The sequence below is a fragment of the Dreissena polymorpha genome, chromosome 4 (genome assembly GCF_020536995.1).
Source record: "Dreissena polymorpha isolate Duluth1 chromosome 4, UMN_Dpol_1.0, whole genome shotgun sequence".
NCBI lineage: Eukaryota > Metazoa > Mollusca > Bivalvia > Myida > Dreissenidae > Dreissena > Dreissena polymorpha.
In genome coordinates, this window is record NC_068358.1 from 82,084,054 (window position 1) to 82,209,748 (window position 125,695).

A 125,695-nucleotide genomic window follows, 5' to 3' on the forward strand; every position below is an offset into this window, starting at 1 on the left:
AATTACTTTATAAAGAATTCGTATGTACATAAATGCCGCAACATTGCGTAATATAAATTAAAACTTAACATATGTATGGTTAACATGATTCACGTTTCACTTACTTTGTCAATTTACCGGTAATCGTGCAAAACAGGAACATATCGTATAAAAATTAATGCAATAAAATAATGTGAGCATCTACATAGTATGCGCATTATCGTTATTCATCGGCTAATAGACAGCTCACTATTGTTCTGATTTGTTGCTATTCAACAATTGGAACGAACGCCCTCGTGATAAAATGTGTACGTGCCATGATGCCAAATCGTAATTGTATGACTTGTAAGCACGCTCAGTAGAAATTATTTCGCAGGTGTGAAAATGTAACATTATTTAAAGTTTGTGAATTATCAAACATGATATTTTCAGAGTATGTAACACTTCAACAAACGCCATAAATGTACATGTACTTCCAATTACCGGTAATACATGGGTGTCTTCCGTTACTATACGAAATATCACGCTTCGATTGTATACTTACCTAGCATTAATGTGTTTATTTTTTATTCATTTAAATATGACACAATAGACATCTTTAATCTTTGAAAATAGATCAAATATAAAAACTTTTTATATTGTACACAATAAACTTCAGACATGTATTAGTAAACATAATTTATTTTGCAAACATTTCAATTACTCAATTAATTCACTCACTACCTTGTAATCAAATGTATACATACGTGTATATATATTTAACTGCCACTTGCTATATTTTTTATTTAAAGTATGGTTAACACAAAAAATATCACTGATATAGTAGTTTAGTGCTAATAGTGCTGGAGTATTCTTACATGTCAACACAACTCTTAAAACACACTATTAAAATACCTTTTTATTAAATATTAAATGCCTCCTTATGAACGATACAATAGTACACATGTATAACAACATTTTGCCTTTGAATAACACAATGAAAATGCAAAGCTAGTCAACGTTCATAATTACATTGTTTATATGGGCATTATGCACACTCCAGTATGCAAATATTGTATCAACAAAATGATACAATACAGACAAGCAGTTTTCCGCGACCGTTTGCATTTAAACAGTACATATCCAATATTGTTTCGTAAAATACTAACCTAACAAGGGCGTCAATTGGGAGTCTTGTGGTGATTTTGGAGGGTCATATATTTTATAGGATTTCATAATTTGTGGTCAATTCGAGATATTTATCATTAAATATACAAATTATAACGTTTAATTGTGAAATTTTGTATATTTTGCCTAGTTTCCGGTAGATCCTGTAGAATTTGGCTTCCATCCGGTAAAATTCGAAAGATTTTGGTAGATTCTGGTAGAATCCGGCATATCCAGTAACCGCAATTTGTGTATTCAAAATGGCGACGGAAGTTCTTAAAGTTGAGCCACAGGATTCGATAGAAGCGCTTCAGCGTGAAGCTGAGGAATTAAAAAAAAGATTGGAGGAAGAAAAGGCGAAACTTAAAGATGTTGAAAGTTGGTTTTAATCTTTTGGCATCAATGCATTACAGTTAAATATGTCGTTTAACATTACCTTCCTGGTCTCATAGGCGCTTTTTAATTTTACATTTTAATGAATATCCTTCTTTCCTATTGTTTCATCCATTCCTATAGATTCTTCCACCCCCTTATTATGCCCCCTTTCGAAGAAGAGGGGGTATATTGCTTTGCTCATGTCGGTCGGTCTGTCGGTCCATCCACCAGGTGGTTGTCAGACGATAACTCAAGAACGCTTGGTCCTAGGATCATGAAACTTCATAGGTACATTGATCATGACTGGCAGATGACCCCTATTGATTTTGAGGTCACTAGGTCAAAGGTCAAGGTCACGGTGACCCGAAATAGTAAAAAGGTTTTTGAATTATAACTCAAGAACGCATACGCCTAGGATCATGAAACTTCATGGGTAGATTGATCATGACTCGCAGATGACCCCTATTGATTTTGAGGTCACTAGGTCAAAGGTCAAGGTCACGGTGACCCGAAATAGTAAAATGGTATTCGGATGATAACTCAAGAATGCATACGCCTAGGATCATGAAACTTCATGGGTAGATTGATCATTACTCGCAGATGACCCCTATTGATTTTGAGGTCACTAGGTCAAAGGTCAAGGTCACGGTGACCCGAAATAGTAAAATGGTTTTCTGATGATAACTCAAGAACGCATATGCCTAGGATCATGAAACTTCACAGGTAGATTGATCATGACTCGCAGATGACCCCTATTGATTTTGAGGTCACAAGGTCAAGGTCACGGTGACCCGAAAGAGTAAAATGATTTTCGGATGATAACTCAAGAACGCTTTTGCCTAGGATCATGACACTTCATAGGTACATTGATCCTGACTCGCAGATGACCCCTATTGATTTTCAGGTCACTAGGTTAAAGGTCAAGGTCACAGTGACAAAAAAGGTATTCACACAATGGCTGCCACTACAACGGACAGCCCATATGGGGGGCATGCATGTTTTACAAACAGCCCTTGTTTTGGTAATTATGACATATTTCTGATAAAACTTAAGTTAGTTATGCTTATTAAAAAAATTCTATAACATAGATGTTGTATTTTGTTTTAATACAGAATTAAAAAAAAAATTGGGAAAATTTAAATTTAGGTAAAAATTATGTAAAATCGGCTACATATGTTGTGTAAATACCAATAATTCTGAAAATATTCATGTTTAAACAGTATTCTTGTGTTTATTAGTCTATCAGAATATTTATTTACTTAATTATTACAAAATTACTTTAAAAGTTTTATGTTTTCCTATAAAAATGATGACTGAACATATTGATAGGAAAGATACCAACAAATCAAGGTTGCTAGGGTGCCCACCTAGAATTGGCCTGTTACTAAGGAAATACCTGCGTTGTAAATTATCTTGCCATACTTTTGTGGATAAGACATAAAATGTTTAATTAAATGTCTCACTTGTGCTGAAAATCTGATCATTCAGTAGAAAAAGTCAATTTCACTCTTAAGTGGCCGAATATACAAGAAAAGAGGCTACTTGTCTTTTCCCTACGACTAAAATAGGCTTTTTTCCTTCTGCGAGGATGGCGTTTTATTTTATTTTTTTATCAATTTGGGAAATTTGTTACTCAAATTTTCACAATTTCAAGAAGTTTGAAACTCAAATTTTCACTTTTTTAGAAAGTTTGCATCTCATTTTTTTCACAATTTTGAACAGTTCGTGACTCATTTTTCACAATTTTGAACAGTTAGCGATCCGTTTTTCACATAATGAGGGCCAAGGCCGCTTCACAAAAACAGGAAAAAAAGCCCTCTTTATCGGGGAAGTACCACTTCTCGAACCTCACCTCTTTTCGTTCATTTGTTTACATTTCAAATGTATGCGCGCACACGCCCTTCGTCACCGTTTTTTGTGTGTAAGTTATTTGTTTGCGCCGACTCGCACTTAGCGGCAAATCACAAAAAATGCGTCAAAAACCTGTAGAATATGTAGATTAATCATAAAACACGTAAAAATCATACTATTCCTTAATGCTTTTTACATATGTAATGATTTTCACTAAAAAACTTATAAAAGCATGGTCTTATTTTCGTTCTCAACTTTGCTTGACAATTTACACAAATCTGCTGCTGTAATAAGTCACGTGACCATGGTCAAATCATGGGGGGAATTAATTTTTAATGGTGTACATTGAAGGGTTCGAAAGCAGGTTCTTGTTGTTTAGGCGGCATTGAAAGTTTTACGTGATATGGTCGTGCTGGAAACTTGCAAAAAAATATGTTATCAAGAGAGGATTTACATAACAATTAAAGTTGCCAGCCATGTAGAAATAATTAATTTATCAAAAAGAGTTCCTATTAATATGTTTCACTATTTTCAATCTTAATGGTTACTATATTTGACGTGTCAAAAATTAAGAGGTTCGAAAGAAGGTTCGTCCATAATACAAGCAATCATTTATCATAACAACGATTCAAGTTGAACATTGTTTCATTTTTCATGTTTAACTCAATAATCAGACTTGTTAGATCTGCCAGTAAAAAAAATGAGACGTTAAATTTGATGTGACATTCAATGGAATGTCTCTTGAGCACAGGACAATAAAATTCAATATGTGGCAATCTTGCCCTGATTTTGTTGGAATTATCCTAGTTTGGCAGAGTGCGGGCCAGACTGAACAATAACAAAGATCATATGCGCCATGATTTTTTAATGTGCTTGTGACATAAATAAAATTGTTTTATTTTGTTTCAGTGTGTAAAGCTGCAAGCAAGATTGATCCTATAACAAACTTTAGTATGAAGCAGCGTCGCCATTTGAAGGGACATCAGGGAAAAGTACTGTGCATGGATTGGTCTACTGATAAAAAACACATAGTTAGCTCCTCACAGGTGGGTAGAGAACTGATTATTGATTGATATGAAAATGGCTATGTTTCAATTTGCTGGGATTCACATTGTGGCAGAAAACTGGCTTTTGATTAAAGCATTTTGAAGTTTTTTCTTTTTTATTTCTCCATCAAATCATTTTCCTAGCTGGATTTGAAGTAAAATCATTTTGATGCAAATGATACACATTTTTCAACTGTTTTACATAATACTATTTTTGGTTTTGCTGTGTACTTAACTTTAATGTTTTCATTGCAACAAATGCAGAGGATGTAAGTAATTTTAACAAAGTTATACATTGTTTTAATGTAAAAATGTAAATAGCGTAAGAATGAAGTTGCCTGGAGTTTGTCTCAGCTTATTAACTACATTTCAGGATGGAAAGATGCTGGTGTGGGATGCTTTTTCTACAAATAAGGTATAGTTATTTAATGATAACAGGTCCTTTCATTCTATTGTATGGCTAGTTCTATGAGTTGCATATTATAACTGCATTCTAGAGAATCCCTTTCATAAATGTCATGTAGCCTATTATAGATTTATCATGCTATCAGTTCAGTTCTGTAAGGCCTAAATCAGATGGTATAATTGAGCTTGACTTATGTAACGTAATGTATTCATTATATAACATAAATATTATGTTATATATTAGTGTAACAAATGATAATAATATACGAAGAGTTCTAAAAAGAAAATATTCTAGAAATACATCCTTCAATTTTCATCATAATGTAATGTTATGAATATTATTAGTAACACACATATATATAGTTAAAATAGAATCTTCGGATGGTATATGTAATGAAGTTTGAAAAATTGATTATGGAAGTATGGTTTCATTTCTCCAATGAAGTTCAATTATCGGGAACATCTGTTGATTAAGTCCCAATTCAGATATGATATATAATGAAATTTAAATAATTGATTATATAAGTGTAATTCCAATTTCCCAAGGTACATAACGAACACAAGTTCGGATTGAATGTGTACCGGGGTTTACATAATTGATTATAGAAGTGTTAGGTTTGAACTTTCATATTACCAATGTGGTTTGTCAATAAAGAACATCTGGTTATATGATCGAGTATGCTTAATGAAATGAGGTCTCCTGTTCCAAAAGGTTATTATCTGCAAATGTTCATCACGAACATATTGGTCAAACGTGATAACTGTGTATTGTGCTCTTCTGCTGTGACATGTGGTAGATGCATGAGCGATCAATCCAATCAACAAGGGTTATTCGAAGGGGTGGGTTTAGTAAATCGGGGGAAGAGTATCAGTCAACCAATCAAGAATGGGATCAGACATATCTAAACTTTATGTTTATTTTCCTCAGAATAAAATGCTGTGAGGTTGTTGTAAGAAAGATTCTGCGATTAGATTTGAAAGTCTGCGATGAGAGTTGTCACGTTTTCTTGACGGGGCGGCCAACATGGCCGCCACGCTGTAAAATTGTACTTCATGAACATTACAAGCGTTGTGTTCGAAATTATTTAACAGAAATAAAACTCGATGAAAACAGAAATGAACTTTGGTTGTTACTGTATGTTATCCATGAACGAATCGTAATTACGTGACACTTGTATTTATATTTGCAGTTGTCAGTTACCATTAAAATACCATATATGGATTAAGCACGTGTTAATAAGCTTTTTCTGGCAAAGTGAGAAACTATTTTTGAGTAGGCCTACTAAATTAATATTAATAGTCAAACAAATTAACAATTAAATTCTCCAAAAATGTTAATACATACATGTTATGCCATGTAAATAATGTGGTTTAGTTTGGTAGAGGGGGAAAAGTGAATGTGAAATTTAAAATGTGTGACTTGCATGTTGTTGCAGATATTTACAGATATTTACATGTTTATAAGTAAAAAAAGGGTCTTATATTAGGTTCTAACTTATATGCATTTTTCATGCCTTAAATGAAAGACTTTGGGATGGTAACAATAATTCCTCTCCCAATAAAATTTCTGATGTTTCTTTATTGGTCTGTTTTTTGCCTTAAAATATTGTAACCTATGTGTGTATTACAGGAACATGCTGTGACTATGCCCACCACCTGGGTAATGGCTTGTGCATACGGTCCTTCAGGGACAAAAGTGGCTTGTGGGTCAGTATAGTTGGGCTGTTTTGAAGCCTAAAAGAATACCATCAATGCAGCGATTTTTTTCCTTCTTTATAAAGGACCTGAAAACATCACTTTCCCAATTGTGAAAAACTACAAATTTCCCAAATGCTGTCAAACAAATTCCCAGTTGAAGGTTTCTTTTTTGTCCCCCATCAATATATTTTTTTTGCCCTCTGTTGGTTTGTTTGTGTGCTTGATTGCGTCAAACTTTAACATTTTGCCATAACTTTTGCAATATTGAAGATAGCAACTTCATTTTTGGCATGCATGTGTATCTCATGGAGCTGCACATTTTGAGTGTTGAAAGGTCAAGGTCATCCTTGAAGGTCAAAGGTCAAATATATGGGTCAAAATCACTAAACTTTAACATTTGCCATATCTTTTGCAGTATTGAACATAGAAACTTCATATTTTACATGCATGTGTATCTCCTGGAACTGCACATTTTAAGTGTTGAAAGGTCAAGGTCATCCTTCAAGGTAAAAAGGTCAAATATATGGGTCTAAATCGCTCATTTACTATACACTATTACTTCGTTACGACTTCTCAAATGCATATGGAGCTGCAAATTTTAAATTGTACAATGTTTAGGTCAAGGTCATCATGTAAGGTCAAAGGTCATTAAAAAGGTCAATTTTCATTTTAAATATGCCAAAGCATTTATACCACTTTATACAGATACTTTATATTTTACATGCATTTGTTATTCATACAGCTGAACGTACTTGTCGGTGACACGCATTGTCATCCTTTAAGGTTATATACTTAAAAATGCCTATACCGTTTAAACTATTGTACATAGCATGTCAAACAATTGCCATAACTTTTGCAATATTGAACATAGCAACTTCATATTTGGCATGCATGATTATCTCATGGAGCTGCACATTTTGAGTGGTGAAAAGGTCAAGGTCATCATTCAAGGTCAAGGTCATCCTTTGAGGTCAAAGGTCAAATATATGGGTCAAAATCGCTCAAATAATATACACTACATAGCAACTTCATATTTGGCATGCTGGGGGGCATAGTTTTTCTCAAACACATCTTTGTTGTTTTTTTTGTTTTTTTGTTAGATAGATAAAATGAAATATAAAGTAAGTACCCCTATGCAGCTCTATGGCTTGAACCTAAGTAAAAATTATATTTACAACTTGACAACACTAAGTTATCAATTTGGGAGCAAAGAATCAAATACACCAATGTCCCTATTTCCCAATGTGAAGACTATATGACTTCATGACGGAAAAATTTCCTAGTGTCATTTTTTTTCGTTCAAAAATTTTCCCAATTGGGCTGGTACTGGTACTTTTCCCAATTTGGCAAAAAAAATGTAAAAAAAATTGTGTAGCTACAGCATGTGATGCAATTTTGTTATGTTTTTCTTCTCACACTTTTTGCTTTCAGGTAATATTTTTTCCCCTGAAAGTGAAGGTATTTTGAAGTTCTTCTTGTTAGTATTTCCCTATGTCTTTCTGTGTATAATGTGATGTCCAGGTGAAGCATTATTATGCCCCCTTCGTTGGTAGACCAGTTCGTTTCCAATCAATCAACAAATAGACCAATTGGCTCGATACTTTACATGTGCATAGGCCTAGGACAGAAGATGACCTCTATTGAAATTGGGGTCACTAGTTCAAAGGTCAAGGTCACTGTCAAAATAAGTGGAATATCTTTTCTTATCAATAACTCGTCAACGCATGGACTGTTTAGCTTTGATACTTCCCATGTGCATTGGCCTTGGAAGTAGATCACCCCTATTGAAATTGGGGTCTCTAGATCAACGGTCAAGATCACTATCACAATGAGTGTGAAAATCGTGACCGATAAATAAAACGTCAACGAATTGACCGACTGGCTTAATGCTTCTATTGTGCATTGGCCTTGGACAGTAGATGACCCCTATTTTCTCATTTGGAAAACTGCATATAAAATGTTTGAAAAAAAATACCAGTAAGTTGATCATTGTGATTGTGCCTATTTGTCATCACAGCATTTAGAATGTACCTGTTTATGACTTAGGAGCTTAACATAGTAAACAATACTTTTTATGCCCGCAGTAGGGTGGCATATAGCAGTTGAAATGTCAGTCTGTCTGTCTGTCTGTGAGTCCGTCCAAAAACTTTAACATTGGCCATAACTTTTGCAATATTGAATATAGCCACTTGATATTTGGCACGCATGTCTATCTTATGGAGCTGCACATTTTGAGCAGTGAAAGGTCAAGGTCATCTTTCAAGGTAAAAAAACAATCAAAGGGAAGTAACAAGCTTTAAAGGGAGATAATTTCTATGGGGGCATTGTGTTTCTGACAAACACATCTCTTGTTATACCTGTATTTGTTAAACTGTTACCGGTAGATTGTGTTAAAAATTTACACTGAGATATAGATAATAAATGTTGATTTTCAGGAACAAAATATATAGGACCAATTAGGTACAAAACTTACATTACAATTTATTAATCTTAATATTCACCAACAGATACATACAACCTTTGTGTTCCTTTTTCAGGGGCCTAGACAACAAATGCACAATCTATCCAGTGAGTTTGGATGATACTGATATCTCCAGCAGGAAGAAGGCAGTGGCCACCCACACAAGCTACCTGTCATGCTGTACTTTCACCTGCTCTGATCATCAGGTCAGTTTTCAAGCTCCCAATTACATTTCAACCAGGCAAACTAAAAAACTTGGTATATAAGAATGCACAACTATTATTGATAAAGCTGAGAGAGAAGCAAATTTATTTTAAATTGTTCTAAACAGTAGTACAATTGTTTGGTGTTGTTGGCAGATTCTGACAGGGAGTGGTGATAGCACCTGTGCATTGTGGGATGTTGAAAGTGGTCAGCTGATCCAGAGTTTCCATGGACATGCCGGTGATGTCATGAGCATTGACCTTTCACCCTCCGAGACTGGAAACCTGTTTGTGTCTGGGGTGGGTGGTGAATTTTGTCTTCCTCCCAATATTGATGCTGGTAGTAAAGACTTTTGGCTGTTTCCAATAGATGTATAGCATTCTTGACATGCCTTAGAACTATGATTTTGCTTTTTTTTCTCTTATGATCCTTATGTCTTTATAAAAGTGTATTAATAAAACTCAGTTTGCCTTAACCTTATACATTTTTATTCTCAAGTGATATCAAAAAAGTTAGAGGAGGTTACAAGTTTAGAGGTTAGAAATTAATTTTTACCAGAGCTTAAAAAATTGTTGAGATTGAAATATTTTTGTTAAAATAGCAAGGTGATTTATCCGTTGTCTGGGTCTTAAACTCTTAATAACCACTCAATGTTTCTTTGCATAAATGTATGGTAGCTTTAATTTCCTTCATTGCCCAGGGCTGTGACCGGACAGCTATGGTGTGGGACATGCGATATGGGGAGTGTGTTCAGGTGTTTGAGGGTCATGAGTCCGACATCAATAACGTGCGCTTCTACCCCAGTGGAGACGCCTTTGCTACGGGCTCTGATGATGCTACTGTAAGTGAGATACTTCTTCTGTATTAATTCCCCCTATGGAGGGCATATAGTGATCAGAACGTCCGTCTGTCCGTCTTTCCTTCACACTTTGCGTTTAGGTTTTGCGTTTAAGTTTCGCAAAATGCTCATAACTTCTATGTCCCTTGAGATATAACCTTCATATTTGGTATGCATGTGTATATGAACAAGGCCTTTCCATACGCACAAAACTTTTGACCCCTGTGACCTTGGACTTGAACTTAAGGTCTGCGTTTAGGTTTCAAAATCTGCATTAAGGTTTCAAAAAATGCTCATAACTTCCGTGTCCCTTGACATATAACCTTCATATTTGGTATGCATGTGTATATGGACAGGGCCTTTCCATACGCACATAAATGTTGACCCCTGTGACCTTGACCTTGAACTTAGGATCAGCGTTTAGGTTTCGAAATCTGCGTTTAGGTTTGGAAAAATGATCATAACTTCTATGTCCCTTGAGATATAACCTTCATATTTTGTATGCATGTGTATATAGACAAGGCCTTTCCATACGCACAAAAAATGTTGACCCCTGTAACCTTGACCTTGAACTTAAGGTCCGCATTTAGGTTTTAAAATCTGTGTTTAGGTTTCTTAAAATGCTCATAACGTTTATGTCGCTTCAGACGTAACCTTCATATTTGGTATACATGTGTATATAGACAAGGCCTTTCCATACACACAAATTTTGACTCCTGTGACCAGTGACCTTGACCTTGAACTTAGGGTCAGCGTTTAGGTTTTGAAATCAGCGTTTTGGTTTCGAAAAATGCTCATAACTTCTATCAAAGCGTTTTTCGGTGGCATATGTCATCCTATGGAGACAGCTCTTGTTTATGAAAGGATTTAAAATAAAAAATATATATTGCTTAAGGATGTTGACATGAAATGCAGAATAAAAGAAACATTACTCACTTCTATTTTTGAGTAATTACCCATGGCTTAATTTTCTTGTGCAGAACAGAACCATATAGTTTTCTAATCCTGTGTTAAGCACAACTCACAAAGTATTAAAGAAATTAAATCGTATTTAATTTTATGATAGAGGGACTTTGTAGGGTTGTCTGCAGTTCAATCACAATAAGTGTAACAAGTATTTAAAGTTTTAATTGCTCTTTGGTTAATTTCCTTGTATGGGGTTTAACTTGGTCATATAATTTATGCTATCATTGTATGCATGTATATTATGAATGCATTCATGCCTTTGTAAAAACAGGTTCTTTGTTGTGTAGAGTATGGTAAGTCTTAAATAATAAATATTATTGTCCATTTGTTTTATTGTTTAATTTTAAATATTGGGCTTTGGGGCATAGTTTTTTTTTAACTCGGGCATATAGTGGAAGCAGTATTTAACAGATGCAGAAACTGCCTCTACTTTCTTTCCATCTTAGCTGAAATACTTGTGTTTTAGTGTCGACTGTTTGATCTACGGGCAGACCGCGAGGCCAATTGTTATAAGATGGAAAGCATCATATTTGGATGCAATTCTGTGGATTTTTCGATCAGTGGTGAGTATATATTGAATTATAGAATTATAGAATTGAAATTCTGTTTTTTTTAAGCGCAACTGTATTTAAAGCTTAAGCTTTATTAACTGAATATTAACGTAATAAAGACACTCATGCCATTTCCTGGGAAAAAGATTATTTGATGCCTTAAGAGAAGATCCAGAGAATGTTACTACAGTGGGGCTGCCTTAAGAGAAGATCCAGAGAATGTTACTACAGTGGGGCTCACCAGACACCTCCTGATTTCTAGCTTCACATCAATTCCACAATGCCACTGCAACTATGGGATTTTTATGCCCCAGGATTGTATGATCAGGGGCATATTGTTTTTGGCCTGTCTGTCTGTCATTCTGTCCCAAAACTTTAACCTTGGTTCAAGTTTTGCGATAACTTTTGCAATATTATGTTCTTATCCAGTAAAAGGAGGGAGTTATTAAATACAGGTGGTTGCCATCACAAATTTGATACATAACATTATGAAGATAAATTCTGTCTAAGGATATCAGTTGAATTTGCAAAGCAGTACTAGAAGTCAAATGACTCTGCTTGTTTTGTTGTTGAAAGGTCAGGGTAATTTGTGTTTTTTTCAAGTAATTATTATTAGTTAATTGAAAAACAACAGCAACAAAAACAACAAAGAAAGTTTTGATATTGAGATAATCATAAGTTAGCTGATGACAAATATGGCCATATGATTACATGTAAAATGTTTACTACATTATACCGGTACTTGTTATTTATTATTATACTTGTTCTGAAATGCAGTGGTCTTAAAACAATAACAATGTCTGTTAATGCTGCATGATACTATTGTCTCAAATATAATGTTGATTCAGGGCGATTGTTGTTCGGTGGTTACAACGATCACACGGTGAATGTCTGGGATGTTCTCAAGGGCAACAGGGTGACCAAACTGTATGCACACGAAAACAGAGTGAGCTGTCTGGGCATCTCACCTGACGGTACAGCCCTGTGTACCGGCAGCTGGGACAACACCCTCAAGGTACAGTTGTAATTCTTTATAGATATGTATATTTTGATGTTAACGCATCATACCTTTGCATGTATAACACAATTTATTATAGCTTAGATTTATTAAATCTAAAATTAATGAAAATAAATACACTTATATAATATTCATTGTTATATATTTGCAGCTTTTTAACTTTTTTGTGTTGAGCAGCTTTAAGTTTGTCATTGCAGATCACAAATATGTCTGCAGAAAAAGCTTGTTCTTTTGATTTAATCGAGATAATTAAAAACTTTATTTAAACATGTAAAATTTGATAGCTGACGCTGATTTTTATGTAATTATTGATGTAACATGTAAGCATTGACAATAGCTGGCACTGATATTTATCAGTTTTTTTTATCTGATTTTGGGGAAAGGGCCTGGCCTTTTTTGAGGGGAAAAAATCGCGTGAAATGCCGGATTTTGGGGGAAATAAGGAAAGTCTTAAATCGTCAATTTAACATATTTTACTGTTTTTAAAACAAATTCAAGGCAGCATATAATTTGATTATGCAATATTTTTCTATTTTCTACATGTGATCAGGTTAACTTATAGAATGAAAGGTTAAAAAAAAAAAAAAAAAAAAATTTTTTTTTTAGGGGGGAGGGGGAATGAAATCCAGGGGAAAATTCACCTGCTGAGGGGAAAAAAAATCCGAGGGGGAAGGGCTGTTTTTCGGCGGGTAACAAAGAAGAATAAAAAAAACTGTTTATGTATACATTGATGATTCTGTTTCATATATGTTAGATGTTTATTTGCCTTTGTTTTAGATATGGGCCTAAGCCAATCAAGCAATAGTGCATATAAGAAATCCAGTATAGACTGCACATACATTTACATATATAAGGGAGAGATGGCATCAAATACCGAAATGTGTTATGTGTGTTTATTAGAAATGTATATGTATTTGAATAATGGTGTACATGTAGTTCACAGCTTTTAAAGTGGTAGTTGATACATGTAGTATTGAATTGTTGTTCTACTTATTGACCTTAGATCTGCTACAGACACTTCAAAATATAATGTGAACAATAATATTGTTTAGAATTACTAAGGAATTGGTTTGAAAAAGGTGCATTGTTTTATTAAGTTTATCTGCTACACGATGTAAACATTTTTTCATGCAGGTCTGATTCCTTTTTATTAATCCACTTGGTTACTGTTGATTTTTTGACAGAGGCGCAAAATAAGCTTTAAACAACATGTGCTAATCTGTTATTTTTGTTATTCGAAGAAAGATTAGTAGACCTGTATTTAATAGTCATAGTCTGAAATATACTGCCAGTGTAGTAATAATAAGTTATCAAATATGTTGTTTTTGATAGTTATTTATAAAATAGATTGTCACATTTTAGTTGTGTATAGGCTGTAAATTGATCACAATTTTGAGTTCTGACCTATGTTATTACCATATGGACACAGAAAGCCTTCAGCCTAAGTTGTTTGATGTCTGCCTCTCAGATTAATAATCGTTGTGTATTTACAGATGAAGATAGATATTACACATATTTCTGCAAATAGTAGCAAAGTCATGTTAATATTTTTTTATGAATTTAAATAGCTATCTTTACACAAAAAGGGCTTTTCTACTTCCTGTTATGTTATACATCTCATGTGTGTATCAATGACACAACAAATTGGCAAGTATTTGCAAGATTTTGTTTTTATTGTCATTTTTGATCTGACCCAATTAAAACATGTGTTCATTTTAAAAGTGTTTAAAATGGAAAAAATGTGTTTTCTAAAATGATTGTTATGTTGTTGATGAAGAACCTATATTGTTCTCTGTTTTGTTATTTTATATAGTTTGTATAGGCATATACACTTTGTATAATTTACACTATGTGATCTGTCAGTTTATGTTCTATTTTGTATTCTTTTACTTTCAGTGCAATATTGCTTTATATGTGTTTGTCTAGTCAACCATTGTACACAAAGAATGAATATATAGCTGCATAGAATTATGGTTTGTTTACATGGTCAAAGCCCAGAGAAGGTTTTATACTTAAGGGAACTTTACAAAATAAACATTTGTCAAATGATATTTAACTTCCTCATCATCAGCTAAAAGGGGTATTGGAGACCTGTAAAGTGTTATTTTCTAAAGTTCAGAAAAATGTGAGCTTTAAAAGGGATTTTACTCCAATGGTATATAGTGTAAACTTATTTGATGAAAACATGCGTAAAATTTTAATTTTGTTCAGATAAAAACATTTACCAAAATGTTTTAGTTTTTAGCTCACCTGAGCAGAATGTGCTCGTAGTTAGCTTTTGCGATCATCTTTTGTCCGTTGTCCATTGTGCGTCATGCAGCATCAACATTTACCTTGTTAACACTCTTTAGGCCATATTTATTGACCAATCTTCATGAAGTTTGGTCAGAAGCTTTGTGCCAATGATATCTTGGAGAAAGTCGAAAAACATGGCCGCCATGGGGCGGGGCATTTTTCCTAATATTGTTTTTGTAAAACCTTGTTAACACCCTAGAGGCCACATTTATTGTCCGATAATCATGAAACTTGGTCAGAAGATTTGTCTTAATGATATCTTGGATGAGTTCCAAAATGGGTCTGGTTGCTTGAAAAACATGGGCGCCAGTGGACAGGGCGTTTTTCCTTATATGGCTTTAGTAAAACCTTGTTAACACTGTAGAGTGCACATTTATCATTATTCGATCATCATGAAACTTGGTCAGAAGATTTTTCACAATTATATCTTGGATGTGTTGAAAAATGGTTTCAGTTGCTTGAAAAATATGGCCACCAGGGGGCGGGGCATTTTTCCTTATATGGGTCTTTTTGGCTATAGTAAAACCTTTTTAACACTTTATAGAGTCCCCATTTATTGTCTGATCTTCATGAAACTTGGTCAGAAAATGTGTTCCAATGATATCTTGGATAAATTAAACAATGGTTCAGGTTGGTTGAAAAATATGGCTGCCAGGGGGCAGGGCATTTTTCCTTATATGGCTTTTGTAAAAACTTGTTAACTCTCTAAAAGCCACGTTTATTGTCCACTCATCATCAAACGAGGTCAGAACTTTTGTTTTAATGATATCTTGGATGTGTTCTAAAATAGTTTTGGTCTGTTGAAAAACATGGCCACCAGGGGAGAGGGAAGTTATCCTTATATGGCTATAGTAAAACCAAGTTACATTTATAGTTCGCTCTTCATGAAGCTTATTCGAAACATTTGTTCTAATGATAACTTGGGCTGCACAGAACAGGTCAGTTCCTTTGTATCTCAGGTGAGCAATTTTGGGCCTTTCAGGCCTTCTTGTTTCTCAAAATTAGCTGATGACAAGATTCGATGTTGACGACTGCAACCTTTATAATTTTCATTCTTACTTGAAACATTTTAAAGTGTAGTCACTCAAATGGTATTGTGTCGTGAGCTCTGACGCTGGTATGTATTTCTACTATACAATTATACTCTTCTTATCTCATCAAATATATTTGTTGCATTTTTATCTTTTTATTTCTTTCTATGTTTTTATAAATATTATGTATCAGATACTGAACCTAATGAATTAATATTTAAAATATTCAAAAACTTGTCAAACAATAATAATAAGGGAATTTTTAATTGTAAATTCTCCCCTCACATGATAGCCGGTTATGCCTGTGAAGTAAATTGTGTAAGTCATTGTAATGAGGTAAGAGCAAAGAATATATTCAAGTCGAACCAAGCTTTATCATTATAAATATGAAATGCATTTGTTACAAAGTATTAGTTATTTGTGGAAAAAGTGATTTACTTCCATTAAGTTGATGCTCCTTTACAATGCATTGAATAATTCTTTATGCAAGGGGTCTTCTATTTGCATGGTTTTATATATTATACAAGGTAATAAGCCATAATGTAATTTGGTAATAGTATATGTTGAAGGAACAAAAATGCTTTTATTGTTTTAAGACTGAATAAAAAACAAACAAGAATCTTGTAGATTTTATTTTTATACCATTTTGTACCATCAACATTTATCTTGTTTTAAGCTTCAGATTATGAACTTAAATAATCCATATTAGCTTTAGATGATGCAGAACATGCTTGTCTTGTTTGTTGGCGTTTTTCACATTATTTAACAATATGCCAGTCTTATGAGCCATACCATGCGGAAATGGGTCTTATGTCATGTGTCCAGCTCCAGGCCTAACTGCAGAGTCTGGATGGGTCTTATGTCATGTGTCCAGCTCCAGACCTAACTGCAGAGTCTGGACAGGAGCTGCACAGCTATAGAGTCACCAGATGCGAGAACCAGATAAAATTGTTTTGACGCAGATGATAAGCGACTTCTTATATATTTAATGCAATCAATACCTTATAGGCACTGTCAATGTGTTCACTACATGCAAATTAATAGGGCTCGTTTAATACTACAATGCATAAAGAACGTATAAGCACATGTGAATGTCAACTAGGAGCAGATTTATTGAGCTTCATTGGTTCTCGATCTCAATTTTAAAATATATAAGATATATATTATAGAAGACTTTAAAGATGCAGATGAATAGTTGTTTATAATCAATAGACATCACACAAAATGCATAGAGGTTAATAACATAATGATCAACACTGAGAAAACATGCGCCAACAATACCTTATTTCTGTTAACACAGTATAAACTGGTTTATAGTAATCAATAAATTCCATAACTCCGAGCAATATTTGCCGACTCGAATATTTCGACTATATCACATAGTCTTCATCAGCGATGTGCTGGTCAGTTGAACGAGTCACTTGACGTAGGATGGTCACGTGACACGAGGAGAGAATTGCACACAACTGACCAGCACATCGCTGATGAAAACTATGTGATGTAGTCGAAATATCCGAGTAAGCAAATATTGCTCTGAGTTATGGAATTTATTGACTTAAATAATGAATCCAGAGCAAGAGAACAACCTTCATAGTTGGTTTATAGTATGTGTGTTTTTTAATTGATAGTAAAGCAGCTATTATTGTCCAGATTTTTAGGCCTAGGCCTTCTGCATCTAAAGCAGCAATATGTGTTTACCAAGAGTGTGTCCCAGCTTTCCTATAGTAAACAAATTGGGACCAAATTATAGCTGGAGTTCATACTGAACGATTCTATTAATTGATATGGTTTTGAGCTGGCGTATCAAAAGGAAACCCCACCTGTCTCAGGTATAGTTACTGTTAACCTAACTCACATGATCTGCAACCGAGGATTGAACCTTGGCCACCTAGGTGAGTATTGAGGGTAACAATCATTGGGCTAAGAGCTCAACCTGAAAACTAATGTTAAACATGTCTGCCTAGCAACTGGGAAATTACCAGTTTGATCCCCACATTGGGAGCATTCTCTCATATCCCTTAAAAGACAACAAGTGCTGGGTTTACCTTGGAAACGGACTCATTGAATAGCCAGTGTGTTGATGCTCCACTGGAGCCCTGCACTTAATGGGAAGAATATGTAAACGTGATATTGAAAGACCGTGTGTAGCCTACAATCTTAGTTTTACAACAAAATTATTTTATTCACCACACGCGACTTTTCTTCATCCGGGCATTTCACAGAAGCCGACTTTTTTGTGCGTTTTTCAGATTTTGTATCAATTTACCCTTTGTATTATATGTACCCTATTAAGTAACGCGTGGTTTGAATCACTATGCATTCACAAATACTTGTTTGATGAGCGGATGTGTGATAATTGAGTAATGATCTTCATCCAATGTTGCTTGCATTCCAAGTGACCTGCGCCATTTTTTTACTAATTTTTAGTAAAAGTAAAATTCCAAGTTAATGGGCAAACTGCGTTTAATGGCTATATTGCAACGATAGGAAAATTAAATGTAATGCTTTCTCGGGTCTCTTTAGTGCGAATTTACTTTTATTTAAGTCCTTTATTTCATAATCAGTTGGATTGAAAGATATAGAACATATTGATTTTATTAACTTATTAAGAAACACTATTCACTGATCTTCAACAGTGGGGTTTTTATGGTCTGTGTTTACACAATCCTTAACATTGAGAACATTAACAGCTTTTGATTTCTGTTAAAAGTTTCTTCTACTTCGACTCGAAAAAAAAAAAGATTAGTCGTTCATTTAAACAAAATTACATTGCGAATGATTTTTTATTATAAATTACCTATTAATAATTAACCTATTTACAATCAAACATACTGTTTCTTTATCATTACATGCTGATTTTTTTTCACTTCACATTAAGCACTAAGTCGGTATATTTCAATGTTGCCTTATCTCTTAAGCAATAAAACTGAACACCAATTAGGGCCGTCACGCTTTACCAGTAAATCGGTATATCGCAGTACATGTTAAAAAATTGCACTGCGGTACAGTCGATTGGTGTATAGCGGATTTTAGTGAGTAACAGAGAGGTTAAACGTTTTTTGCAAAATACTTTTATTTATGTTAAGATTGATAGTTTTCTATGACTTGAATACAAAAAGCCTATCATTGTTAAGTCTATTCATGTTTTTGTTGACGTGTGTCAATGTTTACAACTGTTTCTTTTTTCGAAAGCAAAACAAGGTCACGTTATGTGCGCACTGTTTTTGTGACGACAGGAAAAGTGCAGACCAATGGTTTCTTGAATTTTGCAGATTTTGTTTGGTAAACATAATGTTTATTGATGTAATATTTTGGTATCATGTGTCCTTTACAAAAGTAAGAATGCTCAGAAACCAAATTGATGTGTACCATATAAAATTAGCATGAAAGCTGCAACTCAGGATTTAGTGAATAACGGACATGTGGTGACCCATATTCAGGAATGTGGGGATTGTCTCAAAAAAAAAAAAAACTCAATTGAAGTTGTCCAATACACATGTGGTTAGCGTGTGGCTATGATATTAATAAGTGAAAACATCATTTTTAATGAAAAATAAACAAATTATTACGAAAAATCCTGAATATAGGGTGCATCGCTTTGAAGAGCCATTACTTCATAAATTGTGCAGCGATTTCCATGAACGTGGTCTTATTAAACGCAGAAATGAATTTCCTTTCTGGAAATGTACATATATTGGAATTATTTTTTACAAATGCTGTGTCAAATTTCAAGAAATAACACGATACACATGTAATCAGATAAAGACCTAAGGGTTCTGGTAATGGCTGAATCAGTGTACCATGAAATTCGCGCTGTAAACAAATAATATTTTTTTGGAAATTTAAAACCGCTGGCATGTTTAAATAGGAAAGACGTGTCTATCTAGGTTTAATGGTTTACTTACTGAATGCATGTTGTTTACGTTGAAATGAGACTCGAAGTTAAACACCAATCAACTGTATAGCCTTGCCCAATCATTTTTTAAATCTAATTATCCCCACGTTTTTCGGAGAAAAAGTGGCGATATTGTGGTTATCTCCGTGTTCTGTCGGTCAGTCTGTCTTGGCCACTATCTCCTCCTACACTATAAGCACTAGAACCTTGAAACTTACACACATGGTAGCTATGAGCATATGTGCGACCCTGCACTATTTGGAATTTTGATCTTACCCCTGGGTCAAAAGAAATGGGGGTTGGGGTGGGGGTCGGGGATCAGAGATTTTTACTCATTTTTTAAAGTTATTTTACAAAAATTTCTTCATTTCTACACAGATTGTCTTCAAATTGATACTGAACCCCTCTTTTGACAATACTGTCACTCTCAACTATGCATGGCCCCATTACCAACCCTGGGGTACCCCGCCCACATAGGCCACGCCCACCCAAAATTGCCTTTTACTATAATTTCTTCATTTTTACACTGATTCACTTCAAATTGATACTGAACCTCTCTTATGACAACACGGTCAATCTCAGCTATGCATGGCCCCATAACCAACCCTGGGGCGCCCCGCTCACGTAGGCCACGCCCACCCTTTTACTATAATTTCTTAATTTCTATACCGATTCACTTCAAATTGATACTGAACTTCTCTTATGACAATACGGTTAATCTCAACTATGCATAGTCATTAGATTGAGTAAAAGTCCGGGCACCTTTCTGTCCTACAGAATGTCACATATATAGAAATGTATGTTTATAACAGTTAAACACAGTTGTTGTTTTTCATGAAAAATTCCCCCATTTACAAATAATTCCCCCTCCTAAAGGCTGCGGATCCCTTCCCCCAAAGTAGTGTGAGGGCGCTGATTATAGCAGTATCCCTTGCCTCACGAAAATTGATTTCATGACGACTGCTGTAAAGCAGCTGGTAAACGGAGCGTCTAATGTCATTTAAAGGAAATATTAAGCAGAAAAAATCTGGATTTTCGAAAAATGGCCATTCATGGAAATTTGTCTCCAGAATTTTTAGCTCATCTATTTTTTGAAAAAAAATTATGAGCTATTGTCATCACCTTGGCATCAGCGTCCGGTTAAGTTTTGTGTTTAGGTCCACTTTTCTCAGAAAGTATCAATGCTATTGCATTCAAACTTGTACACTTACTAACTATCATGAGGGACTGGGCAGGCAAAGTTAGATAACTCTGGCATGCATTTTGACAGAATTATGTGCCCTTTTTATACTTAGAAAATTGAAACATTTGGTTAAGTTTTGCGTTTAGGTCCACTTTTCTCAGAAAGTATCAATGCTATGGCATTCAAACTTGGTACACTTACTAACTATCAGGGGTGGCGAAATCAAATGTCCGAGTTGCCCAGGTCGTACATTTGCTTGTCTGGGCAACTGACTTTTTTCAATTAAGTTGTCCGTGGACAACAAGTTTTTTAAAAGTCGCGTCCAGGTATACAAAAATACATTGTATTAAAGCCGTAATTAAGTTTTACAAAACCGGATGTTGACACGCGATTACATTGTCAGTGCTATTTGCGGAGCAATCAAGCTAAAATACGTGCACTTTCCTGCGAAGTGATCTCCCTTATTCTATAAGAGACCGGGAGCATGCCGCATTTTCAACATTCGGCCCGACTGTTAGACAGTGTACAGACCGGTTTCTTTATTTTTACAATCAGACGGAAATAAAAAGTATCAATCTAAGATAATCAAAACACGGTCTACCTTGTTATTTAAGACGACTTTAATGGTAAAGATGAAACTTTTTTTTCAATCTTCAACAACGGAGCAGAAACCCGAAGCTTTGAGCAGCCCACCTCCCAAAAAACTAAAGAGATTATGATTAAAAATAGGATCTAAGTAAATGCACCAGAACTTTTCAAGAAACTTGGCTAACAGATTTTCAATGGTTACCAGTTTATATAATCAAATTGCTACCAGTAGCGGAGCCTCAGTCTGATGAGGTCCACATATTGGACTGGTTTAATTTGTTAAGATTACAATGTACTTATGTTTAGCACATGTTTTAATAATACTAGCTTCGCAAGTTTTAAAGTTTGAGAAAGTCTTTATATGGTTTATAATATACTGCTATAATTAATGTACCATTGAAATACAATTATAAACAAAACAAGCAAATCATACTCTTTTTGATATATTCCACATTATTTAACATTAATCAATAAATGCGTTTATAATTTATATAAACATTAACGGACAAGTGTAGTTCAGCAACGGGCAAGTTAAATTTCCTAAATGGTTGTCCGTGGACAAGTATATTTTTTTGAGATTTTGTCACCCCTGACTATCATGAGGGGACTGGGCAGGCAAAGTTAGATAACTCTGGCGTGCATTTTGACAGAATTATGTGCCCTTTTTATACTTAGAAAATTGAAACATTTGGTTAAGTTTTGCGTTTAGGTCCACTTTATTCCTACAGTATCAAAGCTATTGCTTTCATACTTGCAACACTTATTAACTATCATAAGGGGACTGTGCAGGCAAAGTAATGTAACTCTGACTGGCATTTTGACAGAATTATGTGCCCTTTTTAACCAGGTTTTCTGAAGGAAAAAACTGGTTATTAGATTGGCGAATGCGGGCGGGCGGGCGGAACAAGCTTGTCTGGGCCATAACTATGTCGTTCATTGTCATATTTTAAAATCATTTGGCACATTTGTTCACCATCATTGGACGGTGTGTCGCGCGAAATAATTACGTCAATATCTCCAAGGTCAAGGTCACACTTTGAGTTCAAAGGTCAAAATTGGCAATAAATGAGCTTGTCTGGGCCATAACTATGTCATTCATTGTGAGATTTTACAATTATTTGGCACATTTGTTCGCCATCATGGGACGGTGTGTAGCACGAAAGAATCACGTCAATATCTCCAATGTCAAGGTCACCACAACTTAAAATAGATTTATTTTGAAACAAACTTACAAAGGGGGTTAATTTTGTTTGTTCATTTCAAAAGTTCAGTTTGAGTTGTCTCCCTTAATCAGATTATTTTTCACAATGAAAACCTGGTTTTGTGACAATTTTGTCCCTTGTTATACTTAGAAAATTGAAAATTTGGTTAAGTTTTGTGTTTTGGTCCTCTTTACCCCTAAAGTATCATAGATATTGCTTTCATACTTGGAACACTCGCAAACTATCATAAGGGGACAGTAAAAGGACAAGTTGCATAACTCTGGTTGTCATTTTTACGGAATTATGGCCCTTTTTGACTTGTAACTTTGAATATATGGTCAGGGCTATAGATAATTTTTTGGGTAATTGGGTTTTTCACCCCCTGTTTTGACAACAATAGGGTTTTTGTAAATTCAATAGATTTTAGCAAAAAATTTAACCCCCTTCTGTTGAGCTTAATTGGGTTTTTTCACCCCCGTTTTTTTTAAAACTCAATTGGGTAATTTAGGGAATGACATATATAATATAATAAAAATCTACTAAGATTACTATATTATCATGTGCATGTGAAAAATAAATATAGCAACATTAGTTAGTTTTAATTTACTTTTCATGTTTGTGCATAATGTACATTTATAACTCCACTTTCCATATCAATCACCAGCCACGGGTGTTTGTTTCACCACTTTTAAAAAGTTTTTTCACTTACACTACCCATAACGTGTTTTTTTGGGTTTAACAACCTCATTCAAAATCTCCGATAATAACGGGCGAACTAAATTCTCGGGAGAAATTATCACATCTTTCAACAGATCGTTCAGCAAAGCAGCACAGAAGCTTTCGGTTTCCCCAATATTCTGGCGTAAATACCTGTCTTAGATGTTTGTTTGTGCGACGATTCTCTTTCTACGGCCACGAGTGGCCATTTTGATATTTTAAGAAAATGAAAGTAGAAATCGGACGGGTCTACGAATAAGTACGAACAGTAATTTACCCCAAAGGTTGATAACCGCTGGAAAGACTGCCTTCTTTTCTTCATAGGACAGCATATAAACTATCCGGTACATTTTTGTATGGGAAATAACCAGTCTTAAAAAATACGCCCGGTGTTTGTAAGAATTGCGTTTCGTGACGCAAGGTTTTTTACGGGAATTACGTTATTAAATTTATATTTGCGTTTTTGTACGCTTGATTTTGAATTTAATTACGTTTCTGGTTATTTTAATTGCGTAATAACGCACATACGCTTGTTATCTATAGCCCTGTATGGTTAAATTTTGTGTTTCGATCCACTTTACTTCTTAAGTATCAAGGCTATTGCTTTCAAACTTCAAATACTTTCATGCTATCATGAGGTTACTGTACCTGGCAAGTTGAATTTTACCTTGACCTTTGAATGACCTTGACTCTCAAGGTCAAATTATTAAATTTTGCTAAAATTGACATAACTTCTTTGTTTATGATATCATTTTATTGATACTTTGACAAAACTACTCTTACCTGACATACCACAATAGACTCCACCCAAACCATCCCCTGTGCCCTCCCCCCCCCCTAATTTTTTTTTTTTAAGATCATCTCACAAATGACCACCACACCCTCACACTATACCCCCCCCCCCCACCCCACCCCAAATTTTTTTTTTGAAACGGTTAAAAAACACAAATATTTATTTTTATTATTTTATGTTTGAAATACCGTCCAACCATCGCACCCAAGAATCCCCCCCCACCCCTCCCCCCACCCGAATCACCCCCCCCCCCTAAATTTTTTTTTTTTTTTAAGATCATCTCACAAATGACCACCACACCCTCACACTATACCCCCACTCCCCCCCCACCCCTCCCCCCCCCCCCGATTTTTTCTTTTTTTTTGCGTTTTTTTTTCCGCATTTTTGGAAGATAATGTAATAAATTCCACCCCCCCCCACACTATACACCCCTCTTCACTCCGCCCCTCCCTCCTTTGTGATTGAAAATGAGAGTCCCTTCACCTTTAAAAAGAAAATAGATGAGCGGTCTGCACCCGCAAGGCGGTGCTCTTGTTTTTTTGGCGCCAATGGCGATGGACACTGGTAACCCTGAAACTCGCTGGATTATTGGTTAAACCTGTTACACATGTTGATCGAATAAAAAAACCTTCCAAGATGTGTATGCATAATGTTACATACTGAGCCGATTTTAAATGTGTTTAAAAACAAATTAAATCCCTAAATATGCAGATACCCATCTTATCTGGAGCTCTGCTTGCGCCTTATCAACATTATTTTTTCACTGTTTATGTGAGACAAGTGTTTGTTTTTTTTTTTGCGTTTGGGCCTATGATTTGGTTTTCCAGATCAGTCTGTCTACCGTTAATGTCAAGCCTACCAATGCAAGTTATTAAAAATTGAAGAGAAGACTTTAAATGATTGACGTTTTCTTTGTTCAAGAAAATCTGAATAAACAAGATGGAAGTGTATTATGCACTCATTATAACAGTATACAATTAACATATTGATAAACCTATATCCATAACTTATTCAAATCATATTGAATAATTTCAGAGCTGACCATGGCTCACTATGTGTACCCGGCCAACAACGCGCCATCGGTGCCTGGTTACCCTACGGCCATGCAGACTGCCTTTGTGGCGGCCACTCCACAGGCTGCAGCCTATGCCACAGCTCCAAGACCAGGCCAGGCGTACGAGGCCTATCAGACACAACACACAGCTCCCCAGTACGCCTACGCCAGGGCTCAAGTGGCTGTTACTGTAAGAATTGAATCTGATTACAGGGCTTTTGTTCCCTCTTAGAAACTGGACGTTTTTCACAAAATAGACAAATTGCGACTCAAATTTTTACAATTCAAAGCAGTTCTCGATTAAAATGCTGATAATTTTACACAGTTTATTTTTTCATAATTTTGAACAGTTTCACAAAATGAGGGAACCATGGCCACTGCAAAAAAAATGGGGGGGGGGAGCCCTGGATTATCTGAGTACTTATTAAATTCTTCAACCATGTTTCATTGTTTTGTATTACATTATTGTAAATTGTAAGTTCTTATGTATGGAATCATTACAGGGCCCTCACACTGTTGTGGGAGATGCCACCCACAGCCCTCAGACAAGGGAATTATGGAGTCATTTTATAAAAGTGCGAAATGTTTAATTACATTAATTTTATTAATATTGTTTCAGTCATTTTTTAACTGTTAAGATATGTTTAATGATGATTATGTAAGATAAACTATCATTGTCAAGAGAAAATTACTGTATTTTGGAAAGTCCTGCTAACTCTTTTAAGTTTTTAATAGAGATAAGAGAATCAGAATGACAGACTGAGGGCCCTGCATTACTTCATGCAATTTGAAAATGTTTTCTTCATTTCTTAACTCTTACAACTGTTTAAGTTAAGGTACTTGTCATTCTAGTAGATAAAAGTCTGTAATACATTTTAATGTATCTGCCTGGTATAAGTATTTTCTTTGGTATTTATGGTCCCTGAAGTGAAAAAACTATGTTTACACAGTTGGCGTGGGACTTGTTCAACTTAATAAATGGTTTAGTCTAATTTTTCGATTCAGCCAACTACCTATGAACAGAAGACGTACTACCAACCAGCACAGGCTGCTGCTACATATTCCACAGGGGATGCCCAGTACCAGCAGCAAACAGGTACACATTCATTATGCTACATATACCACGGGATATCCAGTACCAGCAGCAAACAGGTACACATTCATTATGCTACATATACCACAGGGGATGCCCAGTACCAGAAGCAAACAGGTACACATTCATTATGCTACATATTCCACAGGGGATGCCCAGTACCAGCAGCAAACAGGTACACATTCATTATGCTACATATTCCACAGGGGATGCCCAGTACCAGCAGCAAACAGGTACACATTCATTTTGCTACATATACCACGGGATACCCAGTACTAGCAGCAAAGTACACATTCATTATGCTACATATACCACAGGGGATGCCCAGTACCAGCAGCAAACATGTACACATCAGCGTTTTTTTTCCCCAAAGGGGAAAGGTACCTGTACCCCTACAATTGGGAATTTTTCGAGTCGTGAAATCTTCAAATTGGGAAAAAACGAGTCGCGAAATCAATGAATTGGGAAAAATTTGACTCGCAAACTTGATGAATTGGGAACCTTTAAAATGCATGTTATCTATCATTAGGGGCTATATTCTGCATCACAAGCATTTTAAGATCTATGTTTTAACAAAAAACTACTAGTGATGATATTTTGACTATCATGTCATGTGAAAATTGTGTTATTGCCACTTCAGTAGGAATGTGCCTGTCAATGGAAAAAAATATCTTCCAGTGATAGGCATAAGCACTGAGGTTGCATAAAAAATAATATTAATAATTTTGTTTAAGCCCTTGAAAGTCTTACAAGCCCTGAAATGTTTCATGTGATTTAAATTAAAAACTTAAAAACAAAACAAAAACAACAACAATGGAACTTGTACCATTTAAATTCTTTTAACAATAGACAGTGAGAATAGTCACACTTAACCAAAATGAGTTTTTAGAGTGGAATGCTTTAAAGGCTCTAAAAAGGTGAAGATCCGTAATCATTTACCGATTTTTAAATATTTTTCCGTATTTTATATATAAAGGTTATCAAAAAACAATATATATATGCTATTGGACATAACCATAAAAATATGATCAATACAACTTGTTTTGAGCTCAAAATACAGTGTCCTCCAAATCAATCGTGTTTACAAACAATCAGTTTATTAACATTGCTGTTTACTCTGGAAAGTGGAAGTGACTCAGGTCACCAAAAATATATCGTTGATTTTCAATGTTTTTCGGTATCACTCACAAAGTATGTCTCTTCTAATAATGGTCAAAACATTTGTAGTGATCTAATTAGTTACTTTTTGCTGGTAAAAAATTGTTTAAAATAGAATTAAAAGTGAATGTTCTTTTGGCTATTTTTAGCAAACGTCACTGCTTTGGGGTTACACATCACGTTAGTTGCAAAGTTGTAAACATTTCTTCCAATTATGAAACGGGTATATCTTCAATACTTCTTGACAACGTTGCACCTCAGCTGTGTTATTAGCGTTTTTTATGCAAGAGTAACTAAAATCCGGTAAAAATAAGACCAGTTTATATGCATAATAATTGGATTTGTCACCTTTATAGTGCCTTTAACAACTATTTTCAAAGGTATATCTTATATTTTGTTTTGATTTTTTTTTCAAATCACCAATTAAGATATTAAGATCATCTGCCATAAAATGCTAATGTATATGTTGTAAATAACTATAGTATTTTACACCCATGTCTCATATTATTTTTAATTTTATGTTAAACTTTTATTTGTTTATATCAGACAGTATCCGAATAGTTTCTGTCCGGATTAGACACAAAACTATACATAGATCTTAAGTAAAATGCACATTCAACTCAATACGGTTACGTTTTTAGCTCCACTGGCCAGAGGACAGCGGGGCTTATGTCATGGTCCTGTGTCCGTCGTGCGTGCCTGCGTGTGTCCGTCCGTGCGTTAACTTTTTCTTTAAACATATTCTTCTCCTTAACTCCTGGTCCAATTCTGATGAAATTTCTCAGGAATGTTCCTGGGGTGAACCTCTTCCAAATTTGTTCAAATTATGCTCCTGGGGGGGTCAAAAATTGAAAATTTGCTAATATAAGGCCTATTTTGTGAAAACTTTAAAAATCTTCTCGTCCATAACCATTGGGCCTAGGGCTACCAAATTTGGTATGTAGTGACATCTTATAGTCCTCTACCAAGTTTCTTCAAATTATGCCCCTAGGGTCAAATTTGACCCTGTCCCGGGGGGTCAAAAAAATGAAAATTTGCTTATATAAGGCCTATTTTGTGAAAACTTTAAAAATCTTCTTGTCCATAGCCATTGGGCCTAGGGCTACCAAATTTAGTATGTAGTGACATCTTACAGTCCTCGACCAAGTTTCTTCAAAAAAAAATTTTTTTGAGGGGGGGGAGATTTTTCCCCCCAAAAGGAAAAAAAGTATACTTTTCAGGTGGTGGACTGCCGCGGAATTTCGTTGGCAGATTTAATAGATTGAGGGCCCTGGCTTAGGATCATGAAACTTCATAGGTACATTCAGGGATCATATTTTCCCGCAACATCAATCGGTCTGGATTTAAATGGGGAAAAAGTGTCCGAAAATTTATATCCAAAATCATGACAAATTACCTTAAAATATATACCATTGATTTTGCCATTCATGAAGGTGGTATAATAAATGTACAAGTTAAATTGCCTTGGGCATTTTTTTTAAACGGAACATACGAGTTTTCTCAATTGGTTTTATCATTTGCTATTTCATTGTTGTTTCGTGTGCTGTTTTATCTGACTTTTCATCGTTGTCGATATTATTAATCTGTGCAAATCTATGCCGATGTTTTAAATCGTTGTCGACTCGATAATAGCTTACAAACATGCACTGAACCAAACAAATGTCTGTGCCTTGGTTGGCTACTGACAATAATAAAACCAAATAGTTAGGAAATAATTTGTGTATGTTATAGTTTGTTGTCGAATAACCCATGGCCGATAGTTAAGATGCGTAGGGAGTAAATCACGAGAGCGAAGCAGAAGTGATTTGAAACCACGCATCTAAACTTTCGGTCGTGGGTTATTCAACAACAAACAATAGTACACGAATTATTTCGATTCTAAAACGATTTTTACTAAAGATTTATACTATGTATATAATTTTTCTTGGGTACTATTTTATGTGAAGTTCCACCCTGAAAAATAACTTCCGGCTGTTCTGTGTTCTGTCCATCAGATCCGCAACATTCATTCATTTATAGCCGGATTATTACGCTGGTGGTAAATGTATCGGCATGTTTTGTTTAGTTACAGCGCGTGCTTTCAGTTGATAAGGTCAGACCACATTTTTTGCAGAATATCGGATTTCTGCTTTGTTTATATGAAAGTTTACTGTATCATGCATGAAATGCACAATTTCCACAAGGCTAACATCGAGGTTTTCATCTCCGAAGTAACTGTCCATGATTTTATTGTGGACGTGTACACATTACGGACTGATTGGTGTGCTAGGTATAAGCCAGTGAAATTATCTATTGATAATGACGCGGGGTTATTCACACATGACTAATACGCAGCCGCGCGAATCTTCACTGCTGGGGGTCATATTCTGATAAACAAGTCTTCTGACGTGGTGCAATAAACTGGTCCTGACCGGTTCAAAGACTGCAGCGAATGGAGATACGAATGTAATTAGGGTGTGTTAGCATGTGCACTGTGTAATCGATTTCATTACATGGGAATTCTGACAAACAGAATCGGACCAACTGTTTGGGATTTTCAATCGGTCTTTCATGACCCCAGTAGGTCTAAGAGTAGGACGGACAAAACCGAAAAAAATATGATCCCTGGGTACATTGATCATGACTCGCAGATGACCCCTATTGATTTTCAGGTCACAAGGTCAAAGGTCAAGGTCACGGTGACTCAACTTAGAAAAATGGTTTCCGGATGATAACTCAAGAAGGCTCACGCCTAGGATCATGAAACTTAATAGGTACATTGATCATGACTCGCAGATGACCCCTATTGATGTTCAGGTCACTAGGTCAAAGGTCAAGGTCACTGTGACTTTACACAGTAAAATGGTTTCCAGATGATTACTCAAGAAAGCTTATACGCTAGGATCATGAAACTTCATAGGTACATTGATCATGACTCGCAGATGACCCCTATTGATTTTTAGGTCACTAGGTCAAAGGTCAAGGTCACAGTGCCAAATAACGTATTCACACAATGGCTGCCACTACGAATGACAGCCCATATGGGGGCATGCATGTTTTACAAACAGCCCTTGTTATATTTTGAGATGATGCTTTACAAAGAAAGATGCTACTATTGTATTTGTTATAAATGTGTGAAAGGCTCTTAAGAAGGAACCAGAGATTATTAACCCTTTGCCAAACACTAACAGGATTTTACAGGTTTGTAGCTGACGACTTTATAAATAATTGTGATAAAAGGAGAAATTGCTCAAGATGAGCAATTTTTCCTTTTATCACAATTATTTCTACCCTACCTGATCATTTCCTTCAGATTCCATTACAATTTAATTGTGGTCTGCAACCTCTTTCAAATTGGGAAAGTCCAACATGTGTCGTTTGGTAAAGGGTTAAGGCATTTTGATTCATATGGGTCTTGTAAATCTGTTTCAAATCAAATGCATAGATTTGATCTTCAGCATCTAAAAATATGTGAAATAGAAAGAACGACAATATCTTTTGGAGAGATAAATGTACCTACGTTATAAGCAAAGGACCTGTGCAACAATTCCCGGGCTTTTTAGTCTGTTTAGTTATCACGGTAGTAACTTTTTCCATATATAAAAATGCTCACCCTTCCAACTTTAAGCGCCCAGTGGGACGAGGGATAGAAAGAGAAAGTCACATGCTTGAGTACATTTCAACCCATGCGCATTGCACGTTTTTTTCGCATAAAAAAAAACAGTGGAGCGTTACAGGGCCATCATGGCCCTCTTGTTTTATAATGTCAACAAAAATTAGTGTCAAGAAAGTTTATTAATGTAAGGAAGACTGGTCTTTACGATGGAATTCTTTCACGGGAAAAATTGATCACTCGTTGCGGTTATGTAATCCAGTCACATTTTAGACAGCGGTTAGAGTTGCGCCCCTTTGAAAAGTTTTGTTTACTTTCTATGCAACAATGTCCGGCGAAAATAAATGGCCGAATATGAAAGGCTCGACGATTTCAAAAGATATTTCCAGCAAAAATAAAAGGCACTGGCGTTTGGGAACGGCACCTAGAATCAATAGAAAGGAAAAAAAACGCTGTCACATTCATTATGCTACATATACCAAAGGGGATGCCCTTTATTAACAGTAAACAGGTACACATTCATTATGCTACATATACCAAAGGGGATGCCCAGTACCAGCAGTAAACATGTTAACATTCATTATGCTACATACACCACAGGGGATAAACAAACATGGCGGTACATTTTTAGCCAATAGATAACATGATGCAGTAAAGGTTTTTCTACATATTGAAAAGGCTTCATTTGTCAAGATGGCCTTGTTTGCAGCATGAAAACGTTATGATCTCAACTTATGGTAATCAGAGATGTCTCTTCGCAAAAGAGAGCAAAACAACATTGTTTCATTGTAATCTGTCTGCAAGTATAAAGTGTATTCGTTTGTGGCTAAAAAATATAGAAAATGTCTTTAAGTTTACTTCAAATGTGAGACATTTTCCCCACCTTTTTATAATACATTGCGAGAACACTGCATTACCAGCAGCCAACACATGCACACTCATCACACAGATAAAGGGAAAAAGAATACTGAAGAATTATGATGGGAATCTTAGCCGAGCACCCCAAGCACAGCAAGGGGTTTAATTAAGATCCATGAGGTTGTTATATCACTTTGTTAGCCTTCTATTTTCAGCAAAATATGTAACACAACTTGGCTAGACTACATTTTGAAACCTAAATAGAAATTAAACTATTTACTCTACTCTAGGAAATCATCAGTTTACTTTAAAACATTATGAAAACCCTTACAGCTGAATGAGTTCTTGTTATATAATGAACACATAAAAAAATACATATATTATTTCCTTGTCACTGTTTAAACTTCAGTTATTCATTTGAAACTGAACACATGGTAATGCTCATTTTGTGAGGTTAGTTACCTAGGTCATAGTTCTGTCCTTTAATTAAGCAAAATTATGCCTCCTTTTTTTTACCTTGCTGTCAAGGATAACCCATAAAAGTGCAAGCACTTATTTCCAATGGGGTCCTTTGGTTTTGATGAAGAGATATCAAGCAGAAGAGACTATTGAGATACAAGGAATCCAGGTGTGATACCCTAGCTCTGCGAATAGATTCCTTGGTTCTTTTACTTGCTCAGTGTTAAGCACCAATGCAAGGAAGAATTACCTGGGATTCATACCAGTACGTCTCTAGTTGGGTGGGATACACTTGAAGCATTTCTGAAATTTCCAGTGCCCAGTCTGGAATTGAACCAGGGACCTCTGGAATGGAAGACCAAAGTGTTACCAATTGACTACCGCACCACCAATAATTTTTTTCACTTAGACAAGTTACGTTAGGTGTGCAACAGCTTCATAACTTTTACAGATTCTTTACAGATAGACACTGACCAAGACCTGTAATTTTTACCAGTAATTAAGGATGATTATGTACTTGTTGTACATTAAAATGTCTGCTTAAGGGCGACTGAAGTTGAAATTAATTTAAAGTTTGCATACTACTACAGATATTAAATTTAAACTTTCTAAATATCTGATGCTATGTGAATTATTGAGGTGTTCTCCATGCAGTTGTGGTAAAACCTTCCTATACGACTGGGACAACCTACACAGCCCAAAGGCAGGCCACTGTGCCCAAAGTGCAGACAGTGCAGGTGACATCCGCCCCGACCAACTATGTGTACACTACTGGAGCCTCGAGCCAGGCTGTGTCATCCTACCAACCGGCCACCACCTACCAGTCGGCAACCACTGCCTCCACCACCACATACTCTGGTAAGAACATATGCTCATTATTGTGGACTTACCCTTGACAAATTTGTATTGCTTATTTAAAATGCAGTAAAATTAATGTTTTGTTTTATCATTTTATAAATTATTTTATTTTAATTTCTATTTTGTGTTTATAAATTAATCACTATGGTAACTTGAATTAGTCTGTAAAATGTAATTAGATTAATCTTGTAAAATTGATCTATTATTATTTATAAATGTTTATATCTGAAATTCTGATTTGTTTATAAATTGTTAGAATTTATACTGAAGCATTGTGGTTCAGAATTTTTACTGAAGCATTGTGGTTCAGTTATAAAGCCATATAATATTGTAGCCGCTAAGATTTTTTGCTATTTTGCTAGTGCATGTGTTTTCTCGCTATCAATGACAGCATAAACAGTTGAGTCATTGGGATATTCTTGTATCTATTAAAACCAAATTAAAGCTTATGTAACTATCATATTAGTACTTCAAAATATTCATGCAGGTCAGGGTCAGCTTATTATTGGCGAGCTAGACTTAAACTAGTGTTTGATTTCAATGTTCATTTAGTGATAAAAAATGTTTAAAAGCAGTATGAAGGTTTGTTGTTTCCACCCACTATTAACCACCCTCTTTCACGTCCAGTACCTATCAACGCAGGTTACGATGCCGCGCTCTACTCAGCAGCCACCAGCTACTACCAGCAACAGCAGGCCGCCAAGGCTACCGGCACCTGGTCCACGATTAAGAAAGCCACCATGCCCACTATTGGGGGCAAAAATGGGGTTGCGAGCAAGCCCAAGATCTCCAAGCCTCCGCAGCTACACTATTGTGATGTATGCAAGATCAGCTGTGCTGGACCTCAGGTAGGCAAAACCATTTTTTTTTATTAACAAATTCATTTAACACAGTAGGGTTTTTATGCCCCCAAAAGGGCAGCATTATCATATAAAAGTAGAAATGTTTGTCTGAGAGTTCCTCTGTTCATCCTATTGACTCCCAGAAAATTTATTTCTGAGTTTAATATATGTATTGATTTATTTTCAAATAACTTTTAAACTTGATGAGAGGATGCCTGCAAAAATTGTGATGCCATCTCGAAGGCCAAGGTCACATGTAGAACTCAGAAGAGGTCAATTGACAGAAATGTTAACAATCAAGAATTTGTTGTTCATGTCTCAGTCATGGCTCTTGTTGTTATGGGGCTGTGCATGGGGCCAGAATTAGTTGTGGCAATATCAGAGCAGGTTTTTAAAAGGGGATAATGGTTTTGTTGTTAAAGCTTTTTTGTTGTTCAAGTTCAAAGTCTCTGTACTTCTGTAGGTTACAAAAGAAAGCATTAATTCAGATGTAAATGATATGATATCTTTTTATTTTTTATGAGTGAAAAATACACAAGTTTTAATTGTACTTCATTTTCTTTTCATTAAAAAATAACAATTGTACGGGTTATTTGTTGTGTTGTATTGGAAATCAACACAAGGGAAAATGTATGCGCTGGTCTGTTTGCAGACCTATCGGGAGCATTTGGAAGGTCAGAAGCACAAGAAGAAGGAGGCGGCGGCCAAGGTGGGCACTCCGTCATCGTCTGGACGCAGCGGTCAGAATCAGCTGCGCTGTGAGCTGTGTGATGTCACATGTACCGGCACTGATGCATATGCTGCACATGTACGAGGTGCAAAACACCAAAAGGTAAATTACTTGTTTGAAGGAATATAATTGTTAACACTTGTTAAATCAGGTAAATGCGATGTTACATTTTTGTGTTTAAAAAGTCTGCTGTATGTTTCACAGTTTGTCATTGCATGATTTTCCTTCTTTTAAGTTTTGTTTAGACCTGTAATTGTAAATACATCCATGATATATTGCCACTGCCAACAAATAAAAGTGTATTCAAGGTCTGGGTGTGAAAACATCTATTGATGGTTGTTAACAAATGTTAACATCTTGTTTAATTATGATTATGTCCTTTTTTACTGCTCTTAAGAAAAATGATGATGCCTTTTTCTATTGCTCTCAAGGGTTGGATAGTTGGACCCATTGTCTGATAGTCAGATCCTTTCCCAAATCAAAATTTGCATATATTTGATAAATTAATAGCAGAAAATGTCTTCTTTTTTCTTGCTCAAACGTGAAAGTAAAAACACAATTTATAAAATTAAGATGGTGTCTTAAAATGACAATGGGATGTCCTCAATTTTTACTGTTCACAATTTTTTATACAAAGGGAGATCTCTCATTTTAGCATGGGAATTAAACAACTTGTTTGTCAACAATAAAGAAATTCAACAAAGCCAAGAAATGAACACAAGAAATGTGAAAATATTATGACTGGTAAAGCTTTGCATTGAAATTTTCAAATGGTTGCAAGATTTCTTGGTGAAAATATAAAATCAATTTTATTAGCTCATCTATTTTTGAAAAATTTTTATAAGCTCATCTATTTTTTGAAAAAAAAAATTAGCTATTGTCATCACCTTGGCGTCGGCGTCCGGTTAAGTTTTGCGTTTAGGTCCACTTTTCTCATAAAGTATCAATGCTATTGCATTCAAACTTGGTACACTTACTTACTAGCATGAGGGGATTGGGCAGGCAAAGTTAGATAACTCTGGCTTGCATTTTGACAGATTTATGTGCCCTTTTTATACTTAGAAAATTGAAAATTTGGTTAATTTTTGTGTTTAGGTCCACTTTTTTCCTGAAGTATCAAAGCTATTGCTTTCATACTTGCAACACTTACAAACTATCGTAAGGGGACTGTGCAGGCAAAGTAATGTAACTCTGACTGGCATTTTGACGAAATTACGGGCCCTTTATACTTGAAAATTTGGTTAAGTTTTGTGTTTTGGTCCACTTTACCCCTTAAGTATCATAGATATTGCTTTCATACTTGGAACACTCGCAAACTATCATAAGGGGACAGTAAAGGACAAGTTGCATAACTCTGGTTGTCATTTTTACGAAATTATGGCCCTTTTTTGACTAAGTAACTTTGAATATATGGTTACATTTTGTGTTTAGATCTGGATACTTTACTTCTAAAGTATCAAACTATTGCTTTTAAACTTCAAATACTTTCATGCTATCATAAGGGTACTTACTGTACCTGGCAAGTTGAATTTTACCTTGACCTTCGAATGACCTTGACTCTCAAGGTCAAATCATAAAATATTGCTAAAATTGCCATAACTTCTTTATTTATGATTAGATTCGATTGATACTTTGACAAAACATCTCTAACCTGACATACCATAATTGACTCCACGCCCCCCTCCCCCCCATTTTTTTTTTAAATTAAAGATCATCTAATGAATGACCACCACACCCTCGCACTATACCCCACCCCCCACCCCAAAAAAATAATTTTTATGCCCCAAGTAGAGTGGCATATAGCAGTTGAACTGTCCGTCAGTATGTCAGTCTGTCTGTCTGTCCGTCCGAAAAAAACTTTAACATTGGCCATAACTTTTTCACTTTTTAAGATAGCAACTTGATATTTGGCATGTATGTGTATCTCATGGAGCTGCACATTTTGAGTGGTGAAAGGTCAAGGTCATCCTTCAAGGTCAAATGTCAAATTTATGGTGTCTGTCCGTCCGAAAACTTTAACATTGGCCATAACTTTTTCAATATTCAAGATAGCAACTTGATATTTGGCATGCATGTGTATCTCATGGAGCTGAACATTTTGAGTGGTGAAAGATGAAGGTGAAGGTCATCCTTCAAGGTCAAATGTCAAATATATGGCGTCTGTTCGTCCGAAAACTTTAACATTGGCCATAACTTTTTTAATATTGAAGATAGCAACTTGAAATTTGGCATGCATGTGTATCTCATGAAGCTGCACATTTTGTATGGTGGAAGGTCAAGGTCATCCTTCAAGGTCAAAAAAAAAATCAAAGCGGCGTTCTCATGAAGCTGCACATTTTGAGTGGTGGAAGTTCAAGGTCATCCTTCAAGGTCAAGGTCATCCTTCAAGGTCAAAGGTCAAAAAACAAATAAAAAATTTCAAAGCGGCGTTATTATGAAGCTGCACATTTTGAGTGGTGGAAGTTCAAGGTCAAGGTCATTCTTCAAAGTCAAGATCATCCTTCAAGGTCAAAGGTCAAAAAAAAAATTCAAAGCGGCGTTATGAAGCTGCCCATTTTGAGTGGTGTAGGTTCAAGGTCAAGGTCATCCTTCAAAGGCAGTCATCCTTCACGTTCAAAGGTCAAACAAAATATTTAAAAAATCACAGCGGCATTATCATGAAACTGCTCATTTTGAGTGGTGGAAGTTCAAGGTCAAGGTCATCCTTCAAGGTAAAAAAAAATAAAAAAATTCAAAGCAGTGTTCTCATGAAGCTGCACATTTTGAGTGGTGGAAGTTCAAGGTCATCCTTCAAGGTCAAAGGTAAAAAAAAAAATAATTCAAAGTGGCGTTCTCATGAAGCTGCACATTTTGTATGGTGGAAGTTCAAGGTCAAGGTCTTTCTTCAAGGATAAGGTCATCCTTCAAGGTCAGAGGTGGAAAAAAAATCAAAGTGGCGTTATCATGAAGCTGCACATTTTGAGTGGTGGAAGTTCAAGGTCAAGGTCATCCTTCAAGGTCAAAGGTCAAAAAAATAATATTTCAAAGCGGCGTTTTCATAAAGCTGCACATTTTGAGTGGTGCAAGGTCAAGGTCATCCTTCAAGGTCAAAGGTAAAAAAAATAAAATTCAAATCGGCACAATAGGGGACATTGTGTTTCTGACAAACACATCTCTTGTTTTTTTCAAACATGGTTAATAAACACAAATATTTATTTTTGTTATTTTATTTTTGAAATACCTTCAAACCATCCCACCCAAGAATCCCCCCCCCTCCCTAAAAATAATAATTTTTTGTGTGCATTTTTTTGCATTTTTGAAAGATAATGTAATATGACCACACCCCCACACTATACACCCCTCTCCACTCTACCCCTTCCTTCTTTGTGATTGAAATTGAGATAGGTCCCTACACCTTTACAAAGAAAAATAGATGAGCGATCTGCACCCGCAAGGCGGTGCTCTTGTTTATTTGTTTTATTATTTATTATTCTTGTTTATAATGAGTTAAAAAGCCCTGTTTAAAAAAAAATCAAGACATGGCAATTAAAAATCTTCAGTTTTTTGCAACGAATAGCACAACACTAGGCATTCATATTTCATTCACTGTTGTATCCCCTCATTCTAGGTGCTAAAGCTGCACACAAAGCTGGGCAAGCCAATCCCCTCCTCCGACCCAGTGGTGGTTGGAGCCCAGAAGGCCAGCTCCGTTAGCTCTGTGGCTGTCAGTAAGCCCGCTGTGGCGCCCGTCAAGGCTCCTGTGCCTACTGTGTCTGCTCCCACATCAGTCGCAGCCAAGAAAGTGTTAGCCACACCCAAAATCACTTTTGTCGGTTTGTGCATTATTTGTTGATGTTTGTTGGTAGCTATAAAGAAATGAAGGCATTTGCATTTGCATGAACAATAGTGTTGTATCAAGAAAAAGGAACACATTAAGTACATGAAAGAAAAAAAACTGTTAACAATAAAAAAATTTTTTTTATGTGTTTCATGTTATACCTTTTTAGAAAGAAAAACATATTATGGATATTAAGTTTGTATCATAATGATTATTCTAATTAAGATGTATAATGAGAAATGTATGAATTTACAGTCTACATCCTCACAATGACAATAGATAACGTTCATTTATTTATGTTTTGGAAAATCAAGATTGGCCTACTGTTGCTAAAATAATGCAAGCTAAATTTTCATATGATGATAAAAGTGAAGTCATCGCCAATATGTCTAGAAGCATGTTGTTCTTCACAGGAGGTAACCAGCTGAAGACCACAGGCGCCAAGATGGAGGAGGTGAAGATCACGCCCCCGCCTGTCACCAGCCAGACCTCCATGGACTGTATGTATCTACCCTTTCCCAATCAGAAGTGAAGTAGAATAGCTAATTCAACCAACAGAAAACCAGAACAGCCTACAAGTAGCTTGCAGATGATCAGATTTTATGTTGTATGCTTCTCATGAGTATCTTATGGTTTGAAATGATGCCTTTGAAACTTGAATCTAGTAAGAACGGTCTTACATTGAGATTGATTTTCTAAGGAACTACAATCACGTCAATATGCGTTGTTGTTTTTTGTGGAAAAGGTTTTTATAGTGTAGTAGGGCTGCAGAATGTACCAATTTGTGTAAAAAGTAACTGTTTGTGTATAATGATCAAACATTTACCTGACCAGATAGCTCAGTTGGTAGAGCACTAGACTGCAAAACTGATTGTGGCTTTGATTTCCAGCTGGGACTGACAGCTAGAATGGTCACGAAATTATTTTTACTGCCAATCTACCTCTTCTTACTCCGGCTGCCATGCTATGACTATGAATACTGTTTAAAAAAAGAATAATTAGCACCTTACAAACTTAATTACCTCACATTAATATCCTTTGTAAATTATTCACTTTCCACAATAAACACACAGTATAAGCTAGCTGTACAGATTCAAAGGCCTTCATAGCAGAGTGTACAACAGAGAAAAGACACTTTCATTTTTAAACTTAAAAAGTGGCTAGTTTAACCAATGGTACCAATTTAGACGTCCGTATTGATGAAAATCCTATCTGTCTGTCCAAAGAAGTAAAATATGTAGATGGTGCAACCATGAGCTGTTGTTAACCACTGAAACATTTTACTCATACTTCCATTCAGTCTATCAGTACCTAATATGATGTAGCCAATTGTTTTCAATTAATCTGTTGCCAAACTTAAATGTACAATTGCCTCATATTTTCACACACAAAAAACAACCCTGATGGCGCTAAAAGTTTGTTTGGTTTTTCTCCCCTACTGGTGAAACCGGAGGGGACTAACGGTTTGCGCTCTGTGTGTCAGTCTGTCTGTCTGTCTGTCAGTCCGTCACACTTTTCTGGATCCTGCGATAACTTAAAAAGTTCTTCATATTTTTTCATGAAAATTGAAACATGGACAGATGGCAATAAGGAGATTATGCACGTCAATTCATTTTGTTCCTAAGTCAAAAATGGTGGTTGCTATGGCAACAAATTTAAAAAATAATAATAAAAAAATTCTGACAATGGTGGAGTTTCACCGGTAGGGGACAAAATTGCTTGGCAATCTCTTGTTTGAAACAAAGTCCACCTGCTTTCCATGTAACTATTTCATTTATTGTGTAAGATTTATTCATGCATTTTGACTGAACTGTATATTTTAAAATGAGAATATTAAATTGTATTTGTGAAGATGCTCAATACTTAACCTTTTGTATTTCACTTAGCTGATGACGATGATGGGCCGCTTAACATTCTTGGAGAGAAGGATGTGGCACCAGTTGGTGAGTGATTTCTTACGTCGGTCATTGACACCTTCAGGTTGCACGATATTTGTGTTTTATTAATTTGGAAACAAAGCCTTGCAAACTGGCATGACCCGAAACCTCAAACATATTAGGCAACATGTGAACTTGCCCACCTAAATATTTTGGTTAATCTTTTTCCAACATTAGTGGAGTTTTCAAACAAAAGTGGTATGTGGGGGCAGTGTCTGCTTTGCACTCATTTCTAGTTTGACTTATGTCAAATGAAACTCAATAAGTTTTGCTATTTTAGGGCTTGAACTTTACAAACATATAAACCATATGTAAATAATGTGCGCCCTCATATGTTGGTTTAGATATTTTTGACACAAGTTAAGTTGCAGTTTCTTTTTATACAAATCATTACATTTTTATGTCCCCCACTATAGTAGTGGGGGACATATTGTTTTTGCCCTGCCTGTCTGTTGGTCTGTTTGGGCCAACTTTAACATTTTGCAATAACTTTTGCTACATTGAAGATAGCAACTTCATATTTGGCATGCATGTGTATCTCATGAAGCTGCACATTTTGAATGGTGAAAGGTCAAGGTCAAGGTCATCCTTCAAGGTCAGAGGTCAAATATATGTGGCCCAAATCGCTTATTTTATAAATACTTTTGCAATATTGAAGATAGCAACTTGATATTTGGCATGGATGTGCATCTCATGGAGCTGCACATTTTGAGTGGTGAAAGGTCAAGGTCATCCTTCAAGGTCAGAGGTCAAATATATGTGGCCGAAATCGCTTATTTTATTAATACTTTTGCAATATTGAAGATAGCAATTTGATATTTGGCATGCATGTGTATCTCATGGAGCTTCACATTTTGAGTGGTGAAAGGTCAAGGTCATCCTTCACAAGGTCAAGGTCATCCTACAAGGTCAAACGTCATATAGGGGGACATTGTGTTTCACAAACACATCTTGTTTAAGTTGTGTCGCCCATGACTAAGAAAATATTGTTTTGGGCTAGGGCTGAAACATAACAAACATATTGACTACTATTTGAAGTTACCCATCTCAATATCCATATTTTTGTTTGGATGGTTTCTTAACTTAAGTTTTGGCCTATTTTATAGCCCCAAATTACATTATGTAACTAATGGTGTGTTTCTTCCAGAGGGCTGAAACTGAAACTCAACAAACGTATAAACCAACATGTGATCTTGTGAACCAGTATATTTTGGTTCAGATTTTTCCAACTTAGTGAGGTTTCCAAGCAAAATCAGATTTGGGGTAATGTGCGTCCTATAGACACATGTTTTTTTTTAGCTCTGCTGTCATAGCCAACTCGTCGTGTTGTCCTGCTCAGACATATGTAGACAATATTTTGAGTCTGGAATGCAAGACTTCGAGCAAGCCCTGTCCAAAATGTACCAATACTTGGGTGATAGACTTTTGCCAATTTTTATCCCTACTTTAAACTGAATCTGTTCTTGTACATGTTGCCTTTAGCATTCGCTACTTCCACTCTTTAGGCCACGAGTACATTGAGGAGATCAAGAATGATGCCACGGGCAAGATCATCAGCTTCAACTGCAAGCTGTGTGAGTGCAAGTTCAATGACCCCAATGCAAAGGACATGCACATGAAGGGGCGTCGACACAGGCTTCAGTACAAGGTAATTGACTGTTTTGACTTCATTGGTGATGCTTGCAACTTATACATATTGAGTTTTAACGTCTCGTTCATAAATAGCTTCAAGTTTTGATTGATAAATATCTCATCATAGTAGCTGGAATTTAAGAAGCATTAATGTAGCAAAATTCTTGTTTACCAGAACTTGAGTTTGTTGTTCTTATGCCCCCCGTAGGGTGGCATATAGCAGTTGAACTGTCCGTCAGTATGTCGGTATGTGTGTATGTCAGTCTGTCCGTCCGTCCGTCAGAAAACTTTAATGGCCATAACTTTTTCAATATTGAAGATAGCAACTTGAAATTTGGCATGCATGTGCATCTCACGGAGCTTCAAATTTTGAGTTGTGAAAGGTCAAGGTCATCCTTCAAGGTCAAATGTCTAATATATGGCGTCTGTCCGTCAAAAACTTAAACATTTGCCATAACTTTTTCAATATTGAAGATAGCAACTTGATATTTGGCATGCATGTGAATCTCACGGAGCTGCACATTTTGAGTGGTGACAGGTGAAGGTCAAGGTCATCCTTCAAGGTCAAATGTCTAATATATGGCGTCTGTCCATTTGTCCAAAAACTTTAATATTGGCCATAACTTTTTCACTATTTAAGATAGCAACTTGATATTTGGCATGCATGTGTATCTCATGGAGCTGCACATTTTGAGTGGTTAAAGATGAAGGTCAAGGTCAAATGTCAAATATATGGCATCTGTCCGTATTTCCGAAAATTTTAACATGGCCCATAACTTTTTCAATATTGAAGATAGCAACTTGATATTTGGCATGCATGTGTATCTCATGAAGCTGAACATTTTGAGTCGTGGAAGTTCAAGGTCAAGGACATCCTTTAAGGTCAAAGGTCAACAAAAAATAATGCATTAATAATTTTGCCGTCATAATGAACCATGGATGTACTACAAATAATAATGTTGAATTAAAATGTATCATTTGTTTACTTGAACACTTTTAACAGTTTTGCAATGAGCACACGCTTTTTGATGAATAAAGCAAATACAAAAATATTGAATGTGTGATATAATGGCTTTCGGGATTTTGACAATGCAGAAAAAGGTGGACCCAAGTCTCCAGGTTGAGATCAAGCCAAGCATCCGTGTGCGCAAGATCCAAGAGGAGAAGCTGCGAAGGCAGGCTGCGAAGGAGGAGTTCTGGAGGAGGAAGGAGCAAGAACAGAGGTAGGGAGATGCCTGAGTGAGAGCCGTGTCATTAAAAAATGGATCTTACACCAAATACGGACACTGTAGCTCCTTATCAGTTTGCAAGATTATTAGGTTTAATGTAGCTCAAGGTTTCATGGCCTGATAAGCAGACAGGGAAGCTCCTGATCTTGCGGCTTAAATGCAAGGTGGTCTGGAGCCAAGCTGGTGGCAAATGGCATAAGACCAATTTCGCACAATATGCCTTATATTGAAATGAGTCTCACCTTAAAAGAGGAAAATCTAACTGTAGTATGTTAGAATAGACTGCGTTCCAAGCAATAAGATCAAAAGTACTAAAAAGTAAGGACAAGTGTAGGTAGATAAACTGTTTGTGGTGACTGATTTACTGTTGAAAACAAGGAAAAATCCTCAAGAACAACGAAACAAACATACTTGATCTCTGTTTTTTGTTGTAGGATGGAGGAGGAGTACTACTGGGAGGAGAGGCGTCGCTACCAGGAGATGGAGATGTATGAGTGGCACCGTATGGGCCGCCCTGGCATGCCCCCGCCAAGATTTGGACCCGCCCCTGTGAGTACATTGTGCACTTTGTAAGGCCAGTGATAAACGTTAAGGGCGCAGTTGCTCAAAGCTTTAAATGTCCATTGAAGCTAACAGAAGTGAACCTTTTGATCAAATAATTTGCATAAATGTAATGGTTATTTGTGTGTTTATGCGTCCAGTATTATATGTTGGCTTGCATACTTGTTCAATTTTACATAGTATTAGACAAAACACAGTAAAATAATCTGATAACATAAGTTATGTCTTTTTATCAACCCTTAAAAGTGGCCTGCTTGCATCCATTCTGGTGTCCATATCCTGAAATCTCTGAAGAAGAAAGGAAAAAGTGAATTATAGCAATGTAAACTTTGTTATAGTGGAACTGTTCTACATAAAAAGATCAGGAACACATTTATATCAGATTTGAGTACAACTAATGTTATGTTGCAGAACTTAAAATTGATTTCCACCCTATTAACTTTTCTAGGGTATCCGTAAGCCTGATTCGTCTGATGACCGCCATGTGATGGCCAAGCATGCGTCCATCTACCCTAACGAAGAGGAGCTGCAGCATGTGCAGAACATTGTGTCTGCCTGTGAGAAGGGACTCAAACTTGTCTCAGACCATATTGCTGAGAGGTATGCGATGTGAGTGCAACAGGTTTATGTCATGTCTCATATACCAGGCTCACATTTTGATGCGCCAAGTTCCCCTCTGAACCTTGCCTTGGTGATTCACACTCACCATGCTCCGCTATATTGTATACATTTACAATGTAATTAACAACTGCTTCGAACAGAAACGATGATACTTAAACAGTTATTGTAAATAACCATTCTATCCAGCCATCAATCAACCTTACTTTTACACTCACCAGTTTACACTTGTCACTGACAACAGTCTGTTTTGCCTGTTTCAGTGATGCTAAAGCCAAGCAGGGCATAGAGGTTAAGAAAGATGTTAAGGTCCCTGTAAAGCCAGTGACCCCTGCTAAGGACACCAAGGTTGCTGCTGCTACCCCTGCTGTCCCCGCCAAGAAGGATGAGGACCACAAAGAGGGGTGAGTTACTTGGAGATTACCACCTACGTGTATTTCCAAACGATATTATGATCTTAATACAGGGTTAGTGACCGATTGTGTAGAACATATGCACAACAACTTTTCACAGGTACACGTGTTTAGGATTTTATTTCTACTTAAATTCACCATATTTCCCCAATTAGATTTTCCAAATCTCTTTTTCTTATCAACCTGATACATATAAAACTTATTGCTGAGATGTTTGTGTATCCTACAGTCAGTACACCTGGCTGTTCTCACCAGGAATTTTGCCTCCTTTTCCAGCAAGAAGGAGGATGACTCTGCGGCCCCACCTCGGGTTCTCAAGGGTGTGATGAGGGTGGGAGTGCTTGCCAAGGGGCTTCTCCTGCATGGGGACCTCAACGTTCACCTGGTGGTGCTCTGCTCTGAGAAGCCTACGCGTACACTGTTGGAGCGCGTGGCTGACGGGCTGCCTAAACAGCTGGCGGTGAGTGGATTTTACAAAATGGAGCTCAGAGGTGACAAAATATTATGTGAGAAAAATTTGCATTGTGCAATAAGAGTTTGGAGTTGACAAAATATTCTGTTGAAAGAACTTGCATTTTGTCCAAAAAAAAAATGAAATAAAAATTAAGAAAAGGTTACAATACCTAAAACCTTGACAAAATTTAAATGTAGGATGATTGCTTATTTTGATCAGTGGACAATAAACAACACATTTCATCCATTCCAGACCTGCACTGAAGAGAAGTATGATGTGAAACGCTGTGTTGAGGAGGCAGCCATTGTTGTGACCAATAGCTCAGAGCCTCACGTGTCCTGTACCATTACCTTGACGTCACCCATCATGAGAGAGAGCGCCGAGGGGGGAGGTATGAACTGGGTTACCGGGTCAAGGTCTTGTATTTGTGTAGATCAAATATTGTGTTAACAGTTCCTTTTGGAGCATTCTTTGATCAAAGAATGACATGACTTGTGCAGAGTAATGCTAAGATTTTGGCATTTCATAGAGTGTTCATGGCTTAATGTTCCTGAGTAATGATTTCTTTTGGTACTTCAATATATATGCATACTGATTAGACTTTAAATTTTGGTTATCTATATATAATAACAACATGTCATGATCAGTCTACTCGAAAACAGGATGATTTAAGAAGTTAACCCAGAATATGAATGTAAAGTTGAAGGCTTTTACAGAATGTTTGTTCATGAAATGTTTATATGTAATATTTTATGTGCAACGTGTAAAGATTTGCTCTGATCTTATTGAATTTCATGCCAACATACGTTGTGAAGCCTTCTCTTTCAAGTCAGGTTCGAGCCCGGGTGTGGTATAGATGGATTTTTGACCATCGCTTAGGCTCTCAGTTGACCTGGGGATGCTTTGCACTATACAGGCCTACCTTTTGGTTCCTGGGTTCAATAGTTTGGTTGATATGTTGCATCCAAGAAGAAAAATCATTTAAATGCTAAATTGCTGTGGAGTTAAAGATTTCATCTCCTTGTGAAACTCTGCATATAACTTAGTACTTGAAAGCTTTTCATTTATTCTTTTGATTTAAGTAATTTGATTTCTTTTTTCCTTTCTATACATGTTAGCACAAAGCACTGACTTTTTGCACCTTTTTCTTTTTGGTAATGGGCATCCAATGCTACAAACTAACATATTTCTAGCTCTGTAATATAGTGTCATAGTTCAGTCATGCTCATGTAATCATATAATATAATGATTGATTAGAAATCTCTTCAATTAAAAAGATTTTTTTAAATTTATCCAGGTATCAGCAGCTTAAAAAAGCAGTATTATATTTTTAGAAATTTCTTTGATAAGAACATAGTTTTAAAAAGTCACATAGATCTATTAGCTACCTCTATGCAGAGCGTCCCTTGAGTCAAGGTAACGACACGAGCTTGGCCAGGCCTGGGTTGTTGCCTTAGAAATGAGAGCCTGGTTGCAAATGATCAAACACCCATGCAGCAACCTGTATGTTTGCTATAACAGAGTCATCAGCAGTTACTGTGAAAGACCCTCCAGATGTTTTGGATAGGCACAAATGCCTTGATGCCCTAGCTGCCCTTCGACATGCAAAATGGTTCCAGGTTTAGTAACCACTTTTATACTACTTTTCAGCCTTATGATATTATATATGTGGTATATTTATTTTACTACATTTATTACGTATGTATTTCATTGGTATGAATGATCAATCTTATGTTTGATTTATATTTGCATATATGTATTCTCCTGACCCAGCAACCTTATATACAATAGCCTGGACTTGGGCATATAGCTCATGTGTCTATATGGTTCCTCTAGCTTGACTCATGTCCATGACTATTGTGTATCAGGTTTTTTTCCCGTTGGCCCTTAGTTATATGATGTCTTAGTTCTCTGACACAATTTGTCATTCTTGTTTTATTATCTGATTTAGTATTCTAACATGGTTCTCATACATTTTGGTAAGGATGTTGAAATTCTGTAAGTGTTGGTCAGAGATCTAAAGTGCTCTATACCTACAATTAATCATCAAACTGACCGTGTAATGGCCAGGTATGTTAGGTTTTTTTTCAGATTTTATAGTGTACTTATTTGATGATTGAATGTACAGTATGGTTGCTGGCTTGGTGGAACATGGAACAGTTCTAACAATTGGGGAATTCAAATATGGTGTTTCAGTTGCTCTCAATTGTTTAACAAGATTGTGTCACTTGCAAATAACATATAATTGTTATTACACTGTTTCTTATGGATTTCCACCATGGGTGACAAACACAAGGCACACGTTGATTCTAGAGCATGAAAGAACATGCTTGATAGCACCAGACATTTCCATACAGACAAGCAAAAAATACAATTTTAATAAGAATACCCAGTAATTTATCTTCTTGAAATGAACTCATTATTAGCAACTCTGGCAATGAACTCATTTTTAGCAATTGTTCCATGGAGTGAAAGGAGGGCAGGCCTGTTTGGGGTACAAGATTGATCATTGATCGTGTCACATGAGGCTGGAAAGTTGATGAATGCACTGTGTCCGGGGGAGTGTCAGCTTGCCCCAAGTACCTACTTGGTGGAGGCTGGCATCCCGGCAAACCCTCTGTACATAATTCTCTGTCAGGAATCTGGACTCAATGCGTAGGCAATACATGCACTCACCTTGAAATCAAAACAACTGAGGTTAGGCTGGTGTATCCTAAGGGAAATGTGGTTTCGAAAATTAAGGTAGTTTGTTTTCCAAAGAAATGGGGCATGTATTTTTACATTTAAGATATACCCACTTTGATTAGATATGTTGGATTTAATGTTTGAAGAAAGAAATTTTGTTAATGGGTTTAGAGATTTGTCATATTTTGAAGTAAAAAAACATCAAAAGATACATTGGTGTGCAAACATTTTCTTTTACATACAGAATTTTGCTACCAAACTCTCAAAAGTGTTAAACTTTTGAATAATTGCCAGTATGATAAATGACATTAATCATATCTTAAAAAAAGATAACATTTGGTAATTGAATTGGATCCAAGTTGGTTATTTTTTAGTACACCATTATTTTCAATTGTGTTTTATCCTATGATTTTGAAGACCAACTGCCATAGGATTGCAACATGAAACATAAACCAGGTTTTATATCCATGATAAGATTCTTTGTGTGTCCAAAGTTTTACCTAAGTTTCCTTTCTAGGTAAGTATGAATCATTCATTTATTTATTTTACTCATCTTCCAGTTGGCAGTTGAATCTTTCATGTTAAGGATCGAACATGTACCCATAGTGATGACTCCAGATTCTTGATATATAACCCGTCTTATATGTTGCACATGTAAAGCATGCTACTCTCCCATTTTGTGCAGGCTAGGGCCAATGGTTTGCAGTCGTGCGTCATTGTTATCCGTATTCTACGAGACCTGTGCCAGCGCGTTCCCACCTGGACACCACTCAATGAATGGGTATGTATCAGGCTGTGGCTGCATCATGGACTCCTGGATAAGTTAATATGTTCTGTAAAAAGATTTAGCATGTTTACATGTACACTTCAACACCATTATTTCGAACACCGATAAATCCGAAGTCACCATTATTTCGAAGTATTTTTCCGGTCCTGATTTTGGTTCTTCTTTGTTTAATGTAAAATTTCATTGTTAATCCGAACTTCGTTAAAATGAACAAATCATTAATTTGAAGTGATTCTGTCGGTCCCAACACTAATTCGCACCTAATCATCAATCTGTAATCCGAAGTCAAAGCTGCAAAACGCTGAGCATAATTTCACACCTTTGTCGTCTGGGCGTGGCGCGTCAAAAGCTGATAATTACACCTTTGTCGTCTGCGCGTAGCGTGTTAATTTTATAATGTCATCAAAAGCTGATAATTACTATTTATGTAGTTTTGCATTCTTTAGTAACAAATCAACGTGTCACTTTAGGTCTGAGTAAATGTGGTCCAATGAAATTCATCTTATATAAACTCTACCTTCTGCGAGAAAAAACGGGCAGAAGTGAGTTCTTCAATGTCCTTGACAAATTGGAGAAATATGTTACACACAACCAGTTAAGTGCTGTTAAGGCCAGTGTTCAGAGAGACATCGCGTCTTATTAACAAAAAAATGTTAATTCATTTCGAAATTGTATTCATCTGTATTTACATGTATGACAATTTGTGCTATTTTTTATATTTTATATGGTCTGATAATTTGTGCTATTCATTATATTTAATATGCTCTGATAATTAGTGCATTCATTCATTATATTTACCGTAAATCCACGAATATAATACCCCCTCGTGCATAATAAGCAACCCCGAGTTTGGTCAAAATTTATCTGTAAAAATTGAAAATCCAAGTAAAATATGCACTAAAAAAATTAGTGTCCGAAATCGGCCATTTCCGAAAACTGTGTCAATATATTTTTGTGTTGTAAAAATAGCAAATCAATTTGGTGTTGTCAACTATTTGTTACCCCGGTATATTGATCAGGATGTGTTATAGTGCTGTTGTTATGACAGTTGCATAATAAATATCTCTGTCTATTGTTGATATTACCATTGATTGTTACCAATAACACACAGGCCCCTTGCTGACATCCGGGTCAAGCAGTCATAATTACAAAAGAAAGAAGCAGAGACGCTGTTTTTTGTTTTCACATTTAATTCAATTTGACAATATTCGGGACGATAATAATTATAATAATAATAAAGTAATAAGAAGACAAAATGGTTACTTCCTTTTTAACCAGGTTTTCCGAAGGAAAAAACTGGTTATTAGATTGGCGAATGCAGGGCGGGCTGGCTGGCTGGCGGGCTGGCGGAATAAGCTTGTCCGGGCCATAACTATGTCGTTCATTGTCAGATTTTAAAATCATTTGGCACATTTGTTCACCATCATTGGACGGTGTGTCGCGCGAAATAATTACGTCGATATCTCCAAGGTCAAGGTCACACTTTGAGTTCAAAGGTCAAAAATGGCCATAAATGAGCTTGTCCGAGCCATAACTATGTCGTTCATCGTCAGATTTTAAAATCATTTGGCACATTTGTTCACCATCATTGGACGGTGTGTCGCGCGAAATAATTACGTCGATATCTCCAAGGTCAAGGTCACACTTTGAGTTCAAAGGTCAAAAATGGCCATAAATGAGCTTGTCCTGGCCATAACTATGTCATTCATTGTGAGATTTTAAAATCATTTGGCACATTTGTTCACCATCATGGGACGGTGTGTCCCACGAAAGAATCACGTCAATATCTCCAATGTCAAGGTCGCCACGACTAAAAATAGATTTAAAAAAAAAAAAAACTTACAAAGGGGGTTAATTTTTTTTGGTCATTTCAAAAGTTCAGTTTGAGTTTTCTCCCTTTATCAGATTTTTTTTTCACAATGAAAACCTGGTTTTGTGACAATTTTGTCCCTTGTTTATAGTTGTCTAGAGGAATTACTTTTTCTTTTTTCGAGTTACAAACTCGATACTTTAATATAACTTAAAATACAATTAAACCGCTCGTGTTTTTCATGATCTCTTTAATTAAAATACGCTGCTGTCATTAAGGCTAGTTTGGGAGTAATAAACAAATTAATTATCACCTTTCAATTTAATTCGGCAATCGGCAGACAGGTGTAATAGACTCTATTAGGATCATAAAACTAATTATTTAATTACCACTCTTTACTTCAGATATGGTGAATATGCGGTAGAAAGATAAATAGTGGTCAGCTAAGAAATATTTATTTAAGGGTATTGTCAGTTTGTTTTTTTTTCATTTGCTAATCTCTTTATACGACTTAGCGTCCAGTCGCTATTTTGTAGGCAGAGGACAATATAACTGTGTATTCAAAGTATACAGTGTCTGCGCATGGATGACTCAATATTATCCGATAGCTCCTCCTGTTCTCACGTTTCATTCGACAACGTCATTTCATGTGTAAGCGAGCTCAATGTTGATTGGTCAGCTACCATGCGCACTTCAATAACAATAAGGTCAAGCGATGTCTCATAATCGGGTACAGACCAGGTTTCGTTTACTGTTCGAATTGCGAACACTTTCATTAAAACAAAGACAAATATAGAAAACCTGTCCGATATAAATGGCGGATGTTTTCAATGAAATTTTACTAGATTTTCACATTTTCACAAATAAGATTTTTATTGAGCCAAATTCTCAATATTTTCGCAAATGACTCAAATGGCGAACGACAGCGCAAGACCTGTTGCACCCCTTTGATGTAATGGTGTAGTTCAAAATGGCTGCCACGGAGCGAATAACAGCGATTAAGTTGAAAATTTGCACAGGAAAAATTTTGTTCTGCTCTAAATTCGTATATTATACGCACCCCCTACTTGAAGAAAAAATCGGCAGGTAAAAAAGTGCGTATTATATTCGTAGATTTACGGTAATATGTTCTGTACTTAAAGAAAACATACAAACAAGAACAATAATCGTTTTATTCCTTCGTTTGTAAGTAGAAATCTATTGCAATCTGACTAGTTTACGTTTTTAAGTAAAACAATTATTAATAGTAGCGTGTAGCCGAACCATGCGAATTCCACAACGTTTGATTATTACAGAATCAAAGAAGTCGTCTGTAAAATGTTTATTTCGAATTATCGTTAATCCGAAGTTTTTTTTAACGGTTCCGACGACTTCGAAATAACGGTATAAAAAGTTTTTCTTTTAGTAATTTGTGAGATTGGGGGCTGTGTCAAACACTTAATAAATTAGAAAAAAATAGCCTATATTAAAATACTTGTTACGATCTGTTATTGCACATGATAAAGCTGTCTTCAAAGATTTTGTTTCACACTATGACTTTCTAATCTTCAAGTTTCAACATGTAAAACCAGTGCACTATCAGATTCAACATGCTGAAATATTAAGCATCATCTGGCCAATATGTTGGTGGGAGCTCTAAGGTGCTATGAATAGTATTACCTTCAAAAAAACCTTTAATGTAAAAAACATTGTGACCATTTAATGTTCCCTTGTTTAACTATAGTTTTTGTTGTCATAATCGTGCTGGAAATATGCAGGCGTTCTGAGAAACTCCAGTACAAAAAAATATTTGCAGAACGATAAGATTTTTAACCCTGTGTGTGTGTAAATATTGTATCCTGTGAGCAGGCCATGGAGCTGCTGGTAGAGAAGTGTGTGAGCAGTGCCCCTGCCCCCCTCAGTCCGGGCGACGCCCTCAGACGCCTCTTTGAGTGCATCGCATCAGGTGTCCTCCTGCCTGGTGAGTATGCCTATGTAATTACCTAATAAGGGCTGAAAGACTGGCATGTCTCGGGTGAAACGCCCTCTTGAATGTTTATAGTAAAACCTTACATTTGTTCTTATACTGTCTCATGCCAAGTCTGTGTCATACGGGGTAAAAAAAACTAGATAAAAACTACCGTTATTACACAAACAATTCCAAATTTAGACAACACAGGTAAGTTTTTTTACATGTCTTAGTTGAGTGACCTCTTGTTGTGTTGAAGCAACTGACTGGCGGGTTTGTCTGTGTCATATGTGTTATTTGGGGCATCAGTGTCTGTGACTCATCTATTGTCTATGACTGACACATCTAGTTTTGTATTAAATATGCAGAAAGTGATAAATGATGATAGATAAGGGTTATTGGAAGTGATATAATAATTATAATAATTAATAGCTTGAAGGAGAATAGTTCTTGTTATGTGGCCTTAATTTCATCTGAGAGAGAAACTGTTTTCCCTGAATATTGAATCTTGGCTTACCCTTGTGAATTTGCTTGTGAGCTGCAAAAAGGGATATTCCGTTTTAATGTTAGTTATCAACATAAAGATGGTTTGCTATCTCTATTGTTTTATGATGTTGAAATAATTCCTCATACAGTATTATATTGGATAGTTTGATGTGTGAAAAATATAGGATCCATACCTTGTGCGGCTACCTTGCCTTCTTCATGTCCACTACTTCATGGATATGAATAAGGAGATTCACATGAGCTATTTGTCTCTAAACTATAGTCTGGGCTCTTAGATATTCAGAGAAAAAAAGCACAAATTAAGATAACATTTCCCATAAAGAGGCTCATTGAGTGTGTGTCTTAAATTAATTGACATTGCATCTTAGTACTGTTGTTCCAGGAGGCCCAGGGCTGTTGGACCCTTGTGAGAAAGACCCCATGGACGCTGCGGCTGGCCTTAGCAACCAGGAACGTGAGGACATCACTGCCTCCGCACAGGTAGGACTGTCCCTTAACCCTGCCCGCTCTAAGGCAAAGTGAAAATCACTATATTCAACAATCATAAAACCAGAAAAGCCTGCAAGTAACTCTCAGTCTGTTCAGGTGTTATGCTGTTTGCTGTTCATCAGTATCTTAGGGTTGGAATGAAGAGCTTAAAATTTGCATCAAGTAAGAGAGGTTAAGTCTTAAATTGATTTTTAAGGGACTTCCCGCTCGTCAAAGTGTGCATCTGAGTTGTAAAGGGTATGGCTGTTCATACAGTGGTGTTTTTTTTTTCCCAGTTATGTTTTTTCCTAATTTAAGATATAAAAATGTGTAGTGTATATGAGTCGTGTTCTGAGAAAACTAGGCATAATGCATGTGCGTAAAGTGTCATCCCAGATTAGCCTGTGCAGTCCGCACAGGCTAATCAGGGACGACACTTTCCGCCTAAATTTGATTTTAGCTAAGAGACTTCATCTAAACGAAAAATGTCATAAAAGTGGAAAGTGTCGTCCCTGATTAGCCTGTGGGAACTGCACAGGCTAATCTGGGACGACACTTAATGCACAAGCATTATGCTCAGTTTTACGAGAAGATCTTTCAAGCTTAACTGACATCAATTATAAGATCAATTTACTATTGAGAACTGATTGTAATCCAAATAAACGCAATCATCATAAGTTCTTATACCGGTTCCCTGTTTTGCAGCATGCCCTCAGACTAATTGCCTACAGGCAGATCCACAAGGTGCTGGGCATGGATGCTCTACCAGTCCCAAGATTCTCCCGCCGCCCGTTCAACTCCCGCAAGCGGCGTCGCACAGATAGTGCTCAGGCGGACGGTGATGGTGAAGGAACAGGTAGAGTAGGGATAGAGACTTGAATGCAGTTTCATAAGTTTGTGGAAATATATTTTGCACGGTCTTAATGATAAGGATAAAGACACTTATGCTTTGTTAATTATAATACATATTTAAATGTTGGTTGGAATGTAAATTATAATTGGTATTGTATTTTTGGGAGGATGTAAACATTTCTTTAGAATATTGTATGTACTAATAAAAAAATAATTAGAAGTTGTTGTTAAAAGTGGGGGGAAAGAGTCATTAAATAAGTTAAAGTAACTTTACTACTCAAAATCAAAAAAAAATTCGTATAATATTTCGTAAAATAAAGCTAAACAATTAAAAATCATTGTTCCTTATGGCAATTGCCGAAATTTCAATGCCAGATGTGGTGTGGTAAAATAGATGTTTGTGGATACAAAATGCTCGTTTTTATTATGGTTTTATCATGGTACCATTTTAGTGTTCGTGTGTTGTATGAATAGATATATTCGCAGGAAAATAACATGGAATTTATTGTGTCCACAAATAAATAAAAATGAGCATTTTGTATCTACAAAAATCTATGTAATCATACCACATCTAGCATTGAAATTTTGGCTATTGCTTTAAGGAGCTGATTGTTTAGGTGTTAACTTTATTTTACGAAATACTTCACAAAATTTTCGTTGATTTTGAGCGTTATAGAGACTTAAAGTAAAATAATTCTTATGCATGGTTATATTCACTCAGTGAATGGTTATATTCACTATATTCTTGTTATTGCAGCTGCAGAAAAGAAAGACAAGAAAGAAGATGAGAGCATGAATTGATCAGCTAGCAAGAAAGATGATAATTTGCCCTTCTAGTGTGTGTGCATTTAAAAAAAAAAAATACAGTTGACGATGCTGGATTTGTGGATGTGTTTTTGAGTATTAAATGTAAGTTGGTAGCAAAAAAGTTTTGTAATTCATATTGATATGATATGTGTGTCAAGGTTTTGAAAATATTTTTAGTAATAAAAATGTAAATTGTGCTTACTTAGATGTGTGAAACATTGATTTATGATATATTATAAGAATCATTTGTATGCCATTTTTGTTGGTCATCAGTTAATGCATGGTAAGCTCGTTTGAATTATGTGTATGCCATTTTTTTGTTGATCATCAAACATTTCTGGTCATACAATGTAGTCACATTAATCATAACTGGTATAACTGCTTTTTCCTATCAAACTATGTTCACTGAAGTCTCATGTGTACATGCCAGCCTTCAGTATTACTGGGCGTTGAACATATGTTTGTGTATTGCTGACTTTTAGTAGCCATTGTCTCATTATTTGTGTTGAATAGTGATTTAAATTGGCATATTTCTTTGGGTTATTTGTGTAATATATTTCTAACAATCCTATCACATTAGTTACAATGCTTGGTGTTTATAATGTGAAATGAGCTGTATGGTTGCTACTCTTATTACGTCGTTTTGGTACTTTCACTCATCATGTTGTTTTGACCAATCTTTCCATTTCCAGTATATGTTGTCTTATTATATGTAAATATTGTTGTAGACAGAATCTTCATAATATTAGCCTTATAACAAAAAAAAATACAAGTATTTAAAGTATTTTTTTTCAATCCAGTACTAAGTAAGCTTACGTATATTCTACCACAAAAGAAACTTTCACTTTGCTTGAAAGAACATACTGTTCTGCTTGTAAAATAGATGGTGTTAAAATATACTATTAGAATTATAAATGTGTTATTATTTAATCTACGGAGATGATCTGATCTTGATATGTAGATTTTTCTACAGCTGTAAATGTGTTTCCTAATGGTATCTTTGACTCTTTGATTCGAACTGAAAAAAAGCTGTTGTTCAGATGTAATAAAAGTTTGTGTTCAGTAATTGGTAGTTTCTTCTTTTCATCACAAGGATGAACATTATTGATTGCTTATAAAACATGATGGGTCTTCTGCCACATGCGTCCAGGGTAACACTAGATCAGTCCGCACGGTTCGGTCAGGAGCTACTATATTGGCCTTAAAGTCACGCTATCTTTCTTGGTCTTGTTAGCAGAAAGGGTAGCTCCTGACCAGATTGGTCCCATATGTCATAAGACCTTTTTTAGCGTGACTCTGTTCAAGCGGAGATAAAATGGATTTAGAACTTTAACATTTGCAATAACATTTGCTATATTTAAGATAGCAGCTTCATATTTGGCATGCATGTATCTCATGGAGTTGCACATTTTGAGTGGTGAAAGGTCAAGGTCAAATATATGGGTCAAAATCGCTCATTTAATGTTCACTTTTGCAATATTGAAGATAGCAACTTAATATTTTGCATGCATGTGTATTTCATTGAGCTACACATTTTGAGTGGTGAAAGGTCAAGGTCATCCTTCAAGATCAAAGGTCAAATATATGGGGACATAGTGTTTCACAAACACATCGCTTGTTTGTCATGTAATTCTAGGCTAGTTAAAATCGTCTCTAATTCTGCTTATGTTACAAACTAGTGCAAGATTGCGCCAACACTACGCCATTCTAAATCTGCCGAGCCTTTGGTAAAATTGTCCTACACAATTATTATGCCCCCCTTCGAAGAAGAGGGGGTATATTGTTTTGCACATGTCGGTCGGTCCGTTTGTCCACCAGATCGTTTCCGGATGATAACTTGAGAACGCTTAGTCCTAGGATCATGAAACTTCATATGTATATTGATCATGACTGGCAGATGACCCCTATTGATTTTCAGGTCACTGGGTCAAAGGTCAAGGTCACTGACTCGAAATAGTAAAATGATTTCTGGATGATAACTCAAGGATGCTTAGGCCTAGGATCATGAAACTTCATAGGTACATTGATCATGACTGGTAGATGACCCCTATTGATCTTCAGGTCACTAGGTCAAAGGTCAAGGTCACAGTGACTCGAAATAGTAAAATGGTTTCGGGATAACTCGAGAATGCTTACGCCTAGGATCAAGAATTTCATAGGAACATTGATTATGACTGGCAGATGACCCCTATTGATTTTCAGGTCAATAGGTCAAAGGTCATAGTGACTCGAAATAGTAAAATGGTTTCTGGATGATAACTCAAGAATGCTTACGCCTACTGGCAGATGACCCCTATTAATTTTCAGGGCACTAGGTCAAAGGTCAAGGTCACAATGACTTGAAACAGTAAAATGGTTTCATAATGATAACTCTAGAATAATGAGGCCTAGGATCATGAAACTTCATAGGTACTTTGATCATGACTGGCAGATGACCCCTATTTATTTTCAGGTCACTAGGTCAAAGGTCAAGGTCACAGTGACCAAAAACGTATTTACACAATGGCTGCCACTACAACTGACGGCCCATATGGGGGGCATGCATGTTTTACAAACAGCCCTTGTTTGTAATGTTAATCTTGCCTTAAAGTATGCATATTTTACACACAAATGCCACATTTTAATACATTTTTCCCATGTAGTTGAGTCTTTGTTGACGATTTCCTTACAGGTGGTTCCTATTGCGGCGTATTGCTCCACAAAGTACTAGCATCTCCCGCACAAAATGTTGTCTTGTTTTACTCCAACATAGAAGGGCCATACATTTAGTGTCATTTTGCCTCGCTATCATGCTTAGTTTAAGGCTCTCACTCAGTGCCGTATTCTATCTCCAACGTTATGGGCAATAAGGAGAAGTGGCGGGATTATCAAAGAAATTCTCTTGTTACTGCTAACACTATTTTAGTAGATAATAATACTTATTCATAGGAAAAACGATCCATTTTCATTATCTTTTGTGTTTTGGGAGAAAGCACTTCTGTGTGGGGTTAACTAAGTATGTTGTGGTATGAAGATTGCATTTTTACTGGCCATTGCAATGACATAAAATAGTTGGCGATGACCCTATTTTTTACGTTAAATTTGAACTATTTATTTATGCCGGTTCGGCATTGTAATGTCATAAATACTGACCTGCTATCTCTAGCTTTCTCCTTTCCAAGGGGAATTAAATCAACCGGAATTTTAACTGGGAATCGGCCACCCCAATACCGTTATACAGGCCAGGTTAAACATATTGCAATGCAACCTAGGCAAAAATCGGTAACCAACCTTTAATATTCTTTCCGGATCGACCAGGTGTATACGTGTCTTTTACGGCTCTGAATTGAAAATTGTTTTTTGATTTATTTCACTTGGTTGATTGGGGTTTTGAATAGATAAATTGTGTAATTTATCTTTTTACTTCTCATTAGGATTAATTTATGTGGATTTAATGGACTTTTGTTTCATTTGTAAAGGTAAGCCATGCTTGCTTTTATCGAACAATGGTTTATTTCTACCATGCTGGGTGTTTTCAGGCGCGAACGACCACGTGCAAAACATGCTCTTCTAATACATTACTAGAACATTTTTGCATGTTCTACTAATGTGTAACGAGATCGTGCAAGGTGTGTTCTTCTATTGACAGATTGTTTATCATTTGCCATTGTGTGCAATAATGATTTTAACGTTCCGTATGACAATCTAATTGTTGTCATTTTATTTGTCATCTGTTTTGAATTAAACTTTTGTTTAATATTTGATCTACGGCAGTGTTATTATACGTACAATTTACTTTCTCTTTTACAATAATAACTGAGAGAATGTTAATTATTTTCATTATTGGCAAATAATGATTTTATGTGCCGTATGATAATCTGGTCTGAGACCAGTTTATTGTTGAATATGTTTTGCTCTTCTTGAGTAGATTCTTGGACTCGGAGCCGGTTTATTTACCTTGGAATTTTCGAAGATATCACATCTTCATCAGCTGATCACTGATTTACTGACGTCACAATCACATGACCGGTAAAGGGTCACGTGATACGAGGAGACTATCATACACCCGGGGTAGCACGAGTCCCTCGTCCCTGTTAAGTTATGGCCGCCGCTTTTTTATCTCGATTGCTTCTTTCACTTTGCGTTTCCATAGATGTTCTCCGGAGGTGAGAACTTTGGTGTTGTTAGGGTTGATCTTGTGTCCATTTTGTTTACTATGTTCATATATGGCAGAAGAAGTTCGTGTAAGGTGTTCTTTCAATCTGGTGTCTAATTGTCTCGCTGTTTCACCTACATAATCATTTTCATAATTCTCACATTGGACATGATATATGACACCACATTTCTTCATTTTATCTGTTTTGTCTTTAACTTTGGTGAGGTTCTGTCTGATGGAATTGAAAGGTTTGTGGAAGATGTTTTCTGAATACTCTAGCCAATACTTCTGAAGTGCCCTGATGTAAGGTATGCCTGCCATCGGTCTCTTTTGTGTTCCCTTATTTTTGTCTACAACTTTTTCTTTCTTTTTTGGTAGTCTAAATATCAAGTCCGGGTATCCGTTAGTTCTTAAAGCGGATTTCACATGTTAGATTTCCTTTTTTTTGTCGTTTTCATCTGTTACAAGGGTTTTTGCTCTGTGGAGTAGGGTTCGTACAACCGAGCGTTTGTGTTCAAGGCGGTGGTTGGACTGAAAGTTCAGATATTGGTCAGTGTGCCTCGGTTTTCTGTAAACCGTGGTTTTTGTCGACCCATCGTCTGCCACGTAAACACATGTGTCCAAGAGGTAATACGACCTTCTTCCTCCCTTTCTGAAGTGAACTTAATATGTTCGTCAATAGAGTTGATGTGGTCCGTGAATTCTTGGATATCGTATTCATGGATTTTTGTCATTGTGTCATCCACGTACCTCAGCCAGAGGGACGGTGGGTTCCTAGCAGTTTCCAATACCTGCTTCTCAAAGTACTCCATATATACCAACTCGATCACTTGCTCAACACTGAGTTCCGATCTTTCGTTAAGCTTGGAGTCTTCCGCCAATTTTTTATTGATCACTGTGAGTGCTTTGGGTACTAGAATTGAAGTGAAAAGTGCAGAGACATCATAGGATACCAGTTTCGTCCCTGGGGGTACTTCTTGATCTTCTGGACGAAATCCACTGAATTAACTATGTGGTGTTCCGTTTTTACCGCCAAGGGGCCAATGACCGTAGCAATGTATTTAGCGGTTGCGTACAGAACACTTCCTGTGCTTGATACAATTGGTCGTAAAGGGGCATCCTTTTTGTGAATTTTGGGTAGTCCGTATAATTTTGGAACGTTCTCTGCTGTTGGATTAAGTCGATTGTACAGGTTATCTGAGAGTATATTGTCTTTCTTCCATTTTTTCAAGATTTTAACCAATTAAGTTTTCACTTGCCTGGTGGGGTCCTTTTTCAGCGGTTCATAGGTGTCCCTGACGCTCGTGAGCTTATCCATCTTGGTTACGTAATCCGTTCTGTTTAAAACAACAGCAGTACGACCATTGTCAGCGGATAAAAATAATGTCTTTCCGTTTGCCTAGGTCATGAAAGGCATTTCTTTCTTTGATGGTGATGTTGCTTTTTGGTATGGTGGCACTTTTTTAAATCTTTACAACCTCCCTCCTAAAACTTTCAGCGGCCGATTTATCCTCTAATTGATGGCACACCTGTGATGTAGAGGCAATGGTTTCATTTATGGGGATGGATGGAGGGTAACACAAAAGTTCATACCTTTCTTTAACACAGACGTTTCGTCCTGTGACAACGGCCTGTCCGATAGATTGACGACCCATTTGTCAGTGTTAATCAAGTCCCTGCCTGTTCCCGAGTTAAGATATCACATCTTCTTCATCAGCTGATCACTGATACACTGGCGTCACAATCACATGACCGGTGAAGGGTCACGTGATACGAGGAGACAGTCTCCTCGTATCACGCGACCCTTCACCGGTCATGTGATTGTGACGTCAGTGAATCTGTGATCAGCTGATGAAGAGGATGTGACAGTGATATCTTCGAAAATTCCAAGGTAAATAAACCGGCTCTGAGTCCAAGAATCTACTCAAGAATGCACCAACCAGAGCAGAGAAACCTACATGAACGTTGTTAATCATCATAGCATTATTTTTCCTCCTCTTCTTCGTTATCATCATCGGACTATTCTTCCTCCTCTTCTTCATCATCGAATGAATCTTCGTCATCTGCTTTAATGATGTCTCATCGTCATCGGATTGGATTTTTTGTTACGCTCTTCTTTTCCGAGCAGTTCTCGACATTGCTATCAGACCATATGGATTCAACCATATGTCGGTCTTTAACGGGTAACGTCACCGGTCATATTATGACTGGTCTGTTCACCTGGCTACAGTTACCGGTCATTGACCGGTCCGGTCACCAGTTACCAATCACCGGTATTGCACTGTGTTTTCATCGGTCAATTTCATAGTATCACGGGTATCTTCTACATTACCTAGTTGTATACCCCTGGCTATGATTGTATTGAATACAATATTTTATGGATTCAACAATCTACATGACATTTTGTGTATTTCAATACTGACGTTCTACTGGCGACCGTTGGTTACCAAATCATCTCCGCTGACTTGGTCTAAGGTTGATTTTCCTGACCAGCTATCCATTCGGGTGCTGGTTATGAACTACTAATACTAGAAGATTATGAAATACCTATACCTGTTATTTCTACTTCTATCTCAACCGGCTACATGCAGACTACTGGTCTTGCAGATGGTTCGGCTGAAGCGGGCTCGGAGTCTAGCATTGAGGTTGGACATTACTATTTAACCTCTATTAATTTATGTTTGAGACCCAAAGGATGAATTGTTTTGACCGCCTTAACCTGTCGACTACAGACTTTGCAGTCACTGTCATGGAATAGTTGGGACACATACGTGATTCTAGCATGATTAGCAAGACGACATTTCGTGTCGACTTCTGCTTTTCTATTTCTCCTACGACAGTGCACATTTTCAAGTTACTAGAATCAACAAGATTTCTGACATCATACTTTCGCTTCCTGTGTCAGTTGTTTCTACTACTATCTCAGTTTGTTACTCCATGTTGGAGAATTAATAACTGAGAGAGTTCTGATACATAGGATTGCCTACCAGTTGGACCACATGGCGGCCACAGTATTGTAGATGGCTTGGGAGCTATTGAACTCAGATCTTAGATGCTAAGGATCTGGAGGGACCTCATCTTCTCTTTTCATCTTCAAGATTCCCTGGTTGGAGACAATTTTATTAGAAAGAACACCTTTTCCCTCTTAAAGTTCTTCTATTTCACTTCTGGCCATAACATGCCGTCTTCCTATAACTGGTCGTATTTATTTCGGAATTCGTCTGGTGAGGAGTCTTGAAGTAAATGGATTAATCAAGCTAGATATGAAGACTTCCAAGCATTTTACCGGCAAGGGTGGACCTCTTTCAGGTTACTCCTAGGGTTTTCACCTTTTTCTGCCACCACACCTCCAATGCCGGAGGTACCACTTTCAGTCATATTTCCGTTCTTCGCAAATCGATGACTTCACGACCATTATTCTCCAGGATTTTAAAGGCGCCTTTTTTTGGTTCAAGAAAGAGGCTATTGTACATAAGTAATAAAATAATAAGTGTTCAACACTTTCCTATTCTACCAATTTTCAAGTCTGTTGGGAGTGGGAAAGTTCGGCTTACCGTGATTTCTTTCCCCACCCATCCTTGAATAATGGTTCCGGCCACCGGTTGGTATTAACTGGTCCGGTCACCGGTCTTTCTGCTGAGACGTCTCTTCGTACGTCCGTTTTAGCTTTATTTTTAAGTTCATTGGAATTAATCTTAGGATTATTCAATGACACAGATTTCCATCTTTTTGTCATTATTTCGCCTTTATTCAGTGGTGTCTTGACTAGAAGATTATCTTGGCAAGAGTATAGTTTCTTCTACCACAACTTTCCTTACATCTTATACAGATGTTAGCATGGAAGGTTATGGATGATCACCTAGAACCACTCATCCTGATATTCTCAATTATGTGGTATCCTATGAATATCACATGCACATCAACATCTTGAAAAGCGAGCATTCTTTTAGTTGTTTTTCATTTACATTTTTTTTTCACGGCTCCTTTGTGATGGTTTCAACTAACACACATCGGTCGTGGTTAACTTCCAGACACAAAGGTGAACATTTTATCACTCTTTGTGTCTGGAAACCAGGAACTGTTTCGTTCTTTGCAAGAACATCAATTTTTCTCTATCGTCTTACACATACCAGGTCGTCTCAACGCCCTGTTTGACGTTTTGTCTTGCAGTTCTTTCTGTCGAATTAGTTTTCCGTTGGGTTTAAATGAAATGTGATTTGCGCATGCGCGGCAGCGTTTTTGCTAATGGCGTCGATGTAGATGCAAAGTAAATCGAGAAACATTGTTTCTCATCTTACGCTAGTTATGAGCGTAATGCGATCGTAGATCGCAGTGTAAATGCTGAACAACGTCAATGCAGTTCATAGAAATCGATCCAGCAGTGTGTGCGATTGTTATACATTCGTCCACTTGACATAAACTGGATACTTACGTGTATTCTTTTTTTGTTTGGAATATCTTGGTGAGTTTTTGCCATATTTTTAAATAAATAAACGATGGGATTATGGTTCTACGACCTTTTTAAGTCTCCTGTACAATTATTTTCAGGAAACTTCTTCACATGTCCAAATATATCTCAGAGAGACATTATTTTATTGATCCAAACATGTGCCACTACATCTCTGGCCATTATTTAGTTATCTCTACAGAAGAACGTTTTTCTGTTAGAGTTTCAATCCTCGTTACTTTTGCAAGGATAATTGCATCAGAACTGTATAAAGGTTCTATGGAAAAAAATGACTGGGTATTCGAGAGCATAGTTATTACCTTAATCACTCTGCTAGATGGATAGAGGTTGTGTTTTTTTTCATCTTTTTCTTTGATGAAAAGAAATTTGTTCTTCTCTCCATCAAAGGATAGAGATAATGTTTTCGTATACCTTGTTGTGTGTAAGTCACCACAACTCTGTGCTGTCTTACCTATTTTGGAACTGATCCAAGCTATGGAACGTCAACACTATGTTTTATCGTTCTTTTACCTTCTTAAGCGGTTTTGGCTAGTGTTATTATGTTGCTTAATTAGCTTCCAATGAACCTTTTTCACCAGGCTTATTAACAGTTCCTATATAATTTTAAGACGGTTTTCCTTCTTATTATGGCTTTTACCATACGGAGAAGTGAAATTCATGCTTTTTCTGTTGAATACGACCAATTCCAGTTGGATCTAATGTCGTCTTCACTTTGTTGTGTCAGCCAGGATTCCTTGCTTAATATCAAGTCCTCTATATGGATTCTAAAAATCTTCAAGTTTCCAAGTTTTTCTTAAACTGGTAGACATGAAGATGAGGATAAACTTCTATGGCCAATTGGGGCTTTGAAGTTCTATTTCAGCAGTGTTAGTCCATTCGCAGTTCTCAAAAGACACTCTTCATTTTCCTAAAAAAAAGGGGGGGGGGGAGATGTGTCTGCGGCTTCTATTTCTCGGGGTTAGACCTCGACTAAGGAAGGTTACTCTTATATCTATCTAAGGATTCATTCCTTTTTAGGATCTGACCGCATGAATTAAGAGCTCTGTCTGTTTTGTGGGCATATATTAATCACACCCCACTTTTTGACGTGCTCTAAGCTGTTTTCTGGAGGAATCCGACCACCTTTTTCATCTTTTTATCGTCGTTTTCTGAAGTGCCAACAAAACAATTTGTATATGTTTGGTCTTGTTGTGGTTTCACTAACGGTAGTGTCTTCTTTACGACATAGACATTTTTACTTTGTCCGAAAAGTCATAATTAATACCGTTTTAACGAAGATTACCTGATAACCCGTGTATTGGGTTTTGCTATCATTAGCTAATAACGCTGTGTATGGGTTCTACTGTGATGGGAAAATATATACGAACCTTCCCACCGCTGCTGCAAAATCAGCTAGAGATAGCAGGTCAGTATTTATGACATTAAAACAAAAATTTTAAAGTAAAATTCATTTGAATTTTTAAATACTTACCTGCTATCGGTAAGTCCCACCTCACACCCCGCTATTCGATTTATATTTGTGTATATATATATTGAAAGAATATTGAGGGTTGGTTACCGATTTTTGTCTAGGTTGCATTGCACTATGTTTAACCTGGCCTGTATTACGGTATTGAGATGGCCGATTCCCAGTTAAAATTCCCCTTGGAAAGGAGAAAGCTAGAGATAGCAGGTAAGTAATTAATAATTAAAATTAAAATTGTTAACATATCCAACAGTTCAAATGTACTGCCAAAATTTAGCCAATAACTCCTTTTGATTTACACAGATACAGGAATTGCGTATTGTTATAATTTGAATGGCCGCTTGGTGTATATGGAGAAAGAAATATGATGCCCAATCATCAAAATGCATGTCATGCGACGAAATGAAGTCACAGGGATTCTAATGGATTCCTGCCATGAACAAGTCGTAAAACAGCGCTAGGACCTGTTTCTGTAGAAATCAAATTGAAACCAATTTTACGAGTCTTAAATTGCGCGCACGATGGGGAACACTCATAAATTTTATGAGATAAAAGCTGTTCGTAAAAAATCAAAACTGTTTTGAATATCAAATACCGAAGACATGTTCTGCGATTTTTCGAGCGTTTCATATTTTCAAGGCAGCTGCCAAAGCGCTGGAACATGATTTAAATGGAGCCTGAGCAGTAAAATGTATTTCTTGGTGCGTCAGCAGGTGTTCAACCAGACACACACTTAGCGTTTTCGCAATTTCGCCTGTATCGTGAACATTTGAAAACAATTTTCAGTTGTTGAATGTGCCGCGTTAAATGTTTTATGAACATGCGTATATTGTTGTCTCAGATTATCCTGTGCACTGTAAAGTCCACATAGGTTCTCGTTTAGAAGAGACTTTTTCAACAAAAACTTCCATGATGGCGGAAAATTTCATCCCACATTTGCCAGTGCAGACTTTTCTGGGAAGATACTTAACGCAAATGCATAAAGCCCTCTTATCCCAGAACGAGTTTTAAATGGAGATCAAACAAGTCAAAAATAAGATATTCAATAAGAATATATTATGTCTATCGCTAACAATAAGCATTAATGAGTATTTCTAGATTAACAACCAACGATCGAACAATATCAAAAATTAACAAAATCATTATCCAATATTTTAATTCTTGAAGAACACCTTACTTCGTTATGCAAATATCTATTGTTTTTTTTTAAGACATTCCATATTAAGTTCGATCAAATGCTAATTGGCGTTACTGAATCAGCAAAAGCCCAGAATTCAGTTATTTCGTAATTAAGACATGTTTAAAAAGCAACTTACTATATGCAGTCATATCATACATGTAATTCGATGAATGACTCTGACTGCTTTAAATCCACAGTTCTTGCGCGCTCCATGACAATACAGCAGCAGTCGACACATGTCTTGAAAAATAGTTCTTCACAGTAACTGTCACAAACAAGACAGTCTTTGAAGTGAAATAATTCTGAGTTGGTATTATTCAGGGGTGTACGGTGGCATAGAGGTGACATTCATTCCTCTTTTTGTAAATTGCACTCCTCTATTTTCTATCTCGGATATAAAAGAAGAGGAGCGCAACATTAAATAAAAGAAGAGTTTAATGAATAAAGGAGCGGTGCATTAAACAAAAGAGAGAGAATTTTAGCTGAGGACACGGAGTGTGTTCCATCACTCCTACCTAATTAACTATTTGACAAACGAAAGTTGGGAATAATTTTGAATTACAGCTGAAATTTCCACCTTTTTCCGAAAGATATTTTAAATTATGGTGTGGTCTTGTGCTTTTTTTTTGGGGGGGGGGGGGCAGAATGCCCGTAGGAAACCCCACCTGTCTGGTATGGTGACCACCAACCAAACTCACATTATACCACGCCAGCTGTATATATGCGTACAGAATATTTGCACAAATTACGCACAATTAGATTGTCTGACTAACTCGTTCCCTCGAGATAGCTAAAATTCTCTCCTCGTTTGTTTCATGCACCTCTTTTTTATTAACTGCATCGCTCATTTTTGATTGCACTCATATTTTATGTAGTTTTGCACTCTTTTTTCTATCTCGTTCCCTCGACTTAGTAAGTCGTTCCCACGACATAGTTGACTCATTCCCACGAGTTAGTAAGTCGTTCCCTTGAGTAAGTATGTCGTGGGAACGAGATAAAAAGAGCAGTACATTAAAAAAATGGAGTGCATGTCACCTCTATGCCACCGTAGGGGTGTGATTATTGCAACCTTCAGCCAATGTATCACTTTTGAATGTCAAGAATGCTTTACGAACATTTCTTTCCTTTAATACATCAGTTAAATAAGACCTTTGCTGATTCTACTAATGGGTGTTGCAGCGGCAGTGTTGCATTATCGTCCTCTGGAGTATTTAGAACATCACACGCATAGTAATTGTTGCATATTTTGTTGTTAAATGTAAAATCCAGAAAAATGTATGTTTGCCTCTGCCTGCAAACACTCTGAAACTCGACTGTCTACATCATGTCGCGTAATGTGAAGTGTAAAGCGTATCCGTTGAGTAAATAAATGTACTAATTGTTAACTGATTGATTTTGCGTTAAAAGACTGTCTTTGTATTTTTCTTTGGTGTTTGTTTCTTTGAATGACGATGAAACTATCAGCTGAAGAACCATCTAAAAAGTGGACACCTGCCTTAAGCTGCTTCTTTGACAACTTCGCTTGACTGGCTGCTTAAAACAGGTTTGACTGTATTCTCAACGAACGAATTTTGCAAAGAACATCAACAGCACGACAAAAAAGCATGTATTTTATTGCTTTGTAATAAGAATTGCAATTTTATGAGCTTAATATATATAAACTTCATTTTCACGTGTACGTTACTCATTTTGCGCTAAGTGTGAGTTTTTGCCCACCATCCAGAGAGTTCAAACCCCCCAGAGCTTTGTATTGACCGTTCCAAGTCGGTAACGCAAGCTTTAGTAATTGTAATGTTTGATTGTACAGAACTGTAATGTCTTTTTTCGTAGATTTATATAAATGATTAGCGGATGATAACACAGATTTCTTCCCTGGCGAGTCTATAGGTTCATTATTAAGTAATATAATATAACAAAACCAGAATCCCCCCGACTGCTATTCAACGTGTCGCTAGTTTGTACATGTATAAGTTTCAATATACTTAAATGCCAAAATCGAATATTCTCCATTTTAGAGGAATGCGTTTTAAGACAGAAACATTTTCAAGTATTTTTTGTATCTAAAATCCTATCCGTCAAGCAGCCAGAATGTGTTCAGATATCTTTAAAATCTGATAATTCTGTTCGCGAGTCAGTATCTTTTTTAAAACTTCACAAAAGCGACTTTACGAAATCGATTCAGCGCCTTGAAAAGAAAAGCTTTCTCCAAAGAAAATTATATGTAATATAGTACACCGGAAATTAATTTTAAAATGGAATAAATTAGTAAATAAGTATGTTAAAATAAATCTTAATTCTGCATACTTTAAGATGATCGAAACATGCCACCAATAATGCGAATCCAAAGTTGGTATTAATGTTTCTTCAGTTTTGTTAGAATGCGCATATTAACGTTACATAGGTAACATTGAGAATCAAACGTATTATCCGTGACATACACAACACACAGGTAAGAGACGGCTGGAGTCAAAATCGTATTACAAAATTCGACAAACTTAAAAATGACTTAAGAACGTTTTTGGAAGCCATTATTTTCAAAACCTGTGAATTTAACTCGTATTTGTTTCATCATTGTTCTTACCGTAAGTATTTTTAAGACGTCACATTAGTTTAAAAAGGGTCAAGTACATATTTCAGAGGCCAAAGGTTCGTTGACTGTTGCTCAATCCCTACTGTTTGTATACTTCTCACATTTAATAAAAAAGCGATGTACGGTTTAGCGTGGTAACTTAATGAAGCCTACTGTTATCGTATGTCAACCCGCAACGGGTAAGGATACTTTGAGTATCTCTAGCGTTTTGTAGCATTCACCAGCGTGTATGCACACTTGATGGCTTGACGACATACGTCAGTAACATTCAATATAGTTCTAGTGCCAGCCAGTAATTGTTCCATAACCCAGTAGTATCCGATTATATTAACGTGATATTATGGGCATCTAACAGTTTATAGGTGTCTATCGCAACCGTTGTTTATTTTTGATGTGTTCACTTCATATATACTTATATTTGTTAATGCAGCATCAACATACTAAACAATATCCCGGAAAGAGTAAAATAATGCATTTGAATATCAACAGTACTTTCGTTTGACAACTGATCATGCATGTACGATTTGAACATAAATTTAGTTTTAGTGCAGATTCGTTCATGCGACACAAAGACACAATTTTGTTTTTCGAATCATTTCGGCTTACAGGACTGGGTGGGTCACGTAAGAATATCGAATATAAAATATATTTTTATAAACAACTGGTAGCAAGATGAGTTGCAGAAAATTGTATTGTATAATTGCACATTTTAACTAACTCTTTTGACCTGTTAATTCTTTTCAGCTCAATTCAACAGTGCAAAATGCCCATAATATCACTTTAATTGATAAGTGTAACAAAATAACATGGCGCTACATTTATGACTTACTACATCAAGTTTACGAGTTTCTTAATAGGAATAACCATCAAGCAAATCATAAAAATAATTGAACCAAAGCTTTCTCACTTACTTAAAGCCCAGTACCGCAATGTCGGCTAAATTAATTTGCAAATAACTTAGAAATATGTGCATCATTGGGTATGTCAAATATGTCTTGCAAATCTACACTTAACTATGATGACCTATTTGAGGTACTAATGTAATCGCTTAAGAACGGTGGTAATAGTGCTGTCTTTATACTTAACGCTTTATGCAGACTGACCGACCGACCGACAAAGCGACTCTGGTATGCTATCTCTTTGTCAAACTTCTTTTTGCAGTGGTTTAATTGACTATGAGGAACAAGTTCACAAAATATACGTAGAATACGAACGGATTAAAACCACACAGCAAAACTGAAGCTCCAATAAAGACAATTCATACAACTCGACATTAAACATACACATGATGAATGGTGGTATTACCGCTAACTAAAAAGCTTAAAGGTAAAGGACACTGTGTGAGAGACAATAACATTTTTGAAACTTGATATATAGAGCCTTTACTTAAGAAAAGTTTTCTTTCATCATGTTTCTTACCAGGGTGCAGGACTAACGGGTTTACACACAGGCTGGACAGAATGAAAACACACCGTTAAAAACTTTATTTTTGCAAATATTTGGAGTAATTAAACTATTTTTCCAAATTCTTTAGTGCATAAAAGACAGTTGTTCTTGCAGTTTGTGTCGATATCTTTAGATTTAAGAATTTATTATTAAACACGTTTGAAATCGGTGCCAAAATGACCGTGTATATGAATGGCTGTCAACATCGAATTTTTGTCCAAGACCACAGGCTTATTAAATAAAGTTATAATGACGTATTTCACATGACCATAAGCCGCATAGCAACTGTCTTGTATGCTGTAGTTGAAATTCTTAAGTAAAATTGTTAAAATAAAAGTTATTTGAAAAAAGCACCACCAACCGGTGTGTTTACAAGTATTAACATCCATTTGCAAACCCCACAAAGTCACGTGATCCTGCACCCTGTTACAAAAAGACAAGCGGACACAACGGCAGCATTTATCATGCTTAATCTATAACTGTACATGGGTTTATGGTCAAGCCGATTTTAAAGTATAAAATCATGTTGGTTTCAACGAATAGGGCAGAATATTCGAGTTCCGCATGTTTTCATGTTTGGTTCTCGTTTAAGGTGTTAATAAAACAAGACGACAATTAAGTAAATCTTCAATAAGTAAGACAATGATATTTTAAAAGAAAAGTGTTAGTAATTTCTGTTTGTTGTAGTCTTTTCTCTGACATATTAATGAACATGTTATTTACATATGTTTCACATTTACTGGCTAGTGAGAGCGCAAAATTGCATTTAACATGTTCGGACGGAAGTAGAGAGCCATTTGCAATTCATTTCTTCACGAAATAGTCTGAGGATGTCTTACACTTTCAATAAAAAGACCATTATTTGAAGTCTTCAGCCGACCTCTGTCGTTCATCGGGACGCTGTTTAAGACAAAGCGTCTGATTGCATTGATGGATTTGTTGCAGACGACACACCGTAAGACACGTTTTATGTTTATTCGTCTGAAGTTTTGACACTTTAATGTATTTCGAGACTCCAGTGCTCGTGTTGGAAACATTTAATTATATGACTAACTATTCTTCAAAAGTGTTAGAGACTTTACTCAGACCAATTAGCTGCAGGTTCCAGCTACGTAAGTATGACTCTAATTTACCTTTTGTCTGTTATTTACCACTTGTTTTTCTTCAATAAGGTTGAAGGCACTTAGTCTAGAAAGTTGGAACATATCTGAATGACTATCACAATAACACATTGTGCCATTCAACTGGAGCAAGAGAAAATAAATTATTGTTAAATACAAATTGACGATTGATATACTTTCTAAGCCCCCAAGTAAGTCTAAGGTGATTGAACATTTTTTTCATGGTCTTTGACAATTTTTTGGTTTTGTATACATATTTTTATACGGGCAAAAGCCCGCGAAGCGGGCGTTGACCGTTCATACATATGTAAATTTACACATAAAATTACATAAGAATACCACGTATGAATGCGTCTCAAAAAATTTGCCACGCGACATATATTTTCGCGATGCTATTTATGACCTTGAACAAATAAAAAACACTTTGACATATGCTAAATCACATGTAAATACATACCTCAGGAAAAATTATCTCAATGACATCATAATTGTGTAGCGAATCGCACTAAATATTCTCGCATTATTTGTTTTTCTTCGCAACCGTTCCAGAATTAAATCATTACTCAATTATCTCCCCTGAATACTAATCTTCAGTGGGAATAAGCCGAATACTGGTTCACTACATATAGGGACAGTCTTTACCAAACACAATTTACGTGAACATAACCCGTCTTAAATATATTGCCGAATCTCAGATTTCTGTCGAATTTATTTGCTTTGATCTTTTCGATATCTTATTGTTATTATTATCCTGACAAATCAAAAACGCTTGTTAAAAAATTATTTGTTTTAAACATTATAGTTGGCATCTCTATTCTTCCAGTATTGTCGCGGTATTTCAATGACGACACCCTACTGTTTATTTGTCAGAATTCGTGACGCATTTTTCATTCGCTCTCAGAAAGAAGTTGTACGTGTGATCATGAGCAATATTCTGGTAAGTTGTCCTTGTTATCCATTAGAAACACATTTATTCACAAAATTTAAAGATATTCCGATCTAACTTTTTAGTCTTTTAGCTTTAATTTTTAACGTGTTTACACCTCGTCTGCTCGCACTTTACCGATATCCCGAAAGGTTACATATCACTATAATTAGTTTAGGCCTAAAACCACAAAATCTGATACCTTTGGATTTTCGTACCACAATTTTACGTAAAAAATCTTCCAGATTCGAAGTCAACAAAAAACAAGACATTTATAAATTGTCTGCATTATTGATCAGATTTTTTAAAGATATTTGTTGGTTTTCCGTCTTTAGAAGCCGTTCTGACAAGGCAAAAGCTGGGCATCACACAAACCATTCTATCCAGCAAAACTGACAGTTTGGGTTTACAGAAATCAACAAAGGAGGAATTCCTGAACTATCAAAGTTTCCAAGCTATACACACAGTTATTATCTGTGGTGATTTTTATTGGTTCTGTTGGTTTACTTGGATGGAACTTATGTGAACTTTTATAGAATTTTGGAAAGTCTATATATGTCTATCTATAAACAAAAATCAGCTATGGTATAATAAGATCAGATGTGCAAACAATGTCAAAGGGTTGTTAGATTAACAATTTGAAGGCAATTATGCTGAAAAAATATGAAAGTTCCCATGCAAATTTAGTCTGTATATCGACAAGTGTCTGCCAATAAATGTCAAACTAGTAATACAAAACTTACCACAAGTATGTAAAAGCACTGAGTACCTGTTGTGATCATTTTTAGTAAGATAGTGTAATTCTAAACAGTAGCAAATAGCTTGTTAAGTAAATGCATAATGCAATTAATATGATTCCCTTTATATTGTGTAATTAATAAATTGGTGGTTACTTGTTAATCCATGATAAATGTTTTATGGCTAGTACAAAACCAGCATTGTTAATTTTGTAAAAGGTAATAAAATAACACCACTTTGTAATTTCATATACGTAAATATTCGTGTACTGTAGGTTGATGACAGTGTTTTAGTATTACTTATTATGTAACTATTATTTTGTGTGCAAATAAATTATGTGAAGTGTTTTGTATCTCCACACAATACCACATACCTTTTTATATATGTACTGTGTTATGTGTTATTTGAATGTTTAAATTAAAAAAATATGGATGATATAACATGATGCATTCTAATATGTGCATTCAAATTGTAACTATAGAGCTAAGTGTATGCAGTTTAGACTGTGATTTAAGAATTGCTACAAAATGGCTAGTTTTTTAGTGGCGACAAAATTTAAACTACTCAACAATAGTTGCGAAAGAAAATTAGAAACCTGCCAGATACCTGTATTTATTGAATATTTTAATTGCGAAACAAGTATGTTGTTATGCTGTTTCACATAATTATACATTGATAATAAATAAGAAGACAATTAGCGGTGTTAACGTTTCCCAACAGTAGAAATCATTCTTCTGATGAAGTCAGTGGTATACAGACGAAAGCTCCAGGTATGGCTTTCAATACGTAGTGTGTGTTATTTGACAGTCTAAAACTTATTGGATTAAAAAAAAATCCTGTCAAATTTGTCAATCAAAATTGATTTGACACATCACATGATTTTGATTATGTTAAATCAGTGTACTGTATGCTAAACGCAACGGCTTTAGCAAGCTGTCAAGTTGATTGAGACATTTGATGAAACAAATTGTTTCCGGGGTAGGACCAGTACTTAGTGTCTATACATGTATGACGTATCATGACGTCGAAAGTCTACAAGACCTACTAGATAGAACGAGAAATGTACTTCAACGTACAATTTTCACCGACCCTTGAGTGTTAGCCAATCAGAAGACACCTTACATCTGTTGCTTTTAGAGATATTTGACATTGAACATTGTTATTATTATTATTATTTATACCAAATTATGCGACTATCGACCGCTTACTCATAGATATTGTGCGTATTTATTGACCTGGCGTCGCGAAAGTAACCTCTGACTTGTGCAAGTTATGGTTATTACAAAATACGACCAACGAGGAGGTTATTATACATTATTTATCCCGTTAATGTTTGGTAACTGTTTGGTTACCGTTGGGAATTTCCTACACAGTCATGCGCTGGACGGTCGTGATACTCCGCTCCGCATGAATAAATACTCACAATATGCCGAATAATTTTAATTTTAAAAAGGTAACAATTGAATCTTCTTCAAATGTGTATACAATCTATTTCAATGCATTAAATACTTGAAACTTCTGTGTGTGTTTTTGCCATTCTGATATTTTTATTCTTTTTGTCCTTAATTAAAAAGAGATTTTAAACATTTATAATGAATAAATAAATGTATGTTGAAGTACAAATTGTACTTTGACGTACAAACATATACTTTGAAGTGTATTTAATATTTGTATGTCGACGTACAATTGTTGTACTTCGACGTACATTTCTCTTTTTACCTAGTAGGTCTTCTTGACTTTCAATCCTAATGGTACGCCATCGTATGTCTTTAGGGTTATCTAAAGAATGCTCCCACTTAAGGGATCAATACAGAAACCTCCCAGTGACTAAGTCAGTTAGCAGACACCCCATCCATTATACCACAGCCACCGAACCAGCTTTAAATTCCTTTGGCTAGAAAACAAAAAAATAAGATGCTAGATCTTTAAGCTAGGAACATGTTACTCGTTTTAAGATTGATTTTTTAAGATGCATTACCTAATTATTGCAACAATTATAATATTTTGAACACAATCGTGTCCATATATTTATTAAAAATACATGGTTATCAAAAAAAACTTAAAAAGCTTTTGCCCGTAAATTAAGTAGCACCTATAATCATATAAGCAGATATAGTTTTTTCATGTTCAGTGATTGTGTGCAAATATGCATATTTGTATCTACAATATAGATCCATATATAAACAATAAGGAATGGTATTTAAAATTTATTTTCATTAATTATTATTACATGTGCAAAATAATGCATAAACAATCATATACAATAGCATGTTACGCCAAGACATAAATGAACATACACACAATACTTGTAAATAAATAATGCTGAACTATGTGTGCAACTTTATACAAACAGTTAAAAAATGGATAAATCTGCATAATATCCGATAGTTATATTTATCGCTACGGACATATGGTTACTTAACACCAGTTGTTTGCTAAATTTGTTCTGGGCACTTGTCTTCAAATCTATTCAGTTCTAAAATCATTTCATATGTATGATTATTTAAATAATTAACCCAATGAAAGGTTTAAACAATATATGCGCATCATTATCCCGTGCCATTTCATGTACATCTAAAATTTAAACAACAGTTTTATTTGTAGAGAAAAAAAGTTGAACATTTTTATAAACAACACTAAAACATAATGACAAAACAACATTACCTAAAACTTAGTCTCATCTTACGATCGAAAGAGAACAAATGAGCCTCGTTCTGAGAAAATTGGGTAAAATGCATGTGCGTAAAGTGTCGTCCCAGATTAGCCTGTGCAGTCCGCACAGGCTAATCAGGGACGACACTTTCCGCTTTTATGACATTTTTCGTTTAAATGGATTCTCTTCTTAGCAAAAATCCAATATTTGCGAAAAGTGTCGTCCCTGATCAGCCTGTGCGTACTGCACAGGCTAATCTTGGACGACACTTTACGCACAAGCATGAAGCCCAGTTTTCTCAGAACGCGACTCAAATAATTTGACTATAAATTCAGCCTTCATTTCAAGAATAACTATACCGATACCATCATTTTTAGAACAAATACTTAGAACAAATTATAGTAATATTTGCAAGACGTTCTGTTGACAGCATGCTCCGATAATTCAAAATGAAACATGCATCAATCTTCGGCATGCAAACTAAAACCACGCCTTACATTCTAACCAATTTTGAATAAACACTTGGAATACACGACGTTGATACTGTTTTTACAACCTTTAAACTTGTTAATGTCATATATAAAGTCTTATATACAGTGATCATACTAAAAATGTAATACCCACACAGACATCAACTTATTTCTTTCGTATTTCATCAAAAATATGGAAATTTACGACACTCGCATTTTAATAGTGCATGCATTCAGGATATTTACACATTGTATCCTAATAGATACTATAGTTGTAACTTTTAAAGAGTGCACACAATTGTTTTTAATGTGAAACAACAATTCAATAATTAAAAAGTACGTGAATTACACTTTTTGACAGAAAACATTCTTTGGCAATATTAATTTGTATCAAAGCAATCGTGTATCATCGCAACACATTCTGCAATATACAGTTCAAGTGATTTAATTAATTTATTAATTTATAGTTCACGTGACGCAATCAAGTTTTAACAAACTATATCTCACACGCTCACAACGTACAATAGTACGAATCGATTTCGGATCTGTTCTCAGATTTTACTCTTTTGTTAATGCACGGGGAATTAAAAAATTGTTCATTTGATGTATCATAAAACATTCAACTAACCACAAGCATCCGTTGGAAAATCTGCAAATCTTCATACGGTCTCGATACAAGAGAGCGCTTCAAAAGCATATACATCCTCATGACATGACGCTGCATAAATATAAAGCGTACTTTATGATCGCTAACGCAATTGTCGTCTGCATGTGTCCGGAAAATGTCGTATGGTGCAGATATTTGGCGCCATTTGATGGACGGATACTATCACTGGCCCCTACGAAACCTGAAAAGAGACATCCAATAAACCAGATGAAATTACATAGAAACTATTGATTGTTTTGCAAGAACTACAACTGCAAAAATTCGGTTTAAATATGTTGCCATATCACTCTTCCATAAATATTTATAAGAAATACAACTCCGATTTTCGTTTGTTTCCTGATTTTTAATGTTTCATTGTTATTTTCAGTATCTAAAATATGGCCATGTTCATTTATTGAGTCTTATGATTAAGCAATGTAAAAGAAAATTCCAGAGGTCCACTTAAAATTATATCAATGAAGATTTCGACTACTCTACCCACCGGATATGTGCGAGGTTCCACTCACGGCGTGTGGTCGCTCACCCGTATTGATTTCCGTCCGACCGACGTGCCAGTTTTGCTCGTAGCGAGGAACCGCGAGATCCGGTGACCGGGGAGTCATCCGTGTCGTCGACGGCTGCGGCGTCGGCTTCACGTATTCTGGGGATAAGATTTAGGCAGGATGAATATTACACGAACGAGATGCTTCTTTTACTTAAATTTACAGTTTTATTTTTATTTTGGTTATTTTGATATAAAAATGTTGTCGACACAAACATACATGGTGCGAAAAATGACTAAAATAGCATTAGAAAAAAATGCTGTTATGAAAGTAAAATATCTATTTTTATTGCACATTCCATCAGCGACGATGTCAGGCCGTTCCAGATTTCTAGGTTGAATGAAAGTAAACACAGATATCAGGAACTAACATGAAATACTTTGTTTTAACGAAAAATGAGATAAAGCGAAATAAATAAAATTATTATAAATCATTGCATTACAAATTGAACAAACACATATTATTGTAAAGTAATTGATTTACAAATAACTCAATTACACAAGCACTTACTTACAAAAATACTAGATTATTGCGATTTTTAATATTTTTTAAATTTACTTTTCAATGTAAACAGAGATATCAGTTTGTTTTCCTGTTTAGAAAACACAACACCGGCATGTAACGAATGGGAGATGAAAGACGCCTCTCTAATACTTAGTCTAAACATTCGCCTCGGCTCTAATTTCGTATTCGAGGGACGCTAATAAGAAACCATACGCATTTTATCAGGAGTAAAAAGTCGCCACAAAACGGCCGCCGAATGTCCAATAACGCACACTCACCCCTGGCTTCGACTTGTTGTTTATGCACCGTTTGTTCCCGTGGGTCTATAGAATGTGACATGATATGAATAGTTATGGAAACGTGCGATGCTAATAATCCACATGCGATTGTACGGAGCGTATGACAAATTTCGTTTATCGCGAGAGACATGGCAGAAAGTCAATATGTGATTTCGGAATACTCACTTTAGATGACCATATATGTCAACTGTGTCGAAGTACGGGACTTGAATATCTTTGTGCTGTCTTTTTTGTATATAGAATAACATAATTTGAATACCATTTGCTTTTACCGAAAAATGTTCGTGTAATTGTGATTTATTATGTTACAAAAATTATCCGAAAAAATCCTGTTATTATACATATACACCAATATTTTTTTTTTCAGTATATTTTGTTAGTTTTTATTTTTCTTACTTTGAACAATTCGAAAAAGTCCTCTATAAAATACTCGACACATGTTTTTATACTAAATGTCCACCGATACAACAAATTGATAGAATTTCCGTAAACACGACGTAACATTATTTCCACGTATGTGCCATAAGCCAATGTCGATATCAGTGCTTTTTAGACATGCATAACTGCTTCTTTTAGTTCTTTAAGTCATTCGTTATATACACGACAACTATGCGTTCCATGTATTGACTAACTATAACGTCAAATAAATTCGAAATGCCTATCCTAAATTAAAACAGGGATGGAAAAACAAACACCGAAACGACAGAAAACGCGCGATAAACTCGTTTACAGAAGCCCTTCACTGTTGCTGAACAATTTGTCTTAAAAAGTCATCGAATTAAAACGCACTCTTGAAAGCATTTGGTCCCAGTATTAATACCGCTACTTTTCAGGCTCTCTTCAGACATTTTTATCAAACTATAACGCGGTAATTTTCACAACTCTTGTCGGCAAAGCAAGCGCCCAGAACGTAGAGCTGTCTATAAAATTGTTATTTAATGAAGCCATGTTTGCATATGGGAATATATGAGTATACATTACATTAACAGTTCCGTAAAGCTTTTAAATCTAAACAAAAACGATGCATTGGGTATAATTTCTCACGAAAGTCGCAATATCAAGTTAAAATGCGCGAATATCCTTTTAGTGTAGAATATTTAATTCATAAATATTATTTAATCGTCATACATGATTTTTTGCACGGCATTTATGAAACGTTAGAAGACACGAAACTATGAAATTCAATAAATAAACGATAATTTAGTTGACAATAATGGAAATTGATAACTACAAAATAGTTTACTGATACAAGTCAAATGCTGTTATCAAAATAAATGACATGTATCTGTTACCGTAAAAAACACATTGTATTTATTTTACCGCATGTCATGTGACGAGCCACGTCATCCGAAAATGGGTATCATGCCATATTCGACCAGCCTAGATTCATTCCAGCATGCACATCCGCGCACATTTTCGCATGACATGGCTCATATGTCATTAAAATGACAGATAATGACAAACTAAATAGTTTTGTTTACACCATCATAAAACACATTCACACCTTTGTATTTCCCGTTTTCAATATTTAAATATTAATTATTAATGTTCGTTTTCCAAAACGCAATTATTTCACAATAAGATTGCAACATGAGTGCACGTATGCCTTTTACGTGAAAAAAAACTTTAAAAACTATGACCGTGGTGCTTCTAGGCACACAATACATATGTACTGTTGCCGTTATATGGCATGATTCTTTTTAATTGTCGGCTTTATATCACACAGAGGTATAACGCCTACATATTTTCTAACTCTCTAGCACTACCGATCTATACCTACCATATAATAGTATAGTGTCCTTGTCGCTTCCGAGAGAATTGGATGCCTCACAGGAGTACGTTCCGAAATCTTCCGGCTCCAGGTTAAGGATCCTCAGGTAAAGTGCGATGGTGAACGTGTCCTCTTGGTAGACCTCGGTCCGGTACTTCCAGCGCGACTCGTCCGCGCCAATCAACTGGTGAATGCAGTGAAACGGGGCAAAATGTCTCATTGAAGATGTTTGGGCATGAAATTGTACTACATACGATTTTGTAAGGAAGAAGAAAAAACTCGTTATGTTATAAATATTTTAATGAAACTTCTAAATATTTGTTTTGTTTTTTTTAATTATCGATAAATATATACTTATTAAGAAAACTGTATAAACGGAACATATGAATGCATGGTTTTGTGTTAACGAATATAAGTTTAAATGATACACGAACTTCTTTGCCTTGTTAATATGTGGTTTACCATTAAACGTGTGAAATAACATAACAAATCACGAATGTTCAAGCACAATACTCGAGACAAATTCGAGTTTCATTATCGACGACAAAACGCTAGATGTGTATATGATTGCCTGCACCACCACGGTATGATCAAAGTTCTGGTTCTGCCTCCTGGCACCAGGCATAATGTTGCAATTGAAGTCATCACTGTTAATTAGGTGTGGCTTAATTGGTCGTTGTCGGCAACTTTAAAGTGCCCCGGGTACTCTTTAGTATAATGCAATCTTCCCCGGGACAGCAGATACACTTTAAGGCTTACGGCAATAATCTGTGGTACTTTTAAGCATACATGTATTTGCCGTACCCAGGGTACTTTGTAGTATATTTACGAGTACACGGGGTATTTTTAGGTAGTAGACAATGAGTCGACAATGACCAATCGAGATCAGCTTGAAATAGTCTCTGCATGAGATTTTGCATCATTATGCAGGCCTTGACGACGAGCTTCACTGTCTCCACGTGCAGCTGCATGTGGTGAGAAAAGCCGGAAACGGTGTGCGAGAACAACGAAAGCATTTTCAACTACCTTTCTTGTTCCAGATATACTTAAACAAAATTCTTATGACCTCTGCATTTTGCTCACCTCGTCGCCGTTCTTGGTCCAGGTGCTGACGCCGTGTGGGAATGCCGCCACAAAACACTCGAGCAGCGCCTCCTTGCCTACTTCCTGGCTGATGCGCCGCGGAGTCTTGAACCGTACTTCTGGTGCAACTTTGGGGAGGGTATTTAAAATACCATGTTATTGTACACGAATATATGTTTTAATATAAGAAAAACGGTAAAGCCTCTTATCAGTATGACCGCTGGCATTTGCTAAATTCAGATAAGTTTAATGAATATTTATAAAATATGTATACATCAGAGTTCTTACCAGTAAGAACGCTCTCGGGACATTCAGAAAGAATAATGCCTCTATAATAGTCTCTGCTGTTTTTCATTGTGTATTTATTGTTTACTTATGAGACCTTTGCGTTTATTATTTTCAAAGATGCATTACCAATACACCAATAGCCGTACGAGAACTTTTATGTACAATGGGGCGTTCGCGCACATTATTACAGGCACTCAAACCCCACATCCAGACGAACATTGCGCATATATGTGTACACCACGAATACATACATTTTACGTAGTGTTTTTTATTGAAAAATACAAGCTTCATTTAATGTTTCATTTATATAAAATTTATTAAGTATCATGGTTAAACGTATCCGCCTTTTATTGGGTACCTACATTCGACCTGAATATGCATGACCTTGCGGGAGGGCGGGGCTATGTTGTTGCTCGCCTCGCACTCGTACACGCCCCCGCAGTAGCGTGAGATGTTATGAATGCGAAGTAGTTCCCCGGTGGTACCCACGTCTGAAACAAACCATGCCGTGAACATGATGTTCCTTCAGTTACTGTCGAGCCCGCTTACCTTACACTCGCTACAGCTAAGACAATGGTTGATTGCATATGCATACTAATATGGTGCAGGCAGCTCAAGCTAAAGTGGGACGATGCTGTGCGCATATGCATATGTTGACTTTTGCAACACGTTTCTATTAATGGCACACGCACACACACGATTTTCTGCATATGTGCTATACACGGTGAGCATACAAACCAATTTAAGGGGACTAATTTATTTGTGGAGTTCATCACTATATCCGTTTGCATCCTTATGTAACTAGACATATGAGGCTTAAATTTTACAAATCTTCATAACAATGATGCTACTTTTACGGAATACCAATAGGGCCATTGTGGTTACACATCAACATCTAGAGGGCGACAATGCGATAGTCCGATGGCGACAATGCTGATAGTACGACGGCGACAATGCATTAGTACGATGGCGACAATGCGACAACGCGAAAGTACGTTGTCGATAATGCGATATTACGATGGCGACAATGCGAAACGCGATAGTACGATGGCGACAATGCGATAGTCAATATCGTAATGTCGCCATCGTATCATCGCATTGTCGCCATTGTACTATCGCATTGTCGCCATCGTACTATCGCTTTGTCGTTCTGTCGTCATCGTATTTTCGCATTGTCGCCATCGTACTGTCGCCATCGTATTGCTGCACTGTCGTCATCGTATAATCGCACTATCGCACTGTCGCCATCGTACTATCGCACTGTCGCCATCGTATTGTCGCACTGTCGTCATCAAATTATCGCACTATCGCAGTGTCGCCATCGTACTATCGCACTGGCGCCATCGTATTGTCGCACTGTAGCCACCGTACTATCGCAGTTTCGCCATCGTACTACCGCATTGTCGCCATCGTACTATCGTGGCAAAACCCAGATCCGCCAATATTTTTTCTTTCAGAAATGGCTAACATCAATTATAGTCGTTATGTGTTGAAGACGGACCAAGGTTTTGAACACGAACACATGTAAACTCTATCTCAGCTATAGTTAAAGGATTAATTTATATTAATTGAAACGTGGAATCGTGTGTTCTAACAAGGAGAGAAAAGTGTGGGATACATGGTCACGATTGACTGAACAACTTATGACGCTTTTAGTCCACATAACTTTTTTTCAAACATCCGTAGTAAGTTGAATAAGTAAAAATAAAACGCGTACGCCTGCTTTCAATATTTAAACCGTTTTTTTAGAATTAGTGTTCAAACGTCTGCGTTTTTTAATCAAAGAATTATATGTGACAACACATAAAAAACAACTAAAGACGCTACCACAGGGGTTTGAACATTGGACCCATGGATTAATGTTTATCTTACTGCGTTTAAGATACTCGGATTACCTTTACTTATGCATTTACCGGAAATAACAAATGTATTGTAACTATCTTAAGACGGGGATACAAACTACCCGAACATTCGTTTTGATGATTGCATAAGCCAGGGCGATTGATTGCTGCGTATTTTTTATATATAAGTTCAGTAGCTTTTCATAGGAGATCAGTACTGTCACGAAATTGAACCATATAATGTTATGAAAGACAAGAGCAATCAAATCCGGTTACAGTCGACTCCGGTGTACCACAGGTCACAGTCTTTGGCCCCCTGCTATTCCTCTGCTACATCAACGACCTACCCAATAAAGTCCTCGGTCCGCCTACTTGCAGATTATTGTGTACTATACCGCACCATCAGAAGAGTACAGGAACATGGAATCCTACAGCAAGATCTGAATGAACTAGAAACCTGGGCCAACACACGCGGCATGCGATTCAACGTCAAAAAATACTATATCCTTACCATAAACCAGAAAACCTCAACATTTTACCAGCTCGAAAACCACATCCTTCAACAAGTCCCAGAAAACCCATACCTTGGAGTGATATTATCCAAAGACCTAACTCGGAGCTCACATATAAATAAGATCACCAAACAGCAAATTTTACACTTGGCTTCCCTAGACGTAATCTGAAACACTGTCATGAATCATGCCGCAAAACAGCCTACTTTTCCTAAGGTCTACTTTAGAATATAGCTCTATTGTCTGGGATCCACACCTTTAAAAAACGTAGACACAGTTGAAAGGATCCAAAAAACTATCGTCGAGATTCATTACCGGATACCATACCACGAAAACACCAGGCTGCGTGTCAAATATGCTGACACGTTTGAAGATCCCACCTCTCCAGGAAAGAAGAAACGCCAATAGACTGATCTTCTTCTATAAGGTGGTGGAGGTGCTGGTACCAGCCATGCCAAGCCAAGACTTCCTCACCCCCAGTCCGGCTATCTAAACGTAGAGTTACCCCTTATAGACCTTTCAGTCTATATAGCAGATAACATTGTTTACAAATATATAAGAGCTCTTTTTCAGTTTACAGTTTCAGGTCAACTGTCCTACACTGGCACTAACCACCCTCGCTACCGGTGTGCCGACGCTGAAAGGTCCTGAAGCGTATCTATCCAGATCAAGACCCAGATCCAGATGAAATACCGTGTATCACACTATTCTCCTGTTATTACGTTGATGCTGGGTAAAGAAAGGTGGCCCGGATGGTGTTGAAGCAGGCTTGCTTGGCTTTGCGGCGTTCTAAAAATCTTCCAAAGCTCTGTATCTTTGCCGCAAAACATGTAAACATATGTTGTGAATTGTATTCTATGGCGATCATACAGCGTCCTCACCACGCGGCGCTCTCACGGCGGTTTTGGCGTCAGTAACATTGTTTATAATCGCCCGGTGTGACTTGGGTTTAAGATAAATCGTTTACATGACATCTCACTGACCAAAATCGTTGTGCTTCAGGGCAGCAAATCTGTATTAGGCTCGATCGTGTTGCGTATAACCTATAGTTTTGCTCGCATTACATGCACTGAATACCAATTGCCTGAACCAACAATTTGTATATATATACAATTATATCATCGATGTTAAGAGGATGTTTAAATGATTCATAACACTACATGTCGTAATCTACTCTATCAGTAAGTTTGTCGGTTAACATATAGTAATGGCATATTCTGTGAAGACTATTGGGAAGGGGGGGGGTCAAATATATCTTTTAGATTTTAATCTAATTAGTGATTCATAATAGAGATCTTGCCTGTCCTTAATGTAATATCGACTTGCCCGTAATAAAAGTGACAGAATTCTATGACTTCTGACAAACGAAGCAATTAATCAGACCTCATAGATCCCTCGCCATCGTAAATCACAACTGCCAGATTTTCTTAAGATGTTTCTACAGAGACAGAGCCGTATAATTGCTTATTCGAATACGCGACTAAATTGGAGCAACCACTGTTTGACGTTTTTTAATAGATGACTAATATGGATTTGGCATTCCAATGTCACGAGGAATTATGTGTAATCCAGTTGGCCATTTTCTATCATGTCATAAATGTCGCGCTGATACTGCTGGAAAAACTGGTAAGAACCGTCTGAGTCACAGTAAGTGATCACACTTGAATAACAATATTTGTTACTATTTAAACTTGAAATAAAAAGAAAACTTGTATCAAGATTTGTGTGCACGAACAACAGCAGCGTCGATACTTTGAACTACTACAAGTCAATCTACCACTGCTGAGATCGAACAACAGCAGCGTCGATACTTTGAACTACTACAAGTCAATCTACCACTGCCACGAACAACAGCAGCGTCGATACTTTGAACTACTACAAGTCAATCTACCACTGCTGAGATGTATCTACACTTGCTGAGGATGCTTTTAACAATACATCTGATTTGAAATGCAAATTTGGTTAATGCTGTGGCTTTACTGAGATTTTAATATTAAAATGCGAATTTTAGCATGCGCTTTTATTCATTTGATGTTGATTTTGTCTCAAGATTTTTTTTGAAAAGCAATTTTTTTTATAAAGGCTTCATTTCTTACATCTTATTTCTGGCACATGTCCATACTGAACGAGCTTTTATAAATGATAGGAAATAACGACTGTTTAACGTATTTACAAGAAAGGGCTGTAAGATTCAAAGTTGAAGTAAAAATAATCGCGGTTTGAAAAGCGTATTATCTTATTGTTTTGATGGGTTTCTTTCGTTGTGTATTTTTTCTGTGACTGCGAATAATTATTTCGCACACGGAGATTGATATGACGTGGTTATCATGTTAAATGGCTCAATATGATACGACCGGAATATGTAGAAATCTTCGAGCATATTTTTTATTTAAATTATGGCGTATTATTACTGAACATCTATTAATCATGTTAAAACATTCTAAGTAATTTGCACGAATTAGGAAGATAACTGAATATTTGAGTAAATAACCACTGGGCTTTTTATCTTATGTGACGTCACGGTCACTCATGAGCGGTCACGTGCTCTGCTTACGTTCTCGTGCGTTGTTTGTCTGCGCGGTTTTCCTGTACCACGTGATCGAGGGGTCCGGAATCCCAGTCGCCTGACACGTAAGTTCAACTTTCTGACCCTCGTTGACCCGAATATCACCAGGTGTAGCGTTGACGATTTCAGCAGGAACTACAAACGACAAATAAATAACCTCAAGCACATCAATTAAAAATGAAGACAATTCTGAATGTTCATAGTCTAGCCACAAGTCTTTTAACATCAATAGTCTGATCACAGGTGTACACTGATCAAGAGGTAAATAACTTTGACAACCATTTCAGAAAATCGTAATCAGTGTTACAAATCTCCAAAATCAAATTAAAAAAACACAACACAAAACGAATTGCATTAAAACAACGCATTTTGTTATGACGAAACATTGTTTTCAACCTGACATAACATTTCCCAATAATAACAAGCACATCAACAATTATCTTTTCACATGCCGATCAAATGGGCCCTGTTCTGAGAAAACTGGGCTTAACGCATGTGCGTAAAGTGACGTCCCAGATTAGCCTGTGCAGTTCGCACAGGCTAATCAGGGAAGACACTTTCCGCCCAAACTTGATTTTTGGTAAAGAAGGACTTCCTTGAAAACAAAAATACTATAACAGCGGAAAGTGTCGTCCCTGATTAGCCTGTGCGGACTGCACAGGCTAATCTGGGATGACACTTTACGCAGATGCATTAAGCCCAGTTTTCTCATATCACATTCCGATCAAATACCAACTGCACCTTGCACTTTGAGTCGAATTCGTTTGATCTGTATGGGGTCTGTGTTGATCTGGCAAGTGTATTCTCCGTCGTCGTAGACCTGCACGCTACGGATATGGAGGTTCCAGTCCTGCACGTACGGACGCTCGATGCTCATACGGGTGTCGTCGATGACACGCCGGTCTTCCGTACTGATGAGAATGCGCCGAGGATTCATCCATATTATCTTAGAAAAATGGTATACAATAGTGAACAAATACTGCATCCTTGCTTATCAGCCAATCAACAAGTAGTTTGAATTCTTTCATTGGAGGTACACGGCGAAGGTATTAAAACGGACGAAAACGATTGCATGCAGTGTAAAACCTTAACTGTTAAGGCACGCTTGCAGTCACATAGTTGTCGACGAGTAATGCTAATGAAATTGTTAAATGTTACATAATGTAATATTACAAATGTATATTTCACTACACTGCACTGAATATCTTTGTGTCTTGTTTATGAAGCTTTTCAACAACGATAATAACGTGTTCGTTCCTTGAACATTCAGAAAGTTTCATATAAGAACTAAGGATAAAAATTAATATGCACATTATCCACATATCCTTTGAAACAACGTCGCATGAGCCATTCTAATTACAAAAATATGTAATTGCCTATCCTTTCCTATCATTCTAAATATGTCACCAGCATTTGACATATGCCGATACTCAATTATCTCGTAGGATTCACATGGCGGCAATTAAATTAAGTCTACTGTTTATTTCACTTTACTTACAATTGCTTTCCTCATAAGAAATAAGTGTGTTCCATTTGTCCAAATCTCTTTAAAATCGCAACAATAATAATACATGGCAGGCTATAGCCCAACCAACAGGACCTGTATTAACCAACCAAATCTTATACTTTGAGGGGCCTTTTCACGTTTTTGTAAATTAATAAAAATGAAAAAAAAAATGTTTTTGATTTTCAATTTTCGTTATTTTATGATATTTTCTTGGAAACATTAATACTGAACATTTACCATGCTGTTAAATATCCATAAAATGCATCTTTTGACGAATTCACAACCTGAACATTATAAAGCGTTACAAACGCGAAACGATTTAATAATTTGGAGAGCTCTGAGGTTTTCGTTATATTTTGTGACTTTACGAGGCTTGCTTTTATTAAGTATAAAGTACACGAATCACTATTAGAGAACGGATGGCCGGATGGTGTAAGTGTTACATTTTTACTCCAATGGTCAGCGGTTCGAGCGCTGTTGAGGATTACTTGTTTCCTTTCTTTACAGTTATTATTGTTTTATACTTGAGCTGATTAGTTCCAATGAGTACATTTATCAACTTAAAGTATTTAACGACAAACTTCAATACAAGCCAAAATCTGAAAAAAGGTCCCACTTTAAGTCTAGAAATAAATAATATTCTGCAAATAAAATGTTGTGTAATAGTATAATACAGTTCAATCTAACATGGAATTTAACAATTTTCTTTATCTCAAAAAACTATGCAGCCTGTTTAAATGCAATATGTTCTCTCGCGTCTAAGTATATAATTTATTGTTTTGTCAAATAATGGATTGGTGAAAACATGTCTAAATTAATATTTTTAATAAATTTCCACATAGATAATTGACCGTTTAAGACGAAATAAAACACATTTAAAAATTGTTAGTATGTAAAATGGTAAATAAAAGTAAAAGTATATGCAAATGACATTAAAACTTTAAAACACGTGTTGTTTTGTGCACGAGATTCGTGATTATTTATGGTTGTTCCATGAAATATTTAGATTTCTGTAGGATTTAGCTTGTTTAATAGCAACTGTTCTGAAATATGCCAAAAATTATGATGCTCGCAACGTTACATCGTATTTTTATTGAAAATATTTAAATCTATATCACCACACAAACAAATGAAGTTAAACATAGAATTTAATATAGTCTTTTTTTATCGTTGCGATTTAACACCTATAGCATTTGCGTGTTTATTGTTGGTTTTATTTAATATATGTTCTCTTTTTTTACAATTACTAAGGCCCCTACAATACACGGTAATTTATATAGCACTACATGAAAAACTTGATGAAACTGTCGATTGATATTTTTATTAAAGATTTGATTGACCTTAAAATAATTTTTTATTTACCTGTTTATCAAGCTTGTTGTTAACGGCACATGGTAATATGGTGGATTGTCCTTTTACGGCCGTAATGTTCACGGAGCGGCTGTCGAAGTCCACGCCTTGCACAGCCAGCTGCCACGTGACTGGAAAAACAGATAGTAAATTGATACACTTCAAATACATTCGATTGTATGATCGGCCCATATTTTATGTAAATATTTGTTGTGTTGTTTTTTTCTTAATAATTATGTTTGTTTTTACCTGACATTAGTACACATAGCATTATAAGCAAGCATAACAATTTGCATCATGTGTGTTAATGATAAAGTGTGTACCAAAAAGTAAATAAAAAATGAAGTTATTATGTAATCGATATCAACCTAAAAAATGCCCATTATGTACACATTGGATGGTACGAGGCGACTAGCACCATTTACTGTTTAGGCATTGTTCATAATGAAAAGTTTTGCCTTATATCTAATTTAAACTGTTTATTTCCGTATTCCCGCTTTGCACGTGATGGTCTTTATTAACACTTCACGCTAATATAACGAAAACAAACACACTAAAATTGGGCGGCTACTACCATTATTAAAATAAGGAAACAAAAAGATCAATTCTATGTCGTCACTGCAATTTCTTAATTCTTACATAATATAGTATAATTCATGTTTTATTTCATGCATATGTATCTGTTTTCTATAACGTGTGCACCATGTTTTAATTTTGAATATTCCGTATCATTTTATGCAAATATAGTTCTGCATGCCAGTAAATATATAATTCAAATAACGATCGTCTCTGTCGTTGAAAAAAACGACACGTTCGTGTTATTTATAGCAATCCATATCATACACCAAAACAAAATATAAATTGTGTTTGAAGAAGAAAATAATTAGTTAAATAATGTTAAAAGTTGAGTAAAATGCATAAATGACGGTATAACTCATTTAAAACGACATACGTACTATTAAAAGTAGTTTGGACAGAGATTCGATAAAAGATCATCATTTGTTAACGTCTCAGCGTACCACCGAAAAATTTCTTACGTAACTAGTAAACACCGATCCCTACCAAACTTCGGTGCCAAAGATGAGTCACACAGAACTTCAGCCAAATAAGATATTATTTTAGGGAAACGCATTAATTTATACGAAGAAAGCTATGACAACACATCAACATCTCATATAAATATCGTTACCATGATTTAAATATTTTCAAAACGTAGACGCTATTCTAGGCGTCCGACTTAATGTTCTAAACATATTTTAGGCAACAATATCATCATCAGGAACGGAAGCCATTTGCATGAAATCTCTTTTCATCTTTCGTTTGCAATTTGCTGACAACGTTAGCAAACAATAAAAATTAATAGAACACAATCCCCGAACTAGATAACTGTATCGCATCTTCTACAATAGCAACAAATTGCTTCATATGTCCCTCCAGACACGATAGAAGATTGGGAAGGCTAGAAAGGGATTTACAAGTCTATCAGAAATTTACCGACGTCTGAACAGCACACAGTGGCCTGTCACTCAACATATAGATGCATTCATGGAGCATTTCCTGGAACTATTGACTGGAAATCAGAGTATGCTATAGACATCAAGTGTTTTATTGTATTTGAATTGCGGTATAGTAAATGCCTAGTATGGTATTGAACACATACGCGTCACTTACAATTTAGGCGAATATATAATTGTATGATGTTTTACAATCGTTTCTGAATCATTGGGATGAGATAGCCGAGTCATAGGACTAAGTCAAACTTCGATATTAAGACTTGCGGACAGTCAGGGAGCGTATGTCATATCTTGGATGAATCTAAGTGTTAATATATATTGGAATAGTTAAACCTAAAAAAATTCTTAGCAAAGTGTGGGCATCCGCCCAAATAAAGTTTGAACTAGGAATAATTGGTCAGTGATAAGTTTCCTTCGTGTGCACTACTTGTCAATAATAATTACTTCTTGCTCTTGACAATTTCTCGATCCAGACACAATCCTTTTTTAATTGGTACTTTTCCAACGTTCACAGAAAACCTTAGCCACTCCAGTAACAATGTTTCATATAGAACTAACAAGAACACATGCTGTCAAACAGTAAAACTACGTCTTTTGTAGAGTCTGTAGAAGCTCATTCTACGATAACAATGACACAAATATATTTTTTTCATATAATAAATCTTGTGATACAGGGTTTTATTTAAATCAAGGGTCAAAAGTACTAACAATGGACTATACGCGTTTCCGTTCACAGCATATTAGCATACTTGACATGTACGTTTGATGATCGATATCAATAGAGTTGGGACACTATTAGGGTGTTGCTAATTAATTAAATCCCCATTAAGCAAGTAACGGCTGGTATGGGAAATAACGCATCAACAGCATTATTGCAATACGAATATACGTGATAGCAATGATGGGTCAAACGCGACGAAAGATACTTTATGTATATGTATTGGTTATCTACTGAATGAATGAATAAATAAATGAGATTATGAGCGAATAAATGAATGAATGAATGAATGTTTTATTCAGACTTAACATCGTAAACGACAACATTCATATGATAGTATGAATTGATACTTTAATTAACGCGCTTACAAATGACTCAGTGAAGAATAACATAAATTAAAAAAAATTAATGAAAGAATGCATAAATTAATGAATGAATGAATGACTGAAGGAGGGAATGAACGAATGTCTTAATAAAAGCACGCATCAATTAAAGGGGACATACAAGACCTCGAGAGCGCTTTCGAACAGACTAACGACCGAACGAACAAACGAACTATTGAATGAATGCATATTTGAAGTATCGTAGATTGGTTTTCAAAACTGCATAATTTATAAATTATCCAGAAGACAATAGTTGTCAGTAAATAAATTGTTTGTTCAAATATAAATCTGTGCAATTCACAAAATGTGTTTTTCTGAAACATAAGTATCAAACGAGTATGATATACATTTCATAATCTTTTACTTATTATCTTTTCAGTAGTTAAAACCTGCATTTTTTTATTTACGAATGTTTATGTCACTCACCCATGATTAACATTTTTTTCACTGTCTTTGATTTTTTATTAATGATTTAAAATGTACAATAGAGCTATGATCTACTTTTCTTTACTTTACGTACGTTGTTTTTGCTATTACATCACAAATCTTTATATTGTTCCGGAACGTTCACTACGGCATTTAAGAACCGGAACATATAATTTTTGTAAAATATTCGATATGATTTCCTGTACATCAGACGTTGATAGAAACGTCAATATGTCAGTGAGGTGCACACTTTTTCATGTCGACTTGCACAATGAAGAGAGTTAAACGGGAAGTGTTTATAACTATATAATGGTACACACTTGACAAGCTGGTCAATACTGCGAATGCCTGTCATATTATCTGCTTCATGCGGTGTAGTGTTCAGTCATACAAGTTGACGAATGATATATATTTTATATGAACTCTTTAATCGAATACCTCTTTAATTGCTGACGCTCATATTTTCATCAATGCAAAGCTGCACATTTCCATTGACAAGAACTCTTCTTTTACAGCAGAAGGATTCATTGCGACTGGGATTGACTTCATTTTACACAACCCTTTTCTAATATTCCAACTACAGGTTAAAATGTCATATATCCAAACTGAATGGTGAACTGTACTATTAAGCTGTCCGAATGCATTCAAAATGTAATTCAAAATTAATATAAAACAAGCTATGCATTTACTGGTTTATTTTGTTTGATTTAAATAAACGGTCGTTATGTTTCGTATCAAGTTCTTTCCCTCCCACATCTAAATGGACAATCAACTATACCAGTACGCTAAACACAGCACCGCACACCTTTTCCTAATACCATTTGGTTAAGGATGTCGAGTGAGTCAATAATCTGTTCTTACAATAGATTGCCCCTAACATTTTTCTTTGCAATACCACACTATAGAAAAAAATATTCGCATTTCTTCCTATACAGTCATATACAGTCGTCAAATTACTCATTAAACAAAGATAGATTGATTGTGTACTTCACAGATTTGCAAAGTTCGTCATGATCCGAGCGTGAATGGCAACAAAACAACAACATACATTGCATTATAGATGGCACCGTAAACTGTTTCCTGTAAGTTTGCCTTGGCTCCTCAGTCAATATGTAAGCTAAATCAACGATAAGGCAAATATATTGCGTAATGCTGCAAAACTATACACATCCAGCAGCGCATATTAAATGGTATTGGTGTGAAGAAGTGCTGAGTAAATCACGTGGTAATATTTCGGAATAACACAAACAACTTGTACTCGTACAATTGGTCGACCAGCTGTAATTTGATGTAAAATGACTTTCGTTGGCATCTAGCCAAACTTAGTCTTCTGACGAAACTCATGTTGCTCTTTTAAGCGTATGCTACTTATCAAAAATGAAACAAGTATTTAAATTGGATGGTATTTATTGAATAGTCTAATTCAAGATAGCAAAGCACTAATCAATTAGCACAATTCCTTGTTACTATACATGTAATATGTTCGTTTCAAAAGCCTCATTATGTAATGGGTGTTTTGACACGTAAACTTACACAGAACTTACACGTTATCCCCTCCGGAAACTGAATTTGAGTCAAAGAATTAATTAACGACAAATAAGCGAAACATAAGCGTCGAGGAGGAACAGTTAAAACATGCATCGACAAATAAGCCTATTCATAACTAAGGTATATTCCTTATGCATTTGACAATCAAAGGAAGATCACTGTATTTACTTGGGAAACGTCATTGCTTAAAACGGTCGCCAATGGAATAAAAAAAATCATATTTCACTAGCTCTGCAAACACATCATTATGAGCAACTGGAGGAATCCGCGGGCGATTGTAACATATATTTGAAGTCGATCGTGAGTTAATCTAAAAATAACGTCCTTGGTTGCCCAACATTAGACATTTAATGTAAGAAACGTGTTTAATAGTTAATTCCCTATACTAACCAGATACTAACTAGTTAATACGTTTGCTGAGTTTGAGTAACTTTATTTCGATCACTCAACTCAATGTTTTTCTAAAACAATCACAATCCATGCGACAAATATGGAAAAGCCTACTCAATAACTCAATAAAAACAACTCAAAACATGTCAAATGTTAAATATCTAATTGTATAAAATTTCTAACAGATGCTTGCTCATAATTGACCTATTGCAAGGACTTGCTTTTGATGTTTGTCTAGGCCAATGCATATGATGATCAAATATCCAGCAGATTGTTGGTTCACGAATAAACGTTTGTTTGTTGACGGAAAAACGTGGGAAAGTTATCAATATGTGTGCTTCCGAGCGTCACAGATCAGTTGCAAGTCAAACACTCCTGCGAGCCCTGGATGTATTTATCTGGTACTTAATTCATTGCACAGTTACAGACTAAATGCATGAGAATAATGTTCTGAGAGCAACGTTTACCACGTGAAATCGGAATACAGGAATACGTCACAACAATCAAAATAATAAACGTTATTTTTGCACTGAATGCACATCAACAAGGGATATGCCAATACTATTAATGAATGCGTTGCTATATAAATTCGTCCTTTCGGATATGGTCAAACAAGTCGACATGACAGAAACCATGCACATGAAGAACATTACTATGTCATTACTATGTGTAATTCTTACATAATGTGTAGTTATTACATGCAATTTGATTGTCAAACGAATGAAAGTTGACTAAGGTTATATTTGTTACCTGCTGATAATAAGCAAGGTGTTTGTAATGTAATACTATGGCAATCTTGTTTAATCAGGAGACAGTGATTACGACACAAACGCAATTATTTACAAAATATTACATGTAATTCTTAACAATGTGCGCACAAGAATTCAGCATTAACATAACTGCATACTGAAGGTCTTTACGGATTTTTAAAATGCAACCAATGATAAAGCAGTTGTATGAATATGTTCGTCTACTTACAGTAACATACACCGGCAAATATGATGATTTTAATATAAACAAACGTGTACGTGAGTATAAACCAGTGAATAACATTATTCGTTTCACGTTTTTTAAATTAAATATATTTATAAATTCTCTTGAATGAAGAACATTATTGCATTAATGTATTGAATGTTTAGAGAAAAAATCTCTCCTATTCACAGTGAAGCATCATATCTTATTGCCGACATTTGTAATTATTTGGCTACTTGTAAAAATGGTAGACCGTAATTATCCCACCGAAACGACTTAGCTACACAGAAATTATTGTAATCGTCTTGTTTTATGTGTCTTCTTTGAGTTGAGATAAATAGCATTGGCAACATAAGAACTATTTAGCTTAGAAACAGTGGCACATTTCGATAAATCGTCTTTCTTCTAGAGAGTAAAACAGCTAATATAGGGAAAGACATCTTTTATAGCACAATCACATAAGAGAAGGCACTGTCAAAGTATTGTTTATTTTGGGTTTTTGCACGATGGAAATAATAAAACCTCAACCCGCAAAACAGGCAACCACATTAGAAATGTCTATACGAAACAACATTCAGTAAGATTTGGGTAACGTACGAAGTTTATAGTTGATCGCAATTAAATCGTTATAAATTTTACAGAAATAACGATTTATTTATTATGCAAATGTCTTGACAACGCCCCAAAAAAAAGCCGTCTTATATTTTGTTATAAAATAGAGTGTTATTAGGCTGCTGTCCTTAAACATAATTTTAAGCCCCGCACACATTTTAATAAATCATGCAATGTTTACTGATTCTTAAGTCACACCTACATTGACGCTTTTGTTTGAAAGAATGTCGTCAAAAAGCAAACAAAATGGATCAGAATCAGAAGTTTAAATAGCGTTTATGAACATGGTACATCGTGATGTGAACATTTTTACAAGAAAACACACAAATAGTACATACAATTAACATAGTTGATATAATATCAGAATGAATAGCAAATCATCATTGTAAAAAAAATCCATAAATACAATTTTACGTTCAACAATTAACAGTTTAACAGGTGACTGTGATCGATAGTTTAATTGCATGTTTACTTGTCTAATAATTTACGTTTATATCCACAATATTAAATAATTAGCTACGATATTTCAAGTGTCAATTATTTTAGGTTGTCTGTCTGCTGTGTTTACAACAGAGTAATACATCTTACTGTACTAAACAATTGTAATAAACAGGTTGCTTGCAACCATTAGTGCGGTTAAATTCCGAAACTAAGAGTTTCGCAATACATCTTCGTCATAGCTTTTGAATATGTCCTGCAAGTAATCTAATTCGTAATTGTTTCAAAATTAAATAATTTTATTGTTCAAAGCATAACATTTATTTTTTTTAAATATCGTGCTTTTTGCCTATATTTCAATGCAAAGGCACATCAAATCCGCGTCAACAGTTTAAATTGCAACTCGTAATTGTTTGCTTTTCCAACACGGCTTACCATTCCAGTTTTTGCAAGAAGTATTGTCATTATTTCAGTACTTAAATCAGTGTTTCATTGCGTAAAATGTAAATGAAACACTCGACTTAGAATAAATCCACTGTTTGTAATTAAGAGGCCGTGTAATTGACTATTTTATGTTTTTGTTTTGTGTGTACATGTGAGTTGTGTTTTGTGAACACAACTGTTCATGTAAGCTGCAGTATGCTGTCTCAGGGTATTACTGTATCAAATGTCTTAATTTATTTTTTATTATTCTTAATCTCACGACATATAGCACTTTCTAACTTCCATGTTTTGTGTATTGGTTTAATTTGTGCTAAAATGTTCTTAAATATAACTATATATACACATGTAGAACTATTTCGCACGTGTCATGTTCATTACACAACGATCTATGTGGACTTGATCATGCTGACTAATTTTAACATTTTGCAGTACTGTAAATCGCGCATTGCTTACAGGGTTTGACATTTACTTATTTCGGTTAATCAATATTTCCGAAAATTCAAGGGTATTTATTGGTTTTGCTTTTGTAGCATATTTCGTGCATAGAGAAATTGCATTATAAATTGAATAAATGGTAACTGTCCCATGAAAAAATATTAAAATCGCAAAGAAATCCTCGGCAAACATCGGCATCCCTCGTCGTCCGATATTAGTTTGGTATCAGACGACAGTAGCCGTGTACTCTCTTGTTCACACTAGACCTTGATACACATATTCAACCTATGATATATCATGAATAGAGCTAGTCGCCTGTTTCATTTATAACTTTTAATCATGGTACTAAAATATGGGTGCAATACAAAAAGAATGACATACTATTTTAAGAATATAAATTATCTATCATGGACACATTCATACCAATTCTCAAAGTGAAGAAAGTGACGACCGACTGCTAATACCAATTAGACATATTATCAAGTGTACCAATATTTAGAATATCCAATCTAACCCCTTCTAGATTATCGATGCTTGCTGTCACAGTATTTCTGTAGCAAACCATTAAGGAATGAGGAATGGATTTTCCGGTCAGAGTTCCCCGATGAAAGAACCATTTATTGCCAATTGTGCTGCCCTGTTCATTACCCAATAGTTAATTTTCATCTCAGGTTTTGGTTTCCTATTCTTTTGAATGTATCGCATTTCAATAGAACTATAAACATGAACTTAAGATTATATAATAAACATAATTTTTAGCGTGTGACAGGATTAACATATTAACTCAGTTAATTGCTGAATATCTTGTAACACAATTTTATTAGAAACGCAAATAGAATGTTGAACAGACAAACATTTTTCTTTCGGTACGTTTTGTTTATGGTATATAGCATGTTTATAAATGTACATTAAGATACATAAAAAGATCAATATATATATATATTACAATTACACGGCCTCTTAATTACAAACAGTGGATTTATTCTAAGTCGAGTGTTTCATTTACATTTTACGCAATGAAACACTGATTTAAGTACTGAAATAATGACAATACTTCTTGCAAAAACTGGAATGGTAAGCCGTGTTGGAAAAGCAAACAATTACGAGTTGCAATTTAAACTGTTGACGCGGATTTGATGTGCCTTTGCATTGAAATATAGGCAAAAAGCACGATATTTAAAAAAAAAAAATGTTATGCTTTGAACAATAAAATTATTTAATTTTGAAACAATATATATATATATATATATATATATATATATATATATATATATACCAGCATGTTTTTTTGTGTAAACCTGCAATACTGGAAGAAAGGCAATTGACTATAATTTAAAATTATCGATAAACTAAGTGTATTTTTTAGTCCTTTTAAGGCTAACGTATTCAAAATTGTGTTACTATACGCGCTCAGTTATTTCCCCGTGGAACAATAACACACTAGGTAATACTCTTGAAAAAGAAAATTAGATTCTTGGTGACAGTGATGTCTGTTTTTTTTATTTTATGAGACTATGCAAACATCTGCCATCTAAGAGCCAAAAGTGAACTTATCGTGTCGTACAACAACGGGTAGAGGACAACGACAACGAGCGAGGCCTGGTATAGGGGAGATAACCCTGGGTTATGGTAAGGGTTAGGGTTAAGGGTAGGGGTTGGGTTAGGGTTAAGGTTAGGGCTAATGCTAACTCTAACCCGAACCCGACCCCTAACCGTAACCATAACCAAATCCCTAACCCTCTAACCCCCCCTCCCCATGCAAATTACAATACCATGCCTCGCTCGTAGTCGTTGTGCCATTGCATACATTTTAGCAGTTTCAAATTTTGTATTAATTTATATCTTATAAATTTATTACCTATAGCTTTGGTTTACATTTGTTAAACTACAAAGTTTATACACATACACGGTGAACTTTTTAAAATAAAGGTAAACACGTGGTTGTTGTAACTTAAGCATGCATCACGTTGTACGTTTTACTTGTGTATAATAATTACTGTTATAATGTATCGATCAAGCTAAATACGCAATTAAATATAACTCACATATTTATAAAATCCGGAAGGAATTGCTTTAAAAATAAGTTATTATACATGTGATAAATACATAATTATGTTATTGTATGTAGGTTAAAATGCGGGTATGGAAATAAGGCTGTTTTGTTTTACAAAAAGCACGCGGGTATATTGATTGATTACATTTTTTCAAAATACGAACATAATGTGCACATTCACATATATACGTTTACCATCACGAAATATAATTATTTGTTTATTGACATACAACCCTTGAACTTGAGAATTATGAATTTAACTTGACGCTCTTGGTTATTTTTAGAGAAAGATTTTTATCATTAAATGCAAATTGTCATCGTTGAACGTTTTTGTCATGATACATTTACACAAATATATTGGCATTGTAATAAATGAAACGTGTGATCAATCTGGATGTGTTTGAAAGAAGAAACACTATACTTTAACTTAACGGCATTGTTCGTTCATGAATAGTCACAGTTGAATTTGTTTAAAGGAAACGTAATCATGTTACAGAAAAGAAATTTAAATGAAGAATCTAAAACAAAATCCTGTGCAGAACATACAATAACATATTTTAACGACATCGAGTCGAGAATGAACAACTTTTATTATTTTTGCAATGTTTGTATTTGGTATGAACACTGTTATACCCCAACAACATACTGGACACACATATACGCCACAATAAGCTGAGCAAAAAATATTAAAAATATGTGTTTTGTCATTCAAAATCCAATTTTAGATGGCTTTGTTTGATTAAATTAACACATCAATAATAAAAACATATATATCTTATCAATATGCTCAATTTTATTTTATTCGATTTACAATATAAAACTTGTTTATTCTATTAAATTTCATAATGTTTAGTTGTTTTGATATATTAATCAATGAATTTAAGAAAAGGCATACAGAAAACCCATCCTGCATCATTTATTTTGAAATAATGTGTGCACAAAGTTGTTAAATCATTAGCAATTAATGCGATCGTCAATATGTCACAATATGTGTGCACGTGTTTCATGACAACTTACACACTGACCAGGGCAAACCTGGAAATGTGTATAACTTTAAAATGGCTCACACGTGTCAAACTGGTCGAAAAAGCGAATGTCTGTCATATAGTCCGCTGCATACTTATTTGTGTTCATCATAATTAAGAAACAGTTCTAATTAATGGCTTGATGAAATACACATTATTATGAAATATTCAATCGTCGACTTCACGGATTTCTGACACCTTTGCTGTCAATAATTCAATCTTTCAAAATTAATTCGAGAAGAATAATCACCAGAGACTGGGATTGAACTTGTTTTACATAGCTATTTACTAATACTTCAACTTTAGTTAGAACCGTGCAATGGTACTGTAATTTTACACAATCATATAACCATACTTAAGATGAAACTGTACATTTATACTCTTATACTTAACTGTGTAATCAATAAAAAAAAAGTTATCCGAACAAATATGGGACAAAATTATAAACAATTGTTGTAATGTGCTTTATCATTTTTGCTTAAAGGAGAGTATGCACGATATTTATATATATATATATATTATATATATATGTGTGTGTTAAATTATAATATATTGATACAAATATGTTACAATAAAACAAAAAGGCAAGAACATTTTTTAATTTGAGACGAATGTCATAAAATGCAGCAAAGACAAATAAGCGCCCCGAGCCGATTGTGACGAAGATATTTCGTACATATTTTCCTACAATAACCGCAGCATTCGTCTTTTTATTAGGATCGGAGTAAGGGTTCGTGTGTCGTATGAATACATATCGTTGCAGCAAAATAAAATCCGTAAAATAAAATTGTGTCTTTGTGTCGTATTAACGAATCTGTACTAAAACTAAATTAAGTTTCACATCGTTGGCGTCGCTCTGGAAAGCGGCGACTAGTATGTAATGCATTTATTCCTTATGGGAGGAGCATTTATTGTACGGATCAATGTATATATTTTTGTTTTAAGAATATCTTGCATAGTGGTGATTTTTTGTGTAAATTAGTGTAAATAAGTACTGCATTTGTGCCTATTATATTAATTACAACATTTATTGCCAATAATGCAAAGTTAATTCTTTTAATTAATAGCTGAACACAGGGACTGGGCACTAATAAAAGATCACAGGGACTGGGCAATTACGCGAACCGGTGAAACTTTAAATGAATAGTCAACATTTTTGACTGAAACTTTCAACAGTCGCCGTGGTGTAGTGGATGAGGTGTCCGCCTAGCGATATATATATATATATATATATATATATATATATATATATATATATATATATATATATATATATATATATATTGATATATTATTTTAAAATTTTAAATATAATTAAAAAATACTGCGTTTTAATGCGACCTAAATACAACGTTGGACATTTTTATTAAAATTAATGGATGCCGCGTGGTGACAACGTTATTAAAATTTCTTACATCTCTTAAATATCTTATAAAAAATACACGTGTTTTTATATTAACAAATAAATGAAAACAACACATCTATTTTGCATGTATTTTTGTTGTTGTTTATGGTTGTCTTTCATAGGCCCTAAGTACTATCCCTACCACATATAGAGCGCGAAGCGCGATACGTATTATTGATTGTAACAATGAGTTGTGATAAAGGAAGCAGCCGCTTATCAAGGAGGACCTGTGTCCCAGCAACCCGTTTCCCTAGAGTGAAGCACTTATCGGAGTTTTTTTTTAATGCCACATATAGAGCGCGAAGCGCGACACGTATTACTATTCAGGTGGTATGGACCCTTTGCTATGGATTTTTTTAGGTGACACTATCAATGCGCATTTGTGAGATGAAGCAGATTTTTTAAAACCTACACAGTTCTGTTCCATTAATGAAAATTCCACACGGATGCCAGTAAAAAAAGGAAACCAATGTTAATAAAATGAACTATGGAATATTTGGGGGTTACAACACAAAATCATAGATAATGGTTATATGGGGGTTATAGCACAACATCATAGATAATGGTTATTTGGGGGTTATAACACAAAATCATAGATAATGGTTATACCAGTATCTTTTTCTTTTTTTATTAAAATAATCGGCCACTATATTAATATTTACAGTAGAAAAAGAAATCGTTCCATGTAACTGCATTGAGTGCCTTTTACACTGAAATTCCCGACGCCCTTTGATGCTTTGCATCAATACTTATCTTGTACATGCATGCTATACATGCTGGCGATTTCGACTGTACAGGCATTTTCGATTTCAGAATTAAATATCTGGCTCATTTTGTATTTTTCGACACATGTTCTTCTTGACTTTTATTTTAATTTAAATTGAAATATATGTTTTTTTACACGTCTTATATAAATTAATAAATATTTGACAAAATCGTGCATTCTCTCTTTAAGCTGAAGAGTATTTTGTAAATATTGTATCATGTAAACGATAGTTAAAAAGAGATCACACTTCAGGAGTCGAAATGGAATGTTCGAATTAATAAAAAAAACAATTTATAAGAGCAATTCTTCATATTCTTATGTTCATTCAGTTATGATAAAACATGCTTCAATAATTAACAGTTGTTTTCGAAAAACTACATTCTTGTCGTGGAGGTAAGTTATATAAACACTTGCGTTTAAGTTCAATTTATTTGCAATACACGATCAACTCATTATACTAAAATACATACATAGCAATACTAACGGTCTTGAAAATATTGAACTCAGAATAAAACGGATTGTGATTGTTATTTACCGTTTTGATACTTAATACGTTCATTAACGTATTTATAGTACTGGCTACCTTGGTCAAAAGACATATATGGCACCATAGCGTACTAACAGTTAGTTTGCATTATATTTCAACACATGCACAAAGCTATAAATCTGGAGACTTATTCGCTCGAACTACAATAACAAGTGAGATTTGTTCTTGACAATACTTGCAATTTTAAGATGAACAGAAATTGAAGATTGTAGTAAGAACATTTTTATCGCTTGTGGAATCAAATTAAGTTAACTGGAATAAGTGTCAAATCGCCTCCTTCAGATATTATTCATTTCGAGTAATACTTCCTAAAATAAATGCAACATTTAACATACGAACAATACATACATCTTGAACCAGTACCGAGATGTTTCGCAGGGCTATACTAAACGGATCCTAGAATTATATACAGCTATTGTGTTCCTATACGAAAATGGAAAATCAACCAATATATTACGCTAACATACCGCAGTTCATTCAACTGTTTGGTAAATGATGCAGGCAAAACCTTTTTATTTTTGCACTCTTTTGAATCATATAAATATGTTAATTGAATGATTCTCGTAATTTTTTATGAACGACATACCTTATTTTAGGAATGGGTCTTACCTAATTCAGATTAAATTTGCCATTAAAAGTGTTATACTTATTTTTTAAACAAGGAAAACTTTTAGAAAATAAAATTCAATAATAGTATATATTTATATTGTCGCGACTTTTAATCAAACATGCGCTTAGCTAAGCAGGCATCATCATCATTATCATCATCATCATCATCATCATCATCATCATAATCATCATCATCATCATCATCATCATCATCATCATCATCATCATCATCATCATCATCATCATCATCATCATCATCATCATCATCATCATCATCCTCATCATCATCATCCTCATCATCCTCCTCCTCCTCCTCCTCCTCCTCATCATCATCATCCTCATCATCATCATCATCATCATCATAAACAACAGCAGCAGCAGCCGCAGAAGCAGCAGAAGTAGCAGCAGCAGCATCTTAACAAATCACCATTTAAATGATAATTTTTGTAGTGCATTAACACAGTATTCTTAATAAGCATTGAATTGTCTTCAAATAAAGTACTTAATGACAAGCCACGAGAGGTTAGCTTGGATGTAGAACTCTGCAATTCAGAAAAACAGAAAACAGATAAAATCATAGCAAAGTTACATTGGCTATGTATCTTAAAGGGATCTTTTCACGCTTTGTTAAATTGACAAAATTGAAAAAAGTTGTTTCAGATTCGTAAGTTTTCGTTTTAGTTATGATATTTGTGAGGAAACAGTAATACTGAACATTAACCATGCTCTAATATAGCCATTCTATGCATCTTTTGACGATTTTAAAACCTAAACATTATAAAGCGTTGCAACGCGAAATGATTGAATAATTTGGAGAGTTCTATTTTTGTCGTTAAATTTTGTGAAACAACGAAGATTGCTTATATAAGGTATAAAATACGTCATGAATGTGTACTCGGCGGAATAGCTCAGTAGGCTAAAGCGTTTTTACTTCATGACTCTGGCAGGACTCCAGGGGTCACTGGTTCGAAACCTGCTCCGGGCAATGTTCTTTTCCTTTTTTTTTTATTTTTTTCTTGATTTTTTACTGGAGCTTTTACGATCCAATGTTTACATTTATCAATATAAAGCATTTAATGAATAAGTTAAAAAAATGCCAAAATCTGTGAAAATGCCCCTTTAAAGCAGCTGAACATATCTGATTGTATTAACTAGGAAAACGTTCGTGCTTAAATCAGTCTTCAATATTATGATCAAGGAAGTCATATTTCAATGGCTCTGCAAACAAACGGTAATGAGCAACTTTAGGAAGCCGCGCGCGATTTTAAACAGCTCTTTTAGGTCGAGCGTTCGTCAATCTCAGAATAGAGCGTCTTAGGTTACCCCGCTTTGGAAATGAGGTGCTAGAGAAAGCTTCAGAGGTCTTGATTTATTTAAGGTACGACAGTAATGATCTGAAAAAGAACACTTGTTATAATTCAGTTGTGTTTGTCAAAAAAATAAAAACAAGACTAAATACAGCGATTGATAAAATTCCCTAATAACATACTGAACATTTAACTCCAAATTATACAATGGCTTCTTTGATGTTTTTTTTTCAACGATTTAGCATGTTTATATAACAAATATTTTTTTATTGATATTTTCGGATAAACATAGGGAGATCAAATGTTCCGCATTTTCTTTTAGAATGAACGTTTGTTTGTTGACGGAAGAACATGAGGCAATTATCCATATGCGCGCTTCCGAGCGTCGTAGCTCAGTAGCAAGTCAAACATTATTGTGAGCCCTGTGTGACTTTATCTGGTACTCAATACATCACGTAGTGGCAGAATAAATAAACGGTAATTAGCGTGCACCATGTGAGATCGATCAACAAACAAACGTCACACAAATCAAAGTAATGGAAAGTTATATTGCACTGATTATACATCTTAGTTATATATTTACCATGCATGTTGTTTTAACTATTTGACCTTTCGTTTAGGGCAAGTGACTCATACTGATATTATACTTGACAATTAAGAATATTTCACGTCGACATTTGTATAATAAATATGGTTATTTGATGAAAGTTGAATGACAGCTGGCACAGGTCATATTTATAAAAAGAATCTGCTCAAAGAGAACTTAATAGTAAAATACTTACTGATACTATAATCTGAAGGTCTTAGACGCAGGAAAGACCAAACGTAAGAGTTGATCCCATTTTATGTAATAATTCAACTTTTTATTATCAATTATGTGTTACATTCACACAAATATTGCATGCAACTATGTAAAATGCATTACATACTTACGTTTATTAAATTATTGAATACATATAGCGAAACAAGTTTTATTCACATTATAATGCATGCTTAAAAGCCGTTATATGAATATAAATAAAGAAGTTATACAAATATCAAAGGCTTCATCATGGTCCTCATCAATTCGAGTTACAGTGTTATTATGTTTATTTTTGTTGGCATGGCTATCTACAAAAGTGTGTGTCAATAAGATTGACTTCACGTTATTCATCTGATATAAGAAATAGCCACACACTATCACATGATAACAAATGCAATAGTAGTCAAGTATTTAGATTGAAAAGTCTATGAACACATATATGTAGAACCAATTTAACAAACCAAAAGGACCGCATTTCAGAATATCACAAGTAACCCCTCCCTGGTTATAGATGCTTGCTGTCACAGTATTTCTGTAGCAAACCATTAAGGAATGAGGAATGGTTTTCCCGGTCAGAGTTCTCCGATGAAATAAACATTTATTGCCAATTGTGCTGCCCTGTTCATAACAGAAGAGTTAATTTGAAGATCTTTTTTTGTGCCCTATTCTTTCGCATAATACCGGTACAATATTTCAACTGAGTTTTGAATGTCAGAAGAATGAAACTAAACTTACACAATGTATTACTATTTTAGCGCATTACGGGATTAAATCTCAGTTCGTTTCAAATCAATTTTGGACATAATCCATTCCGAAAATTACTAAGTTAACAATATCAAATTGCATAGTATAACTTATTTCTATACAAAAGGCATACGACAACACAAGGTAAGTTAATGAACATTTTTGTCCATGTACATTTGTTGTAACTCAAATGCTTCATACGAATACATGATAATTATTATTCATATAAGATTACTATCTTTAGAGTTTGTTACTCAAGACCTAAATAAAGATAACACAGATATATAGTCTATCGCTAAAGCGTATTGACACATTAAGTATATTTGTAAGGCATATTAAAGAGAAATTAAGCAGTAAAGAATTTCTAATACGTGCTAATTTATTTCCCTGTGGAACAATAACAGACTAGACAATATTCTTATATGCTTTTCCCATGAGAAAAATACCATTGGAAAAAACACATAATACGTGAATATTAAATTAAAACACAATGTGTGTGTGTGCTTTAGTGATACATGTAAAAGTTAGCTACGAATTACTTTGAACTCACATGATCGTTCATGCAAATGTGTTTCTTATTTCACGGTTTATACCTTGTGCGTCTTACTTATTTCAATCCAAATTGACAATCTTCTTCTTGTACTTTTTCATCTTAGACTGACGACTTGATCTTTAAAACCGCCGAAATTAGATCCCGGTTAAACGTAAAGACAATAGCCACTATGTATGGTTACGAAATAGTTTATATCTGTGACATTAAGGATATGGCCTCTGTTATCAGTTTTTACAATTCGCCACTGTTATATTGTATATATGAACATTCTGACTACACACTGTAACTTGTTTTGTGCGTGTAAAATATCAAACTCCACGAAAACGATAGATATCATGTGGACTCTTGTTGCACGGAATTTTGTAAAAATTGTATTATTTCTTTTTTGAGTTTGTTCGCATTGGAACCCTTTCTACGATCAAAATAGTAAGTTTTAGAAAAACACCCATACTAGAAGGAAGGCACATTTCTTTAAAAAACATACTTCACCAAGCATCAATCCGGGAGTACTGCTGTACAATGTGTACGCGGCGTTATCAACACGGGCTTTGAGTTTTCACTCCGTTTATACTGCAATACCTCTGCGTCAAGGTCGCACTCGCAATTATATACATATAGTAGCAGTGGCAGACTCATAGAAAGTCAAACTAAGGCGAAAATCAAAAAATCTCTTCAGAATCGACCTGAACGTAAACAATGGAGAATCTATGGTGAAAGAAAATTATCTTTATAACGCACTATGAAAAGCTGTCTACGATCATAGACACAACAGATGCCTTTAGGGTCGAGAAGGCCAGAGTTCTTCACACGGACTTTTCTGTACACCTGGTTTTGTATCGGTCGATCCGCATAAGATATAAAAAGTTTTCACGACGTCGTTGGCTTTCCTCGGTCGCCTTAAGATGGAAGTAAGAATTCCAACCCGGTGTCAGGTGGTATCAAATATATAGTCTTAGAAAACATTTTTAAATCTTCGTTTCATAAATTGCAAAGACGCAAACATCATTATTTCTCTGCCATATAGCAATCTAAGCCAAATCATCATATTCTGTGCCAAATATCTACCCTTAAAAATATTTTCCAACCAGGCTGTATGTAAACAAAAAAATCAGGACCGTATTAGGTTATCGCATATTTTGCATACTGTCAACTAATTCGACACGTCCATAAGTTTCAAAGCGAGATAGATCGCGTACTTGAAGATTTATCCTCATTATCAGAGTTTTCGAACTGCTTCAAGATAAAGAGGTCAGGAAACTGAAATACACACGTTTGAGAATCATTTTCGAAACACTGAACATATTGCGGGTCTTTATTGTAATTGTTCATCGCGAACAGTTCGATAACCGTACTCCTAGTTTATTGAACAGCTAATTGTTCATTGAAGATAATTCATACATGTTAATAACGGAAATATATTTAACTTGTGAAACATGTGGTTTGATTTAAATAGAAACAAATGTGTATTTTTTAAAGATATTCGTCATAAATTTTGATCGAAGCTATCTTTTAAATGAAAGCACACATACGCTATTGTAAATCATACATAACTGTTGGGAAAAGTAGTTAAACTTCGAACTAAATCAGCGATAAGGCAAATAACGTTTACTTAGAAATGAAAATAGCGGGTTTGAAATGATATTTGCGTCAACAAATATGGACCAACACGCGTCGCAAATTTCGAAACAATCGACTAAAACTTAATAAAACCAAAGGTTATGTTAAATAAAACGTTCATTTATCAAGGAAAAGAACTTTAAAAACAGGAGTTTATTTATCTCGTATATGTATAAGTATGTATTTTGCATTTATTATACTTGTTTGCCACTTCAAAACTAAATTTGCAGTGAATATGCGTCAAAATGCAATATGGTGTATCATATTGAACAAGTTATTTACATATTTATCAAATAGAGAGAAATAGAGAAATAAAATAACAATACAGAACTAATCAAAACAACATTCCAAGTTACGAAGTGTTGATTTGAATACACCTTTAGAACACAACTCAGCACAAAAACAACAACAACAATAGAACAAATTCGTCTCAATATTTAGTGACATGCTGTTTTACAGAAACAATTACATCACAATTAAAGGTGGCTCGAAACTGCAATCTGATCAATACATGGCTTAATTAAGAAAGACGTTTAGGGCTTTTTAACCAATACGAAGGATCAAGGCAGTCATATTACAATTGCTCTGCAAATACACGGTAATGAGCAACTTCAGGACGCCGCGCGCGATTTTAAACAGTTCTTCGCGGTCAAACATATGTCATTCTCAGAATAGAGCATCTCTGGTTACTCCATCTTGAAAATACAATTTTCAAAAGTTGTTTGATGTCGCCTGATTAAGTACATATAATAACGAACTTATCACGGCAGTAACAACTAATATTTTCATCATAGGTATCGTCTCTTTGCAAATACGAGACTGTCTTGTGTTCGTGTTGAAACAAATCGTGTATTTCTCGTCAAACATATTCACCTAAAATCAATGTATGTACAAGAATACAATTTTGTAACGTTTTCTTACAAATAAAACGTCTTTTAGACACGACACTAAACTTAAGTTAAATAAATTGAATATGTTTTACAAACACTCACACAAATCTTGTCCCCAGTCCCAGTAATTTAATATGTGAAGGACTTAATATCGAGCATTTTATTAAGTTAGCAATATACTTCATGATTATGTTTTTCCGATGGTTTGTATCGCAGTCGTTGCCTGTGTGAAATTGTATGGCGCTTGCACTTCGGGCTTGAGAAATATAACACAATCAACTCGTCCGATACAGCCAATCGGAACACGACAGCCACGTCATATTCCTTATTTTTAAGTTCAGCAACAGTCAATGTTTGGAGGCACGTCACATTATTTATGAGCAACAATTGAGTCACACACAAAAATCTTAAAATGAATCAGATTATTCAAGACAAAAATATTGAGATCAGGACATATTATATTTTAGACAACAACACATAAAAACGTATTTCACAAATATTAATTGCACGTGATCATGACGTCTTCAATGTCACGTTCAACGTCAAATAACATATTAATTCCCACTGAAATACAGATTCGTATCTTTACTGATCTATGTTCTAAGTAATCTATAAGGTTCCACACGAATAACAACGGCTAGCCCAAACTGCTCGTTATTTGATGTTAAGCTTCACATGACATTTTACGAAACGATAGGACAGTAACATGTTGTTTTGTATCTATCAAGCGACTTTGTATCCGGCCGATATTAGTGGCATGATAAACAAAAATACAACGTATGAAATATATGTGAAAAGGTCCATTAGACATAAAAAATGCATATTCATAATGTGGAGTAACATACCGCAAAAAGTGTTTTCTTTACTAATGCTTTGAATATATTATATACGACTACATGTTTTTATAAATAATAACTTGTTTCCTAAATACGTATGTGCATCCCAATTTATAATATGTTTAGATTGTCTATAATTTTGTTTATATAAGTGATATTCATCACTGAATTACTTAATCATTCATGTTATTTTTGGATTATGTACTCTAGTATATTCCAATAAAATTGTTTTCAATTGATTGGGGTTGATGTAAGAAATCGCCTCATCTTATCAGGTATAAATGAGAATACGTCTTGTCGTACTAACGATTGTACTACTCAATAGTTTGGTGCAAACAGAATGGCCATGTGTATGTACATACCTAAGGTGAAAAAGAGATACACGACCGATAACACCAATTAACCCTTTGCATGCTGGGAAATTTGTCGTCTGCTAAAATGTCGTCTGCTGAATTTCTAAAATTAGCATTTTCTTCGATTTTTTTTCAAAGAATACTATCAGAATAGCAAACAGTTTGGTTCCTGATGAGACGCCACGTTCTGTGGCGTCTCATCTGGATCCAAACGGTTTGCAAAGGCCTTCAAAATTCGGTTCCAGCACTGAAAGAGTTAACTAAACTAAAAGAAGCGAATGTCGACATATCCAATCTAACCCCTTCCAGATTATCGATGCTTCAAACTATTTCTGTAGCGAATCGTTAAAGAATGAGAAATGAGAAATGGATTTCACGGTCAGGGTTCCCTGATGAAAGAAACATTTATTACCTATTGCATTGCCCTCTTCATAATAAATGCGTACATTTTAGTTAAGCTTTTGTGTGTCCTATGTAATTTTTATATATCACATTTGAACTGAATTATGAATATAAGAAGAAGTATCGTTCGTATATTTGAACTGAATTATGAATATAAGAAGAAGTATCGTTCGTATATTTGAACTGAATTATGAATATAAGAAGAAGTATCGTTCGTATATTTGAACTGAATTATGAATATAAGAAGAAGTATCGTTCGTATATTTGAACTGAATTATGAATATAAGAAGAAGTATCGTTCGTATATTTTGACAATTATTGTGCTTACGAGCCATACAAATAAGCGTAGACAGATGTAATTTCCTTCTGCAATAATAACTTCGACACCGTTCAATAGGACATTTAACATGTATTCATTCTTATTTGTCGTCCCTAGTATGTACTTATTAGCTCTATCGCGAACTAACTTTTGTCCTTTATCATCTAACATGGACGAATCGACATCTTTCTAGTCGTTCGTATAATTATGTAAGCAAAATTGCTGACCATGTTCGTGATTTGTTAATGGTAATTTTTATTTTTTCAAGAAACTGGTGTGTTTGCGTTTTGTTTTCAAATATATCATAATTTGTACTGTTATTCGAACACAATAATATTACGTGTTGCATTACAAATTATAAACTCGACGAAAACCATAAATGTCTGACCTATTTGTATTTACTTTATATTCAGCGAGGCTACTAGCAATGGTTTATTTGGAAGGGCTGAACCATGAAAGCTTGTATAATGAATAACCATTATCGATCAGTAATTCGACACAACAATGTGTCAATTTGAAATTTTAATTATTTTAAAACACATCCAGCAATCAGCAAACGAATGTTTATAATGGACTAAATACCTTCTTTATTTCAGCATATGCATGTCATTAAAAACAATTTATTGTTTAGTATCGGTATTGTCTGTAAAATTTCTTCTACTGGCGTTCTTCCAAAAAAAAAACGAGGAGTAAAAAAGAAGCTGTACATAATATAACAACCGTTATTGTCCGTGTAAAACTTATTTATTATTTGTATGTTACTCCTATCTGGATTTAACAGTTTATTATCTCCGACATTTCTAACAGAAATGTATATTTCATCTACTAATGGCACTAATTTGGTATTACAAAATAATATATTCATAAGTAACATTAAACATTCGTGCGCCTCTTCACACGTATTTGTCTCTTTCATGATATGATATCAGTTTGTATAACGTACAATTGTGTCACAATTATATAATACATACCAGGAATTCTATAAAAATACATTACATAATCGAAAATAAATATTGATAGAATTTAATACTGGGTCAAAATAGTGTATAAGCATCCTTATGCATTCGGAAAAGAACATAAGTAGGTCATCTGCTCCTTTTTTCGTCGAAAAATAATTCTCTTCATACGTGTTATCACAAAAGGCCATTCCTTATTTGTTATTACACGTACTCAGGCATGATATATGAAATCGAGTATATTCCTTAATTTAGAAATATCATTACTAAATATTTCAAATAAAGTAAAATGACACAATTCTTAAGTCAAGTTACATTGTTATAAATCTTTAAATAGGTATGCATAGCAAACTTTAGACATTTTAATTGTGTCATCAGTTTTGTTTCAAATCCATTTATACTAACCATTACTTTTCAGTACTATCCTCGTTTAGAAGTGAGCAGATATCACCGTACATGTAATTATAAACATATGCAAAATCAAGCAAGAGTGACTCTTCTGGTATACATAGTGATCTCCACGAAATAATTTTCTCAGCAGCCAGAATAAAATAACACAATCTTGAACGGATTAGTTTATCGCATTTTCTCCTATACTGTCAAATAACTCCACATGTCCATAAGTGGCAAAGCAAGATTGATCGCTTACTAAAAGATTTCTCCACTATCAGAGTGTATTAGAGTTCACGGAAATGCTTCCATAGCTTTGTAACCATGTCAATCAAGTAAAGGAACTATACAAATATGTAAAATTCAAGATTTTACCTACACCACCTACTAAGGTTCTTTCTGAAGTTAGTCCAATTTATCCGCCTGTTCATTCTTAAAGTTATTTAAACACGAAAATGGTCTAGATTTTCCTAAATCTGGTTTAAACCCCCAATTCTTTGAATGCATGCTTTATATGGGATGCCTATAAGTAATAATGATATGTTTATCAGATTGATCAAGTAAATATTGTTTTAACCAAAAAAATGTCCATATGTTATATATGTTTTATACGGACAGAAGCAGCAGCTTCAAATGAAATAGTTATGGTTACTATTACTTATGACACAGTTTCAAACGGTATGAACGATGAGTTAGGTGTTTCAAAATGAATAAATAACACCAAGTCCAGTCATTGGTTAAACACCAACACGCTTAGATATTTAAAAATAAAAACCCTCATTGATGAAAAATGTTGTTTTACTGACAAACATTTCACTAATAAATAAAATGATTTAATTTGTGTATAATGCTCGATCTGAGCTGGCTCTAAGCAATGCATATTGTCATAACATGAGCTCAAAGGTTGAGTGATAAGCCATTGATGATCAGAACTTACTGTGTGAAAACAAGTAATGACTCAACAGCCAATAATTAACCTCATTTAACGATAGGGCATATCGTCCCATTGGTGCAAAATGGTACCATTTGCCTTCCAATTTCAATGTCACATGGTATCTTTTTGCGACAAGGGGGCGATATAGACTCATACCACACAGATTAGTTGTGAAGTGGTATTGGCGTCGAAGATTAATTAATATATATTTGAATGGCTTTTTGTATTTTTTGTCGTATCCACTGAACCATGAAATAAGAACAAACGAGCAATATCTCGTTTGAAACAAACGTCAAACGACACTTTATTTAAAAAAATCATTTTAAGTCAAAATAATTTAAGCGTTTAAAAATAAACAAAATTCTTAAAATAAAAACCCGTTTTGGTTGAAGCCTAATGGCAATTCGAACAGAACATATTGGAACTATATTTAAGGGTGAGGACAACCTATTGTTGGTAAATATTAAATAAATATGTTAAAATAACAAGAAAATGGCACAAAACCATTTACTGACACAATTTAATTTAGAAAATATAAATATTGCTGTACTGATAAAATAATAATACGTCTGAAGGCGATTTAACACTAGAATCTAGCAAACGGTTGGCGTGTGGCTTGATTAAGAAAGACGTTCAGGTCTTTAACCCTTATGAAAGTTCATGGAAGGCGCATTGCAATGGCATAGAAATAAACGGTAATGAGTAACATGCATCGATCTCACAATAGAAAATATCCATCTCCTCCGCAATTAAATGTTGAAGAGTGCTTAGACGACTTGATTTATTTCAGATACTAACGAATATATAACATAACAAAACAGAGAACCAGTCCCGTGAGTACATATATTCTCTTCCCGGTAACCACGAAATGCTCAGACTGAAATTTGTACTGATTTATTTAATAGAACAATTGTTCTGAAAATGTTAGCATAGACACACACAAAAGACAGTTAAATGTATCTTCGCGTGCCTGTAAATTTGTCAATATTGCCAATGGGCAATTATTCATAGGTGTATGGTTGAGAAACGGTGCCAAAATTATTCTCTTTTGAAACGAGATTTCTAAAACAAACACATGTTAAGCATTATTCATTATAAAACATTCGCCCGGTTGTGTCCGGAAGAGCATGAACAGTTACCTATGTGCGCCTTCTCGGGTGTCATAACCGAATTAAAAGTTAAATTTTCCTGCGGCGAGTCCGGCATATGGTAATTAAAATATCAACAAATGTTGTTGTTGTTTTTTTTTGAAGGATTTTTAGTGCATATTACTTTCTAATAATGTGCGTTTTTGTATTTAATACATATCGGTTAGATTAGTCGTCACTGAATGAAAACATGTAAATGTTTGTTAAGATTTAAGATTTCATTCACAAGTGTTGTATTCAGGCATTGATCTTTGAACTATAAAGTGAACGAATAGGTTATGGCACTAAGATGAATCAAATACAGTATAGCCATAATACAACGTGCAACATTTCATGTGTATCGGGTATTCGTTACACACATTTCAAGACATTGTGAATTTTATGAAAGTTTTCCACGAAATTTTCATTGTTAATGTTTGATTGATGAACAGTACCGTAAATGTCAAACCATAATCGAAAATGTCAAAAAATTATTGATACACGACACATATTAATGCGTCTGGTGTTTTAACTCAGGAAAATAATTTAATGTCACCAAACGGCACTCACTTCAAACGCGTTCCGATTTTAATGCACTTCCTATTATGTAAACGCATATACGTTAAGAGACATACAATGAAGGAACGTGTTTTTTTTAAATAAAACAACGAGCGCAATGGTTTAGTATTATGGGTAAAATAGGTAATAGAGGAGGAATCAAATACGCATATATTTAAAAGCAAAACCATAAAAGCTCTTGTTTGATTTTTAATTATATGTATGGCAAAAAATATATCATGTACAGTAGCAATCGCAATGGAACGAACAGCGCAACGACACAAACAACATCATATCGTATTGCCGTCATTTGTAATTAATGGCTACCAATAGGCCGTTATCATGGTTATGATTCCACTGACACGACGGAGTCACACATAATCTAGTCTAATCGTTTTTATTTATAAGTATTAAGTTCAGATAAATTGCACTAGGCAACCTTAACACTGAATAGCTTAGAAACAGTGACAAGTTTCGGGCCGACGGCTTTCTTTCTGAAAGCAAAACTACTTAGAGATTCAACAGTCATCCACTCTTTTTGAAATAATAGAACATATAAAAAGTAAGAATCCAGTTGCAACAAGCCTGTTTTAAAATTGTTTTATTTGTTTTGTTATGTTTTATTTAAAATAAATCATTTATCTATATAGCTTGTATGTTTTATTCGACTGGGTGGAAGACCAAGAGGACAAAGAGGCCACAGGTCACTCCGATGAGTGATGATGTAAAAGACGATTAAGAGAAGACACGTACATTTGCAAAAAAAACTATACTCAATACCTGGAGCTTGGACGATTTTTATAAAAGTGGTACTATTTAAAACAGACTCAGTGGATAACCACAAGAAAATGTTACAAAGCAAATGTTGGCCTCGCGTTTTTTAAAAACAGACAACGCGTGTAACAAATACAGTTTAATATGTACTTGAACAAAAGGAAACTGCTTTAATACAGTTTGATATTTTGTTTCTTTAAAACTACACAAACAGACGTTTTTAAAGATCCATACAAATTGTACCAAAGTTCGGAAAATTCAAACGAACCACATGCCGATTAGCCATTCTTGGTGTTGTAATTTTTCTGAAGGAAAACAATTGCGGGTTGGGTACTCGGTTTCCCGGTGACTTAAAGGAGTAATGCTTGGCAAATGACTTACCTTGTTCAGTGCCCAATAGTTAATTTTCTTCTAAAGTTTGTGTGATCCATTTCATTCAATAAAATAAAGAATTTCAGCAGCATAAAAGTGTAATTATAAACTGTAATAACATGTTACTGTATTACACATAAGTTTGTTGTTATATACGGCATGTAAACGCTCGTTATGGTTAGTTCATAACAAATATATAATTGGTTTTTCGCAGAATAGTTTTCGTGTCTTGGAAAAAAGGCATCACAAAAAATAATTAAAAATAGTGTGTCTAAGTTAAAATCATTAAATTGCAAATCACATGTATCCAGCACAGTACAAAAAAGTAATGTGTTGATGAATTGAATACAAAAGAAGAATATCCATTTGTGTCCAACCTCTTTAAGTAGAATTAAATTAATGTACATGTTCATGAATGTAATTACAACGTCCTGCATCCAAATCTGATAAGGAACACTATTGAGTTTAACTACAGAGGTCTACCAACCATTTGCATTTTTTTGCATATTATTTCTGCTTACAAGGAAGTTAAAAAACAATACAGTACAAGTCTAAATAATCTCACAATTCACTTTCACATGGAACATACAAAACAGTGAACACAAACAGCAAAGGACGTTTGTATATGTCAAGGTGTAATAAAACTCTCCAGGTTACGCATCTGTAAGGGACTTTTCAATTATTTCCACGTCGGCTATAGCTGATTGCACGCAATAAATAAGGACTCGAACATATAATTGCAACTGCATATCATAGCAAATATTTTACTCTGCGTGCTTGATGTCTGTACATCAGCATTCAAGATTGACCTTTGCGTTTTTAGGTCACCATTGTCCGAGCTATATAACCCAAACAAAGGTCGGCGTCGGTGGAATTGCATTTGGGGCCAGTTGAGTCAAGGTTATTTTCACTGAAAAAAGTTTCCGCTTATTATCTTAAAAATGAATGGAGGTGTTGCGCTTGTAATGTGTGCGTACGTAGTTAAGCTTTCAATGTTAATTAAACTTAGCAAAAAACTATTCGGTAAAAAAATGTTTACCGTTCTTGTTTTAATAAATACATATTCAGCCTTTCGTTTACATAGACTATATAAATACTGCATGTATTCAACATCAAATATGTTTTGTGGTCGTACTATCAGGCGACTTACAGAAAATAGACATAGTCCTTTCAAAACAAGAGACTAGCCAAGCGTCTCAGAGCAGCTCTAGTTATATAAGCAATATTTCATTCATAGGGCATGACACAACAACCAAACTGTAAATATATTTAAAATGAAGCTTAAGAAACATTAACAGAAGTGTTACCGTTAGCTATCTGTATCAAATTGACATGACGCCTTATCTATGATCGCCCCGCCCACTAGAATTGATCCACCAATCAGCGATCGATTAATCGGGCGCAGTCGTTAGCAACGACCTGTCCGCCATTTTCTAGACAAGCTACATGTTTAGGTTCACTTTTATTCCAACGAGTTTCTTTTGTTTTCCTCTTTAAAAAAACGATTAAAAATGGTTAAACGGTGTCAATGGGGATTATGTAACTCGGACAATCGATATCCTGACAGATTAGTTGGTGACATTGAATTTATTTCGAGAAATTCACGGTATGGGGATCCTCTCCCTTTCGTTGACTTCTGAAAATACGGGATTTGACGTCGATTTCATCGTTATTTCCCCTAAAATTTCGGACAGAGTCAATGTACGACTCATTAGCAAATTTTCTTCCTTGAATTCGTTGACGTAGAGAGCATCTATACGGCAAAAAATGTTCACCAAAGTCATCGGGTATATCGCTTAACCGTATCATAGACATGTTCATCTGCATTACTTTACGAGAACTGAAACCCAGCATGAAGCCTAATTCATGCTGTGTTTTATTACTCTGATAGTAATGCACTTAATTGACATCATACATGTTATTTGAAGGTGACATGTGATATATTATCTTATTAACGGTATCTACACATTTGAAGTCATATGGTGTCACCAATAAACGCTTTTAATCCACACTAGGAGCTCGAATGCCTAGATCTCATTTTTTAAACGAGTTTCGTTTATTTTGTTCGGATTAAAAAACGGAAATGAAATATGGCAAAAACGGTGTAAAAAGGTTAATGCAACTCTGACATTTGGTATCCAGAAATATAAGTTAGATGAATTAAATTTATATCATTTCCAACGCGGCAATGCGGTCTTGACAAGAGCGAGTGGAAGCTTCAAGAATTACTGAGATCCCCTTTATAGAACATTAATTTATTTCACAAACTTGAAATGTCATATAAGCAATAACTAAGCATTATTAAGTATGTATTATGTCACGTGTGCATGTAAAATAATTGAGAATTTTGGTACCCAATTCGTGTAACTTTACGAAATCCCCGTTAAAAATCGCGTGTCTGTGTGTGTCAGAAACAAGTGAAAACCATTTTGTTATTATTTTAATAAAGACGTATCGATAAATGCTATTGTAAAAGAGTTATTATTACTGATATTAGTTAACCAATAAATGCAGTAACTTCGGGGAAGTCGGTACCTGCGCGAGCGTCTGATATTGGTAGCCTTATAAATTTATAATAGCCTGACCGTATTCCATTTCGTACAACGCTAATTTTATATTAGTCCAAACTTACTGTGTTGTTTTTGCACTTTAAATTATAGTGATTGATAAATGTCCCATAAGCAATGTTTAATATGATCAATATCACTTTTATACGCAATAACATGTGGGATTGAGGTACCCACCCGGCGTCAGAAAGCGCGTAAAAATTGACCGAATTCCCAGTTATAAAGCGCTATTTCGTGTCAAATACACGGGAAGGGGGAGTGTTTCGGTAATAATTTTGTTAATAACACGGGTAAATACCGGTGAAGTGTTAATTTATTGCAAATACCACCATTACACGTAATAACGGGTTCGATTTCGGTAAGCGCGCAAGCGTTTGAGAGCGTGTTTAATGTACCGATTTACCCGTTATAAATAGCTGATGTTTTCTTTAATAGCATATTTTTTTTGCATTTGCAGAATAACTTAATGGCATCAACCTCTTTACAAGTGTAATATGGTGTTAAACAAGTCCATAAATCATCCGGAATATCGCGTAAATCTATATGCAGTCTATAGGCAAAGAAGCCATTTTGGTGTTAGCTTGTCTAGGTTTTCTTCCCGCTGAGCCACGTGATTAAGTGGGCGGAGCGATCACTGATAAGGCGTCATGTCAATTAAGAATATTCAGTTTACACATTTACAAATGCAAAGTATAAGCAGAATAGTTCAAGTTAACAGTGTTTTATGCTAAAGATGCCCACATATTATGATCTATTAGTTAATAAGATGTGTTCCGCGTTGAAAAAGTCTATTACATTTATTGTTATCGACAATGCACACGTTCAAGTTTATGTATACGAATTTCACCAACATATATTCAAAGTATGAACTTTCAAACTATGAACCAATATGTAGGCATTGCTGCTTTTTTAAAGTTATAGACATAATTTGGCATACGATATATCATGTGAATATTTTTTTTAATAATAAGTAAAAGCGTAGTTTTGTGGTATTGCTTGACCGATAATTTCATTTGCTTTCACTTAATATACAAGAAATGTTGGTTTGTAGCTTTTAACGTAGACACCGACATGTAAATATCATCCACAAATGTCACATTGAACTATTATCTTAATGCAAAAGTTTTTTTCCAAATTTCGATTTTCCCCATTTTGCGGTCTGTAATGCGTCATACTTATTTTCATCAAGACTTGACATTCTTCTTTTTGTACCATGTCATCTAGCACTGACGACTCGCGAACTTTCTAGCCGCCGGTATTATATTCCTCGAAAATTACAGATAATTGCGATATTTATTGTCGTTGTTTGTAGTGTATATATGTAACACGATTTCGAGAAACGCGCCACACATACGGTTTAAATGTCATGCGTTTTCATGACATACTTCTAGTATTTGAATTACGTATATAGTTTGCTCAACGAAGTCCATCAGTGTACTGGCAAATATTGTTTTATAAGTATTCCAATGACGTTCCAAACTAATTATGCACGGCCGCTCCCATGAGAAATTAACAACGCTGCTGGAATGGTATTTGTAAAATCGAATCATAAAGCTTGAAAAATATCACCTATATCCATCAGAGGGACCCTAACCACCTGCCAAACTTTATATTAGATATTGGGGCGAGAAGCACCCATGCATAATTTATATACATTCGCTATTATTCTAGTTTTGAACTGTTCTCTTTCATATTTAATTATCCATTTGTCTTAAATAATACAGGCCGGAAGATAAGCGGTACGCGGACATATGAAGCCGATTTCATCATCGAAAGTGCTGCCAAATTATATAAAATTAACGTTTGAACATATAAACGCAAATACGATAGGCCAATTGTATTTTACTGTTCTTTTGTGTGACCTTTGTAGGCTCTGAAAATTTTGAATTATCTTTAAACAACATTGTAACGTTTAAAGATTTGGTATTTTTTTCGTTGTCAACACTTTAAAAAAGCATGTTTATAGATGGTCAACTAAATTGTTTAATATGACAAACACAAAAGAAAACATACAAATCTGAAATAATACAATCAACTGATAATAATTCACTAAACTAAAACATTAAACATACGTCAGTATTATCCACATAATTGCAAATAAAATGAGTACCTAAACACACGAATGGTAATAAAGTTAAAAGTGTAAGACATAAGTATGTGCATTTTTAGTGACATTATAGACGATTTATAGAGATTATTTATCAATACAAATTGAATCATGCACGAGCATCATTATTTGGTTTACGATTCATTTTAATTCATTTAAAAACAAACACATATTTGTCAAGGAACTTATTTGTGTTTCTTGCGTTTCGTGTAGACTTCCTATTTCTCTTATTTTTGTAATACGTGATTGGTGTTTTGAACAAAATTATATACCAACACATGTACGTAATAACATTACTTACAAAAACCGGCTATAAAACAAGTATTATACAAGTATATAATTTCATGTACCTAATTGATCTTTTGATTTGTTGATGTTTTACAAAAGCACGGAAATGAACCCAATTAATAATCAATATGTCGAAAATAATCCGACTAAATCCAAGTTCATATAATACCTTCCGGCAAAATTTGCTTTGCTTAAAATAAATCAATTGTTTTATTTGCTTCAGAATACAGCTTTATATGTTGATTGGCACTGTACCACGCCCTTTTTAACAATTACATATTTTGACCTTTTACCGGTAAGCTTGACATTTTTCTTAAAGCTAGCCGTCTGATTCTTGCACACGACTTTACTTGGGAATTGTTTGCATTTTTCTTTCTTAATGATCTCATAAAACATTTTATCAGATAAATATCTTATGAAAAAGAGGGAATTTGCATTAATTGAATGAGTTTATGTTTTCAGTGGAAAATACCGTCGATATTTCTATATACGGAGATAAGTCTTATTTTTGCAATAAAAAATGTGCAATGTTGACACCTGAAATGCTGAACTTGACCGTATAAGTAGGTTATCCATTTTATGTCGGACGGTCAGATTAACAGACGTACGGGCCCGGGATAAGCCTATAGTATAGGGGACTAATTAACAATTTTATGGATAATCCGTTTACTCAGACAAATACTTTTTCGGGCTGAAACTCATATTATGCGCGTTAAAATGTTCTTAACTTTTATTCCGTAAAATCGGATTACATGTTGTTTGGTACCTTTCATTTTTGCAAATTTGTATGTGATGATGATCCAAGCAATCATTTTGTTTGAGTGTACAAATTTAGAGTACGGAGATTTTATCATTTTTATATCGTTGTATCCACATAAAACATGTCATTATACAATGATAAAATGAATTGTTTTGAGCGCTCAAGACTTTAAAGTTTTCAGTGTCAAAATAATAACAGTTATAATTTTAAGCACTCGCTGAATTGTTTAGATTCTTTCTGATTTTCTATTTAACATACGTAATACATGCTATTTGACGTTATAAATGTCTACTACATAACGAATGTAAGAAATAAACTCATTCAAGTATAACGAACAGTGAACTGCCTCTGGCTTTATTGTCAACCATTATTCCTCTTATATTCGATCATGGCTGTTGCTTATTTTCTCTTAAATATAAAAAGCGATATTTTCTTTTTCAAAACGAACAGAGTGAACATTACTGATGGATGTCGCATTTCGTGAGAGAAAGACACAATACATTTGATGATATTAAGTTACTAATAGTCGGGCATCGACACACGCGTTGAATGGAAACTTGATATGAAACAAAATTATCCAAGACTTAATTTGCCACTTTTGGTAGTGAAGGCAAAGATCCATTATGAAGCCAACATGAAACATATCAACTTATGTGTAAAAGCAACGCGGTATAATCCGTTTGTTCAAACATCAAGATAAATACGCTTCTCAACATCTTGAAAGTATTGATATTGTGGAAATCATATTTACTTTGTAGAAAACATTATTATTTCGTTAAAATCCAGGTCATTAAAGGTACCACAACATCATAAATTTTATCAATCTAATCTATTAAATAAAAAACGCGCACTTCTTTTAATAACGTGTACAAAATATACTACTGTTAACGTACAACAAATATTGACTTACGTTACAATTATTACTGCTAATTACAAACTATTTTTCTCCCGTCATATACGTAACACATATAAGAGAATGCTTGTATATTTATATCAGATATTTGATGAGTTTAATTTTACCAAAACGTCAAGAGAAACACAAAATTAGATTATAAATAAATACTATTAAACATAAAATGAAAAATATGCAAAATAGGAACGTTATTTTCAAATAACAAACAAAAGTTCAGCATATCATGCAGCATCATTATTGGTGTTAGATTTTTCTGTAATTACATTAAAAGTCGTCGTCAGCACCATCGACCTGCTGTTAAAGGACCTTTTTCAGACGTGTGGATAATAACCGTCAAGTGACACATAGAAAGTAAAGGTAGCAATCGATTCCTGTGCAAAGCTAATAATATCGTACAAATCCAGAATTGCCAGAATCGTCCAAATATTTACACGGCTCTTTATTAAACAAGTTCCGTTTGGCGCAATAATTACCCGGAGCCCGTTGTGTAAACATGTCGGCAAGAAATATAACAATGAAGCATACGTATCAAAGTGTTTGCAAATATCACTTTATAAGCCGTTCAACGTTTTTACTTTCTGGCATATTAACGTTGTTAATGAACAATAATTTGATATTAATGTCCTTTCAAAACGCAGAAAAATATTTACAACAAGTGCAATTTGGGCACTTTTTTTTCAATTGAATATCCAATAATTATAAAATAATGTTACTATTTTGAAGTTCTATTATTGTAATTGCTAACTTATTATTCTCAGGCATGACACGTTTAACTGTATTTGTTACCAAAGAACGTGTATTGTTATACAACACTAATGTACATTTTCTGTATTTTAAATCAATGATAAAATGACATTTGCGATTTCAATTACAAAAACAAAATAAACGAATTTAAAAATACTTATCTGCGAAGTGCAAGTGTTGTCTATAGCTTCCGTTACATAATATAGGAGATAATGGTCAGTTATTCAGCATAGCATTAAAATAGCATTTCTGTCTTATTACATATCACCAATGGATATGCATACGCGCTTCTTTTCTAAAGAGATAATTTGCTTTTTTTCAATTTTCTTTTGTGCTCGGATATCATATTCTTTAAACCTACAAAAGAAATGATGCTGTGTAAATCGAACACAACTTAATTTGATGAATTGAACACTTTTCGTATCTTTGTAAGTTTTGGTTCAACTATTTTTTAAACAGCCCATCAATATTGAATTTAAATCAAGTTATATTGTATGTAATTATGGGCATTAACGACCTGTGTTTCGTCACTACCGCATTAGTTGAATAGCAATTGCCACAATGATCAAGAACGTGACATTAAAACTAACTGTAAATTTCGCAGTACGTCCCAAAGGTACACACATTCCATGGAAGCGTTAACCTTAACTTTATGGTTTATTGCAAATGATTGTTTTGTTATTCAAAAGGGCAAGAAAATGAATCGTGACATTTAAGTTTGAAAAAGAACGATCATTGCTTTGCGGCTTACAGTAAGCGCATTATTTTGAACACGCGTTTTTTCACTTAATCGAACCGAGGTTCAATCCCCGCAGCCTGCGCACGTGAGTATGGAAGGTTGTCACAATATCGAACAGGTGTGTTTCCTCCGAGAGCTCCGGTTTTCACTTCACAGAACAAAATCTCATAAACAATTGGACAGCTTTAAGTGAGAACTTAATAGCTGGAAAATGGAGACCCACACCTACGCAATCTTTGCTAAATATGTTACTGTGTTAATAATAAAAAATACGTATGTTCCGATTTGGATATATTTTTAAATATTTTTTTATATACGCATAATTATTTTGCATGCAAGAGGGCACATAATGATGAAAAGTCTGCATATCAACACTGTGAACAGCTACCCTTCATAGACAAGTATCACAAACAAACTCGTTAAAAATCACGATACAATTAGCGTTCGAGTATATTTCGTCGGGGATATATCGAAAACCTAGTTTAAAGTCACTTTCCTATATGTTTTCCCCACATTATCAGGACTATCAAATATTAGAAATTGTTTAAAATGCATTCATAGAGAAAAAAGACAATACACGTGTTAAACATTAACTTAAATTAAAAAGGCATACAATTTAAAACTATTATTGGCATGTGTCATACTTACCAGGAAAGATCGCCAATAAGGAAATAAACTGCATTTTGTAAATGGTTTATCAACACAAACTTAATCTCATACTCTGTATAGTTTTACATGGCCATGACATAAACAGTCTGTGTCACAATAATTTCCTTTCTATTATAATTCTATTGTTGATTCAATTATAATAAGTGTATGCGTTTGA

At 35.1% G+C, this 125,695-nt stretch overlaps 3 protein-coding genes across 13 annotated transcripts in view; 2 read left to right on the forward strand and 1 right to left on the reverse strand.

Moving 5' to 3' along the window:
- Window positions 1-1,362: 1,362 nt before the first annotated feature.
- On the forward strand, window positions 1,363-16,483 carry LOC127879296 (guanine nucleotide-binding protein subunit beta-5a-like). Of its 2 annotated transcripts, XM_052426074.1 has the most exons (10): window positions 1,363-1,503; window positions 4,261-4,397; window positions 4,771-4,812; window positions 6,433-6,509; window positions 9,038-9,167; window positions 9,321-9,464; window positions 9,866-10,006; window positions 11,436-11,532; window positions 12,369-12,535; window positions 13,316-16,483. In XM_052426074.1, exons 1-10 carry the CDS (start codon window positions 1,386-1,388, stop codon window positions 13,325-13,327), a joined length of 1,065 nt encoding a protein of 354 aa, XP_052282034.1. In that variant the 5' UTR covers window positions 1,363-1,385; the 3' UTR covers window positions 13,328-16,483. The 2 variants fall into 2 exon arrangements, with proteins under 2 accessions (XP_052282034.1, XP_052282035.1); XM_052426075.1 differs by lacking the exons at window positions 12,369-12,535; window positions 13,316-16,483 and adding an exon at window positions 11,685-12,351.
- A 1,518-nt stretch (window positions 16,484-18,001) lies between these two features.
- Window positions 18,002-56,477, forward strand: LOC127877090 (zinc finger RNA-binding protein-like). 10 transcript variants are annotated; one of them, XM_052422722.1, is made up of 23 exons: window positions 18,002-18,100; window positions 25,278-25,486; window positions 25,800-25,871; window positions 26,302-26,392; window positions 33,096-33,314; window positions 33,942-34,162; window positions 34,809-34,988; window positions 38,494-38,698; window positions 39,117-39,203; window positions 40,590-40,646; window positions 42,146-42,288; window positions 43,368-43,495; window positions 43,936-44,050; window positions 44,511-44,671; window positions 44,944-45,084; window positions 45,349-45,553; window positions 45,800-45,938; window positions 47,069-47,166; window positions 48,918-49,013; window positions 52,678-52,789; window positions 53,667-53,764; window positions 54,458-54,608; window positions 55,362-56,477. In XM_052422722.1, the coding sequence occupies exons 2-23, from the start codon at window positions 25,286-25,288 to the stop codon at window positions 55,403-55,405; spliced, it is 2,964 nt and encodes a 987-aa protein (XP_052278682.1). In that variant the 5' UTR covers window positions 18,002-18,100; window positions 25,278-25,285; the 3' UTR covers window positions 55,406-56,477. The 10 variants fall into 10 exon arrangements, 9 of the variants coding, with proteins under 9 accessions (XP_052278682.1, XP_052278686.1, XP_052278683.1 ...); XM_052422726.1 differs by having other exon boundaries at window positions 45,370-45,553; XM_052422723.1 differs by having other exon boundaries at window positions 44,511-44,662.
- Window positions 56,478-75,698: 19,221 nt separating this feature from the next.
- Window positions 75,699-125,695, reverse strand: part of LOC127877974 (limbic system-associated membrane protein-like) — a 50,527-nt gene continuing 530 nt past the window's right edge. Inside the window, exons 1-9 of the mRNA XM_052424306.1 lie at window positions 125,518-125,695; window positions 89,545-89,663; window positions 87,417-87,621; window positions 86,664-86,810; window positions 82,119-82,247; window positions 81,469-81,596; window positions 80,395-80,569; window positions 77,751-77,909; window positions 75,699-77,450 (exon numbers count right to left, since the gene is read on the reverse strand). The exon at window positions 125,518-125,695 is cut by the window's right edge and continues 530 nt beyond it. Coding sequence (XP_052280266.1) covers window positions 77,308-77,450; window positions 77,751-77,909; window positions 80,395-80,569; window positions 81,469-81,596; window positions 82,119-82,247; window positions 86,664-86,810; window positions 87,417-87,621; window positions 89,545-89,663; window positions 125,518-125,551 — 1,239 coding nt within the window. The 5' untranslated portion in view covers window positions 125,552-125,695 and the 3' untranslated portion in view covers window positions 75,699-77,307. The remainder of the gene's footprint in view (window positions 77,451-77,750; window positions 77,910-80,394; window positions 80,570-81,468; window positions 81,597-82,118; window positions 82,248-86,663; window positions 86,811-87,416; window positions 87,622-89,544; window positions 89,664-125,517) is intronic.

What these genes read in the sequence shown, in the direction of transcription:
- LOC127879296 (XM_052426074.1), top strand. Translation starts at nt 1,386, where the DNA reads ATGGCGACGGAAGTTCTTAAAGTTGAGCCACAGGATTCGATAGAAGCG. An exon ending in GAAACTTAAAGATGTTGAAA is followed by an intron (nt 1,504 to 4,260) that starts GTTGGTTTTAAT and finishes ATTTTGTTTCAG; the next exon opens with TGTGTAAAGCTGCAAGCAAG. An exon ending in ATGCTTTTTCTACAAATAAG is followed by an intron (nt 4,813 to 6,432) that starts GTATAGTTATTT and finishes TGTGTATTACAG; the next exon opens with GAACATGCTGTGACTATGCC.
- LOC127877090 (XM_052422722.1), top strand. Translation starts at nt 25,286, where the DNA reads ATGGCTCACTATGTGTACCCGGCCAACAACGCGCCATCGGTGCCTGGT. An exon ending in CAAGATTTGGACCCGCCCCT is followed by an intron (nt 44,051 to 44,510) that starts GTGAGTACATTG and finishes TAACTTTTCTAG; the next exon opens with GGTATCCGTAAGCCTGATTC. An exon ending in GACATGCAAAATGGTTCCAG is followed by an intron (nt 47,167 to 48,917) that starts GTTTAGTAACCA and finishes CATTTTGTGCAG; the next exon opens with GCTAGGGCCAATGGTTTGCA.